This window comes from Triturus cristatus, chromosome 6, assembly GCF_964204655.1.
Source record: "Triturus cristatus chromosome 6, aTriCri1.1, whole genome shotgun sequence".
Taxonomy (NCBI): Eukaryota; Metazoa; Chordata; class Amphibia; order Caudata; family Salamandridae; genus Triturus; species Triturus cristatus.
In genome coordinates this window covers 1,740,671,692-1,740,815,870 of record NC_140589.1, presented here as the reverse complement: position 1 = coordinate 1,740,815,870, position 144,179 = coordinate 1,740,671,692, and positions in this window count along the sequence as shown.

Below are 144,179 nucleotides of genomic sequence, written 5' to 3'. Positions count from 1 at the left end.
CTGAATCAGGAGCTTGGTGCAACTGCACCTGCTGCACCATTGATAGCTACACCTGACTCACTTCTCTTCACTCTCAAAATTTTCAATCACTCACTCCGTCTAATGCACTCACACTCCACTCACTCCCTTGTACTCATTTTCACTTATTCATACACACACTCGGTCTCAGATTCTCACTCATTTTCACTCTCTTTGACACTTGCAAACACACTCACACACACACTTTCACTCAATCCCATTCACTTTCAATCCCTTACAAACACACACATACATTAAAGAGAAACATTTACTTACTTACTTGCCACTCTCTTTGCTGGAAACTCGGTGCCTCCAGGGCATCAGCAGAGCAGGACTCCGACATTGGAACCAGTGAGGAGCCGAACAGGAAGGGCGGATTTGGCAAGAGAAAGTCCCCCCTCAATCCCTCTCCCAGCTTCTTGATTGGACTGGAAGTGGATCCACAGCCCTACAAGAAGTTAGGACAGAGAAGGGGATCCTACCTCTGCTGCTCTGTGTAGCCTCTAATTGGCCTCAGGGATCCATTGATGTGCGCCCTCACAGCCTTATTTTAACATGCGCAGGAGTCTGCTAAGTAAAATGGATTGTGCCTGTGTGAGTGTACAGTAGTTGAACTTCACTCTCAGACATGAGCAATCCAGACATCCACCTACACTCATCCACCTCAGTCCACTCCTCCACCTGTCATCAGGAGCCTAGAGAGAAGCAGAGAGGGCTGACCTGCACACTGGCAGTGTTTATAAAATACAAAAGTCGCGGTTCAGGACCACTGCTAAATTAAATGATGCCCGGTCTTGGGCTTCAGAGAGGAAAAGTGCAGAATGTGGGGCCTCACAGGATGCAGGGATCCGCCCTGGAGCTCCTGAAAAGGAGCCCCTACAATCTCAAGTTACATTTGGTAAAAGCCAATCACTGCTTAGCGAAGTAAAGAAATCCAAAGAGGCAGTACATTGAATCTCAGTGGTTTGAAAAGAGAAGCTGGACGGTTCCCTCTGAGATGAATAAACCTGCAAGTGTTCCAAATGGTTGATGGCCCTTTGGATTCTTCCACCTTTCTTAATAGCAATGTATGTGCTGCTCATTATGAAATGTAAATAAGGGTTGCTGTGGTTAGATAGCACGGAGTCTCTTCTTTTTTTAAATTTGTTTTAATTTATTTTGGGTCAATATTGTGTTCAGTATTTGATCACATGAAAAAATTCTTCCCAAAAATTCTGCACAATCAGAAAACACTACTGTCGGACTTGGAGATGCCGCAAAAACACACGGTCAAACTTTGCCTCCTATTGCGCAGCTGGATGCAGACAATCATTGTTGTCTTGAAAGCGTGTAAAAAAAAGCACCAGCACTGCAGTGTGACAGAACTCCCAAACAGGCGCTCACCTATGCAATGCGACAATAGCTGTTCACCCCCCATGCCCCCACACACGCAACTGAATGGGTGGTTATTCCTCTGGATATAATTTGCCTAAAAATGGCAAGTCCTGTATCAGCACCAAAGTACCCAGTTAACACCTGCCTGGAACTCAGACCTCTTTTTAGATCAATTCTGACTGCAATCTGCATTTGTTGAAGAAAGAACAATAGAAGCTGAATCTTCTGTGTCAGTGAGGTGCAGAAGTAACCTTAGAGAAAAGAGCTGGTTTTATCATCTTCGTCAGTGAAGAAAGACACGCAAAGCATGTTGTTCACTCACCCTTCTGACAGAATAGCTACAAGCAAGTTAACAAAGTTTCAAAATGATACTTCTACATGATGAAATTCCTACAAAGAATTCTCAAATACGTAGATTTCTGCCCAGTAGTTAAAGCCATCACCTTCCTTGCGCTCTTCCATCTAGACCCTTCCATAGGTCTGTGCATTTTTATTCCAATAGTTACAGAGAGCTCAAAATGTTGCTGAAAGAATCATACTCTTCATCCCAATTCATGATCACATCTCACCAGAACAAAACCCATTACACTGCTTGCCAGTATCTAGTCGCACACCAAGCAACACAGAATGGGAGCAATTTAACTCCAGCAAAAGCTTGACAACTATAGTCCAGCCTTTGTATTCTAGGCTGGCAATGCCTCAGACAACACTGCAAAATGAGAGGAAATACTCTGATTTGATCTTTCAAAGGACCCATTGGTCTTAGGGTACTTCCTTCTAGGTTTCTAAAACTCAGCCAGTCTTCCTTTCACAGATGTTAAATGAAGATAGTCCTCCACATCAAATAGCTTTACTGGGAGGAACAGATTTCGCAGCTTGAGGTTATTCATTTGAAGTTCCTGTACCACTTCTGTCAGCTGGTCTGACTGAAACACAAAAAACATCGGAATTGTAGTGGAAGCAGTTTTGACGAAAACAGATATATCTAAAGATAGCTTTGACCAATCTCTCGTGGCTTCCAAAAAAGTGTTCACCATCAAAATGTCCTTCCACTTTGAATTCTGACTTTTGGAATCCGTATTATTGTACAAGAATCTGAATTGTTTTGAAAACACTTTTGACGAAAACCGTTACGCCTAAAAGTATTCTTGCCCATCCCTCATGTGACTTCCAAACAATTGTTCATCATCTAAACATTCCTCCTCATTGAATGAAGCTTTTTGGAATCCCTAATGTTGTACATTTGGAAAATTGTTAGGCCTAAATGTAATACTCAGGCTCTTAACCACCAGATTTTAAGAAGAAGGATGACCACTAAAAGCAGGATTAGAAGGAGCAGATCTTTGTTTCCTTGCCACTGTTGTGCTCAAAGCTGAAGCAGAGGAGGGTTAGGAGATTGCAGACATTGTCCCACCATGGCTGTCTGGTCTCCTTAAAGACATAGGTCAGCTTACAGGATGTCTTCTGAACTACTGGAATTTGAGTGCCTCTGGTCTCGTAAGCACTTAGTCAAAGGCTGTGCAATGTAAGGAGTAGGAAGAGAACAATTCTGAGAATTTATTATACATTATGAGTTGATTGATTTGATTTGATTAAAAATGTATAGAGCGCACGCATGCCCATAGGCGTCATGGCGCTGTAACAGAAACAAGAACTACCGGAGAGTATCTTGGCTAGGTCTAAATGGAAGTAAACATCCAGGTTTTTAACTCTTTCCTGAATGACAGGATAGAGGGAATGTTTTTGATTGAGGTTGGGAGAAGATTCCAGGTCCTTGCCGCGTGTAAAAGAAAACTTCTCCCTCCCCACCTAACCTGTTTGAATCTTGGGATCTGAATTAGTTTTGCTTGGCTAGAGCGAAGATTCCGGGAAGGCTCATATAATTTTAGATGAGTTTTTAGAAACTGAGGTCCACTCCCGTGCAGGGCCTTAAAGGCCAGGCAGACAGATTTGAACTTTATTCTTTTGTCCATTGGAAGACAGTGTAGGGATCTTAATTTATGTGTAATCGGCTTGGACCTGGGAATATCAAGAATCAGTCTTGCTGCTGCGTTCTGCAGGCGTTGTAGTTTGGCTAGATGTTGAGCCTGCATCCCTGCATACAGAGCATTTCCGTAGTCCAGCCTGGATAAGGCAAGAGCTGTTACCACCGTTTCACGAGAATCAAATGGGATGTAAGGCGGGAGCTTCCTAATTATTTTCAAAATGTACCACATAGTTGATGCCAATTTGTTGGACTGGGCTTCAAACGTTAATTTGTTGTCTAGAATAAAACCCAGATTTTTCACTTTATTTACTGGTTGTGGGCAGTGGCCTAGATTGGGCGGCCACCATTCAGGAGACCAGGTATCAATATCGGTGCCCAGCAGCATAACTTCACTTTTGTCTCCGTTTAGCTTTAGACAATTATTCTGCATCCATTGGTTGACTTGACTCATGCAATTTTGAAATTTTTCTGCTGTTTCACCGATATTATTATTTTTAATTGACACCACTATTTGGGTGTCATCAGCATATGAGACTGGTGTAAAACCACAGTTCCAGATGATAGCAGCGAGGGGCTTAACATACAAATTAAAAAGAGTGGGGCTTAGAGAAGACCCCTGGGGTACACCACATGGCGAGCTGAAAGGTCGTGATTTTGCTTCCCCAAGCTCTACCGTAAATGTTCTGATGGACAGATAGGAAGCAAACAGAGATCGGGCCGGGGAATCCACTCCGGCTTCCTCTAGACGCGTGAGCAGTGTATAATGATTCACCGTGTCGAAGGCCGCCGAGAGATCCAATAGAATCAAGGCGGCCTTTCCTCCGGCTGCCGAGATCAGTGCTGTTTCCGTCCCATGTCCTTCTCGGAAGCCAAATTGCGAGTGGTCTAGGGCGTGAGTGTCCGAGAGGTACAAGGACAGTTGCTTATTCAATAGTTTCTCAAGAACCTTAGCAGCAAAAGGAATTCTTGCAATGGGTCTATAGTCGCAGGAATCTGTGGATCCAGATTTGTTTTTTTTAAAAGTGGCAATACAGGAGTGGTTTTCCATTTATCAGGGAAGTGGCTGGATTGTACTATGTGAGAGAAAAGAATGAATAGTTGTTCGCTCGCTAACTCCGGAAAGAGATGCATAACCTTCGGGGGCAGGGGTCCGTTAGACTCCCGGATTTAGTCATCTTAATTGTATGAAGGATTTGTTCCACGGAAGGTGGGACAAAATGAAAACATGGGACCTGCTCTAGTGGGTGTGCAACGACTTTGGGCACTGTGTGTAACTGTGTGAGAGAGACCTTATCGGACGATTTGAAGAATTCGTACACTGCGGTCACTTTATCTACGAAAAATTGGCCCAGAGTGTCACAGAAATCAGAGCTAACTGTTACCTGTTTGTCACTGTCAATTTTAGTCAGTTTTTTAACAGTAGCAAATAGTTCTTTATTCGAGTTCCTTGCCTCGTCTATTTTTTGAACAAAATATTTACTTTTTTCTTCTAGTATTGATTTTTTGTAGACGGCCAGAGAGGTTTTGTAATCGGTTTTTAGTTGAGGATCATAATTGGTCCTCCATCTCCTCTCTGCCCTTCTGCAGTGTTGTTTGAGTGACTTAAGTAGGTCCGAGAACCAGGGTTGGGAAGGTGTTCTTCTCCTAGAAGGGTTTTTTTTTAGAGGAACTAGTACCTTAATGGCTTCCTTTATCCAGCTTGAGATTTGACAGGTAGCAGTGTTGCTATCAGGTGTCAGCTCAGGAGTGGTGAGAGTAAGCTGGTTATTTAGTTTAATGGAGTCTAGCCTGCTCCAGTCATAATATGATGTACTTCTGGTGGGGTGAGCGACTAATTTATGGGTTTTTCTGACATTAATAGTAAATAGTATAACCTTATGGTCCGACCAAGGGACCGGTAGGATGTCTGAAAGTTTAATGTCTGGATTAGAGGTGAAAATCCCGTCGAGAGTATGCCCTGCTGTATGGGTGCTTTGATTAACAATCTGAACCATAGCTAAGTTAGCCATCACCTCACGCAGTGTAGCTGTACCTGAATCCGCACTTTTCTCCAGATGTAGGTTAAAGTCTCCCAAAATGGAGAAATCAGAGCCTTTCACACTAGATTCCAAGAATGGGCTGAGTAGTTGTGTCAGAGGTGTTCTCGCCTTAGGTGGCCTATAATCAGAAGGCCCTTAAATGTGTAGTTTGTAGTGATATTAATCTGGAAGAAAAGAGTTTCGCAGTCAGAATTACTGCCCTGGTCTGAGCCCATGGTCCTTAGTTTGTTCCTAGAGATATTGGCTAGGCCACCACCCCGTTTCCCCTTCCTGTCTGACCTCGTGATAGAGTATCCCTCTGGGATTGCTAGTGATAAGTCTGTATCTGAGGCGTCATCAGCCCAAGTCTCGGTGATGAAAATAAGGTCTAGTTTTTGAATTTCTATTAGAGTGGCCGTTTCTGTGTTGTGTTTTACTAAGGAACGTGCGTTGATTAACCCGGCATTAAACGTTTGATAAGTTTGATTAATGGGGCGGTTATAGAGCGGTGTTGCTCATCTACTGTGTGAATAATCGAAGGTGAGTAAATATCTAGGGCATTGCTTGGTTTCATTTATTGCAGCTAAAGTGTGACAGCGGGGTTTGGGTCTGAGCCGAAACAATTCCCCACTAGTGTAACTTATGCTCCTGGGGACTGATGGTATTTGAGTATATGTGGTGGCCCTGGGCTCAGTCGAGGCGCGGACGGGCGCAGACGGGCTTGCCTTTAGCGCGCCTTCGGCGCGGTGGCGGCACGCGTCCGCTGTGCGCTCGGTGGGCCATTGAGTTGAAATAGACAAGGGGCGTTGAGCAACTAGACCGCTCAGCGCCGGAAATGCCCCCAGCCCGGAAGTGTGTCCGCTCTCGCCTCCTCTGCACCCTCCGTTCCACCGGCACTTGCCGTGACGGACCGGGGTGCCTGGGGCTGAAACTAACACCGGGGAAGGACCAGGCAATGTGCAAAATAACGCAATACAGGTAGGAGATAGCACTGTTAAAAATGTTTTAAAACAAAGTTTGTAATAGCAGCTGAAATACTATGGGGCATATTTATAATAACTGACGCATCCCTGCATATCAGCAGGGATGCGCCAATTATTGTGTGCCCCAGCTCCGCCGCCATGGATGCGCCGCATTTATAATGCGGCGCACCATGGGGCAAAAACGGCACAGATGCGTCACACATCTGTGCCGTAAAAGTGACGCATTGCTGGAGTTGCGTCGCAGGCGCGACGCAGCTCCAGCAATGCTCTGGGGGGCCCTATCTTCACAATGCTGCATCAATCCTTACGCCTGCTTCAAGCAGGCGCAGGGTTTTGACGCAGCATGGGCTCAAAAGTGACTGAGTGAAATCTTGTAGATTTCACTCAGCCACTTTTAGGAGGCGTTCCTGCGCCGGAACGCCCCCACCTGCCCTGGAACGCCTACATGTGGCGCAGGGCTTTACAACGTGACGCATCTCCCAGATGCGTCACGTTGTAAATACCCCGCACCATGGCGCAGGATTTGCGCCGCTGCTGCGTCACAAAAGTGATGCAACGGCGGCGTAAATGAGGCGCAAGTCAAACATAAATCTGCCCCTATGTTCGATTAATGAAGAGCCACCACACTTCTACGAGTAGCCAAGTTGCGCAGTCTGTGTCTGTGTCTGTTATAACTGTCACTGACGAAAAAGGAGCTCTCTCGCTAACTTTTTCACAACTAATTACCATAAAGAGGTTTGCCTCAAGCTAGAACCTCTGTATCACTGGAAGTGGTGACAGACTACAATTCAGATCCAACTTTGGCCTCAATCCGGTTGATTTGCTCAGCCGAATTTTACTGGCGAATGTTGAGCAAGCATATAGCGCACTGCCTATTTTGGAAAGTGGAATAATGTGTCATTACTGCATTAATCCCCATTGTAACATGCCAAATTAAAAAGGATTGCACATAGTTCACCTGCTAAATAGCGAATCCCATGCTAGCGGTATGTATTAAATGTGCTTGGGAAGCTGCACAACTAGTGTGCCTTCTGCGATTGGGGGCTTTAATGGACAAAGGGGCTTAAAGTTTCCAAATATTCATTCTTCACTCGGCCATGTTGTCAATTGAGCTCACACACAGCAGAAACACAGCACTGTGGAAGATGGCGAAGCAGAAAGGGGCACTGCAACGGCAGAACTGATGAACAGAGCATGCACCCTCGGCTTCCTTAATTTGTGACCCAAGCCCCCCACCCTCCTGCCATACCTGCCTTTGGTGTTAAAGTTAGTAGGAGTAGGCACCCACCTTGGCGGAATAATACGTCATCATACTCAAAGTGTAAAGCTGTCACCAAGTCATCATGTGTCCTGGACAACCCATTTAAAAGGCTTAGATTAAAAAACAGCATCTACTCAGCAGCTAAGGAACCAGGGGTCATATACTGAGCAGTGAGGCCCTTAGGGAAGCCGTGCCCCTGGGTGCAGCACTGTATAAGGTGACATGATGCCATAGAGCCGGATCCAGATTCCTTTGATAGAAGTGGAGCCAACAAGCACATTCTGTCACGAAGAGGGGGATTATCTGAAACTGACAGAGCTGAGGATGAGTCAGGGGCCTTGTGCAGACCACGGGGTTGGTCCATATTAGTGGACTAATGCATTATTGGTTGGAATTTCAAACTGGGTACTGTGGCCTTTAAAGTCGATCTTCCATGTAGCTCCTCCATTGATTTTAAGAATTCGTAAATGTGATGGGACGCTCCTACGAGATCTTCCATAACTTTTTCTGTGCCTGGAACTGCCGTGAGGGGAACGGCCTGCGTTGGGGGCATTTTCTTCCTGCCCTGCCCTTCACAGGTGTCATTCCTGCCGTGAGGTGAACGGCCTGGGCAAACTACATCCCCCAGCCCACACAGCGCCCGGCGCCTGCCGTACACGACATCAGGCAGCGCCGGGGCGTTACCTGCCCTGGCGCGCGGGCCGCGCCCGGGCGAAGCCCGGGCCAAGGGCAGGCCCGTCCTTGCCCGTCACTGTCCGTACCTGGCTGGGCTGGGCCACCCCCCTAACGAAGATTTGCTGCCGACAAGGACGTAAGGTACTGGGGAGCTCATTCCTAAAGGGTCAGCGCTGTGTGTGCATTTCTTGTGTTGTGTAGCCGTTAGGGCTTCCTTTTGTTATTATACCTGGTCTTGTCCAGTCTTCCCCCCACGTGTTGACACCAATTGGGAGTAGTTGGTGTAGGGGTAATTGACTATCAATAATTTTTTATTCCCATTATCTCCCAGCCATGGCATCTGGCAATAGCGCTGCTAGGTAGCGCCGGGGAAAGGACACAAGCATATTGGGTCACCTGCTTAGCCTAAGAGTGGACATTCCTTAGACTAAAAAAAATAATTTATTTAAAAAAAAGAGGCCGGGACTCTCTGCTTATCTTGGTGGTTGCTTGATTTGTAAACATATTATTTTTACTAACGTGTTGGTTCCGCAATGCCCCCTAAAGACACTAGAGGCAGAGGGGCCAATGTCCATCTTTCAGGAACCAATGGACAATTTATCACCAAGGTAAACTGTGTCATCGACCAATAGATCACATTGCTGGAACGGAGAGTTTCGCAGGACCTTGCGGTGGCAAGAAGGTCCTCTATGGGTCATATTGCGCTTGTGCAGTCTCCTGTTCATCAAGTCCTAAATGGCGATGATGCTCTTTGTTCACATCTTGATTCTCCAACCATAGATTTAACACCTAGTGGTACAACTGCTGTATCTATGGGGGACCAGTCCACGGTTTCAGATTCCTTGTTGACATCGCCCTGTCTGCTACCATTTGCTTCCAGCATAGTGCCAGAGCCTAGCACCAGGCAATTACGTGAGAGGAATCCTGGCGCCATTCCAAAAAACAAGCAAGGGCTCCGTACTAATAATGGTGGGAAGCATAAGACTGGTAGAAAGAAGCTGACAGCTGTAAGTCATACTAAAAACTCTGGTATGCCTCTGCAAAAGCAACCCCCTTTGGCGGCGACAGAAAATAAAGTTGTATCCTCAGACCATTCATTATCCACCAGAATGGCATACCAAGTTGCAAATGGAGGGACCAGCATAGATGATGAAACGGAGGGAGGGGCCCCTGAGATGTCCAACTTCTATGATGCAATTAGGCTTCATCTCCGTCCCCTACAGGACAGAATTTCTAAGATTGAGCAGCATTTACTTAGGATAGAGCAAGGTCTTGGGGGAATTGTAGATTGTTTAAAGCATGTCCCTCACCACAGGGCCCCCAAATTACTGGTTACTGCTGGAGCAGAAAATGTTCCGGCTTCTTTAAATAATCCCCCTGTACTGTCTATAGACCACCAGGCCTCCTCTGATGTCATTATGGGCACAGCTGTGCCTTCTGCTACTAAACCCCCCCCCGGCATGATATATCCCAGCCTAAGGAGGATGGGAGGACTGCCCCCCCCCCCCCCAGACTACCAGGGGGGATAATGTCCCAAATTTACCTCCGGAGGCTTCTCCCTTTGTGGTAATCCTTACAGGGGTCCCCGAATTGGGTACCCACGAAGTAGAATCTCGCACCACTTTAAAGAATAGGGTTGTGCATTGGCTCAATAAAAATAGACCATTGCCAACACACATAGTTTGCAAGATTCTTATGGTTAGGAGGGTCTCATGGGTAGGCCATTTGGCGAAAAATATTAGTGGGGACTGTGTCTTAATTAATTTCAATGACCCCAAAATAGTGGAGTTCATTTGCAATTGGAGACACCCTAGCACAGGAACATCCCTACGTTCTCTCCCCCTGACCTATTGCTATCCTCCTGGTCATTTCACCTCACCAATGGATGGGTGGACATTGGTCCAGCGAAATGGGAGGGGTTTCCCGCAAGGGGGCTGGCTCAGACCTATACCACCTCTAGATCCTACTGTTATTCAAAATAGCTTTAGCACCCTGGAGGCTGTTGATTGACTCCAGGGCAGTGGTGGAGCACCCTCCAGTCCTTCGCTATCCCTGAGTTGCTACACCTCTGGACCCACAACACCACCAAATTCTTTGGGTCTAGATTCATCCACCCCCGTTATTCCAACACAGAGGGTTATTATTAACAACATTGATTCACATCTGGTCCATCCCCTAAGCATTGCAGGTTCACGGGATGACTCTTCTAGCCATCTCAAGCTTGCGTCGTGGAACGTGGCAGGTTTGCGCAGCAAGCTCTCTCTTCCCGACTGGAATGCTTTTATTGATGGTTATGACCTGTACATGTTCCAGGAAACCTGGAGCCTTGAGCCATTGTATAAGTCGGGTTTTTCATGTTATTTTGTTCCAGCCACCACGGTGGGCCGAGGCCGCCCATCTGGTGGACTTATGGTTTGGGTTAGGGCAGAACTTAATCTTAAAATAACTCAGCATATCTGTTCCACACTGGATGTAATGCGGCTATCCATCAAGTGCTCCAAGAGCAATTATACTTGGGAAATCTTTAATGTATATGTACGGGGAACCCAAGGGGGTGCAAAATCTCCTACCATCTCTGCCCTCTCCGACCTGCTCCACTGTTGCCACTCAGACTCCTTTCTTTTGGTTGGCGGTGATTTTAATTGTTCATTCGAGCCACTTGCTACTGATGACGTCCTGGGAATTTATGATGAGGACGCCAGATGGGGCGTTCCGTCTCTGTCACTCAAGCCAGTGAAGAGATGGTCACCAGTTGGTATTCAAATAAATGCTCTATCATTAGAATTTGGGCTAAGAGCTGCTAATGGACGCACAATTTCCGATGTATTGGGAGCTAATACCTTCAATAGGGTCCCCTCCCAAAGCAGAATCGACTACATAATGATTGATAGGAGGGCATGGAAATTCATTATAGATATGGCTATTATACCAACAATAAATAGTGATCATAATGTTGTGTCCCTTAAAATGCGGGAAACATGGCTCAGTAAAGAGTTCATACCCACTCCCGAAATGCGTATGCTGTCCAAGACAGTTTTACCGTATGCTGTCCAAGACAGTTTTACCATCTAACTGCAAAAGGTTTCTTAAATGGCCTAAATTTATCTTGAGTGACTCAAAACTTATCACCCTTGAGGAAATTCTCGCTGACCAGACTCTTAAGCTCTCTGCAGTGTGCAGGGATGGGGCAGGCCCTGATGCAGCAGGGAAAGTCTACGTGGAAACTATCGATTCGATAGGTTCTTTATTTCTTGACCATAATAAAAAAAGTCAAATGAGTGTCAAGCCAGCAAAGAAGTGGTTTAATAGGAATTGTAGATTAAAAAAAGACAGCCTGGTCCTTGCCATTAAAACTAATAATCCGGGTGATGTTCGGCTGGCAAGACTGCATTATAGGCAGTCCATTGCAGCTGCAAAGAAAGATTGGGAAGAGCTGCGTTGGGATAGCCTAAAAACTGCGTGCTATTCAAAAAAATGCTGAGCTCTTCTGGTCTTTAGTGAGAAGATTTAACAGATGCGAATTGGACCAAATTCCCAACCACATAACAGATAGGGAATGGTTTGAGCACTTCAGGAAATTATATGTAGGGGACGAGCAAATAGGTGATCCTTGCTCACGAGTTGGGAATATAGCCATTGACTCTGTACAGCCCCCATTTACTAAGATAGAGAAAAGGGAGGTCGAAGTAGCAATTAATAAGATCGTATCTGCAAAAGCCCCGGGACCTGATGGCATCCCAGGTGATTTATTTAAAGCTAATGTGGAGGGATGAGCCTCTTACTTCGAGCTCTTTATTAATGCCTTGCTGGAGGGCTCACCGGTACCAAATTCTTGGAAAGGAGCCGAAGTAATTCCTATCTATAAGAGGGGCCCAAGGGGGGACCCGGCTAATTACCGCCCAATTAGTCTTATCGACACTGGACAAAAGTTGGTCGGTAGGGTCCTCCTCAAGAGGATCCACACATGGGCAGATGACAACGACATAATTTCACAGTTTCAGGCGGGTTTTAGGAGCTCCACATGCACGATCGACCAGGCATTTAGGCTGGTGCTACTGTACTGGAAGGTGGTCACCATTGACAAGGGTGGACTGTACTTGGCGTTTATTGATTTAAAAACCGCCTTTGACCTGGTCCCCCGTGATCGCCTGTGGTTGATTCTGGAGGAGATGGGGATTCCTCCATATATTCTGAATCTTTTGATTCGGATGCATGAAGGAAACTATGCCTGTATTAGATGGGGGTCCCAAGAGCAAAAAACTCAAAAAATCCCGGTGAACAGAGGGGTTCGTCAGGGCTGTGTACTGGCCCCTACACTATTCACACTTTTTGTGAATGGTGTGGTTTCTTTCCTGCTCGAAATTAATGCTGATGTTCCAGTCCTGGCGGGAGACAAAGGTCCTGCTTTACTTTTTGCGGACGACACACTTCTAATTTCGAAAACACCTGCGGGCTTACAGAAACTATTGGACCGTTTTTCCCTGTTCTGTAAGTTGAGGGGCCTTGTCATCAACACTGCTAAAACTAAACTCCTCTATTTTAACCCAAGCAAATCATCCAGATCCATCTTGACCCTTGATGGGAAGCCATTGGAGCGCGTCAAAGAGTTTGATTATTTAGGGATCAGAATCTCTGATAAGCTCAAATGGCAGGCTCATATTGACAAAATGGTGCTAAACCATAGGCGAGTAATGGGAGCCATAGGGAGGGAATTCCGCGCCTCTACCACGAAACCCATTGCTCCAGCCCTGGAAATCTACGCTGCTAAAGCCGTAGCCTGTGCCCTTTACGGTGCAGAATTATGGGGCTTTGTTTGCGTCGATGCACTTGTTACTGGTGAAAACAAGTTCTTTAGGGAACTTATATCGCTCCCAATGGGCACCCCTACTAAGCCTCTACTGAGCGATTTGGGCCGGCGATCCATCAAAGACATAGTAACTCTGCGCCCCCTCTTATATTGGGCACGGCTTTGGCGCACCCCTGAGCTCTCTAAATATGCTGATGGCCTAAGAGAGGTCATGAACCTTCATGGAGCCCACAAAATAGGTTGGCTTGTCAACATAAAGAAGCTTTTGGTGGCAATAGGCCTCACATCTGCTTGGGATTCTGGGGCACTATTATCAAAGGAAGCAACTAAGAGAGCTTTTTGGACATGGGTCAATCTCCAGGAGCAGAGGGATCCAAACCCTGGTCGATTGACTGACGAGTTTCGCCAACATAAGGATATTCCCCGCTTGGAACCTTACCTAGATTTCATTACAAAGCCTAGGGATAGATCTCTCTTTGTTCAGTTTAGGTTTGGGATCCTCCCCCTTCGTGATCGTACTAGCAGCTGAAACCCCCCGCATCAAACCTCCGCTGACTGCCCATATTGTCCAGGAACAGCGGAGAATGTATCCCATTTCTTCTTTGGATACCCAGCCTATCTAAAACCCAGACTGAAATGGCTTAAACCTGTGTGCCTGCAGCTGGGGACGAGGGACCACATTGTAGCACTTAGAATCCTTAAAACTGATGCTACTACTACCATAGCATGTGGTGTGGCTAAATTCCTCGCCTGGGCATGGCTGATTAGGCAGAAGGCCATTTGACAGATCCAAATTTTTATACACTATTTACAAAGCTGCTTATGTTTAATACATTTTTAATTATTTATTGTATTTAAAAACCTTTTTACGACTTGTTCTTATATGTATTTCATTGAATTGTGTTACTATGTGTAAATGCGCTTTTATGATACTTGTCGAAATAAAGCTTTGTTGACGATGATGTTGATGATGGTGTGTATTCAGTTCATGCTTCTTTCAGCAGCTGCTTTGTAACCTGTGATAGAAGTCAGTTCCGTTAATTTGCAGCTCATACATCTGGTGGCTCCGACACAATACGCTGTAAGTCGACTGCCTTGTTTGGTTATCACAAGACTAACAAAAAGAAAATAATCATTGGCAAACCCAACAGGTCTGGCACGGCTATTAAAAAAAAATGTTAATTGCATGCAGATTCCACGAAAATAAAAAGAAGCAAATAAAAGAAAACATGTGACTAAGTAAATGTGGCTCTTATGTGCTTGCTATTAAAAAGATTATATTAAAAAATAATCATTGCATATCATTTTAGTAGAAGAGCACATGTGTTTCTTAGAAGGCTGGTGTTCTAAGAGTAGTCATAGAAACGCGTTGTTTTAGTGCACAACATATGAAAATTCTAATTGGCATAAAGTAAAGGTACTGTTGGCTTTCAATTAACTGTAATTTTAAGAAATAGTTGAAACACACATGGATTATCTAAAAAAAAAGGATAAACATGGAAAATAAAAAGCACTGACAAAGTAAAGTGTTGTCCCCTAGCTCTGGCACTGAAGTGTCCTCCATAGGGGGTGTTGACATGCGGTAAAATACCATCACTCATAGTGCAAGAGCATCAGTGGGATGAGTGGGCTGAGCCGCTGTCCCATGTTGTATGCTGTGGTCGTCGGCATCAAAATGTGAGTGGCAATTAAAGAGCCCCATCTACTAGGGTGTGCCAGGTTTCATTTGCTTGACACCACGCCATACAAGGACTTGAGTATTTATGGTGTGTTCCTGCAGAGCCTATGACTTTACAATACATTTATAGGAAAGTTGTACTATTTGACCCTATTTTTTTTTTTTAATCTTCTCTGGGCCAGGACCTCCAAAGAGGCCTGACTGGCTTGCTTGCTTTGTTTGCTGCTGTTGGGGCTAGATGCTCATCATGTCAGCATCCAAAGTTAGGTTGTGTCTGCCACAGAAATGTGTACTGTTGTGGTGTTAGATTAATCATCAATCGATGTCGGTTATTGTGAAATCATAATGGTGCAGGTCATTTCACATGACCTCCTAGGAAAATTCAAAGTCAAAGGTATTATGAAGTCAGTAATTGTGATGTCATTAAGGTCAATGGCATGTGATGTCACTTCGACTAACTTGGCATTTTGATTAATCCATGGCCATGTGCAGGCCAAGTTACAAGATTCACAGAGTTTCTGGCAATTTGTCCACGAAAGAAAAACAGAACGACATGGGTCTTGCATTACTTGTGGACGTCACGTCCTTCCTGGCACATCCTTCCTGTTGCGTTAGAACTGTTTCTTGTGCTGCAACCTCTCCCGGGCCAACTGTCTGATGCCCACAACTGATATTTCGAGTCCATTCTGAAGCCTGGGGTATATCTGGTGAGGGAAGAAGTGGTTTCAGTGAAAAAAGCAAGTTAGCAGAAGTATGAACTGTGGTTGCCGAAAAGTAATTTGCCTAAAAACATAAAATGGAGGCAGAGATGTTGTGACACAGGGATGATAGCATACATTTGTATTACAGTCATACCTTAGAATAACAATTCGTATACTTTGTTTCTAATCCCTAACTCTTGCCTCCTTTTAGCCTTTTTCAAACCACACATGTTTTCCTTTGGAGGCAGGCTCACCTTGACATTAGGTGATAGGTGAGTCGGCGATATTCTGGAGTCGATATTTATGTATACTTCGAGATTATGGACGTGGATATTTCTAGCTAGGCTTGCGTTTCTCTAATACCAGTATATTTTTGTATTAAGACATTCAAATTATGCAGAAGATCTAGTTTTATTTCACAAAAAAGTTATCAACATTTATGGCACTTTTTCCAAAAACATAAACTCAGTCCATTCTTCTCTAGCATGACCAGCCACGCAATGAATGCAAACTAGTGGGCCTCAATAATGAGGCCTTTTTGCAACTCAGGGACTGAAATGTTTGGTTCACGCGTTTAGGTGTTGACAATCCGTCTCTCATAACGTTCCTATTCAGTAAAAGTTCCCTCATATTGGGCCCAATTTACAAACCTTTTGCACTAGGTTTGCATCACGAAGGTTACGCACACCTTCACCAATGTTTTTTGTTAGATTTGCTTTCCAGTGTTTGCGCCGGAAACTTCCCTGAAAGCAGCGCTTAATTTGAGCCTGCGGTTTCCGGTGCTCAACACCGGCACATAATTGTCCTCACCACACTTATGACACTCTGTCACATGGTGGCGCTGCTCACCTAATTTAGAGATGAGCAGAACAACATTTGTTTATGAATATCATATACATAGCAAAATACTAATACCTGCCGCCCCTGCTGTTCCTTTAGATTTGGGGACCTGGAATAATCTGAACTGTCGCACTTGCGGGCAGGGCCGGACTGGCCTTAGTGGGCAACGGGCATTTCCCTGGTAGGCCGCCATGGTGGGGGCCAGTTTTCAGCCCCTGGGGGGCCGTTTTTGTTACCGGAGGTCAGCAATATCAGCCGTCTGTAACAAAATCGGCCGAAACCTGCCCTAGCAAACGGCAAGGCCGTTGCCCCCCAGGGGGGTTGGCAAAGCCGTTCGCCAGGCCTGGTTTGGGTTCCCAGTCCGGCCTTGCTTGCAGGCGAGAGAGATTGTTAGAAGTTGTTTTGGTACCGTCATTGGCAGCGATGACGGGGCAACGGGTGGTGCAAGCTGCAGTGGCCTCCTGGTCAGGGCCCTGACACTTATTTCACAAATTAAGCACTGCCTAAAAGTAAACGAAAGCAGCGCAAAGCTCTGTTTTGCATTACTCTGCGTCCCATGGGTGGTACATTGGCATTCCCATACATCCACCCATGGTTTGTTTTTGAAGTAGAGCCCTATCTACTAACAATAGCAGACAGAGTTTTCCACCAAAAAATAATGCCACTTTGAAGCAGACGTTAAACAGAAGAATGCTTTTATTTCTCCCAGCTTTTCCCACTTTGCAAGGGTGCTGCACTGTACAGCACTGTACAGCACAAATCCCAAGTGGGAAAAGTTTTAAAGCGAGTCCAAGCATAGTATTTTTTTGTACAGGAAGGGTAGCCTTCCAGTATAGACCTATACTGAAATCACGCAGACACCCTTACACTGTGGTGCAAAGGGGCGTGTTTGTCGCCCGACAGCCTGATTGTGCATCGCCGCGCGCCCCTGCGAGAGAGAGAAAGAGCAGGATAATGCCATAACTCTGTAGATATAGCGCTTTCCTGCTCTCTCCCTGTCCTGCAGCGCAGCAATTGACTGCGTAGTGATACAGTTTGGTAATCGGGGCCATAGTGCTGTGGAATCTCATCCTTGTACTCAGCTAATTAACAGCATCTTGAAGCCACCACATGAAATTGTTGTGTGGGACCAGCTAGATCAACATTTGAGCACGCAGTTTTAAACACTTGAAATCAGGGTCGGACTGGGAAAAAAAATAGACCCAGTCCCCAAAATAAAAGCGGCCCCCATTAGTGAAGCAAATAGCTAAAGTGGTAATATCAGGGAACGCAATAGTAAAAAAACACGGCCCACCGGGCCACAAAACCGACCCACACGCTGGTCTGTCGGGCACTGCCTTACTGCGCTGTAGGCCAGTCCGACCCTGCCAGTAATACCTGCCTATTTGTTGCTAAAACAGTCACCCAGGCTACTGAAGGTTGTGTCCTAATTCCTGCCTTTGATGTATGCAGTGCTTTGGTAGATAGAGAGATAGGTGTGTGTGCCATGACCTGCCACTAGATGTGGAAGGTCATTGTGACGCCCTAATTGCTGTTTATGCTGCAGCCTTGTTGTCTCAACATCTCCATATCTGGCTGCAGCACCGGTTCAGATTGTTAGCAAGCCACAGAAGCCTCCTGCTATGGGTAAATCAGCATTTTAAGTAGAGATTGGTTTCAGGGATACACATCTGGGTCTGGTGGCTTCCTGGACTAATGTGTCCACTGCAGGGGCCTGTGTGTGACCTAGTGGCCATAGGTTCAAATCCCGGCGGGTCCACTCCGCCTTTCATCTTTCTGAGGTTGATAAAATGAGTACCATGCAGATGGGTAAACATAAACTTCTGTTTTTCAGCACCAAGATGCCCACTGGTGAATGTGCACTTTACAAAATACACATTTTGTTATGGATACAAATCACACATAAGGGGTCATAACCCTATATACTGCGAGCACTCCTCTCATCCTCTGGACAAGGGTCTAATTAGGGTATTCTGGGCCTCTCCAGCCAGGCTCTCTAAACTTTTGGTGGGGCCCCTGCCACCTCTGAGCACTTCACCGAGGCCAGGGGCCCTGCAAGGCCCGCGGGATACCATGATCTCAGTGTCAAATTGGAAAAACCTAGAAAATGACCACACTCCACCATTCGGCCGAGATATAGCACTGACCAGCCAGCAGCAGGCACCCAAACTACCCTACCTTGAACCCAGCCAGCAGGGAGTAAACCCTAAAAAATAGGTGGGGGACTAATTAGCACAGGCAAAGCTGGGACAAGCCATTCCCGGGGGGTGTTGTTCTTAATGTCCTTAGCTTTTTGAGAAATGATTGAGAAATAGCCGTGAGTACAAGCTTTGCTGCGCTTTTATCTTTTTAAAAAGTACTATATGAGCTCGTATTTAATTTTCATACTGAATGGATTTGTTTAACTGTATGTATTGATGACTGGATTTTAGTGCATGTATTGATTTTATGGTGTTTTGCTTTTATCTTTTTTTTTAACGAATAAAGCTAATAATGATCGATTGCTTGGCAATCCATTGCGCCCTTCACTTCACAGGGAATGGGTCTGTTTTCCACTCAAAGCTGAGGTACAATGATCGCTTCATGTATATTATATATGCAATCAATCAATCTTTATTGATGACGGTGCCTTTCTATATTACGAAATACATATGATAATACATTACCAGATGACACAACAAGTAGGATAAAAAGGAGCACATACAATATGTGTTCATAAGAGTACATTATAACAGCGTCATGGATGAACAGATGAATAAAGTACACGACAAACAATGCCTTTGTGGATTTTATTGAGTACATTTTTAGGCATGTGTTACAGCCACAGACATGACTGTCTACCTTGCATGGTGAAGTGATCCTTCCTGGACTCTCAAATAAGAAACAGAAGAAGGGTAGAAAGTCAAGTCAAGGACAGTTTACATCATGGAGACACCAACACCTTTTGACACAGACTGATGCCCACAGGTGAATTGTTTGGTGTAACTCTTGAATAAGGTGACCATGGTGCTCAGTGGCCGTCTGCATGTAGTAGGCCTTTGATTGAGTCACTATGGCCCAAATCTCTCAATATTTGACGCAACGCAGCCAAACAACTAGCTGCTCTACTTCAACTGGAGAGAGAAGGAATGCCCAATAATTACCAACATAAAGTACATTCCATCTCGCCCTGTGCTTCTGCACTTGTGGCTGCCCAGCGCCAACGCAAGCACCCTTGCGCCACGGTGCAAGGGTGCCTGCGTTGCAGGCAGGATTGTTTTTGAGCAGGAAGCAACAGCTTCCTCCACAAAAACAATCCCCAGAGGCATTTTCCTCTTTCAATGTGTGCTGCAAAATGCAGCTCACATAGAAAGAGGAAATAACAAAGAGAAATAAAGATATTTCTCTTCATTTTGATGCATTCCCAGGTTTACTGGTCTTAGTAAATCTGGGAATGTGGCAAAAACCATGAGTGGGTGAGTGGAACGCCTTCCACATACAGGGTAACGCAAGGCAGAGACTTGGGCTGCCTTGCCTAAAGCCAGATTTACTAAGCCACGCAGAGCCACAGAAGGTGGCTTTGCGTGGATTTGTAAATCTTACTTGTGTTACCCTGCATTGCCATACGTGACGCATGGGCAACACAAGCCCTGATAAATCTGGCCCTATAAGCCTGCAGGGCATAGCTTACTCAGTGAGACTCAGTGTGAATCTTAAATTTCCCAACTAAAAAACACAGTGGGCTGCAGGGTAAATAGGGGAGATGAAAGAAGAAAAGCAAAACCAGCTGCCTACACAGAAGTGATGTATATAAGCCCAAGATAGGGTCAAGGTTACAAACAAACAACAGGCTAGAGACAGACCCAAAAAGTCAGCCAGACAGATAAGGGAAAGTGATAAACACAGGATTTTATTTGAATAAATAAAGGTCAGGATAATGATCTTTATACACAACATAAACTAAGAAACATAGATTCCACAAATGCAATATATATAAAGGTCCCACACATACAGCAATCATACACACAGTCATTCATACAACATACTCAAAGGTTCAACAAGGGGCATATATACACAAGACACAATTATTTACAATTGACTTGAAAATATTTCGCATCAAAAGAATATACAATTTAACCCAACAGGGCTTGAGGGAAACTCGTGTACTCCCAAGTTTTTACATATGGGCGAAGTCTTCAGGTAGGCACATATGAGTAAACGCCAACGCACGTTTCGGTGTTCGCCCAGTACAGGGCTACACCTTCATCAGGGCTACGACGATGACAAAGGTGTGGGACACAACGGGACCTTAAGTTCCAATATGGGTTAAGGGAAGCTTCCTCTTACTAAGGTTCGAAGACACTAATACGTGTCAAGCAACTTGTTGAGTGGGTTCTATAAACACAGAAAAGTAATAACAAACCGAGATCAAATCGCCTTCAAGTGGCGTAGGGTGGCCAAAACGAGGTCCAAAGAGAATCAATTATATCAAGGTGAGTGATTTCAACAACTTGGGATGGACCGTTCCAGGACTACAGGACGGGAGGATAAACACGTTCCTTAAAGCCAGCGTCGCCGAAATATAAAGGGTAGGGAGAATCCTCCTCACCGGTGCACATCGGTTCTCTATGAGGATGTGTTTCAATGATCCGAGTTTGGTAGCGGGTCCGCACCCGAAGGATATAGTGGTGTCAAAAGTATCGGCGGCGCTCAGGCAGATATTATCCAAGTATTCGGTCCAGGAAAGGATATAGCTTCCAAGCTATACCCTTTCCTGGACCGAATATAGCTTCCGAATACTTGGATAATATCTGCCTGAGCGCCGCCGATACTTTTGACGCCACTATTTCCTTCGGGTGCGGACCCGCTACCAAACTTCTTTGGTCTTAATTGTCCCCTACTCCTCCTGCCTACCCATCGTACTTTTAGGGGCCCCCCTTCTATTGGATAAATAGGGGAGATGGCCAAGGTTCGGGGTGCATTGTTCACAGGAGGAGCAGGGTCAATATTGATTTGCATTAGGAGGGCCTCTGGAGCTGAGTGTGGTGGACAGGGTCCGCCTGCCTCATTTGAGTAGGGCAGACTATAGGTTTTACACTGATGGAGTAAAATTTAATGCGTCAGTGTAAAACTACTTCTGATGGCCCGACAGATGCAAGCCATCTGTCTCTCCACCCAATTTAGAGTAGACTGGCAGAAGGCATTTCTCTAACTGTCTGTTACTGCCAGGTATATCCTGGCTGTGAGGGACAGTAACAAAATACAACAAGCATTGGCATAGCCAATAGGTCTCGCCTTTGGGACCTTATAAGTGTTTAGCCATGCAACAGTTGCATAACTAAATACTTATAAGGCCCCAAAAGCGAGACCTATTGGCTATGCCAAGCGGCCGCAAAAGTGATCGCGATCGCGATCAAACATCAAAGCGGCCGCGTAAGTGAAAGTAATAGCGGTAAACGCGCCCGCGCACATGCACTGTAGCACTAGGCTGGCCTGGTAGCACTTTTTGGAGCCCTCGCAATAAGTCTCGCCAGACCAGCGCATGCGCTGGGTCAGGCGAGACCTAAAAATGACCCCTATTCTTCCAAAACTTAAAAATATAAAAAAAACTTTGGAAAAGTTTGACAGCCGGCTGTCATGCTTGATGGAGCTGTCAATCAAACCTTTCCTTCATTGACAGTAGTCACTATAAAGGGGGTTTCTGTCAATGCATAGAGGTGTCCGCCAGCGGACATCTCTAAATTTTGCATGCGGAGTAAATGCATGTGGCTGACATAGAGTCCTCCACCACCCTGTTTGCCTTTGTTCCATCCACCAAACCCTCAAACCCTAAATCAGGCCTTCTACCTGACGTGGCACAGTGGGCAAAAAGTTATGATTTGGAATGCTGCCCCAAGTGACTGCCAGTTGTTAGAGTATTTGCAAGCATTCGTCTCATCACCTTTTGGATGTTTGATTGCCAGTACTTTGCCTGGAAACCAGAGACTGGTGCAGCTTTCGAAGCCTACTACTGCAATGTTTGTGAATTCCAAAAAGTACTAAATTTGCATCCATTCAAGGAATATTTATATCGGTGCAGAATTACTACTTGTTGGTAAAATGTTCACTATATACATTTAACTTCCTGATCCAAAAATGAACAAGTTAAAAACCTCTTACAGCAATCAGAACAATCAGAACAACCAACACCTTCATAGAAGACCAGACGCAGGACCCCCAGACCCAACTGCCAAGCCAAGAATGCATTTATTTGGAGGATGTCAAACCAGTCCCTGTATGAAAGGTGGGCCACCTTTTCCAGTCTCCCACCCTGCCTTGGCCCTGGCCCTCTTGCACTCAGTTACCACCTTAAATTTGAGTCTCGAAAGCACTCTCATTGAGAAAAAAGTATCCAAAGCTATTTGACAATATGAAACCCAGGTGAAGTTTCTAGTTCATGTTCTTGGTGGCCTCAAGGTTGACTACACACAAGCGCAGTGGTGGCTGCAATAAGGCTCACTCATTTGAGGCAAGTAAGGGACGATGCATGTCAGAAGTTCTTCCTCCTCCAGATTCTGTTCCAGGGCATCAAACTGTAAGGGAAATAGCTGGTAGATCCTCTTCTGAAATTCTTCAACAAACAGTAGTATGTACATACCTTCAAGGGCAGATGTAGAGCTTCAAGCAAGGATAAACACTCCTGTCCCAGACAGCCGTCAAGGCAGTATGTCTGTCCCTGTATAGGGGATGGTTCCAATCACTTGCCCCCGGATAGAGTACCTCTTATGAAATCCCAGAAGGTTGACAGGTAGGGGAAGGTTTTTTCACTTTCAGTATAAATTCAACGTAGGCAGTGCATTCTGGTAGTTCTAGTGTTTTCGCTCAATGAAGGTGAGTGGGCCAGATGTACAATCATTCACTTTAGCGAGTTGCAAATTGCGACTCGGAATTTGCACTCGCTAATGGGAATGTACAACAGTGTCTCGGACACAGTTTACGATTACCAAACGGGTTGCAAATTGCATGCCTCAACAATATTCATGAGGCAAGCGCAATTTGCGACCCCATTGGGAATGGCTAGCACTCCCAGGGATGGTGGCCTGCTGGGGTCAGCAGACCACCATGTCTGTGACTGCTTTTTAAATAAAGCAATTGTTTTTGTAAATGCGGCCCGTTTTAATGAAAGGAAGACTGGATGCATTTAAAAAAGAAAAATTAAAATTTTCAGTTCCCTTTTTTTAAGGGCAGGCAGTGGTCCCTGGGACCACTGCCTGCTCTTAAAAAATATTTTCGCACACACTCTCAAGGGGGAAGGGATCTCCCGGGGACCCCTTCCCATTTGCGAGTGGTTTACCACCTACTTGAAGTAGGTGGTAAAATGAGAGTGTTTTGCGACCGCATCTGCGTGGAAACTATGATAGGATAGTAAACTGTTCTTTGCTGTGGGTTTGTGGTACGTTTTTGTCTGTAGGATGTTATTCTCCGAGTAAATAGTGACATCCAGGAAGTCAAGTTGTCGCCTGTCAGATGTACAGGTAAATTTCAGGCATTCGTCTCTGGAGTTGATCCATCCTAAAAATTCTAGTAAGGTTTCTGCAGTGTCTTCCCAGATCATCATGACCTCATCTATGTAACGTTTCCAAAATTTTACTTGCGCAAGATACGGATTGATGGGATTCTGTATGTATTGTTCTTCAAAATCACTGACATGCAGACCCGCCACACTAGGAGCAAATGTGCTCCCCATAGATGTACCGTGGCGTTGTCTGTAAAGAGTGCCATTGTACTCAAAGTAGTTTTCCGTTAGGGCTAATTTGCAGCATTCTAACACAAAGTGTCTAGGTGTTGAATATGTCCAGGGTTCTGAAAATAAGATGTTCTCCAAGGTGTTTAATGTCACACCAGTAAAATCAGCCAACACATGCTTTATTCACTTTGGGCCCGATTCACAGAACTAACTTAAGACAAAATCCTAAACTTACTACTTTTGGTATTCACAGAAGTTAGGATTTTGTCTTAAGTTTGTCTTAAGACAAACTTAAGACAGACTTAAGACAGTCTTAAGACAGACTTAAGACAGTCGTAAGACAGACTTAAGACAAACTTAAGACAAAATCCTAACTTAAGTCTGTCTTAAGTCTGTCTTAAGTCTGTCTTAAGTTTGTCTTAAGTCTGTCTTAAGACTGTCTTAAGACTGTCTTAAGTCTGTCTTAAGTTTGTCTTAAGACAAACTTAAGACAAAATCCTAACTTCTGTGAATACCAAAAGTAGTAAGTTTAGGATTTTGTCTTAAGTTAGTTCTGTGAATCGGGCCCAAAGTGAATAAAGCATGTGTTGGCTGATTCTACTGGTGTGACATTTTTCTCAGATTGCACAAAGCGGGAACAGGAAGAATATGTTTCCCGCTACGCGGTGATTTAGTGGTATTCCTGAACCCTTCAAGCATAGTCAACATTCATTGACCTTTAGAAGATTTCAAGAGATGGACCACGGTGAACTGAATATTGTAACTATTGCAGGATGAGACAGTAAACCCTATGCTAGTGGAGGGATTGGGGATGTAGTCTGTGATATTTTTGGTAAGAAGGCACCAGCCATGCACTGCCTGATTATTGACCTGGAGGGTCCAAACGAAACACTTCAAGGTGGACACTCTCCATAGGGTTCAAGCAATGATCATTCTGGAAGAGGTCACAATCTTTATAGATATGCAAGATACATAATGCCATGTTCCAGTCAGGTGGCTCCCTAGAGGTCAGTAGATGTTGCTTTGATTCTGAAGCCAGGGCACACACTGATAGTTCACTAGTTCTCCTATTGATTTTACAGACCACCACAGATAATAGGTCCTGGTCCATTTAATGGGCGTGCTGCATGAGAGCACGCCTGCTATCTCCTGCACCTGTACCTTGACGATCGGTCAATAAATGTTCCATCATATGACAAGGAAGTGGCAGATATTGTTATGGTGATCAAGCATACGGGCACTGACAACTTCCTTGTCTACATCCACATTTACCACCTTGTTCTCTCAGTGGGAAGGGCAGTCAGACTAAGGGATACCTCATCAATCCTACTACAGGGGGATCGCTCCTCAGTTGGAGAGCAGCTACGATTGCCTTGTTTGGACTTGCACCAACTACTACATTACCAGGGCTCAGCATTATCCTCATGGTTGAATTACTTGCCTACATCTTGTGACATATTGGTGCAGAGATTCGGGTGTCTTGGAAATCCTGAAGTTGATAGATCGTCTCTCCCAGATTTCGCCCATGGTGACCCCCTATACTCTAGGGCCCTTTTGGAATTTCAGTAAATGTCAGTTGCCAAAGTAGGGGAGTAACATTAAATCCAATTCCAGCTCAGTGATATTGATTTCCCAAAACGTGCTACCAGTTTTTCATTGAAAGCAAGCAGCAGTGATCAAGCAGGTTCTGGAGTTGTTCGCGCTCACTGAAGACTAGATGCAGTGATACGGATGGACAACACTCACCAAGGCCTTTGTGAACTGTGGCACTGGCTTTTGAGTGTTAGTACTCCTGGAAGTTGAGGTAAGGCCCTGAGCAGAGTTGCTGTCTTGCCTCTACATATCCACAGGATTGTCAACCTAATGACAACTGACCACAGTACTTCTCTCCTCTAAGATATTCTTCTCTCTACTTTATAAACATTTGCAGGAGATTTTAAGAACCACAGGGTTTAGCTTTTATTTCTGCAGAGCAATCAAGCACTCTACAGTCGTTGTTTCCAAATGGCTAAATCTTCTCTTTTATGCCTCCCTATTCCCTCTTATTCCCATATTCATGACACTGATCTGAAGTGAAGTCTCACAGGTGATAATAATAGTGTTATTCTGGACCCACATTCGTGGGATCCCTCTACTGCAACAGCTTCTGATTGGCCCAGAGTGATTTTTCTAAAGAATCCTTCCACTGGCGGAGCACCGTTAGCTTGTGTTCCTCCTATTGCAGAATGCGGCTCTGCGCCTGTAACAATGAATGATAAGCGTCTAGCATATAGGGTGCTCAAGTGTTGACTAATTGGGAGTATCGACCACAGTACTGTGAAACAAAGTTGATTCTGCAATTTTTACAGGATGGGTTGTTGATTGCCACTTTGAGGGTCTAGTTGTCACTATTATATGGTATGTTATGCTGTTATTTTATGTTCTGTTCTGTTATTTTATGTTATGTTATGTTATGTTACTGATATTTATTGAGCGCACGTACACCAGTTGGTTTCTTGGTGCTAGGGTAAAAGAAACTGAACAAGCTACTCAAGAGGCTTTAGTAGAGGCTTGTCTAAAGAGCCATATTTGTAGCATTTGTCTGAATTTCATATATCTGGGAACTGTTCTAATCTCGAGGGGGAAATAGTACCAGATGGAAGGAGCAATTACTGAAAATCTGGTGTCACCCATTCTATTTTTTTTTTACTTGGGACATGTCAGATAATTCATATGAGCAGATATTAGATTTCGTTTGAGTATGTATTTTTTAATTCGGGCTGATATAAAGGCTGGGCTTCTTCCATTAAAGGTTTTGAAGATGATGCAGCTAGTTTTAAAGATAGTCCTTTGTTCCACCGGAAACCTGTGGAGTTTTCTCATCAAAGCGGTGATGTGACAGTGTCTGGGTAGTTGGAAAATTAAGCGAGCTGCTTGGTTTTGGACCATTTGTAGCCTACGACTGAGGCATTTTGGGAGGCCCAAGTGGAGGGAGTTGCATAATCTATTCTGGAGATGACTAGAGCTATTATAACTTGAACAAGGGCCTCAAGGGTGAGGAATCTGCCAATTTTACTGATTTTAAAGAGTAGTAGAAAACAGGAGGAAATTACCGCTCCTAGTTGGGGTTTTATAGAGAGTTCATCATCGATGAGGACTCCAAGTATCTTTACTGATTTCTTGGGCGAGGGAGGAACGCCCATTGAAGAAGTCCAGAATGAAGTATTCCAAAAGTCAGACTTGCTTCTGGTGATGATAATCTCCGTTTTGTCTGAATTTAATTTTAAATGATTGGCGTTCATCCAATCACGGATGAACAGCATCGTATTTTTGAAGGCCTCCTTTGATTCAGGGGAGTTTTCAATAGTAAAGAGTAGTTGCATGTCATTTGCGTAGTTATACATTTTGACAATCATGTTTTTTGAGGGTGTGGAGTGGACTAAGGGGTGTAAAAGCAGGTTAAAAAGATGTGAAAAGAGGGAGGATCTCTGGGGTATTCCACAGTTCAGATGAACTTTGGATCAGTTGAAAGGGGTCAACCGGACAGAGTCCTTTAAGAAGGAAATGAGCCAGTTGAGTCCTGTGCCCTGCAACCCTGTGCCTCTGTCATGGCCCACCAAAGTTTATGGTTGACCGTGTCAAAGCCGCCGATAGGTTGAGGAGGACCAGCGCCTAGGTGAGGCCCCTCTCAACTTCTTCTCATTTGTCATCCACTACAGAAAGGATGACAGCTTCAATGGAGTGAGCCTGGTGGAAGCCCGCCTGGCAAAGATCAAAGAAATTCGACTGCTCTAAAAAAGAGAAGAGGTTTCGAGGAACGTGTGTCATTAGTGCTTTCGCTAGATAGGGAGGTAAGAAAACGGGATGATAATTTTTTAGTTCAAGAGGGTCTTCAATGGCTATCTTTTGGAGTGGTACCACTGTGTCCTCCCTAAAAAAGCTAGGTACACTCCCGTGACTAAGAGACAGGTTGAGGAGGGAAATAGCTGGATCAGGAAGAAGAGAGAATACTGTGCTTAGGACATTTGTGGGCAAGTGTCATTTTGGAAGCCCGGCTTCACTTTGAACAGCAGGTCCACAAGTCAATCTTTGCTGATAGCAGGAAAAGCAGAAAGAGAGGAAGGGTTTCTGTCTTCTAAGAATGTTTCATTGAGGTATGAGCTAGGGGGAATGGTGTATTTGATTATCTTTATTTTGTCAATTAACTGTTTATAATTGACACATTATAAGATACCTATAGTAGTGCTGTCTATCCTATCAAGTTACACATGTGTTAAGTTCTGTGGAGTATGATCATTTACCTCACAACCATTTCATGTAGCTGTTTGTGCAACACACTAATTACTCTCAGGCTGCCTATCAGTCCAATCTTCTCTAGATTAAGAATTAGGCAAAAAATTGTGATTCCACGTCTTTTGGTAGATGCATGAATCATACTTACATTGTTGATATTATTTTTCCTGAAATGCTCACACCAGAAAAAAAAGATTTATCAATTTTCTTGTAGTTAGGAGATATGACACATTGATCATGTTTATTTTTCAAGCCGGGCTTAAGTAATTTGATAGTTATACCTTCTAAGCTAGAGAGGAATACAATTAAACCACCAAATTAGTTCTGACTCATCATATGCTTTAAATGGGTTACATGTGACTATATGAGTGGAAGTAACTGGTCTAGATGTGGCAACCTCTGTCTAATAGGTGTGAATGCCCTGCTGTCATAATCACTGCCTCCATTCTTTCTGGGGTATTCTATTAGGGATAATCCTAGAAGTTAGTGCACTTATTTTCTTTCTAAAGAAGCCGTCCACCTTATTGGATTTGCTTTGTGAAAGAGACTGGTGATTCCCTCTGCCACATTTGAGTTTATTCATTTGTGCCATATAGAGTTTTGTAGAGTGTTGCGAATCATCTTTCAGTTACTTGAGAGGTCTGGTATGTCATAGTTTGTCTGAAGGCAACCCGGGAAAGAGTCCAGTTGGTGATGCGAGGCCTCAATCCAAAATTCATCAATCACGACTTCTAGTTGAATGAAAATTCAAGTGTTGGCAGTCCATAGGTTAATAAATCTGCCGCTATATGTATGACCACTGAATGACCACTTTCGCATTCCACAAGACATCTCATGCGAGGAAGATTCCAGGGTCCAAAAATGACCTTGTTGGCTCCAATCGGTGGAGAATTGATGGATCCATTCCGGCACACTCCTCAAACCTACTCCACCAGATGTATCTATGGTGTCATAGGCTGATGAGAAGTCAAGTGGAATTCGTGTTTTCATCAAAGGAGAGCAGGATTTCTTCAGAAACCGAAAGGATTGAGACCAGAATGGTGGTAATGCACAATGTGGTTTAATTGGCATTCTCTTGAAGTTGTTTTGTGACTTCCTTTTCAATGATCTTGTTAGGTAAAAGTAAATTTGAGATTGTTCAATAGTTAGACAAGTCGTTGGGATTGCAGTGGGCTAGGGATGACTCAAAGAAGAAGGAGAAAAGTATCTTAGAGGTGAGCTCCCCTTATATAGGAAGAGGAATTTGTCTTTTGCTTACGGCTAAACATGGTCCTTCTCCAAGGTCAGAAGTTGATGTTTCACTTTCTTGAGTCAGATTGGTTTATAGATTGGATGCCGATGAAAGAGAGTTGAAGAGCAAATGAGGGGATTGGGAGAACAGGTTTTTTGGGTGATATTGAAAATTTTCTTTGACATTTTCATGGTAGACATTGATGATTTTCTATGTTTGGTTTTGAGCTTCTCTGATGTATGTGGCAAGTTAAACACTTGATTCTTTGAACAGTTTTGTTATAACTTCTCCATTGCATCTGACAGCTGCTGTAGTCGTCATCTTTTGTATAACTATGATATTGGTCCTCAAAATTTTGGAGTTTGGCCACTTCCCTGTTCTACCATCTTTTTGAGGCCTGCCCTAGGTTTTCTTATTTGAGTGACACACATTTGTCTATTGTGGGTGAGATGTTCTTTAAAATTCTTTCAAAATGAATGAACAGACTGAGCTGCTCCATTTTGGGATATGTCTAGCAGTTTGTCTCTTTCTAGGTAGCCTTCCAAACTGGTAGAAGTCCTATATCCCAAACAATCTGTCAACCTAAAGGTATCTTTGAATGCCTCTCCAGCCTGTAAAAGAAAACTAAACACTGTTACATCTTTGTGCTTCTTCGCGCTTCTTTTACTTAAAGATGTAATGGAATTTCCCTCCTTTGCTTTCATTATAGCTCTGTCGTTCTGTGGTCCAGCGTCACCATATAAAGGATCGATTATTGTATTTCTCTCTACTAGGACCCACTCCACAGTTCATTACACTGTCTCTGACTGATTCAGGATTAGGTGGCCAGAATGTTACTCAATCATTCCCCATGCACTTCAATAACTCCTCACGCTATAGTATGCATTGGCTGCCAGTGACAATACGTCTGCCTATCAAAGCTTTATGCATTGTTCACACAGCCTACCATAACATTTAAGTAGTTGGTATTTAATTTTCTATAATTATGGTTTTAATGCTTGATTACACCAACATTGTAAGCCTGTCCAGATGATGGTGGCCTGGAGCCAAGTAGTTAAGAACACCATAGAAAATGGGACTGCAAACAACAGGGTTAATTATTTTTAAGTGTGCTTAGCTCATGGTATTTATCTGGGGAGTTATGTAATCTTGAAATCCTGGAAGTTACACAGGCAACTACCACATGAGGAACGGCTTGAGCTGGAGTAGACTGGAACATATACAGAGCAGGAAGAAATATTTGTAGATGGCCTGTCCCTAACTCTAAGGACTTCTCTTTTCTACCTTCCTTTTTCCCTTTATTTATTTTTAAAATTATTTACTGATATTGTTCTTAATACATTATTGCCCTTTAATTTATTTTGGCTTAAACCTTTAACTTCTGTATTTTATTTCAACAACTTCACACATTCTCTACTCATTACATTGCTGCTCAGACCGAACTTCCAAAGGTGAGCTAAGCTAAGCCATTCTAAAGTTTATTTGCGTTGTAGGTACTTCTGAATCAGCAGTGTGCAAGCATAATCAACAGCTGCCAGTCGGAAGTCCTACACCATTTAGTCATTTGGATTAGCATTGGTTGGGAGCAAGCACTATGGATTTAAGTACAGAGTGATGATACAAAGAGAGTTGAACATTTACTTTACTTGAACCTTTTTGATTACTGTTTGGATTACATGTCTCATGGCAATAGCCCCCTTATCTACTAGAATTCCAACAAACGTTGATCCTTCTTATCCAGCTTCAGGACTTTTATTAAAGGTTTTCATACTCACAGGGCAGATGGAATAGACGTACAGTCAAAAACAATATCAGGGTCTCAAAGCCATTGGAGCCAACTTTCCGTGTCCTACAGTCTTTATTGTCAATAGTTGTTCTGACCTTGGGCTAGATGCTTACTGTCCTACGGAGTTGGGTATTAGGTGTGCCTGGATGAGCCACCACTGGCAGGGTGGGAGGGCAGAGCTGGACACAGCCCTACTTACTCCTGAATAGGCTGTGTTCTGTCTTCACACAAAGGACTGCATATCCCCTGTAGTAAGTTATGAGCCAGGGCAGGGGAGGCAGGAAACCGGAGCACTTCAAATGGAATTCTATGGAGGTTTCTCCAACTTGAAAGAAGGCACCCGGTATACATTTTGGGCGCAGACACCACCTCTTCATCTACACTTCTAGACATGTGGATACTACAGAAGAAGGACTGCTGTGCTGCTTTGCTGCCAGAAAGACTGTCACTCTGCAGCCCTGCTACAGTGCTGCCTGCTGTCCTGTTTGCTAAAAAAGAAGATTGGAGCTGCACCCTTCATCCCGGGTTGAAGTGAGTGTAAGGATTAGCCAGTTGGCCTCATGTTCTGAGCTACAGGTAGGTATATAAAAAGCTCCAGAGGCTCCCTGTAACTGCCCAGCTGACCTGATGCCTGGACCTGCAACTGAACCAGCAACTGGACCTGCCTGTGCCCGGCAGGCCTCTGCTGAAGTGTGTTCCAGCCTCTCAAATCCTGGACCCTTGGTGTGGCTCAGTTAAGCTTCCCTGTCATTTTCGGGCTTTTCGCAAACATAAGCGGGCCAGTTCATGGCAATACCTTGCCGCCGGCACCAGTCGCCAATGCAAAGTTCCGGCAAACCAACCCTTTGGGCTACAGCATTGACCGCCACAGTGACTGCCAACGTGAAGCTCCACCCCTGACCGTCCACGACAACCATCCTCAACGCCCAGTCTTTGCTCCACTTCAGAAGATACCCACAACACTCCCCCTGCTCCATGCTGCACTTTCCACTGCGAACAGAACACTTGGAATGAGAAGGTAACTCTTTCAGTGGACCTAACCTAGTTCCTGTTGCTAACCTGCGCTCCATCATGAAGGAGATAGTAAAGCAGCGCCCCAAATGGGTTTCAGTGCCATATAAACTGCAAGAACCATAATGCACTTTGCGTAAATGCCCGATGGGCGGGACATTATCAGCATATTTAATTAAGTAAGATGTGCCGCTTTCGTTCCAAGCAGCCGTGTCAGTGAGTAAGGGCGAAGATGCCTGAAATGTTTGACGGATTGGTGGCTGTTTTAATCAAGCTGTGCTATACGAAGTTTGTTGAAGTGCTGCCTGCAAATAAATAAGTTATATAAGTCACGCCGGTGTGAGGTCTTCAAATGTTGGGTGCTTCTTTTTGTGGATTTTCTACGGCCTGCGCCAGGTCGGGAAGACCCCCCGCAGAAGTGCGGGTCCAGTGCTGCTGCCACTAAAATGGTACAGATGGAACGACGTGCTACGTCAGGCATAAGCAAGTCTGTTGGCATAAGCAAGCATGCCAACAGACTTGTAAGTTGCCCAGCGACTCCCTGTGGTCTTTAAAAACTGTATGAAGGAGATAGTAAAGCGGCGCCCCAAATGGATTTCATTGCGATATAAACTGCAAGAACCATAATGCACTTTGCATAAAACGCCCGATGGGCGGGACATTATCAGCATATTTAATTAAGTAAGATGTGCCGCTTTCCCTCCAAGCAGCCGTGTCAGTGAGCAAGGGCGAAGATGCCTGAAACGTTTGACGGATTGGTGGCTGTTTTAATCAAGCTGTGCTATACGATGTTTGTTGAAGTGCTGCCTGCGAATAAATAAGTTATGAAAGTCACGCCGGTGTAAGGTCTTCAAATGTTGGGTGCTTCTTTTTGTGGATTTACTACGGCCTGCGCCAGGTCGGGAAGATCCCCCCGCAGAGATGCGAGTCCAGTGCTGCTGTCACTTAAGCGGTACAGATGGAACGACGTGCTACGATTCGTCAGGCATAAGCAAGCATGCCAACTGACTCGTAAGTTGCCCAGCGACCCACTGTGGTCTTTAAAAACGGTATTAAGGAGATAGTAAAGCGGCGCCCCAAATGGGTTTCAGTGCGATATAAACTGCAAGAACCATAATGCACTTTGCGTAAAGGCCCGATGAGCGGGACATTATCAGCATATTTAACTAAGTAAGATTTCCCTCCAAAACACATTTGATGGGGAACACATGCCAGGCCCTCAATAGATGGGGTTATGCCCTGGCGGTCCACTCCGGTTTCACCTCAGGTTCTAGGGGAGTGGGGATCCTGGTTCGCCGCTCACTGCCCCTACACATAGACCGCACTGAGACGGATCCACTTGGCCGCTTAGCGGGCCTGTCGTGGAGATGGGCGGGTCGCCAGATTAACTTAATCTCTACATATATTCCCCCCGGCTTGCAGACACAGGCATACGTGGACTTGGGTAAACTCCTACTCTCCCTCCCTGACGGACAGCTGTTCGTCGGGGGTGACTTTAACGCTGTGGCCTCCGGCACCCTGGACAGGCATCCACCCAGGGACACGCCTTCGGGACAGAGGTGGTTGGCGGACTTCCTTGAAGCCTTCGGGCTCACGGATGCCTGGCGGCTGATGCACCCTGCGAGTAGGCACTTCACCTTTCACTCTGGCCCGCATCGCTCTTTCTCCCGCCTGGACTACGTCTTGACCTCCATGCAGCCGGACGTCACCATCCGAGAGGCCTCCCACCTGGCGCGTGGGATTTCGGATCACTCGCCAGTGTACATTCAGGTTGCGATAGGGGGCGGCTGGGAGGGTTGCACGTTCCCCATACCCGCTTGGCGTCTCAAGAGTGAGGACATGCGGAAAAAGCTGACAGACTCCATCGAGCGTTACTTCGAGCTCAACACTGGGTCGACGAGCTCCGCGGTCACCCTGTGGGAGGCTTTCAAGGCGGTGTTGCGGGGGGGAGGCCCTTTCGGCCATCGCTGGCTGCCGCAAGGGCCGTGAGGCGCAGGTCGCCTCGGTGGAGGCAGACCTAAGAGCACTTGAAGAGGCAGCCTGTGCGGAGACGGAGCCGTGGGTGCAACATCGGCTGCGACTAAAAACCGCAGAGTATAGGGAGCTGGTCACGCTCGCTGCCCAGACTGCCATTCAGCATAAGGTGGGCAGGATATATGACCAGGGAGACAAGGCAGGCAAAATTATCGCATGGCTGGACAAAAAGCAGCGGGCCACGGCGGTGGTGCAGGAGGTCAGGACGGTGTCGGGTGATACGGTGACGGAGCCTAAAGAGATTGTAGCGGAATTCGCAGAGCACTTCCAGCGGGTGTACAGCAGAGGGTCGGACCGCCCAGAGGAGGACTCCGACGCCTTGCTGGCGGATATTCGCATGCCCTGTCTATCGGAGGCTGACCGGGATGTCCTGGAGGCCCCCCTCTCCGCGGCCGAATTGGAGCGTGCGATTGTGGACCTTCACCCGGGAAAGGCGTTAGACCCCAATGGTCTGCCTATCGAACTCTACAAGTTGAAACCGGACGTTCTCGGCATACATCTCCTCCGGATGTTCGAGGAGAGCGCAGCGGTGGGGCTATTGCCGCGGGATCAACGCCTGGCTACCATAGTGGCTATACCTAAAGAAGGGAAGCCACGAGATGCCTACTCGTCGTACAGGCCGATCTCCCTGCTGAACGCAGAGCCGAAGATACTTGCTAAGACACTTGCAAACAGTTCTCCACTGAGTTCTCCCTAAGCTGGTCCATCCGGACCAATCCGGCTTTATGCCCCACCGTAACACGGCGCTAAACCTCCGCCGCCTGCACGGAGTGATGGGTAGGTGCCACACGATTCGGGAAGACGCGGTAGTGGTGTCCCTTGACGCCACCATGGAATTCGACACACTCGAATGGCCATACATGATGGCAGTACTCCGAAAACTGGACTTCGGTCCGCATTTCATGGCGTGGGTTCGCCTTCTGTATTCAGAGCCGCTGGCCCAGGTAGTGGTTAACGGTAGGGTGTCTGAGGTGTTTGGTCTGGAAAGGGGCACCACACAGGGATGCCCGCTCTCCCCTCTCCTATTCACGCTTTCTCTTGAGCCGCTGGCGGCATGGATCCGGCAGGACAACTGCCTCACAGGGTTGCGATGGGTGGATGGCTGGGAAGACAGAATATCGCTCTATGCCGACGATATCCTCCTCTATCTCTCCCACCCACGGAGATCTATCCTTGCGGCGATGGACATATTTGTCAGTTTTGGGAAAAACTCCGGGTTCTGCATCAATTGGGCTAAATCCGTCCTTTATGTTCTACATGGCGATCCTCCCAGGCTTCCTGACAGCTGTCCGCTCGCCGTGGCGGAGGAGGGCTTTAAATACCTTGGAGTGTTTTTCACGCTGGACAAGACTCTCCGGTTCGAGAAGAATCTCCTGCCACCGCTGCAACGGCTCCAGCGTGACTCCACCTCGTGGCAGCGGCTGCCGTTGTCGCTGCTGGGTCGTGCGGCCCTCTTTAAAATGATGGCACTCCCTAGATTTCTGTATGCTCTCCAAAATCATCCGGACCTGGTGCCTGCCTCATACTTTGCGGCGGTTTAGGCAGTGCAGCGGACCCTCCTGTGGTCGGGCACACCCAGAATAGCGTTACGGAAACTCACGCTGGGGTGGTATGACAGGGGGATAGCCCTCCCGGATATCCGTAAGTACTACTGGGCCGCACACCTCTCGGCGATAAATCAGGGGACGTACTGCGATGGGAATGACCCGGGGTACAGGATGGATAGATGGTTGCTCCCGGGGGGGAACTACGAAGTTGCGCTGAACTCCAGACCGGGCGGACTCCACCTCACGGGGCCGACGAAGCACTCGGTGCAAATTTGGCATGCCGCGCACCGGGCGCTGGGCTGGTCTAACACGCTGACCCTGGCCACACCCCTGTGGGCATCGGAGAGATTGGGTAGCCTGCGCCACACGAAAGGGTTCCGTGGCTGGGATCTTATCGGGATCTCCCGGGTGGGGGACCTCTGGGGGCCAGAGGGGGTCAGATCCTTTGCCTATCTCCAGGACACTTACAATATGGCGCGTACGGAATATTTTAGATACCTACAGGTCCGTCATTCTCTCCAAGCTAATATCCCCCCGGGGACTCGACCCCCGCAGGCCTCCCCGCTTGAGGACAGGTTGCTGGATGGGCACATGCCGGAGCACGCCATATCGCTCACGTATAAAAAATTGATCAACAACCCCCCAGATCCTCTCGACTCCCTGAAAGAGAAGTGGGTGGCGGATGGACTGGAGATTGATGATGAGGAGTGGATCACCGCTTTGGCGTCTCCTAGGGAAGTAGCGATATCGGCAAGGCTCCGACTGGTGCAACTTAAAATATTACACAGGGTATATATCTCGTGCACCAGACTACAGGCGATGGGGAGGGGGGGGGAGGGACTGTGCCGGCGGGGATGTGGAGAGAGGGGCTCCTTCTTCCATATTCTGTGGGACTGCCCAGGGGTGCAGCGGTACTGGAGGCGTGTGGTGTCCTGCATGGGGGAAGTGTGGGGGACTGATATTCGCACAGAGGCCAAGAGATGTTTGCTTAACATCTGGGAACCAACGGACTTGACCCAGCGGGGCAGACTCTGGGTCACACTTGGGCAAATGGTCGCAAAAAGAAATATAGCCCGTCTGTGGGGGGCATCGACCCTGCCGAAACTGGCAAAACGACATGGACTGGTGTATGCTACAGGAGAAGGCGGTGTATACGGCACGAGGATGCCCCAGAAAGTGGGGAGAGGTGTGGTCGCTCTGGAACACATACCGAGGGCATATAGTTGAGCCTCCGCAGACCCGTTTGTCTGGCCTGGAGACTGGGGACGTGACCTTGGCTGCTGTCCGCCCTAAGACATACCAGGCGAGTCTTGCTGCTGTATCTGTAAGTTGCCGGTGCTGCGACACCCCAGATGCTTCGAATGAACAGTCTTGTATTGTGTGAACTGGTTTTACTTTGCTTTGTTTTTTACACAATAAAAAGAATTTACAAAAAAAAAAAGATTTCCCTCCAAGCAGCCGTGTCAGTGATCAAGGGCGAAGATGCCTGAAACGGTTGACGGATTGGTGGCTTTTTAATCAAGCTGTGCTATACGAAGTTTGTTGAAGTGCTGCCTGCGAATAAATAAGTTATAAAAGTCACACCGGTGTGAGGTCTTTAAATGTTGGGTGCTTCTTTTTGTGGATTTACTACGGCCTGCGCCAGGTCGGGAAGATCCCCCCGCAGAAGTGCGGGTCTAGTGCTGCTGTCATTTAAGCGGTACAGATGGAACGACGTGCTACGATTCATCAGGCATAAGCAAGCATGCCAACAGACTCGTAAGTTGCCCAGCGACCTACTGTGGTCTTTAAAAACTGTATGAAGGAGATAGTAAAGCGGCGCCCCAAATGGGTTTCAGTGCGATATAAACTGCAAGAACCATAATGCACTTTGCGTAAACGCCCGATGGGCAGGACATTATCAGCATATTTAATTAAGTAAGATGTGCCGCTTTTCCTCCAAGCAGCCGTGTCAGTAAGCAAGGGCGAAGATGCCTGAAACGTTTGCCGGATTGGTGGCTGTCTTACTCAAGCTGTGCTATACGAAGTTTGTTGAAGTGCTGCCTGCGAATAAATAAGTTATAAAAGTCACGCCGATGTAAGGTCTTCAAATGTTGGGTGCTTCTTTTTGTGGATATAAATAAATATATCCACGCTCCCGCTGCACCTCCAAACCAGCGCACTCAAAAGACGGGTGCTTCAAAACGCGAAGGTGCGTTCGCGTTAATAAATGCGCGCTCAGTCCCAGTCACATCAAGAACTCGGGAAAGCACTCACGGGACACTTCTGCAGTTCTTAGGTCGTTTATTGCATAGCGAGCATGGAAAACATGACGCGTTTCGGCTATGCCTTAGTCTGATGTTTTACAAATTTCGCGCCAAAGAAGCAGCATATTTCAATGAAACGTTACGTGGATCACATGACATCACTATTCATAGACATCATAGAGGGACAAACACATAGAAAGAATCACTGTTGGTAATTCATCGCCATTTTGGAATGTGAAAACAATTAGATAATATTGCTTATTTCGCCGTGTATCGGCTTTCAAAGTCAATCCCAAATTAGAAGTAAGGTTAAAAACTTCACACATATCGCCATGTATGGGCATGCGGTGTCCCTCAAAAATAACAAAAGAGTTAAAGAGTAGCAAGAATCTATACACTATAGGTTAGATAGGTAATTGGAGAATGTAATCCATAACATGGTGTGACCATAAGGTATTCTGTGATCGAATTTGTGGGATTGGCTATACACGTTAGCTTTTGGACATTTTGTGCAAAAATCAATCTTTTTTTAAATGGTGTTATCATAAAAGTGGATCATCACACCTTTCAATGTCAGCAACAATGTTGAGGTCTTAGCCAATACATGGCGTGATTTTCTTAAGTTTTACTTGAATGTAGGATGAAAGGCAAGTGATAGGATGTTATTGCAACATACTTATTGTTATTTAACGTGTCAAGTAATTTAAATGACCCTTGTGTTGCTTCGATATTTATCATGTGACATTGGTTTGCCGATACACGGCTTTATTTTGGTTATTTTTGAAGGACACCGCATGCCCATACATGGCGATATGTGTGAAGTTTTTAACCTTACTTCTAATTTGGGATTGACTTTGAAAGCCGATACACGGCGAAATAAGCAATATTATCTAATTGTTTTCACATTCCAAAATGCCGATGAATTACCAACAGTGATTCTTTCTATGTGTTTGTCCCTCTATGATGTCTATGAATAGTGATGTCATGTGATCCACGTAACGTTTCATTGAAATATGCTGCTTCTTTGGCGCGAAATTTGTAAAACATCAGACTAAGGCATAGCCGAAACGCGTCATGTTTTCCATGCTCGCTATGCAATAAACGACCTAAGAACTGCAGAAGTGTCCCGTGAGTGCTTTCCCGAGTTCTTGATGTGACTGGGACTGAGCGCGCATAAATAAATATATATATATATATATATATATATATATATATATATATATAATCTACTGGCGGTCGCCAGTAGATAGTTATAGTTAGGACCGTGTTTCCATAGGAAATCCGCAACATTCTATTTGGAATAACTTTGGCGCCGGTCGACGAATCCTCGCGGAATTTTCAAAACTAATGGGGCGCTACGCTCCGCTCCGACCCTGAAAGTCTCGGGGTGATTCGTCAAGCGGGGGATGAGAAAAAAGGGGGGTCCCAAAACGCGTTTTCCCCATGCATTTTTCCATAGGACCTTTAGACACAGCTACAGCCCGAACGGCTGAACAGAATTACTTGAAATTTGGCAGAGAGGTAGTCCTCAGGTCAAGGATGTGCCTTTTGTAGGTCTGGTGTAAATCTGTTCAGTAGGTCCTGAGAAAATAGCATTTAAATCAATATATATATCTGTAAGCGCGCTCCGTGCGCTTACCGTAAGCTTACCGTACGCGTACGGTGCCGTGCGCGAGCTCAATTCTGATTGGTGGTTACATGACTGTAAACATTCGAATCGGTCGAAATCAGGAAGTGTCGGCCGCCATTTTCTGTCTCTCGCACTGAGAAACAAAGGTGGGGAACGTGAAACGGGGGCAACGAAGAGAGTTGCAGACCCCCTAGTGTTTGTCAGGGGGTCCAAGAAGGACCCAAACGTACGAAAAATAAATTTAATAATTAAAAAAAAAAATCGTGGGGTACGCGTACGGTAAGCTTACCGTACGCGCACGGCAAAAAAAAAAAAAAGAAGTAACAATCACATTTATTAAATAAATTAAAGGACCCACAAGGGAGAAAAAAACAAATGTTACTGCGTAAAAAAAGGCGAGGGGCGCACATCCTGGACTGCGCAACGTGGGTGCTCGGTGCGCGAAGCACACCGAGCGCCCACAGCGCGCGCACGGTGCGCGAAGCGCACCGTGCGCGCAGGGTGTGCGCATAGTGAAAAACCAGAAAAAAAAATAAAAAATAAATACATAACTTAGCATTTAAAAAACCGTACAAATTCACTGAAAAAACCATAGGTTTCACACACGTTATAGTTAGGAATTATCATTTACAAAACCTTGCAAATTCACTTAAAAAACCATAGGTTTCACACATGTTATAGTTAGCTGTACATTTCACTCGTAAAAAACCAATGAAATTCCACGTTATAGTTAGATCAGGTAACTATAACTTGCGCGACCGCAATCCACAATGTGTAATTTCAGATGTCATCATTGATGTCATGAGTGATGTCACTGACCATGTCATGAGTGATGTACTATGTGACGTCATCAGCAGTTTATTGTAGTCGCGCAAGTTATAGTTACCTGATCTAACTATAACGTGGAATTTCATTGGTTTTTTACGAGTGAAATGTACAGCTAACTATAACATGTGTGAAACCTATGGTTTTTTAAGTGAATTTGCAAGGTTTTGTAAATGATAATTCCTAACTATAACGTGTGTGAAACCTATGGTTTTTTCAGTGAATATATATATATATATAGAGATATATATATGTATATATATCAGTGCTTAATTTGTAAAATATTAAGTGCCAGGGCTCTGACCAGGAGGCCACTGCAGCTTGCACCACCCATCGCCCCTGTCATTGCTGCCAAAACAACTACTAGCCCTCTCTCTTGCCTGCAAATGCCACAGTTCAGATTATTCCAGGTCCCGAAAGCTAAAGGAATGGCTGGGGAGACCGGTACTAGTATTTTTTTTAAAGTATATTGTTTTCCTAAACAACTGTCATACTGCTCATCTTTAAATTACATGAGCAGCGCCACCTTGTGGCAGACTGCCCTAAGTGTGGTGTTGACAATTAGGTACCGGTGCCGAGCACCGGAAACCAATGAAGTGCAGGTGCTCAGCACCGGAAAGCTCCGGCTCAAATTAAGCACTGATATATAAAAAAAAAATTAAAAAACATTATTTTATTGATTAAAACATTAAACTATTTAAAAATCTTTAAACTTAATTTTACCACTACTGTCAGTGCAACAGTAGGAAATGTTTTGGATAGGGAAGGGGTAAAAATTACTATTCCTACTTCAGTCAGTGCAACAGTAGGGAAATTGTTAGTGTTGGATAGCGGAGGGGTTAAAATTACTATTCCCTCTCCGATGAGTGCATCAGTGTTGGATAGCTGAGGGGTAAAAATTACTATTCCCACTCCAGTGAGTGCAACAGTAGGGAAAGTGTTGGATAGTGGCGGGGTAAAATATGCTATTCCCACTCCAATGAGTGCAACAGTAGGGAAAGTGTTGGATTGTGGAGGGGTAATGATTAATATTCTCACTCCAGTCAGTTCAAAATTAAAAACAAACAAAATATCAACAACAAAAATATTTTTTTAAAGAAATAAAAAATATATATAAATATGTTTAGAATTAAAATACAAATATATTTAATATTACAAATTTAAAAAATCATATTTTAATGTTAAATGCATATGACAAATACCTACAAATATTATATTAAATAAAATAGATTTTTTTTCCACATAAATAAATATTTTTAATTAGAAATTATTTAGAAACAAAAACATTAATTATTACATAAATTAACTTTTCTTTTTTATTTCCTACCCTATAACACCACACAATTCACAACCCACATCTAAATAAAAAATACAAAATGTACTTACATAATTAACATAATTAATACATATTAAAAAAATATTACTAATTGAAAAACAAATTGAAACTCATAAAAATTATTAAACTTCCCACACTTTACCCCTATAACCCCCACAAACCACAGCTAAAATGAAACTGAAAAAAAAATAATTTCACAATTAAAACTTATTTTCAATTAAAAAACTAATAGTATTTAACAACTATTTATAAAGTAAGTAAAATGTATTTACTCCCCACACTTTAGCTCTATAAAAGTAAAACCCACACACAAAAAATATAAACAAATATTCTAATTAAATATCAATTAATTCATGAATTAATATTAATGATCAACTAATTAATTAAACATCAATTACTTCCCACCCTTTACCCCTATAAACTAATTAATATTATTAAAAAGGAATTATTAATTAATTAAACATTAACTTACTTCCCGCCCTTTATACCTATAAACGCCACAACCCTCACTAAAAATTAATCACACAATTTCGATAATTAATTTACAATAATTCGTTAATATTTATTAACAACTAATTATTAATTAATTAAAAATAAATTACTTCCCACCCTTTACCCCTATAAACCTCACAACCCACACCACAAAAACTACACAATTACCATAATTAATTAGTAATTAATTAATAACAACCAATTAAAATGACTTCCCACAATTAACACTATAAAATCTCAATTAAATAAATAATAATAAATAAGTAACCATTAATTTATTATAATTACATTACTTCCCACCTTATTTCCCAATAAACCTACAACACGCAATAAAACAAAAAAACACAAAGGTGCCGATTCCGATCCGGTAAAAAAAATTACCGTATGACTCGTATCCGTATTTTTTTACGTACGAGTCGTACAAGTACCGTACAAACTGCCAAGTACGATTAGTACGTGAAAAATATCTACGAATTGCGTTGGGAAAAGTCTACGAGAGTGCGTCGGAAAGTTATTACGTCCGAATATCGTCGGGAAAAGTGTACGGCACGTCCCCTGACAGTTTTACGTACGAATCGTAAAACTGAAGTCCGAGCGCACAAGTACGATCCATACCGTCCGTCTGAATATACAACCGCATGTAAAACGTCCCGTACGGAGCGAACTGTGTACCACCCCTACCCTGGGCACACCTGGGCGAGGGGTATGAGTCGCACGGCCCCCCCCCTGCTCCCCACCCCTCCCGCGTACATCCGCACCATACCCCCAGCCCCCCATGTACGCACCGTACCCCAACACCCATACGTGTACGCGCCGTACCCCACCTCCGTACCACAGCCCCGTACCTGTACGCACCGTACCCCCACCCCTGTATGTACGGTGCGTACCCCCCCACATGTAAGGTGCGTACCCCCACCCCTGCATGTACGGTACATACCCCCACACCCATATGTACGGTGCGTACCCCCGCATGTATGGCGCGTACCCCCACCCCTGTATGTACGGTGCATACCCCCACCCCTGCATGTACGGTGCGTACCCCCACCCCCGTATGTACGGTGCGTACCCCCAGCGCGCGGCGCTGGGGGTACGCACCGTACATACGGGGGTGGGGGTACGCACCATACATGCGGGCGGTACGCACCGTATATGCGGGGGAGGGGGTATGCACTGTACATTTGGGGGTGGGGGTACGCACCGTACATACGGGGGTGGGGGTACGGTGCGTACAGGTACGGGGCTGTGGTACGGAGGTGGGGTACGGCGCGTACACGTATGGGTGCTGGGGTACGGTGCGTACATGAGGGGGCTGGGGGTACAGTGCAGACGTGTAGGGATGGGGGTACGGTGCGTACTGGGCCCCCTTTTCGTCATGCATCGCGGCGTACTTAGCTTTTCCGGCACTTTTTGGGTCCCGTAAAAATATTGCCGTGCGAAGTGCTGTGGGTACGAATCGTACTTGCTGATCCGTAAAACGCTGCCTGTCTCCGTCCGGACGTCGCGTATGCGGCGTCCAGATTCAGATTTGTATGTATTTTTTTGCCGGTCGGTCTTTTGTACGACTCGTACGGAAATAGTATTTCTGTTCGAATCGTACTTGCGAGTTTGTAAGGTGTTTTCCCAGGTACGAGTCGGACGGAGAAAACGCTCCGTACGACGATTCGTACACGGGTTTTACCGGATCGGAATCGGCACCAAAATGTTATTAAAATAAAATTGATAACTACTAAAAATTCAACACATATATTTAAAAAAAAAACAATTATTATACAAAAAAATTACATCATATACATTTAAAATATATTATAAAATACATACCACTAATTATAAAATCGATATTTCAAACAACTATGTGGCCCATTAGGATGGCGGGCGGACAGTAGTCCGCCCGCCACCCTAGCGTTGCTGGGACCAGCCGCCAGTGTTGCGGCGGTCCTGCACCGGCAAGTAGGATGCCACCGCTACGGTGGCGGTGGCAGTGGCGTCCCGCATATATTGCATTGTGGCTGGCGGTGCTGTAAGCAGCACCCGCCACAATGCCATATATGCATGTTGTACATTGGCATGCACAACGTGACAGACACCGCGCAGTGCCTGCCACCTTGTGCATGCCAATGTTGAGGGGTATCATGGGTACCCCCAAGTGCAGCCCCCCACACCCCCACCCCACTGGGAGCCTGCAACGGGCCCCCAAAGAGGACTCTGCATGCCTTTCCATGGTGGAGTCTCCGCCATGGAAAAGCATTGAAAATGCCAGAGACTATTGCAGGCACCGCCACCATATTCCAGGCATTTTCCGTCCGGTAGGCAATAGTGACGATTGAGTACTGGCGGAAAAGCGGCCGACGGTCTTTCCGTCCGCCGCGGTACCCCCCGCCATGCTAATGTGGTGGGGGGCAGAAAGCAGACCGGTAGGGTGTTTTGGCATGCGGATCACCACCGCCGGTAGGGCCGTGGCGATCTGCACGCCATCCTAATAGACCCCTATATTTTTGCAAACAATATTAATTACATTTATATTTTTTAAAACAATATTTCTTACCTTAAAATCGATATTCTTGACCACGATATTCTTGCTGTCAATATTTCTGACTCACGATATTTAGGGCTCCATATTTCTGTAGTTCGACATTTCCAACTCGATATTCTGTCTGCGCACCCTCCAGATTCAGTCTCAGGATCTGGACCACTTTCAAAATTGTATTGGCACTTATTTATTTGGAAATAACCTTCTTCGATTTCATCTACTTCTTCTTCGCCTTCTGATACTGTAGCTAAATACACCCATTCAGGCTATGCATATTTTCGCTTTGGAACTCTCCTTCTAGTTGGTCTTTTAGCAACTGGTGATTCACCTCTACCAGTTTCTGAATTCAATTGTCTCTTAGAGGTCCATTAGGATGGTGGCGGAAAACACCCCGACCGCCATGGAAGCGGAAAACAACCGTCCGCCGGCACCGTGGGAAAACCGGCGGCCAAATTAGGATTAACCGCCAAATAAATCCGACCGCGGTGGAACGAGGCCGAGAAAAACCGCCCGTAGCGGTCTCAGATGGTCAAAATCCATTCATGGCGGTCGGAATCGCGGCAGAAAAACAACAACCCGCCGCAAGTATAGCAGAGACACCGCCCCGGCAATTAGGATATCTCCGACGGTCCCGCGGTACGTACCGCTGTCTCCGACCGCCGCGGTCGCACAATGGGATGAATGGAAGAGCCAGCGGAAGAGCTGAAGCACAGCCACCGCAGCTGACGAACTGTCAATAATATGGCGGACCAAGCCAAAACCCCACAAGAAGGCCAAAAAGTGCACACAGAAAACTAGCCATGTCCCCCAAATACACAAAACACACCCCAATGACACAAGCACATGGCAAAATGAAAAATACAAATCCAAGGACAACACACCTGTCAGCAACACCCCAAATGGACACACCCACATAGCTGAGTAAAACACCAGCCCCTTCCCTGACCACAATCCCTTGCAAAACTCCAGGAGAGAAGGGACACATACCCCAGCTGACAGCAGAGGCAAAGGACACAACATTACTAGCCACACAGCACCACCACCACCTCCACACCAGCACAACTAACCCCCCTGCACAATACACACCATACACAGCACAACCACAACCACCACTCACACTCCTGCACCCACAATCACTTTGCACACCACACACCATGGCCACACAGAAAATGCCCAAATTCACTGAGAGTGAGTTGAAGGTCATGGTAGATGAGATAGTCAGAGTGGAACCACAGCTTTTTGGTACCCTGGTCCAACAGACACCATTTGCCACAAATGTGGGCAAGGGTAGTCCAAAGGGTCAATGCAGAAGGGACCACCCCAAGATCAAAAAAGGAGATCATGAAGCGTTGGCATGATCTGAAGAGAATGGTCAAGGAGAGGAGGAGCAAGAACCGTGAGTTGGCTCAGAGGACCGGCGGTGGCCCTCCCATTCCACAAAAACCGTTCACACAATGGGAGGAGAAGGTGCTTGCCATACTGCATCCAGAGAGTCTCACAGGAGTAGCCGGGGGAGTGGAGGCTGGTAAGTACAAACAAATGACTACCGCCACTCTGCCATGTACTTGCTTGCACAACTACAAAGCTACACCACCTAGGAGACATACCATCCATCTTCACCACACACTCACAAAAACATGGCTCACAGATCCAACATTCACCCACTCCCATTCACCCCAAACATTGCTACCTACATAACCATGGGGGCATGTGTACAGGCAGACAGCACTACAACTCCCACCAGCCGCCTGGCACACAGCATCAGCAAGATGGATCCCTCACCCCACCCCACCCCACCCAGAAGCATGTGTCAGCCATTACACAACCCACATCAAACTCACAGGTAGGTAGCCATCTTCCCTGGGACGGTGTCTGGGGGTGGGAGACCTGTACCACTACTCCCACCAGGCCCCCTGTCCCACACCTCAGCAGGATGGAGCCCTCCACCACCCCACCCAGGAGCAGTTGGAAGCCATTGCAGTACACCAAACAAACGTACAGGTAGGTAGCCATATTCCCTGGGAGGGTGTTTGGGGGTGGGAGGCCTGTACCACTACTCCCACCATGCCCCCTCTCCCACACCTGAGCAGGATAGAGCCCTCTCTCCCATCCCACCCAGGAGCAGTTGGAAGCCATTGCAGTACACCAAACAAACTTACAGGTAGGTAGCCATCTTCACAATGAGGGTGTTTGGAGGTGGGAGGCCTGTACCACTACTCCCACCATGCCCCCTCTCCCACACCTGAGCAGGATGGAGCCCTCCCCCATCCCACCCAGGAGCATGTGTCAGCCATTACACAACCCACATCAAACTCACAGGTAGGTAGCCATCTTCCCTGGGAGGGTGTCTGGGGGTGGAGGGCCTGCACTACTACTCCCACAATGCCCCCTGTCCCACAGCCTAGCAAGATGGATCACTCCCACCACCCCACCCAGAAGCATGTGTCTGCCATTACATCACCCTCATCAAACTTACAGGTAGGTAGCCATCTTCACAGTGAGGGTGTTTTTTGGGCGGGAGGCCTGCACTACTACTCCCAACATTCCCTCTGTCCCACACCTGAGCAGGATGGAGCCCTCCCCCACCCCACCCAGGAGCAGTTGGAAGCCATTGCAGTACACCAAACAGACTTACAGGTAGGTAGCCATCTTCACAATGAGGGTGTCTGGGGGTGTGGGGCCTGCACCACTACTCCCAACATCCCTCTGTCCCACACCTGAGCAGGATGGAGCCCTCCGCCACCCAGGAGCATTTGGAAGCCATTGCAGTACACCAAACAAACTTACAGGTAGGTAGCCAGTACGTGCACCCACCCATTTTAAAATAATCTAATGGTGCCATATGACAACACCAGCCCTCTCATTGCACAAAGAGGCATACCTACCCCATTGCCAAGCACAGTGTGCACACAGGTAAGCTAAAGAAACTGTCACAGCTACCAAAGTGTGACACACCTATGCACAACTAGAAGAAAGTCAGGGCACAATCATGCACAGCACCTTTTGACAGGTGCATCGCCAATCGCATTCGGAAGATAAGACTGCATGTGTGGTGGTAGGAATCAAGATATGCACATGACAGGACAAAGGGATGCAGGAGATGACAACGGCCAGTCCATGGCCAGATGTGACGTCTGCCAGGTCAGACAAATAAACAATGAGTTCTCAATTTAACACATGTTGTGCCAGGCCCTAGATGGCAACAAGTCCATGTAAACCTCAATTGTGCACGGGTCGCATGGTATGCCTTGACGCCTCACACCATGGACAAGTAATGCCTGTACCACGGCATCATGTCAGGAAGCACAGTACTGCACATAGTCAACAATGTGATGTTATGTCAATAGTGCAGTGTACAAAAAGTGAATGACACACAGCTAACACAAAGCTTGCCGGGTGCACTGCAATGACCATTTCACATCTGACCCACAGGTGACCAAGAACTCACTGCAGAGGACAACACCAGCAACCTACAGAGCCAGTCTCCCCCCCCCCCCGGTACAAGGACTCTCGGATGTTGACTCCCAGGATTCCATGGACGATGAGCTCGAGGCCGGCCCATCTGGTGTGCCAGGGAGCAACAGGTTCCAGGACCCCATCGTCCCCCCACCACATCTGCAGCAACAACAACTCCACAGCAGACCCCTGCTGTCACGGCCTGTGCGGTCACCGCCACCACCACCACCACCAGTGCTGCCTGCAACACCCTCCCTGTCCCAGAGGAGGACCAGCACACACCACCGACGGAGGAGGGCATGGAGAGGATGCGGGTGCCCACAGTGGTGAGGCAACAGGTCCGTGGCAGCATGGCAGAAGGGAGGGGGAGAGTCACCCAGGGACACCAGGAGGCTAGGACCCACTCCCTGGAACACATCACCAGAGTCCTGGGTGCATACGGACAGGCCCAGGGACAAACGAGCCGGTCGGACCAACTGCTGCACAAGCTCATCCTGCTGATGAGGTCCATCGACACCTGCATGGGACAAATCATGGACCTCTTGGGCCAGCAAGTGGCGGTACTGTGGGACAGGCATGCGCCACAGACAACACCTCCACATCCCTCTGGTGGGCCGCACGATGACAGTTCACCATCCTACTCTGCGCCCACAGAGAGGGGTGAGTCCTCAGACCCCACTGGCCCTGCAGCAGGCCCCCCCTGCCAAACGACGAAGGGGCTGTCCTAAGAAGACCCTGGGAGTATCTGGAGGCCAAGCACCTGCCAGACGCCAGTCATGGAGTCAGCCATGATGGCAACCCGCTCCACCTTTGCATTGACTTTTTGGACTGTCCTTCCCCACACTGCCTTGTGAATGGCATCTATCTGTTGGACTGGGTCACCACAGTAATGTGGTGACTACTCGACTATCTCATCTACCACAACTGTCAACTCACTGCTCCACCCCACCCCCCAATGGAAATATACACCCCCCCTCGCATCTCACCATTGTAAATAAAATATCCTCACACACATGTTGGCGTGTCCGCTCCGTCTTTATTGCAGGATGTACAGTCTTCAATATGATCACAATGTACCAGGAGCATGGGCTGTATGTAGGCAAGGATAAGTCGAAGGCACCTTGGGAAACACAACAGAACAACTGTCACTGGTCTGGGTGTGGCATCACAGATATCACACAACACCTACCATCAGGATAACCCAACATGCACATGTCACAATAGCCAACAAGTGTCAACATACACGTCCTGCAGATGTCCCCGGATGACATGTCCCAGAAACATTTCCAACCACCACTGAGTCTACAAGTGGCTTATGCTACAATTCTCACATGCCCCTTCATGACAACAGCAATATAATCGGACAATGGGTATGTTGCACATTGACACCCACTGTCAAGTGAAGTAGCGGGTGATGAGGTGTTCACGCAGGTCAACACCTTCCTCCTCTCCACTGTCCTCATCACTGGACACGGCTTGGTTTGCAGGCTGGGGCCTTGGGTCCTCACCATCATCCAGGAGCAAGGGAATCTCCTTGCGAATGACTAGGTTGTGGAACATGCAGCATGCCACAACAATCTGACACACCTTCCCGGGCGAGTATGCCAGTGCACCTTGGGTCTTGTCCAGGCAGCGGAAACGTGACTTGAGCAGACCAAAAGTACGCTCCACCACACGACGTGTCCTCCCATGGGCCTCATTGTAGCGGACTTCAGCCGGGGGCCTGGGATTCCGCAGTGGGCTCAGCAACCAGGGACGGTTGGGATATGCAGAGTCACCTAGGTATGACAAACACAAATAGACATTGCAACCTCGTTGAGGATGAGGGCAGCAGATCACACACACAGCACGCCACACGACTAGGCATACTCACCCACAATCCATGCGCACTCGGGAAGAAGTTTAGCCATCAGCTGGGGCACTATGCTGTTCCGCAGGATGTAGGAGTCATGGGTCGAGCCTGGGAATTTGGCACACACGTGCGAGATGGTCATATCTGCCAGGCACACCACCTGCACATTGATGGAGTGGTAATGCTTGCGATTGCGGTATATGTGCTCACTTGCCTGTGGTGGCACAAGACCGACATGGGTGCAATCAATGGCCCCAACAACATTGGGCGTATATGTCCAAGGGGATAGAAGTCTCCCTTCACAGCTGGCAATTCAGCACCCCTTGGGAAATGGATGTATCTGTCCTTGTATAGCATCATGGCGGACAGTACAGCACAGCACCATGCTGAACATCGGTTGTGACATCCCACCAGCGCCACAGTCTCCTGGAACGATCCAGTGGCAAAAAAATGCAGGGCTGCCATCACCTTATAAGCAGGGGTGAAAGCTGTTGGATATGCCCTGCGGGACTGCAGGTGGGGCTCCAACAGATCACAAAGGGTTTTCATGGTGGCTCTGTACAGGCGGCATTTTCGTATGATCGCAACATCCTCCATTACCTCCAGCAGCGTCAAGTGACGAGTCAAATTTGGCCTCCTCCCAATTGAGATGATAGTGGACACATGTCAATGCAATACTTCATGGGATGTGCATAGCATATCACGTTCTGGATGACACAACCACAACAATGACTGACATCTACAGTGACTAACAGACCAGCTGACATGGAGTGACATCTTCAGCTACACAAAGGGCACATGTGTCAACTTACACAAGACAGGTACCTCAAACACCACCTTGGTCAATGTGAATGCACATAGGGACATGGCCACAGTTCACATGGACACGCCTGGGAGTACAGCATACAGCATATGTGTAACTAATCAAAACCACTGTCTCATACCTAGCTGCTGTACCTGTCACAACTTGATGCGTCATTGCAACCTGGCACACATCCACCACACAATGACCACAGTATGCGCTGGAATGACGAATGTGTTCATGAGCAGACATGAGAGGCAATGCTAAATAGATCACCATTCATTGAGACAAGCATTGCTGTGATTGCCACTGGACCTCAACCCATTGACATGTGTACAGTCTCGAACCACACTATCCTGCCTACACCAACATCAAATACATAAGTGACATGTGAGTGGGTACAGGCAAATCTACGTTACACACACACAAACATGGCATTTGTAGCCATCAGTGGACTGAATTGAGCATTGGCATCGTGTGCACAATGATGTGCTATTGAACATGTTGGCACTGTGCACTGTTGATGTTGGACAGATGACCATCGCCATTGTATGGCACCCAAATTGCGGTAGCTACCGCCTGGCCCCGGCGGTGTGTCACCAGCACCCCCATTCACACAAGTGCGTTAGTCATAGGCATGATGCAATTTTGAAGATCGCAGTAGGCGTGCTCCGCCACCGCGGAGGCGGTCATTGGATGCATTTGAAAGAGGCAGACCTGGACCAACAATTGCTGCAGCTTGGCACCTTTGAAATGACCCCAGGGGGCTATATATGTGGGAGTGAGCCTCACATTGCCACTGCTCACAGAGCCTGCTGCTGCCTCCAGGGACTGTTGCCTGAGACCCCTCACCTGCTGCTGCCTCCAGGGACTGCTGCCTGAGACCCCTCACCTGCTGCTGCCTCCAGGGACTGCTGCCTGAGACCCCTCACCACCAAAATCCCCTGCTGTTGTCTCACGTCCACAGTGATGGCAAGGACAGAGAAGATCCATGCAGTCCCTTCACGAGCGAGGAGCTGGAGGTCCTGGTGGACGAGGTGCTCACACAGTACCCAAGGCTATATGGTGCACCAAATGTCGTGGTAAGTCTTCAATAGTGGTGGGGTAGGGCAGAGGGGCCACACATGTAGTTGGACTGATGCAGTAGGTGCCTGGGAGTGTGGGGTAGTGCCATGCACTGCCTGACATGCTGTCTCCAGTGGGAAGGTGTGTGTACCCAATGTTACAGCTTTCCCTCCCTGCACATGTATGTATGAGTGACCTGTGTTGTGATGTCAGCCATACAGTGACACAGAAGGTTGTTCATGCTGTAGTCATGACAGTGATTGCTTGGCTGGATGGCTGTGTGTGCCCCTGTAGTCCATCTCAGTGTGAGCCCAGCTGGCCTGCACAGTCCCTGCCTACAAAGACATGGACAACTCACTTATCTTACAGAGTATGACATCAGTCTTTTCACATAGCACTCCAGCTATGGTCCATCTCAGCACTGTGGTTTGCAGACAACTGCCCTTGTGAATGGCATTTTGTATTTGTGATATCATGTCCCTCCATGTGACCACCATAACACATTCAAATATTCACAGGGCAGGGACATTGATGGCTGCACAGTCTTGGACACAGTGAGTCCATCCCCAAACACAGGTTGACATGTGATGTATGTATTGCTCAAGCCAACAATGGACTGGAGATTTGGGCAGGCTATATGGGTGTTTCAGTGCTGACATCCTGCATGAGTGTGAGATGTGCAGGGACTGTGTTCCCCCTCACACCTGCATGCTTTAACATCAGTTTTTCCCATGCAGGGGTCCCATATGGGCTGTACTATAGTCTCTGATTGACCTATCGTTGGATATGTGATTATTTTGTATCTTGCTGCTATACTGATAGATGTCGGTACATGACACTGTGTCCCTGATCATTTCTCCCTCTTGTCTCCCATGCCTGCAGCTCAACGTACACCAGCATAAGGCCGTGTGGGGGGCCATTGCAGCGAAGGTGCAAGCCCTGGGGGTCTCACACCGATGGTGCACCCACTGCCACAGGGACGACCTCAGCCGGCTGGCAAAGAATGTGGCGGAGATGACCTTGGGGCTGCTTCCTCGCACTGGCCATCTGGCACGGCGCAGTATGACACCACTAATGGGGTGCATATTGGCGGTGACATAGCCTGAGCTGGATGCACGTTTGAAGGAGCATCAGCAGCAAGCCAGGGGTGAGCATTTGGGGAGTCTGACTTTGGCTGGGAGTGGCTGCATGTGTACAGAGCCTGTGCCAGAGCTGTCCTCTGTGATGTTGGTAGTGTGATGCTGTGGCATGTAAGTGGCTGCTAGGCTGGGTGCCTGTGGCATGCATTTGCACTACCTGTACTTACAAAGATGATTTGGATGCTGTGCCTTCACATTACATTCTGAGTTGTGCTCTTCAGGTTTCTTCTGCATTGGTGTAGTCTTGGGAATCCCATGGGGGGAACAGCAGTGTGCCCAATCTGACTGTGCGTACATCAATGCATCCTTTGCATGCACCCATATTGGGGAGGCCTACACAACTTACAGCAATGTGCAGCATTATATTGTCCCCAAGGTACGACATGGTGGGTGGCATTGGCTAATGTCCATTGTGGACTGTCATGTTGTAGTCTGGGTCTGTGTTGTCCCCTCCTGTTCCATCCAGTTATGTCATTGGCAACAAGTAGAGTGTCCCTAGGTGTGCTCAGAACTAGCTCTGTGTCTGTTTGAACAGAGCCACAAGCAGGGTGTTGTGCTGTGTGGTCATCACATGGCTCACTCATGCCTGAGTATCCTGTTTCCACGCACTGCTTGAGTCTATGCAGTGAGTTGGCACAATGTGATTGCACAGGGTGGTGTGCAACATGTAGATTTGGTCAACTTTTGTCATGCATTGCTTGCATATGTTTGTTTTGTTGCTGCCACTGACCTGACCCTACATCTCTCTCTCCCATGCAGCATCACCTGTTGGTTACGGAGGTACAGGAGACTGACACCAGTGGAGGTGAAACTAGCACCACAGCTGCCCAGGAGCCCAGTGACACAGATGTCACCAGCGCCTCAGAGGGGGACAGGAGTCTGCTGGAGGAGTCCCAGCCTGAGACGCAAAGCACCACATCATCCGATGCCAGCGGGGATGCATCCATGTTGGAGGGCACAGGGAACGGGGACTCTGCATCGACTTCCACCACACAGCGGCCATTGCCCACCCTCCCAGCCACTTCCTCTGGTGCTGCCCATATCCATCTCAGTAAGAGTGGAAGTGTGTCCTTCACCCCTGGCACCTCTGCCCCTGCCCCTGTCCCCCCTGCTGCCATTAGTACTGAGTCTGTGGAACTTTTGTGCCAGCTGTGTGTAGGCCAGACAGCTCTACTCAATGCCTTCATTGACCATGACAAGAAATTGGCCCAGGTGGTTGCTTTCATGGAGGGCATACATTCCGACATGGGTGGGCTGCACCGAACAGTCCAGGATTTGTCATCAACAGTGACGTCTACCCTGCAACAGGCACATACTCACAGTCCAGCTCCATCCCTTTGTCCACCCCCTGGGCAGTGACCACGTCTGACGATAGTGACCACGGTCCACATACATCAAAGTCACGATACAGCACACGCAGCACACAGCAGCAGCAACCCAAGCGGTCCCGGGCGCAGACACCATCCCCACAGAGGACCAAAGGCACCCCAGAGCGGAGGGAGAAAAGCTCGTCAGGCGACAACAGTGGACAATTAGCAAAGCAGCAGACCTCAGGCACACATGCCTCAGTGACATCCCCATCCAAGGACTCTCCTGCCCCTAAAGCATCACGCAAAGATAATCGTAGAGTGTCTGTGCCCACCAAGGAGGTTGTGCATGCCAAGGGTACACCTAGGAAGGGCTCCAAGGCAGTATCACCAACCACCTCGACTCTCATTCCAAGCCCAGTGAAGCAGGGGCCGGAGGGCACTGTAGGGGTTAACACCTAGTACACAGGGTAAGGGGGGGGCAGAGGCAAAGCAAGGCAATGCGTTCCGCTGGGTCCAGCACATCACCAGAGGGGCTGCCAGCGCTTGCACCTGCTGCAACAGTGGTGGTGAGTGTGCCTGTTGTGACCACACCACTTCCCATTGATCCACAGTCAGTCAAGTCATTTAGGATCCCCAAGAAGTGGAAGGGCACCCCTCCACAATCTCCCTCTCGTCTGCATGACTCCACCTTCGCGTGCCACTACACCATCTGGTTCAAGCAGCCCTTCAGCTTGCCAAGCCACTGATCGCTCTGCCTCAGCTGTTCCGCTCTCTCTCCCGTCAAGTGCCCCGACAGTCCGCCTGACAGCCAAGTCTGAGTGGTAGTCACCCTCACACACCTGTGTCTCACACAGGTGGGCCTGTACTTCACATTGTTGCCCCCTGACTGTGTTGCTGACCATGGAAAGGTACAGTCGCACACATTCCCTGTGCATCTTATCATGGACTCAGTCTGCACTTTGTACTGTCCACTGGCCTTGTCGTTCACTGCTGTGGGTCCCCTGCCTTTGCAGCTTCTCATGGACTCACTCTGCACCTTGGACTGGCCACTGGCCTTGTTGCTCTTTGCTGTGTTGGACCCTTCCCTGTGCAGCTTCTCATTGACTCAGTCTGCAGTTTGTCATGCTCACTGGCCTTGTCGTTCACTGCTGTGTGCCCCCTGCATGTGCAGCTTCTCATGGACTCACTCTGCAGTTTGTCCCGCCCACTGGCCTTGTTGTTCACTGCTGTTTTGCCCTTGCCTGTGCAGCTTCTCATGGACATACTCTCCACTCTGCCCTGGCCACTGGCCTTGCTGTTTTGCCCTTGCCTGTGCAGCTTCTCATGGACATGCTCTGCATTGTGTGCCTTACTCTTCTCTTCTCATGGTGCCTATCTGTGCAATATGTGAATAAAGACAGTTGCTCCAGTTGTCTATTTTGTCAGTGTCCTTACTGAATAAAGTTCTTTTGATGTGTGTAAATGGTTTACTGTGCCACATGGTCTGTGTGGCACTTCAACATAGTCAATGTTTGGGCTCACTTACTCTCTTTTTTTCAGGGGTGACAGGGTCTTCAGTTCTTCTTGACCCAGATACTTGTGGTGACAATGGTGTCAATTTCGAATGGTTAGCAGTAGTCATTTACTTGATTAGTTAACGTTGGCTATATTGTACACATGTCAGGTTGGGGGACACTGCCAGCACAGAGTGGGTTTCTGCACACAGTATTGCAGGCAGGCTGTCCAGGGTCCTCATGTGCTTTTTCTTCCTATATGTGTGCCCAGTGGTGTATGTGTGTGGTCATCTTGTGATGGCCAGTCATCCTAGTCCCATGGCTTACTTTCCATTTGTGCTCTTGGATGGCCAGGTAGTGTGCAGTGTGAAGGGGGTGAGTTTGTAGGGAGTGTTGATGTGTGCATGCCTCTGCAATGTCAACTACACACATGTGTCACCCAGGAGTTGTGTGCCTGTTGTTTTGATTGTTCATCCCTGTGGATGTGGTTGTATGCCCATGTGTGAGTTGTATGTTGTGCACTGTGCAGTGTGTTGGTGTGTCCTTGCAGTTCTGTCTGACTCCTACTGGTTATTTTTGTCACTTGTGAGTATTCAGAGGGTGTTACTGGCAAGTCAGTGTTGTGTTTTGTTGCACATCCATGTGTCTGGTGGCTGTTTGTGGGCTCTGTGCAGACCTGCTGCTCCACACTGCCATTGTGATTGTGTTTTCTCATGCCTTGCTGTCAGATGGTGCCTTCTTGCCTCCAGTATGGCATGTGGTGTGTGTTGTCATGCCATCCCCTATTTGTGCTTTAGCTCCCTACCCATTGTGGGTCTGCACTCTCTCTCTTTGTGTATGGTACACTCCTGCCATGTCCCCTACTGACATGCAGTACACTTCACTTTGGTGTGAGCTGTCCCCTTGGTTTGTAGGTGTGTGTGCCTCCCCATGACTTCATTTGTGCCACTGTGCTTTGTGGTGCAGTTCTTTATCCAGGGTCAATGTGTCACTCAGGGCATTTCCCCAATGGGTCATGTGTGATGTTCTGTGCTGTTTGTCAGTCGTGGTTGCTCCTAAGCAGTTCAACTGTGTGTGCTGCCCAGTCCTGTGGTCAAGATGTTTCCACCTTTGTGTCCCAAACTTGTGCATCTATTGGGTGTTGTGTTGTATGAATGTGTGTTGTTTGTGTTATTGCTTCACTTCCTGGGTGTGCTGTTGTCTTTGTGCTGTGCTGTATGGTGTTGTGTGGGTTGCTGTTCTGTCACTGATGTCTGTGTGTGTCTGGTATGCTTGGTGTGCATACACAGCTTTTTGTGCATGCAGTGCTGTGTGTGTATGTTGCCTTGTGATTGCCTGGTGTGCATCCCCTGATGTACTGCTGTGTTTGCTATGTGATTGTTCTGCCTGTGCATCTGTTGCTTGTTTGCTGTGGCTGTGTTGTTCTGTGATGGTGCACTTCTTGTGTGTGTTGTGGTATGTTGTCTGTTCATTGTTCCTGAGTGATGAGGTTGTGCACTCCTGTTGTGTCTGTGCTTCCATTGCCTTTCCCCAATTTAGCTGCACAGGGCATGTCTGTTGTTGTTGTTGTGGCTCTGTGTGTGTTTCTGTTGGGTTATGTGTTTGTCTGTTGTATTTGTTTCCACATTTGTGGTGGCATCCCTGTGTGTGTGTGTGTGATGTTTGTGGCTGAGCCCAGGGTGTGTGGTTGTTTGTGTGTGTATTGCCAGCCTTCAGTGTGTTTGGCACTGGTGTTGTGTGCTGTTGGTGTGAGGGGGGTATGTGTGTAGATTCTTACTGATGTTTGTCAGTCCAGAGGTGTGTAGATGGGCCCTGTGTGTAGTGCTGCAGGTGTACTCCTGTGAAGTAGTTGTATGGATGTGTGGCTGTTCCCGGTTTGACTACAAGGCGTTCCTTTCATCTTTTCATCCTTGTGCCTATACGTGGTTTGCCTTGCTGTCTCCCTGTGTTGTTGCACTGAGCTGTCTGTGGTTTGAGTTCACTGACTGTGCCAGCCATGTGTGCTTTGATGGTGTGAGGGTGTTGTTCTCTGTTCCTTGTGTTGATGTGATGTACACATGCTTGGTGTGTGTCTCCATGGCCTTCCATTTGTGTGCAGCCCACATTTGATTCCCTATTTGTTGTGCTCCATTGCTGTTGGCATGTGGGGTGTGTATGTGTGTGTCAGTCTGTGATATGTATGTGTGACTGTCAGGCTGTGTGTCCATTTGGATGTTGATTTATTGTGTGTGTTCATTTGTTGCTTTTCTTCATTGATATTTCCCTGAGTGTGGTGTTGTGTGTGTTTCCATGGCCCTGTGCTACTGTGCTCTGTGCAGCCACTCCTGCATTGTGTGTCTCCATGATTGTTTGTTGTGTGGTGCAGGGTGTGTATTGCCCTGGCTTGTTGTTGTGCATGGGCTGCACAGGAGGGGCACATGGCATGTGCCTTCATGGGGTGTGCTAGTGTGTGGTGGGTGTCGCCCTGTGGTCTTTATGCCCTGCCCATGCCTGGCACAGGCCCTGCCTTCTGCATTGTGCGCATGTATTTGCTTGTGTTCGCCGCTGCGGTGACGTGACCGGTACATTGCTGCATGGTGGCGGTAGCTGTGTGTCCAGGATCCAGCGGGGTGACTTTGTGGCAGGTAGGTGATGTGTGGGTGCCCTTGTTGATGTGTCCCTGTCCCCCTTAGGGTGTCTGATGTGGATTTGGACCCTGTGTCAGGCCGTGTGTTGTGTATTGTGTTGTTGCATACCTGCGGTGGCATCCGCGGCAGTCCATGAGTTCCTGATGATGTAGCAGGCACAGCACCGGAAAGACGTGTAGAGCTGGGTCCATAGCGGTTGTGACCGGGACTCTGGTTTTGCGCTCCGCTGTCGAGCTTCCGCCATCTCTGGTTGGGCGGTGTCTCCGCTGCGGTCCATCTGCTTGCTTGAGTCATCCTAATTTGTGGAGCGGGGCGGACGTCATTCCACACGGCGGAGGGTCTCCATTGGCTCCCACTGCCGCGGTGGCAGGCGCACTTTGATGGCGGTGCATGTCGCACCGCGGCGGTCGGGAATTGGCCTATGTTAGACCATACTAATATGGCAGGTGTGATGTCCGCTGCTGGCGGGCGGAAAAAGGCATTTTTCCACACCGCCAGCGCCGCGGTGGTCCACCGCCCTACATCCTAAAGGACCCGTTAGTGTCTCTTTCTGCCTCATAATGTTTTTGTTTACAAGTTCTCTTTCTTAGAGTCCCTCCAATCGTTTGTCTCTCAACAACAGTCTTCCTCACAGTCTTCCTCTCTTCTTCAGGATCTGGTCTTGGACCCACTCCTGAGCTCTAACTTGGGCTTGAGCTTGCACTTTGATCAATTATGTCTCTGTCCGCCTCCTCCACAATGAATCTCTTTCCTCTGAAAAGGGCCTTGTTCACTTTAATATTTAAATGAAACTTGTCACTATGTTTACTACTTCTTCTTTCTCCCACTCATGCTTTGCTTTCTTGCACTGTAACAGTTCTTCACTTTGATCACTCTGACACTAGACTTCTGGAATTTCAGGTTCGTCATCTGAACTCTTGCTTACCGGGAATGCTTGTCTTTGTTTTTGCACTTTATTCTTCACCAGTCCCAGAAAAATCTTCAACCCACCTCTGGCTTCTCTATGTGAACGCGAGTTTCACTTTGTGCTTGATCTTGTAGAAACTGTATTCTGATCATTTGCCTCATCCACTGTTTCAACTACTCTCACTCTTCTCACGTGGATCCACTAAGGCACACCTTCCCACTTAATCGCACTATTTGTTGTCAAAAATAGTTTGAAAGGCCCTTTCCAGCTTTCATGAGACAACTTTTCTGAACATGCTTTCAAATCACCACCCAATCACTAACATTTAGTCCATGGCAGTAGGTGTATTTGTAGTCTTCTGCTGCCATATTTACCTGGTGAGAGACAGATACCATATCAGCCAGACATTTGCAATAATCCAAACAATGTCATCAATTATTGAAACTAGTATAGCTGAAGGTACAAATGCAAGTCTCATTGCTCGCTTTGCCCATCACTATTTTGTGTGGCGATAAAGCAGTCTTTCTCCCAGGGGTGAACCTTATATTAATCAAGACAAGAGGAAGTACATCAGGCCGCTTGAGATCAGTTGAAGCACGCACCTTCACCAGTTTATTTTTGAGAGTGCCATTTGTATGTTCCGCCAAACCTGAAGATTGTGGTTGATAACTACAACAAAACCTTTGTTTGATATCAAAAGCTGTACAAATTATCTGTAGTACTTAATTCTTAAAGTGTGCTCCATGATTAGTCTCAATAAAAGTTGGTAGGTCGAATCTTGTAATCAACTCCCTCAACAACAATTTGGCAACTGTCAAGGTATCTGCTTTCCTTGTGGGAAACACTTCTACCCATTTAGAGAACAGGCAGACAATTGCTAAGCTATATTTCAAGCCTATACAAGGTGGCATCTCAATAAAGTCTGCCTGCAATCGTGTCAATGGGCCTTCTGACTTGCCAATGTGATTCATGATTATAACAGTTTACTTTCACTTATTATTCAAGTGACATGTTAGACACCGACTACATACACCCTTAGCACAATGGCAAAATCGTGTATTTTTCCAGTACTTTTTGAAGATCCTCTCTTTCTGCATGAGTCTGACCATGCAAATATTTACACATGGGCTGCAACATCTAGTCTAGCAAAACATATTTCCGATCCGAATTTACATACAATTTTCCTCTGGGAAAGTCGGCCAGAGCTACCGGGCCGTGGCTGCCAGTTTTGCGTACTGCAAAAATTGCCGCTTGCCCAGTGCAAATGTCTCCATCACGTCCCGGTATGTTGTGAACCTGCCCTCAGGATATAGGTCCACCAGCAATAGGCAGCCCCCTTCTTTCCATTTCTCGACCAACATTGTCTGTGCTACTTGGGCAAACTGTGGGACGTTTCAGACATCAAACGTTCGTACCGTCCTGTCCCATATCCTGGCTAGTAGCCACATCAGTGGGGGAAACGATTCTTGATTACCCCATCCTTTTATAAGTAGGGTCCCCAGTTGCTGTTTTCCGTGGGTGCCTGTGAGCAAGGTTTTCTCCCAGGAGGGATCTGTGTCTAGCCATTTTATTGCATGCTGTAGCTGTGATGCGAGATAATAAAGCTCCACGTCTGGGATCTCCAGTCCCCCTCTATCCCACTGCCGCTTCATTACCTCTAGTCCTACTCTGCAGCTTTTCCCATTCCATAGCATCATTATCAGCAGTGCGTCCAGTTCCTTAAACACTTTACGCGGTGTTTTATAGAAAGATCCCTGCATGACATAGAGGCATCTCAGCAATACCACCGTTTTGATCAGGACTACTTTGCCCATCAAGGATAATTTCAGTGTGTTCCGAATCTGTACACTCCTGTGCAATCCTTTTACTATCCATCCCACATTCAATTGGTAGAAGCGGTCTTCTTCTCTTGTGATGTGAATGCCAAGATATCAGACACTTTTTGTCTCCCAGAGGAGTTCTAGCTATGAGAGCTGTGATACCACAAGCCCCCCTGCTCGACCTATCGGGTATAGCTGAGATTTGGATTTACTAATTCGGAGGCCCAAAGCTTCACCAAATGTTTCAAGGGCTCTCATTAACACAGGTATGAATTGCGTTGAGTAGCTCAGGTATACTATGGCATAATCCGCGTAGAGTGATACCACATGTTCCTGTTCATCAATTTTGATGCCCTGTCCTTTCAATACTAATCTTAAATAGCATGCCAGGGGCTCTATTGCTATGGTGAATATGAAATGAAATGAGGAATTTATATAGCGCTACAAATACCCGGAGGTGTCTAGGCGCTAAATAGACAAACAAGCAGAGGTCGAACTGTGGAGGTATGCTAGTAGAGCCATGTTTTTAAGCGCTTCCTGAATTGAAACAAGTTGGGTTCTTTTTTGAGAGAAATCGGCAGGGAGTTCCAGAGTTTGGCAGTGGTGTAGGTAAAGCTTTTTCCTCCCCATTTTACTTTGTGTACCTTGGGGATGGTCAAGTTGACACTGTCTGATGATCTCAGTGATCTGGCCGGGATATAGGGTTTGAAAAATTGTGACAGTTGCCAAGGACCCAGACCATATGTAGCCTTGAACGCAATACATAAAGCTTTTAACTGAATGCGTTTGCTGATGGGCAACCACTGTAGCTCTGCGAGAGCCTTGGAGGCCGAATCATAGCAAGTGAGCCCAAGCGAGTAAGCCCAAGCAGGACTCTAGCTGCGGTATTCTGAGTCATCTGGAGTTTATGTATACTACGCTTGCTCACACTCATGAGAAGGGCATTGCAATAGTCCAGCCTAGAGCCAAGTAAAGCTGTGACTACTGTTTTCCTTAGCTCAAATGAAATAAACAGAAGTACTTTTTTAAGAATGAAACAGCAAGCCGCTGTGGTGTGATTAATCTGGGATTCAAAGGAAAGCTTGGTGTCGAAGCGAACTCCAAGGTTTTTTTACCTTGCTAGCTGGTGTTGGGGGAGGACCCATATGATTCGGCCACCAGCTGTCTGACCAGATGACTGGCATGTTGCCAAAAAGCATAATGTCCGTTTTTGATGTGTTGAGTCATAAACAGTTAACCTGCATCCACTTCCCTATGTGGCTCATGCAGTCTTTAAATCGAGAAGCGGTATCTGCGGACGAGCTGTTAATGGACACAATTATTTGCATGTCATCCGCAAAGGACCCCAGCGTAAAACAGAAGCTTCTTATCAGCTTGGCCAGGGGGGTAACATACAAGTTAAAAAGGGTGGGGCTCAATGATGAGCCCTGTGGGACTCCACAAGGTAGTGAGAAAGCCGGGGAAACTAATGCATCATGGGCCACTGATTGTGTCCTATTGGACAGAAAGGATCTAAGTAGGAGGAGCGCTTTATCCCTGATTCCCGGCATGGCGAGGCGCTCAACCAATACATCGTGGTTGACCATGTCAAATGCCACTGAGAGATCTAACAGGATAAGAGCTGCGCTCCCCCCTCTGTCGAGAGTTTGCCTAAGTTCTTCCATGGCCCTGATTAGTGCCAATTCAGTGCTGTGGTGGGCCCCAAAACCATATTGTGAGTGGTGCAAGATGTCACCTTCCACAAGAAAGGCGGACAGTTCTTCATTTAGGAATCTTTCCATGATCTTAGCTGGAAACGGCAGCCTGGATATAGGTCTGGATGGGTCCTCAGGATACAGATTTGGTTTCTTCCGGAGTGGCAAAATTGAGGCTTTTTTCCAATCTGTGGGGAAATACCCAGAGGAAGTCATGAGATTAAAAATGGGCCAAAGTGCAGATGCAATGGTTTTGGGGACCAGGTGAAGAATTTTTAGTGGGCATGGGTTGAAAGGAGATCCAGACTTAACTAAAGAAATTAGTTTGGTAGTCCGGTCAATTGTATTTGGTGGAAAGCTAGAGAGTGTGGTGGTGGAGGAGCTATCTGCTTTAGAGTGATGAACTGGACTAGCACTCGGGTTCTTGTGGGGGAGTGCAGATAGGTTTGAATGGGGTATTTAAAGCATCGAAGACTTGTTTGATTTTCTGTTGAAAGGCATCTGCTAATTTATTGCAATATTGCTGGCTACTTTCCAGATCTTGTATTTCTTTAGGCTTGGGAAGTTTTTTTAACCGTGGGCAATAGCCTTTTGGCGCAGCCATTGGCTGCTTCTATTTTTACTTTGAAGTAGTCTGATTTTGCCTTCAGAATAAGGTTTTTGTATGTTTGGATGGCCAGTCTGTAGTCTGATTTAGTCTGGACATCGTTTGCTAGCCTTCATTTCCTTTCAAGTCTAATACAAATTAGTTTTTGTGCCTTCAATGACTCAATGACTCATTGAACCATGGTTCAGAGGAAGACTGCCTGACTGAACTCCGCACGGTCGGGGGAGCCAACTGCTACCCAGTGAGGACAATCCAGGACTCCTCACTGCCTTGTCCAAATCTGCAGGGGTAGACTGACAAGAACATGTGAGCATCTCGTTTAGCTCTTCTCCCTTAACCTTGTTCCAAGGTTGACAGCTAAAAACTTTCTTAGATACATTAGAAGGCCTTTTAGGTGGCAAGGTGATTTCAAACAATATTGCCTTATGGTCAGACCAGATAACTGCCAGAACTCTGTTCCATACTAGATTAGGTTGGTCAGAGAAGATCCCGTCCAAACAATGCCCGGCCGAGTGTGTGGCCTCCTTGAGCAGCTGATCCCTCAGGAAGAGCCCCTAGGAGGTCCGGTTCAGAGGAGTAGTCAGCCCAGGGTTCTGTGACAAAGGCTATATCGATTGCATACTCCTCCAGCAGGTCGTGAAATGGTAAGGCATTCTTAATAAGAGATCTAGTGTTAAGGAGTACGCAGCGAGTTATAATCTGTCTTCGATCTGGGATTCTTTGTTTGAGATTCCAGCGTCTCGCAGGGGATAGGGGAAGATTGTAAGCCACAGTGGTATAGTAGGGGCAGCGTTTTTTCCCTAAGATCAAGTGAGGATCAAAGGGAGAGCCTGGGCAAAGGTTGCCTGTGGGTCTGAGACACAATAAGGCTTCCCTAGAATACTGACATAAAAAACTATCAGAGTCATCTGGATTAAAACTGGCATAGTGGCTGGCGCTGTGCACGGACGGGTGCAGACTAGCTTGCCTTTGGCACACCGGCGGCACGTCGGCTGCAGCATGTGACTCAAATAGGGAGAGTTCCGCGAAAAGGCTAGACCGCCAACGTCCGTGGGCGGAAGTGTGGGTGGAAGTGAGTGACCAAATTAGGTCCCGCCCTCCGCTCAATCAACCCCAAAGCCACGGCGGACCAGGGCAGGGACAAACAATGGCAAGTGTGGAAGATAGGCGTTAAAGGTAAGATACAAACTTGCAGTTAGACTGCATAAGAAATTAAAAACAATATCAGTGGAGAGAGCGGACAGTCTTGTCGCGTCCCTCTTTGAAGTGTCATACTTTCAGACACATGTCTCCCTGTACGGACCCTGGCTGTTGGTTTTGTGTACAATGGTTTTACCCACTCAATAAATTGAGGGCCTAAGCCCAATTTATGCAGTATGAGCTATATGTATTCCCATCTAATGGAATTAAACGCTTGTTAAATATCCAAAAAGGCCAGTGCGCATTCTTCTGCGTTTGAGTCTAAGGCATACATAACATGCGCAAGTCTGCAAATGTTCCTAAGAGTATTCCTGCGGGGTATGAACCCTGACTGGCCTTTGTGTATAAGCTGGGGAAGGTATGGCAACAGTCTACTCACCAAAACATGACTTATGAGCTGAAGGTCGACATTTAGAATGGAAAATGGCCTGTACGAGGTCGGTATTGTCGGGTCCTTCCCAGGTTTAGGGACTACCACTATAAGCGCTTCCCTCATTGTTGTCAGCAGCTCTTTCTTCAGCCATGCCTCAGCTATCACCTCCATCAGTCTGTCCGTTACCAACCCTGGGTACTGCTTATAGAATTCAGCCATGAGGTCACTTTGCTGTTTTCATGTTTGTGATCGCTTCTTTTATTTCAGCTTTGGTCATTGGTGCACCAAGGGCCTTCTGGGCGTCTTAATCTAATCTGGGCATTTCTGTCTCTTCCAGGTAGGTCTCCATGTTGAAGATGTAAGTAGTATTTTGAGGTTCTGTATATACCTTTTCCAGGTGCGCTGCGAACACTGCGTTAATTTCATGTTATGTCTAGGTCAGTTTATCCTGTCCGCCTCGTATCGCCAGTATTGGATTGGATTGTGTTTCCATTTTAATCAGGCGTGCCAGTAGGCGGCTGGATTTGTCTCCCTCTAAATACCACTGTCTTCTATTGCTATTCCTATAATACTTATACATTCTACACCACAGTTCCCCAACCTTCTGATGCTGTTCTGTCCGGCTCTGGGGTCCCTTTTCTTCTGTGGGGAGCACTGCTTCTAGTTTGGTGAGCTCTCGCTCTTGCCTGTTTAGATCTTGTTTGATTGTTTTCTTCACCCCCACCTCTAATGATATGCATACTCCCCTTAGTACCACTTTTATCGCATCCCATTCTGTTGCCCTTCTACCTGCTGTCTTCCAGTTTGCTTCAAAATACCCATTCAGTTGAAATACCCTTTCAGTTCAGTTTCTACTGTGGTCCTATAAACCTGATCTGTGACTGCTTCTGCATTTATCCTCCATAATGGTATCTCTGGCAAGGGTTGGCACAGTGTGTACATGTGAGAAAGTGGCTCTGTATATACTGTTCCCAAATAGGTACAGTGTGTACAGAGTCCACAGTCCCCAGAGGTTTGGCAGAGGTTAAAGTTAGATATAACCTTACTCTCTAAAGTGGTAGCTTGGTCGAGCAGTAAGGCAGTATCAGAGGACAGTGTAAAGCATTTGTTACACACACACTCAGTCAGCAAATGGTCTCACACACTCAAGAACTGAACTCTAGGCCAATGGTTTATATAAAAAAATATATGCTTGTTTTATTTTAGAACCAACAATAGGTATTAAAATATACTTTCTCAGAATGAGAGGCTTTAGTTAAATACTTTTGCAATATGCAATTGACTTTTGTAGACAATAGTTACAGGTTGTTGCAATAGGCAACACAATTTCAAACACAATAATACATTGAGCTCAATGTGAGTTTTTAAGTTATTTGCAATAGATTACTTTCAGGATTACTTTTCTAATTCCTGGACTGGATCCTAGATTCAGTCCTGGGACAGGTCTTGGACACAAGTGAGTAAATTTGTTTCAGTTACTGTTATGATTTTTAGGCAATATTTTGCTATTTTAAAAGTTGACACTTAGAAGAAATGTAATAGAAAACAGTCTATGATTCCCTATGGGAGAAAATTCAAGTTATAGGGAAAGTATGTTCTCGTTACTTTTGTAATCCAGGGCTGGGCTCCTAGGCTCAGTACTGGGACCTCTATCTAAAACAGGTAAGTAATTACGTTTTCACAGTTGGTACGATATTTAAAGAATATTTGTAATTTGCAAATATTCGACAAGAAATTTCACACAAAAAACAATGAAGAAAATTGGGTTACTGGTAAGTACGGTTGTGAGTACTTTTCAGGGTCAGTGCTGGGCACCAACATCCAGCACTGGGATCTCTCCTAATAGCAGGTGAGTATTTCCGTTTTCGTTACTCGGTTGATTTTAGGTGAATATTTTAAGTTTTAGAAACTCCACACTTAGAAGAAATTTCAGAAGAAAACCAGTCAATGTTATCCTATGAAAGATAATTGGGTTATCGGCTTTTGGGTAAGTACTCGACTGACAGAGTTAAGGTTCTGGGCACAGACTCAGGGGTCTCCCAGGGTCAGGTTGGTACAGTTGTTATACCCTCAGCGGCACTAGGGCTGCCGGGTGCAGAGTGAGTTAGGCCCAATGTTATCCTATGGAAGGCAGGGGGGGCCTTGGTTGGTGGCTGCTGACTAGCAGGCCACGCGGCTGTGGGAGCTGGGCTCCTGGTCACTTGCTCAGGGCAAATGGGGAAGTAGGTAGGAGTAGAAGTTACACTGCCAGGGCCACTCGGGCGGCTGAGTGCAGGGTGCTTTTGAGCCTTCGGGCGCTCAATGGATTTCAATGGGAAAGCTCCAGGTTGAACAAAGGCTGCAAGCTTGGGGACGAAGATGCTTCAGGTGCCACCACCACTTCGAGAGGTAAGTTGGGTAGTTTGAGGATAGGTAGGTATCCAGGAGTCGGGTACAGGGGGCCGCAGGGCGCCGGGTGCAGGGGTGCCTTTTGGTGTCGGGAAATCTTACCCTCTGTTGATCGCGGTTGGGGGGTCTCTGGTTCTGAGGCTGCAGGCATCGTCAGGAGCGTCTAGGTGAGTCCTTGGGTGCCGGATCCGGGGTCACAGTCGCCGGGGGGACGTCCTTGGGGTCTTTGTCCACTCTGGCACAGGCCAGGCTTGGCGGGTGCAGTGTGCGCAGGGTTCGCGATTCTGGGCTGATGCCAGGGGTTAGAAACTTGTTTTGAGCAGAGCCACTGCTCATGGGAGTCCCAGATGCGCAGAGTCACAAGGCAGCCAGGTCCTCCAGGGTTTGTGAGGTTGCTGGCCACAAGAAGTGCCGGGATTTAACAGGAGCAGGTTCGAGGGTCGATAGGCCGGTTGGGCTGGGGCCAAAGCAGTTGGTGTCTTCCTCTTCTTAGCAGCTGCACGGCGGGTCTTCTTTCTTCTTGCTCTTCTTTGCCTTTTCGGAATCTGGATTCTGGAGAAGGAAGGTTCAGGGTGCCTCTAAATAGTAGATTTAGGGGCGTTACAGGTAGGTAAAGGGCAGGGACCAATGGGTCCCTGCCCAGGGGTGAGTACACCCCCTATTCTGCCACTTTCCTGTGGGAGGGGGGTAGTAGCCTAGTCCTGATTGGGCAGGGCCTCCCATCTTCAAGATGGCGAGCGCCCGGAGATGTGCTTCACCTCGCCTCCCCCACCTGAGGGGTGGGGTTGGCAGGCTGGCACATCCCCTGCCCTTATTTGGGGTTTCCGGCCAGTCTTCCTGCCAGAGTGGGGGTCAGAACTGGTGGGGGCCAGTTTGCTGGGTACAGCAAGTGGCCTGGAGAAGCTCACAGAGGCGGCATGCCTTTGAAGCTTCCCCCTGCCCATCCTGGGGGATGAGACCTAGCAGCTCGCCCAGGATGTGCATTGTTGCAGGCCCAGGAGAGCGGGGGCTCTCCACCCAGGGGTCCAGCAATGTGTCTGCTGTGTGGCGGCCTAGGCAGCCTCCCAGACCAGACGTGGATTGTAGGTTAGGTTTCAGGGGGCATCTCTAAGATGCCCTCTGTAGTGCTTTGTACATTAAATCCCACACTGGCATCAGTGCAGGTTTAATGTGCTGAGAAGTTTGATACCAAACTTCTCAGTCTTCATGGTTGCCATTATGGTGCTGTGGAGTTTGTGTTTGACGGGCTCTCAGCACCATATACTCTTAAATGGCAGCACTGCACTTACAGTGCCCAGGAAGAGACCTGAGCACTGTAGGGGCACAGGGCTCATGCTCCTGTGCCCACACCACTGGCATAGGGCACCCAGCTAGAGGTGTGGTTGATGTATGCCAGGGCAGTGTAGGTTGTGGGCATACCCGTTTAAAGTTTTGTAATCACATGTACAAATGTTAATTATTTTATGGTTTGATATATGTGGCATTCGGGCTTGGTTTGTTTTGGATAATTTTGAGAATAGTATTGTATCTTTATGTTTCAACTGGATGTTTGGTGTGAGAGGGGTAGTTTATTCAAACACGTGATGGATAAACACTGATTCACAGGTGGGGTGGGTTACCCGCATTTACAAGTCTTTGGGTTCAGTGAAGGCGGGTAATATTGACACTCGAGCGTACACCTTGAGAGGAGGTTGTTGGATGGGAACGAACAGAGCAGGTATGCATTTGGGGTGATGCGCATACACGGGAGAGCCGGTAGAAACTCAGGGGCAACTGGGGAATTACGTATTATTGTTGTCAACATAGGGTTGGTGGGGTCATGTTTTCAATAATGTTCTAATATTATTTAGAACACAGAGAGGCTGGGTAGTTCACGTTTTGTTAAATCATAGATTGGTACGTTGGGAGATTAATACAGTGTTTGAGGTTTGGTTTAGAGGAATTTGGGCAAGTAAGGGAGATTGCTGGTGATTGTTAAGGGGGTTCGTGATATGGGTCATGGGAGGTGAGAGTGCATGATTTATTATTATTATGTGTGTTGTAGTTTTTGTGAGCTAACTACAAAAAAATGGGACTGATATATGTATTTTTGTATATACATTTTTTTTAATATAAAATTGAAGATACCCCTGAGGAAGGTCACATAAGGACCGAAATGCATTGGGTGCTAGATGTTCGTAATTATCTGGAGGATTTGAAATTTCTCATGTTCACGAATAGGCCTGGATGGGCAATTCTGGAATATATAATACGCAAAAGTATACAGAAGTTTCATTCCTTTGGCGTGATGGATGAACTTGGAAAATAATTTGTGAAATAAAAAAGAAAAAAATTGGATTACCGTGGTTGAAGTGAATTAAATGAATACTCATGTGCAGAAGGCTGTGCAACCCGTTTGTGTTTCGCATGTGCGAGTCACTATTTGGTCATCTTTCAGAAGTGCTAAAGGAATGGAGCACTGTCGGGTGCATGCACGCCGAATTTCGATAAAATAATGATTGGAACTTCAAGATTAAAAATGAAGGGTGTGCGCCAGGTTTTTGACTTTTTACACAGGGATGTGTGCCATGTCGACTCTTTGTTTTGCCTTGTACCCAGACACTCAACCTGCGATGGCAGTGTGGTTGTGTTAGGGTACAGGGCCTCTAAGGGTGGCACAATAAGTGCTGCAGCCCTTAGAGGCCTTCCCTGGTCACCACGCCCTGGGTACCTAGGGTACCATTTACCCGGGGCTGACATGTGGCCAGGGTTTGCCAATTTGGGATTTTAGGTTTTAGGGAAGGAACATAGGCCCTGGGCACCTGATTGGCAGGAGTCCAGGGCACACTCAGTCAAAGTACATTCAGCAATTCAGCAAAAAGTGGGGGCATACCATGCAAGAAAGATGGCACTTTCTCACAGTACACTATTTGTAATGGGGAATGATCTGATAAGTATCGGGCCAGGTATTGTGCTTCTTTTACTCTGTGTATGACCGTTGCCTGTATGAAGAAGTAGTATAATCGACTATATGTATTCGTTGCCATGGTGTAGCAAGAGTAGGCTTTTTGTTGTGGGTTACGGTGTCGCCAGATATCTACGAGGTCTAGATTGGTTTGCTTCTGGCGCATAGCCTCTCTCGCCTTCGGTTCGGCATCAATTTCTGGTGGGTACCTATCCAATGTTCTGTTAAATGCACAGTTATAGTCCCCAGCCATAATGAGTTCCATGTCAGGCGTAAGGTGGGCCTGTCTGAGGGCTGACCCCAAGAAGTCCCCGTAATCACTATTTGGGGCATATACATTAAGTAGGCACATGAAATGCCCGTCTAGGCTACCCTCCACCATTATGTACCACCCATTTGTGTCCAAGCATATCCTCTCAGGTTTAAAGGGGACTCCTGGCGCCACCCATATTAATGTGCTCTGGCATAGCCTGAGTAAGACGTCGCGACGATCTGCCCTCGCCACTGTCTTTGGACGTATTTAAGACTATCGCCCCACAAATGCGTTTCCTGAAGGAATGCTATTGAAACCCTATACCTTCTCAGATAAGCAACTATTCGGTTACGTTTGACAAAGTTATTAAGCCCTAGGACATTCCATGTTACAACCTTGTATTTTTGTTCATTACCCTTCATGTCACAGAGTCATCACACGGTCTTCCTCTAGTTTCTAAAGGAGGTTCTAGTCTTGAGATGGGTCTAACGCCGGTACCTCTGTACCCCTTCCGCCGTATATTATAACATACCTTCTTTCCACTGGTTTGTAACTTTTTACCACAACTAAAACATCCCCAAACCCTTCCCTTCCCCCACCCACAGGCAGTAGTTCCACATTCCCCTAGCTCAACAGATGGCCTAAAGACAGGTGACAACTGAGAACACAGGACCTAGACGAGGCAATGACACTGTGTGCTACAAAGGGCAAAAGGCAACATGTAACAGAAGTTCTGTATATAAACATGCACAGGTACTTTCAACGTTTTATACAGTTTATTATAAAGAAAAATATATTTTGTTCTGTTTTTATGATTATTTCTTAAAAAAGATGTACATAAAATTGATTTGGGATGACAACTATAGATGTGCAGTTATCAAAACTTCACAATTTCCAAATCTATATTGCTGATGCATCTAGAGAAAATCTTTTCATCAATAGATATGCAATACAAATGAAAGGTGCATGTATTATTTCAAAATGATTAGAATACAAATTATGGACATATGATTGTCTCAGGAACACATCTGATTTCTTGTTTTATACCTGATACAATACAGTGTAAATTGAGAGAACTGGCGGTGTATTTAAACAACGCACGTTTCGGCGAAGTCTTCTTCAGGGTTCCATCTCAGTAAATACTCTATCAACGATAGAAAGCCTTGTTGTAACTTGTGAGTTAGACATGGCCCGATCTAATGGACTTTGAAATACACTCCACTTATTTACTGTGAAATAGCTGCATACTTATTATTAAATCTGAGTATCTGCTCAACTGGGGATAAATAGCATGTGCGAAGCTTGATACAAATCCTCACGAGAATGGATGGAATCAGGGAGGACGCTACAGCACTGTAACATCCGGTGCTGTCAAGTTGTATGATATTACTAGCTTGATTAGCCACTTGGCTCAGAAAGAATTCACGGGTGCAGTCCTTATGTGTTGCAAGCAGCCAAGCAAGAGACAGCATCCGGGCAGCATGGCAGGTGACTCCACCCCACACCTATATTGCCCCTCCCCCTCCCTGATACCTTTCCCTTATCTCTTCAAAACTAAAAATTAACTATAGTTCAACTAAGTAGTCTCGGTTGTGTGGCCAGTCCACCAGACATCGTACTATCTTGCAAGTCCGGTTGGGCTCATCAATACCGCCCATGTGCCTGGTAGCTGGAGTTTCCAATTGGATTCAATTTAGAGGAACACAGCGTTTTTCCGCTCCTTCCTTTTCTTCCCCTCCTCCCCCCATCTCTGTTACTCGTTACTGGCAGAGGTTTTGACTGTCCGTGCTGTATCTGCGCATTATGTTCCCCTTTATACATTTCTACTCACAGGTTGTCGGTGCCCTCTCTTACAATTTCCAGACCCACCCTGCGTTGAGGTTTCATTTCCATTTCCCCCAATACTCTTCTGGGGTCCATCAGTCTGGGTCTCTTGTACCAAGCAGAGTGGGGAATACTGGTTTTGTAGTTGGATCGTTGCCAATTCAGTCTGCAATGTTCCATCCATGCCGACCAGAATACATCCTGAGTTCGGTACTTCTTGCGAAGTGGGTCTCCTCTCTTCTGCTTCTCTGCACTGTCCATGCTGTTGTCTGTTCCTTCTACGCTGCTCACGCCATCCTTGGTTTTGGTCCGGCCCAGCCAGTCCTAGGGAGTCCATCCAGTCTATTGCGTCTTGAGGTGTTTCATAAAAGTGGACTAAGCCATCATATTGCACTCGGAGTCTCGCAGGAAATATTAGGCTAAATCAATCAATCAATCAATCCATCAGGGAATTGTGAAGCGTGCTACTCACCCATGTGAGTCTTAAGGCGCTGGGGGTGGGGGGAGTTCAGCTAAGAGTCAGCCGAAGAGCCAGATCTTGAGGCTCTTCCAGAAGGTGTGCAGTGGGGCAGCGCCTGATGTTGATCGGGAGCTCGTTCCAGGCCTTTGCCGCGATGTAGGAGAAGCTCTTCCACCTGCTCTTGTTCTGCGGATGCATGGGGTTTCTGCGAGGGTGAGGTTGGTGGAGCAGAGGTTTCTCTTGGGTGTATGGAAGGAGGCTCATTCGTTGAGGTATTTGGGTCCAGTGTTGTGGAGGGATTTGTAGGTGTGGGTGAGTAGCTTGAAAGTTACTCTCTTCTCGACAGGGAGCCAGTGGAGGTCTCACAGTTTTTGGGTGTTGTGTTCATGCCGTGGGATGCTGAGGACTGGCCGCGGTGTTCTGGATGGTCAGGAGTTTGCGTAGCAGGGATTTGTTGATTCCAGCGTAGAGGGCGTTTCCGTAGTCCAGTCTGCTTGCTATGAGTGCGTGGGTGACAGTCTTTCTGGATTCATGGGGGCTCCATTTGAAGATCTTGCGAAGGATGCAGAGAGTGTTGAAGCATGTGGAGGTGACAGCGTTGATCTGGCGGGTCATGGTGAGGGAGGAGTCGAGTACAATACTGAAGTTTCGGAAATGGTCCGTGGGGGTTGCCAAGGACGGCGGGCCACCAGGTGTTGTGCCAAGCTGAGGGGGTGGGTCCAAGCACGAGGACTTCTGTCTTCTCCGAGTTGAGCTTCAGACAGCTGCTGCGCATCCAGGATGCAACGTCTTTCATTCCTTCCTGGAAACTGAGTCTGGTGGCGTCAGGTTCCTTCGTTAGGGAGAGGATGACCTGGGTGTTGTCGGCGTAGAATAGTATGCCGAGTCCATGCTGTCTGGCAATGGTGGGGAGGGGGGCCAGGTAGATGTTGAAGAGCGTAGGACTGAGCGATGATCCTTGGGGTACTCCACAGTTGATCTCTGTGGGTTCGGAGAAGAAGGGTGGGAGTCTGATCCTTTGGGTTCTGCCGGCGAGGAAGGAGCAAATCCAGTCGAGGGTGGTTCCCTGTATGCCGGCGTCATGGAGTCTGGCTGTGAGAGTGCGGTGGGAGACGGTGTCGAAGGCTGCGGATAGGTCCAGTAGTATGAGGGCTGCGGTGTGGCCTTGGTCGAGGAGCGTGGGGAGGTCGTCTGTGGCGGTGAGGAGGGCTGTCTCAGTGCTGTGGTTGCTACAGAATCCGGATTGGGAAGGGTCAAGGATGAAGTTAGTCTGCTGGGCATTGACGATCTTCTCCATGACTTTGGCCACGAAGGGAAGGAGAGAGATGGGTGAGTAGTTTTTCAGGTCCGTCGGGTCTGCAGGGGGTTTCTTGAGGAGGGGCGTGGCTTCTGCGCGTTTCCAGTCGCCAGGGAATGTGCCGGATTCTAAGATGGCGTTGATGGTGCGTCATAGCTCGGGTACTATGGCGGCGGCTCTGCGGAAGATGTGCGGCAGGCAGGGTACTTGGGGGCTCCTGAGTGAGTGCTCTTCATGGTCGTGGTGGTATATTTAGTGGTGACCGGGGTCCAGGCGGTGATGGTAGGCTGGCTGTCGTTGCTGGAGGAAGGAGTGGTTTCTGGAGTCTGTTCATTGAAGTTGTCGTAGAGGGCCTTGATTTTCAGATGGAAGTAGAAGCCGAGCTTGTTGCAGAGGTCCTGGGAGGGTGTGGCGTCCGTGGCTTCGCTTGGGGGTTGGTGAATTCCTGAAGGATGCTGAAGAGTTCCTTTGAGTTGCTGGAGTTGGGGAGGATTTTGTTCCGGATTAAGGTCCTTTTGGTGGCTCTGATGAGTTGGTGGTATTTTGTCATGGCGTTCTTGTAGGTGGTGTGATCTTCAATGGTTTTGCTGTTCCTTCATCACTTCTCGAGATGTCTGCAGGTCCGCCTGGATTCTTGGAGGTTGGGGGTGAACCAGGTGGCATTCAAGGGCCGCTGTCTGCCGGGGTTGTGGAGGGGGGCGAGCTTGGCTGCGCAGTTGGTGATCCACCGGTATAGTTCTTTGGCTGCAGAGTTGGCATCGGTCGAGGCAGGAGGGGGGTGGAGTTAAGGTGCTCCTCTGTGACCTTGTTCCAGTTCCTTTGCGGTGGGCGTGGTGTGGGTTTGTGAGCCGTGGCATTGTTGAAAGACAAGTGTACGCAGTGGTGGTCAGTCCAGGGGGTAGGGTGGTGTGCTGAAGAGGATGTTGTTCTCTCCTGCGAAGAGGGGGTCGAGGGTGTGTCCTGCCTTCTGGGTGGGGGTGGTGACGAGCTGTTTCAGTCCGAGGTTGGCGAGGTTGTCAATGAGGGTGGTGGAATTGGGGTCGCTGGGGTTGTCGAGGTGGAAGTTGAGGTCTCCGATGAGTATTTAGTCCATGGTGGGGATAGCATGGGGAGTGGTGAGGTCGGCGATGGTAGTGGTGAACGAAGTACAAGGTCTGCGGGTTCTGTAGGCGAGGATACACGTACGGTCATTCTGCGGCTGGTCTGAATCTGGAAATGGAGGTTTTTGGTGGTGGATGGGGAGTGGCTCGTGCTGGAGTTGGAGAGTCGGAGGGAGCTCTTGTGTGCGATGGCGGTTGGGTCTGGATCTTCTATCCGTCTGGGATGGCGGTGGCGATGTCGGGGGCAGAGGTGGCATTGGTCCAGGTTTCCGTGAAGAAGGCGACTTCTGGCGAGAGGGTATCAAGGAGGTCCCAGATCTCTATAGCATGTCTATGCAGGGAGCACACGATGAGGAGGATGCACCTCAGGGCTTCGGGGATACTGGCGTCCAAAGTGAGTGCGGCGGCCGTGGGGGTGCAGAGGATGGTGAAGGATTGTCTGCAGTGTCGGCAGGAGAAGTGGCCGTGGGTGGTGTTCGGCGTAGACAGCTGGCCGTTGTTGATTGTTCCGGGGTAGAGTGCATGGAGGTCAGCTGAGTCATAGCAGTGGGTGGTCGGAGAACCAGGGTCCCTGGCGCTGGTCGCGGTCGGGTCCCGGACGGGCGCAGACAGGCTTGCCTTTGGCATGCCAGCAGTGCGTCCACCATTAAATAGGAAAGGGGGAGGAAAGAGCAGCTGGGAGGCGGGAGTGGGAACCGATAGGGGGGAGGGGCTGCAGGGCAGCAACAGCGGGAAAAAGGGTGGCGAAACCGAGCATGGAGGACAGAAACAAGGGCACAGGAACAATAAAAAAATTTAAAACAGGCAAAATAAACAAAATACAGAATGACAATTTCAGAGGCACAAATAACAAAAAAAACAGACAAAAGACATAAAAACGGGCATAAGACAGACAATAGTGGACCAGCAGAACAGCAAGGCTCTCCCACTGGACCACCACGAATGAGGCGCAGGCAGGAGCCTGCTAGTGAAGGAGGGCTTCGAACACCTACCTTACAGAGAGGTGTATGGGCAGTGGCAGCGGCACAAAAGCGGAGCTGCTGGGGCGGAGTGCACAGTCTCTGACCAGGAGGTCAGAGGTCTTGCTCACATGTCCGAGCAGTGGCCGCCATTAAATAGGGAAGGGTGAGGGAAGAGCAGCTGGGAGGCGGGATAGGGAAACAGTAGGGGGGAGGGGCCGTGGGTTTAGCAGCGGTGGGAAAAATGGCACGAAAAAGGGCATGGAGGACACAAACAAGGGCACAGGAATGATGAAAAAATGGAAAACAGGCAAAATAAACAGAATACAGAATGACAATTACAGAGGCACAAATAACAAAAAAGACAGACAAAAGACAGAAAAACGAGCAAAAACACAAGACAGCCAACAGAGGACCAGCAGAAGAGCAAGGCTCTCCCACTGGACCACCAGGGATGAGGCGCAGACAGGAGCCTGTGGGTGGAGGAGGGCCTCGAACACCTACCTTACAGAGAGGTGTAGGGTCAGCGGCACAACAGCAGAGCTGCTGGGGTGGAGAACAGAGTCTCTGACCAGGCTGTCAGAGGCCTTGCTATATTTGATATTGTGTTCCTGCAATTGTCGTTTAACTCCTAAGTATCCGTTTCTGAGATCTTGCACTTTCCTAGTATAATCTGGATATATTTGGATTGTGCAGTCTTTATATTTAGGTGGGCCGTTGGCACAAATGTGTTGAAGTATTGTGTCCCTGTCCCTGTAATTGAACAGGCGTGCTATCAGGGTTCTGGTTGGTGATACTGGGCTCGGCAGGCGCCCCAGCACCCAGTGGGCTCTTTCTATAGGGAAAATTTTTGAGAGTCGGATATTGTCAAAAGCTGTGCCAATCCAATCTTCCAGGAATAAGTCTGCTGCCTGCCCTTCTGCCTTTTCAGGAAAACCTATGATACAGAGGTTATTCCTCCTGGATCGCCCTTCTGTGTCTTCCACTCTGTCTTCTGTACGGTTTGACTGGGCTTGTAGGGTGGTGAACGTGTTTCAGAGCCTCTGGACCTCTTCACGTAGTGTCACAACCTCCTCCTCCATATCTGTGACCCTTTCCACTACCTTTTGAAGGTCAAGATGCAAGTGGTTTATGTCCATCACCATTGTGTCCATCTTTGTCTCCATGCCACTAGGGAGTCACTAATGGCTTCCTGTGTGTCTGCCATGTCAAGTATCATAGTGCCTTGATTTGTTATATCTTCCGAGTCTCTTATCACCTGTTCTCATGTACCAGGGCCTGAAACTGTGTATTGTACAATTTTGTTTTCCTGCGCACCTCTCTGCGGTTTATCCTTGACCATTTTCTGGTTGTGTGATAATGTCCTTTTAAGTCTGTGCTTTTTTGTGCCCGGGTAAGCACTTTGTCATACTTTTCTGCGTCGTTTAGTGCTCTGTGTTACTTTTGGTGGGGGGGGCACCTTGTCCCTCTACTTTGGCTCGCCTTTACACCTTTGCGATAGACCTCTGTTGTCTGATCCAGACTCGACTGCTCCAAGCCCCACCATCGCCAGCTCGCTCCTAGCAACAGCCATAGGGGATATTCCTTATGTGTTTAGAGATCAGCTGCTGTACATAGTCCGTATACCCCTAATTTCTGGCCGCTGACTATTGGTTAAGTAGGATGGGCTCAGCTGCAGGCCTCGTGTGTACCCGTGACCTGGGGAATCCGCTGGTCTCTGCCCTCAGTGTCACCTATAGACTCTCACTTTTATTCTGGGGGGCAACAATGCTCCTTACACTCCTTGTCTGCCTCCTACGCCATGTCTGCCACGTGTGCGCTACTGTTTGTATGGCTGGGGTGCTCCTTCGCCGTCCCGGACATTTTTTCCCCAGGCCTCTGCACTTCGATGCCGGTATTCTATTGATTGCCGCTTCTCTTTTCTGTCCCGGTATTTGGGTCCCGCCTCCACCTACACTGGGGTCTTATCCCTGGTGCCTGTACTCACGGTGATTGTTGTCAGGGCTGTTGGATGGCCGCTCTCTCATCCCGGGCCGTCTTCGTTTCAGCGTGTTGCAAGCCACACCTTTGTAGGCCCGTCAGCAGCCAGGCCGTTCACGTCTCGTTACGCCTTCATGACCCGCCGAGCACTGCTATACAGCCTCACAGCAGTCTCCACGAAAGTCTGACTCACTTTTTGTGCTTCAGCTGCAACGGCATATCCAACCCTTTCGTAGGTTGTACAGTAAGCGTCTTCAGCCGCTTCATTCTTCACCGTCGGTAGAGTCAGGCGGTGCCATCTCTACGTCAGGGTGCCGCTCACCTCTTACCTTCTTTCATCTCCGTTTGTCACCGTTTCTTCGTCGGCAGCCCTCTGCTTTTGCTGGATACCTTCCAACAGCTTTTGGGGAACTCCTTTCTCCAGTTCCGCTAGGATATATGAAGGATTTCAACCTTAGTGGCAGGAGCCCCGCCCTACCGCGTCTACTCGACCATCTTGTCAGTCCATGCCCCCCTTATTCCCTTACATTATCTTTTCATTTGCTGCCTCTTTTCTCAGTTTTTCTCAATATTTCCTTAAATCATTCCGGTCTCTTGTTTTTTCAATTGAGGGCATTATTACGATGTCAGGCAGGCTTTTCCTGACAATCCCATATTCTTTTTTTTAACAACTCCTAAATTACTTTTTATAGTCCTATCCTTCTTTTCATTCTCCCTTTCAGTCGCTTGCGAACCCATTTGTTATGCGGCTCAAACTGTGTAGTTCTAGCGACTGGTTTCATATCGTATATGGTTTGTCATAGAAAATCTAGCTTTTTAATATTAAAGGAACCCTCTAACAGAAACTGTAAAGCCTCATTATGCATATTTATTCTAGTCAGAGATCCAGTGCAGGTATAATACCCATCCTCTACCATAATTTCATATGCTGGCGTTTCTTCGTTTGGCAATTCTTTTTGCTACTGGTAATATTATTTTTGTAATTTTTTTTAATTCTTGAAGTATTATTTTTGTAATAAATATATGTATATTATGTGCATGTTTAGTCTAAAATATTAATATTAAATAAAACTATTTTTATATGTTAGTTTTAATATTTAAATTAGATAAGACATTTTTGTGGGTTCTATATGTGTTTTCTCATTTTACCTTTACTGTTCTATTATTATTGTAAATAACATTTACGTATTGCTTAGTTTTTGTTTTCATTCGAGATGTCATCAGTGATGTCATGAGTGATGTCACTGACCATGTCATGAGTGATGTAATATGTGATGTCATCAGCAGTGCATTGCGGGCGCGTGAGTTATAGTTAGCTGAACTAACTATAACGGGGGAATTTCAATGGTTTTGTACGAGTGAAATGTCCAGCTAACTATAACGCCCCTGAAACCTATGTTTTTTTCAGTGAATTTCAAAGGTTTTTTAAATGCTAGTTTCTAACTATGCCTACAGAGGTAGGACAAGTGAAGAAAGAAGAAAAAATGCACAGAAAGAAGCAAAAGAAATGAAGAAAGAAGCAACAGAAGTCCTCAAAGACGAAGAAAATTGCAGGAAGAAACAAGACGTGCAGAAAGAACAAACAGAGGAGCAGAAAGAAGCCTTGTTGCAAAATCACCCTGTACCCTCAACTTTTTCAGACGGGTACTGGTGGTAACTGAGTCTGACTAACCAGTCCTTGAGCCAGTGCTATGTTAAAAGGCACTTAGGGGTCCATTAGGATAACGGGCGGATCGCCACCGCCCGTATGGCAGTGGCGATCCACCCACCAAAAACCTCTGCCCGCTACAAATTTCCCCCGCCACATTACCATGGTGGGGGGGACCCTGGCGGACGGGAAGAACGTCCGCCGGATTTCCGCCTTTAGGCAATCCGCCTGATTGCCTACCGGGCGCAAAAGCATTTTATATGGTGGCGGTGTCTGGTAGACACCGCCATCCATATTATTTTGCAAGCGGGGACCTGCCTTTCCGTGGTGGTAACACCACCACGGAAAGGCATAGCGGGCCCCCAGGGTTCCTGGGGTGTGGGGGGTGCACATGGGGGTACCTATGGTACCCCCTGCAGTTCCATGCACAACATGGCAGACACCGCGCGGTGCCTGCCATGTTGTGCATGGAAGTGCACGACATGCCTTCTTGGCATTGTGGCGGGCGGTGTTGGGAGCACTGCCCGCCGCAATGTCAAGTATGCAGGATGCGCCCGCCAGTGTGGCGGGCGCATCCTAATGTCTGCAACGGGACTCCCGCATCGATGGCGGGCGGTCCCATTCTCCGAGAGGATGTCAGTGCGCCATCCTAATGACCCTCTTAGAATACAGTTAAAACACCTACATACACTAGGCAACACTATGCGTTGGGGTCCCCCTTTGATTAGCATGACCTCCTCTGTAAGCCCCTAGTATATAATAGGGCAGGGGAATTAAAACTACCTCTTAAAACGCGCCACGGGGTGCGTTTGCACACTGGTGAAGGGGGTGGGCGGAGATGGCATGTGTGCAAACATGACCTGTGGGCGTTTTAAGTTGAGGGATAAAGTCCCCTTGAATCCTGAGGGTCCCTGGGGGCCAACTAACCCACCAGGTATGGCCAGTAAGTGCCACAGACTTGCATTGCAGAGAGGTGTAAAATGGGGCATGGCCTCGGATCACCTCTCTGCAACTCAGTTCTGTGGTGCTTACTGGAGGTACATGGTGGACTAGTTGGTCCCAGGGACTCTCAGTATTAAACAAGACTTAATTCCCCAACTTAAAATGCACCACAGGGCGTGTTTGCACACGTCACCTCAGGCCCCGTCCCCTCCCTTCACCACTGAGTAAACACGCTCTGTGGCCGTTTTAATTTGGGAGATTAAGTCCCCTTGAATCCTGAGGGTCCCTAGGGTCCAACTAGCCCACTAGATACCTCTAGTAAGCGCCACAGAGCTGCGTTCCAGAGAGGTGTAAAAAGGGGCATGGCCTAGACCACCTCTCTGCAACGCAGCGCAGTGGCGCTTACTGGAAGCACCTGGTGGGCTAGTTGGCCCCCAGGGGCCCTCAAGATTGAAGGGGAATTATTTCTCAAACTTAAAACGCACCGCAGGGTGTGTTTGAACACATGTCAACTCAGGCCCCGCCCCCTCCCTTCACCACTGTGCAAACGCGCCCCGTGGCGCATTTTAAGTTGGGGGATTAACTCCTCTTGAATCCTGAGGGTCCCTGAGGTGCAACTAGCCCACCAGATACCTCCATTATGCGCCACAGAGCTGTGTTGCAGAGAGGTGTAAAAAGGGGCGAGGCCTCAGAACACCTCTCTGCAACGCATCTCCCTGGCGCATACTGGAGGTTCCTGGTGGGCTAGTTGGCCCCCAGGGACCCCCAGTATTCAAGGGGAATTAGTTCCCCAACTGCAAACGCGCCAGGGGGCGCATTTGCAGAGTGCTGCAAGTAGGGGGCGTGGCCTCCTGCACGATGCTGTTTTTGTTGTTGTTTTTTTTTAAGAAGGGGTGCTATGTAGCCCCCTTCTTTTCCTAATATTATTGCCCCTGGGGACCCCATCCCCCAGGGCCCGCCCCCTATTTAATTATTTATTTATTTATTAAATTGGAAGGGGGCCGCGTGGCCCCCCTCCAGAGGCCATAATCGGCCCCAGGGACCCCATCCCCCGGGGCATGGCCATTTTTTTAATTTTAATATGGATTTGGAGGGGGGCTGCCTTGCCCCCACTCCTCAGGCCCTTTATGGCCCCGGGGACCCCATCCCCCGGGGCCGGCCTTTGTTTTTCCTTTTTTTTTAAATTGTGGAGGGGGGCCACGTTGCCCCCCTCCCGGGCCACTAATAGCCCCAGCAGGTTTCCTGCTCTCTCTTCCAAATACCCAAGCAGAGATTGCTATGGCAGGGCGGAAGCAGCGAGGCTAACGCCCTGCCATAGCAAACTGCAGTGTCCCGGGGGTGGGCACCCCAGGGCACGGCAGGAGCCGGCCCTGGGTGGTGGCGGTCCCCAGGGCCATCATTGGCTCCAGGGGGACCGCGCGCCCCCCCTCCCACTTAATTCAAAGCCCCAGGGGGGTGGTGGTCCCCAGGGCTTGGGGGTCCTTAACAGACCCCCTATTTTAAATATTTAGTGCCCCTGGGGGGTGGCGGTCCCCGGGGTGTGTGGAGGGGCCTCAGACCCCCCTACACAGGTAGTTTATTTCTTTTAAAACAAACCCCGGGGTGGCGGTCCCCGGGGCTGCGGGGGGGCCATGAGCCCCCCCACAAATATGTAAATAAAGCCCCGGGGGGTGGCAGTCGCCAGGGCTTGGGGGGGCCTTTGAGCCACCATCCATTTCTTTTTGTAGCTCCGGGGGTGGCGGTCCCCGGGGCTGGGGGGGGCTGAGAGCCCCCCACATATTCAAGAAAAGCCCCAGGGAGTGGTGGGCCCCCATTACATTAAATATATTGCCCCCGGGACTTGGCCCCCCCGGGGGCTAAATATTAACAAAGTGCGGGGGCCCGCGCTTCGTTTTCTTTTTCTCGGCAGGGTCCACACACCCTGCGCGGATTTTGCCGATTTTAAAAAAATGAATATTTTTTTGAGGCCCTGGGGGTCCTTGTGGGGCCCCCTAAGCAGGCCTAGGGGGTCAGGGTATTTCTACCCTGTCCCCTTTTTGCGTTTTGCGCACTTGTTTTACGGATTTCTTATGCTTCGTTTCTACCGAGGCACAAGATGGCTGCCAACACTTCCTGGTTTGGAGTGTTGACAGCCAATTAGCATAAAGCGCGTGCTCTGGAGGATCCGCGGCCCTAGATATATATGTGTTTTTACTTTTGAATTTCTCTGCAACTACTGAACGGATTTACACCATTTAACAAAAAGGGTTCTTTCTGAACCAAGAACTACCTCTTTGCCAAATTTGTTGTAATTCCGTTCAGCAGTTCGGGCTGTAGCTGTGTCTAAAGTTTCCTATGGGAAATTGCATGGGGAAAACACGTTTTGGGCCCCCGCTTGATGAATCACCCCGAAAAAGAATAGGAGCAGACCGGAGCGCCCTGCGAGTTTTGAAAATTTGAAGATTCGTCAACCGGCGCCAAAGTTAATGGAAATAGAATGTTGTGAATATCCTATGGAAAATTGGTCCTAACTATAACTACCCACTGGCGACCGCCAGTAGGTAATATATATATATATATATATATATATATATATATATATATATATATATATATATATATATATATATATATATATATATATATATATATATATATATATATATATATATATATATATATACAACAAAATCCAGCTCCCACAGAAACTCTATGGCAGAAGGCACGGACTCAGGGTGTTTAAAATTCAGCATTAATTTATTCAGCCAGGTTGCTCTGAATCCCAGAGGCAAAGAGGCGCGTTTCGGCTTTCAGGAAGCCTTCATCAATCTGGTTTGGCACCAGAATACGAACAGATTAAATAGCCGTTCCCATTGGACCACTTAGTAAACATAGAAAGCATACTCTCGTGTATGCAGTCAGCGTGCAACTCAGAATGCTCCATAACATCTTATACTACAGCTAAAAACCAGCGTTGTTACAGGTAAGATATAAATTGATACAATACATTGCATAATACAATATTGAGTTTTAGCTGCAAAGATCATTGTGGCAAATAGTATCAGTGATTAAATACACATGTAAATTATAAAAACATCCACTATGGTAAGAAATTGGCTTTTAAACTTTGCACCGCCAAACTCATCAACCTGTATTGCCAAATTTACAAAATGATGTAAAACATACTTTAAAAATGATGCTGCTAAATGTCACTAATTATACTAAAATATTGACTGCCATTGTCCCGTTTCCAGTTTTGCGGCGCTGATAACCCAGCCTCCGAAATGTGACCTCTGACCATAATTGCAAAAACCTGTTGTGTTTCTGCCGTACTCATGATAACACAGTTGTTGTATTCAAGCTTCATGCGGCACCGGAAGCGGATGACTGAACATTACAATGGGGCCCAATATATAAACTTACCTTGGAATAGTGGAGTTTGCTGGCCGGGTGCCGCCGGATTGGGTGTTAGGGAGGAAGAACGCCAAAGGGAGACATACATATATATATATAACATACATATATATATAACCTACTGGCGGTCGCCAGTAGGTAGTTATAGTTAGGACCTCGTTTCTATTCAAAAAGCGTTTTTTGTTTTGCCAATAACTTTAGCATCGTTTGACGAATCTTCGCGAAATTTTCAAAACGAATGCTCCGGTCAGCTCCTGTCGTGAAAGTTTTGGGGCTATTCGTCAAGCGGGGGCCGAGGAAAAAAAAAAGGGGGGGTCCCAAAACGCATTTTCCCCATATTCATTTCCATAGGAATTTTAGATAAAGCTACAGCCCGAACTGCTGAACAGAATTACACCAAATTTGCCAAAAAGGTAGGTCTTGGTCCAGAAAGCAACCTTTTTTTCAAATGGTGTAAATCCGTTTTCAAATGGTGTAACCGAGTCACAAGAAAAGAGTTAAAAAAAAGGTGAAAAACAAGAAAAGGGGGCAGGGTACAAACACCCTGGCCCCCTAGGCCTGCTCAGGGGGTCCCACAAGGACGCCCAGGGCCAAAGAAAGCATTTTCTTTTTTTAAACGGCCGAATTCACGCTGGGGTCACGAATCCGGACAAGAAAATAAAAAGAAAACGAAGCGCGGGCTCCCGCTCTTCGTTGAATTTAAGCCCCCGGGTGGACCTCAGGACACAAGTGGACTTTATCACCTGAGCAGCAGTGCGCTAAGACGTGCGTTTGCCGAGTGGTGTAAAAAGGGGGCGTGGCCTCAGACCACTTCTGCAATCCAGCTGTGTGGCACTTACTGTAGGTACCTGGTGGGCTAGTTGGCCCCCAGGGACCTTCAGTATTCAAGAGGAATTAATTCCCCAACTAACAACGTGCCAGGGGGCGCGTTTGCAGAGTGGTGGAGAAAGGGGGCGTGGCCTATTTCTACGTCTCAGTAATCCCACTGCGTGGGGCTTAGTGGAGGTATGAGGTAGGCTAGTTGGCCTCTAAAGGACCCCCAGCAGCGAAGGGGACTTCAATCCCCATCCAAGAGCGCACCAGGGAGCGGTGGGCAAAGAGGGCATGGCCTGCTACGAGTACTTACCAATGCTGCTGTGTGGGACTTACTGGAGGTAATAGGAGGGGTTTTTGGCCCCAAAGATGTCCTGAGTGGGATTGCTAAATCGTCTTCGGAGGCCATGTCCACCTTTCTCCACCACTCCGCAAACGCTTCTCCTGGCAGACTACGGGATGGGGGATGAAGTCCAATTTACTCCTGAGGGAGTTTAGGGGCCAAGAAGCCCTCCTAGTACCTCCTGTAAGTCCTATGCAGCGGAATTCCTGAGCGCTGGTCGGAGGCCCAGCACCCTTTCTCCACCAATCTGCAAATGTGACTACTACTTAAAGAAGCATCTTTCTGCACCTCTGACTTAGAGGTAGTTTTAATCCCCCTGCCCTATTATGTACTAGGGCCTTACAGAGGAGGTTATGCCTATCACAGGGGTACCTGAACGCATAGTGTTCCCTAGTGTATGTAGGTGTTTTCACTGTACTCTAAGTGTCTTTTAGTATAGCACTGGCTCTAGGGCTGGTTAGTCAGAGTCAGTTACCACCAGTACCCGTCAGCAAAATGTTGGGACCACAAGATGAGTTTGCAAAAAGGCCTCTTTCTGCTCCTCTGTTGGTTGTTTCTGCACATCTCTTGCTTCTCCCTGTACTTTTCTTCGTCTTCTGGACTTCTGTTGCCTCTTTCTGCATTTCTTTTGCTTCTTTCTGTGCATTTGTTCCTCTTTCTTCACATGTCCTACCTCTGTAGGCATAGATAGAAATTAGCATTTAAAAAACCTTTGAAATTCACAGGAAAAACCATAGGTTTCAGGCACGTTATGGTTTGAAATTAGCATTTAAAAAACCTTACAAATTCACTGAAAAAAACACAGGTTTCAGGGACGTTATAGTTAGTTGGACATTTCATTCGTACAAAACCAGAGAAATTCGGCTGTTATAGTTAGTTCAGCTAACTATAACTCGCGCCCCTGCAATGCACTGCTGATGACGTCACATATTACATCATTCATGACATGGTCAGTGACATCACTAATGACATCACTGATGACATCTCAAATGACATCACTGATGACGGACAAATTTCTCTGTTTTTTTACGAATGAAATGTCCAACTAACTATAACGTCCCTGAAACCTGTATTTTTTTCAGTGAATTTATATATATATATATAATATATATAATATTATATATATATATATATATATATATATATATATAATTCCACCATATTTTTTACACTAAGGGCCTTATTACGATGTCGGTCATAAGGCCTCTGACCTTAGGTCAGAGGCCTTACGACTGACATCATCGGTTTCAATTCTGACTGGCTGATTATGATACAGCCGGTCGAAATTTAAACCGGTGGGTCATTCCAGCTGGCTTCCGACAGACTGCAGGAGCCCGTCTGCCAGTCGAAGGGCAGCCCGTAATCCAAATGGAATACGTTTCTGCCTTCTGGATTATGATGCACGGTTTCCGGCAGAGTTTACATGCTGGCCTTTTCGACATAGAAACCCTGTCGGAAAGCATGTCTGGGGCCCCCGGGCAGGGCCTCCTTCTGTATTCAGCCTCCGGTTGGAGGCAGAGGGGGCACCTATGGTGCCCCCCCTGTTGATTCCTGCACTTTGTGGCAGGCACCTTGAGGTGCCTGCCACAGGATGCAGGGATTAACAAAGACTCCCATTTCTCAATGGAAGCTTGTGTTACGGGTGGTTTACAGCCAACAATGCCTACATTATGCCACAGATGCCACCATTGCATCAGGGCCACGTTGTCATGCCTGCCCACCATACTGTTAAGAATCACCACATCATGTGAGTCGTGGACACAATTATTGCAAAAAGTGCCACAATTAGGTCAGGCATGCTCTCACTGTGGCAAGGATAGCTGCCATTGTACCATGATAAGTCCAAGAATGCCAAATATATGTCAAGATTTACCTTTATTATGCCAGTGCCAACATTATGTCAGGATTAGTCTTATTGTGCCAGTGATGAGCCCCTTTTGTTGGGGGCACCATATACATTTGGTGATCCCTGACATCAGGAATGACTTCCAGGTTGGGACAATGTTTTCAAGGAGGGACAGAACACCAGACGCACACACACAGAGCATATATAATAGTGCATATATGCACAGTAACACATTAAACAAATACACATGAATACATGCACTACATGCACACAACACTCCCACCGTCTGAAACAAACAAGAACATTACCTTTTTTTTGGGTGGAAGTTTTATATAGCGCGAACTAGACCCGATAAATTGTGTATCAGAGCGCTTTACATAGCACCAGTTTCCTTACACAAGGACACATTCATTTTTTTTTTCTAAGGCACGGGGATATTAATTGATTTGCCCAAAATCACACGATGTTGAGCGTCGTAGCGGAGACTATAACCCGGTTCCCCAGCTTCGACGCCGACCGCTCTAGCCGCAAGGCTACATCCTCTCGCCCTTTCTGCACTGTCAATCCGGCAACTGCTCTCCTAGTCTACAGGGCTGCTAGCACACGCATATCACATACATCCACTCTCTCTCTAACAGTCACACACTCTAGCGATTCCACTCTGACTATAGTTGTAACTTCTTTGATGGCACAGATTTCACAGGTACTCTACGATTGATAGAGTGGGGCTTCAAAGTGACCAATCTCTATGTTACTTTGCTAAATTGAGAGTGGAGACAGGGGATCATGTTGCAGGTACCGCAGGCTGTCACAGTCTGTGTTTGTGTATAAGTGTGTGGCCCTGCCATGGGTTTGGCTTGCAGCCTCTCCAAGGATACAGACATGTGTAGTGCTGCCATCTTCAAAATGCCTAGACCCTTTGAATGATCTAACTATTGGTCTGCACTTCAGGGAGCTACTTCCAGGGTACTGGCAAGCTACCAGCATCTTCTACGCTATTTATTGGGGACCCCTGGGCTACAGTATCTCGAAGGGTCATGCACAGAATTGGACATAGTGGGGTTCCACATATGATTGAATCCTCACTGTTAATTTATGGACTTGCTGTAAGCGCGAGAAGGGTAACTTTCCCTAATCATCGTCTACTTCCGTGTCGTCATGACAGCGGGTGCACACACCATGAGGGAGGGACATCTCCCAAGGGGCAGTCACTGTACTTCATTGTAAAATGAGAAACTCCCCACTCAGAGTTTCAGTGTCAAGTTTCACATTGTCCAGAAACAGTAGAGCCATTTCACCGTCAGAAAGGAAAATAAATTCCCTGTGAAGCGTGCTCTGCACTGGCCGCCTGCCAGGCTAAACCTTCCATTTCCAATTCTGCAAACCGTATTCTCCCAGGCTGCATTTCTTTCCTGTTTTTGTGGGTTTCAGGTCAAAGATGCAGAAGCAAACAAACACTGGGGGTCAAAATACAGAAACTTGGCACTGGTGCAAAAGCAAGACAATGAATGCCCTCTTGATCAATTTTGCTGCTTGTGTCATCCGGAATGGAGCAAGTAGATTTTGCCAGTCAATGTTACAGGCAGGTCTTTCCAACAAGGCAAAATGGAGAACACATTTTGCTTGTGAATCTGCGCAAGTATGTTATTTATGGATGGAGAAACTTTTGTGATAATAGTGATATTTAAACAAAATACAGCAGTTCGTGAATTGCCCTTAAAAGAGCAAACTGCTTTACCCTCTTTTTGCTACTCATGCGGCCAAAAATTGAGCAGATTGATTTTGCCTCACCCTCCCCTTTTTCACATCTGAAACGTTGAAAATGTATTTTTAGGTCTCACCTGACCCAGCGCATGCGCTAGTCTGGCGAGACTTTTAGTGAGGGCTTAAAAAAGTGCTACCACTGTAGCCTAGAGCTACAGCTAGAGCTACAGTGCATGTGCGCGGGCGCGCGCGCCTCACTTTCGCGGCCGCTTTGATGTTTGATCGCGATCACTTTCACTTTCGCGGCCGCAGGGCCGCTTTGATGTTCTCCGTGAGCCAGTTTTTTTTTTCCTGTTTATTACTTCTATGTAGTAATGGTGGCACCCGTGCTTTAGCTTAAACATCTTAGGCTAAAGTCGGGTGCTGAGATTGCTTCAAAAGTAAAGAAATAGACAATTCTTTACTTTTGAAGCAATCTCGGCACCCAACTTTAGCTTAAGATGTTTACGCTAAAGCACGGGTGCCACCATTACTACAGAGCAGTAATAAACAGAAACAAGCATTGGCATAGCCAATAGGTCTCGCTTTTGGGACCTTATAAGTATTTAGTTATGCAACTGTTGCATGGCCAATGCTAGTCTTCTCTTACTATTGAGTAAAGACAGCATAAACAAGATTAAATATTTTTGGGGCGTGTTTCATCTGGTAGACTTATCATGTGCTGTATAAAATCAACAAAATGATGGAAATAGGTAATAACTGTTTCATAATTTGGCCTTTACAGCCAATACTGTCACTGCATGTGTACTGCACCGTCAATGTCGTTTCATCTAGACAATTCATTTACAATGAACCTGGGGTCTGCCATCACAAATTCACATGGTAAATCACCTTTCTTCGCTCCAGCTTACAGTCCCAGATCTGATCTTGGATGGTGCCATCTCATTCTCTTTTTTTTTTTTTTTTTAAAGACCTTTATTTCAGAGTTACACAGTACACAGCTTTAAAGCCTACAACCCTACGGGCCGGCCGCGGAGGTTATACTTTTGCAGGTAATATGATCACACAGCCCTGTGCCGTCAACCCGGGGGTACGGCGGCGTTAACGGATGCAAGTGTATCCTGCTGAAGTGGAGGAAGTTGAAGGTCTCATTTTGTGTTTTAACACCACTATACATCATGAGCATAGTGCCCCAACAGGCGTAAAGAGGTCTAACATTCAAACTCCCCCCCCCTCCCCCCCCTGCCGTCTCATTCTCAATGTGTAAGGCATTGCACATATTAGGGTGCAGCAGCTACAATGTGACCCTGCTACTGCTAGGTACATCTGGGTGTTCACAACACAAGAGGGAATTTAGATTATAGGAGAAAAATGCTAACTTAAAACAAACAGGTGACAGCTATGCACCTTAGAAGGAGGGTGTGTGGGCCAGGAGCAGCTACGTAAGGCATATGAAGAGTGAGGGGGACTTCACCTGTAGGAACACAATGTATATACAATTGGATGTAGTAGGTGCTGGTTTCGTTTTAAAGTTCTGTTAAGAAATTAAGGAACTGGAATGCTTTGAACCGGACGTTGAGGTAGAAGAGGAGGGTCAGGTTTTCTGGTTTCAGAATAAGGGCTCGATTTAGATCTTGTCCCGTCGCCGCAGCAGGACTGAGTACTCCGTCAAGCTGACGGTCTTCCGCCTGCCCTATTTAGATGTATACGCGATATACAGAAGACTGCCGTGGTGGCGTTCTTCTGTGCTGATGAACTGCCTGCCATCACTGTCTCGACAGCAGGGTCCCTGAGCAGATTTGGATGTTCCCGTTGGGCTGGCGGTGTCCTGTCGGTAGAGTACTGATGGGGGCGACCGTGGTGGTGTGGAGACAGTTAAGTAACAACTTTTTAAATACATAAAACACATACATGTTGTGTATGTGTACATATGTGTATGTTGGTTATATGTAGTGATCTTAATTTGTACATTCTGTATTGCATCCCACCAACCTACACACACCATGCAATGTACACCTGCACACACCACAAACACCTACCTTTGGGTCCTTCAAAACCTGGTGCCGATCTGTCACAGTCAAGGTGCAGCAGGTAAGGGGTGACCTGTGTGAAGGAGTAGAGGATGAAATCGCAGGCTGTACCCTGAAAAAGTTGGGTTTTCATCAGTTTTCGTCCCAAAATTCCCTTCAAAACTGCCCACATCCAAATCTGGAGGGCAGAAATCGTAACTGGAGTCCTGCTGTCGCCTGCTGCAGCCCTTCCAGCTGTAGGACCGGAGAGCAAATTCCTGGTGGAGTCAGCGATACTGCAGCGGTCTTCTCTCCCATTGCCCACCAACATCTAAATCGGGCGGGCAGACCGCGAAGGCGGTGGGCAAGAAGACCACCAAAAAAGACCACTCTGTCAAGGCCCCGCCAACATCTAAATCAGGCCCTTAGTTCCAGAGCGAAGGAAGCAGATCCTACCCAGCTTGCTGTGCTTGGAAGTTGACATGACAGAGCAGTGTTTCCATCATTTTACTGTCAGGGATTTCTTTGTTTGTGAAAGCATAGTGTCCTTTTTTAGATCTGGATTGACAGTGCAGCTGTCTCCATACCTTATGTGATCATAAAAAAAACTTTCAGGCATACTACAGAGAGAGACTGTGGTTCTTGATTTTTCAGAAGGTGTGTGCTTCTTAAGAAAAAATGCTTGACCTCCAGAGAGCGCTGAGCATCTCATCAAGCTGCTTGATTCAGGCTCCTTATCAATCAAAGCTATTGGGCTTGAACCTTTGGTCACACACATGCCACAGTGATGGGTGAAGTCTGCCCTTTGAAGTCAAACAAAGGCCACTGCAATGCTAATAAACAACTTCTCCTAGATAATTAGATAATGTTGGTGTTTATTCCGCTCGGGCTGTCATGTGTGATTGTTTATGCTTACTACAGTAGGGCTTTGTTGGTTTTTACGGCAAACGAAGGACCAAGGCTATTGTTGTAAGGACCATATTTTCCAGCGCAGAGACCCCTTTTTCATTTCAGTTGATAACATGTGTTATAGAACGTGCAACAAGTGATGAATTGATATCAAATGCACGTTTCTGGCATGTGCTTTTCTCTGTAATGCATAACGATTACGCCAGATAAGCAAGATCAATGAAATCACATTCAGTTATGATTTAGTGACTATTTAGTTTAGAAATTATTCCAGCGATGTCATAAATCGCATTACTGTTTCCCTCCATAATTCAATTATTTGAATCCGTTGCTTTTAGGCTTCTTTCTTTTAGGTTCTCAAACACATACAAGACAGGTTCCATTTTAGCTATAGTCTCCATGTTTTTACTTAGCCTGTCCAGCTTGATTACCTTTGACCCATATACTGTATGTCATTATGACATAAAGTTCTATGGTTTGACCCCATTTTAAATATCCCTGAATCCATCGTATTTAATGAAGGTCACCATCTTAGGTAATGGAGGTCGCCATCTTAGGTAATGGAGGTCGCCATCTTAGGTAATGGGAGTCACCATTTTTCTCAAATTATGCAGAATCATCAACATGTCTGCCTTTGATGGAGATTTATTCCATGCCTATCTTTCCAAGACTTGTGAAAGTGTCAAGTCATTCAGATATAGCCATCAATAAAACCCCCAGTGCTACATCAGTCTGGGACAGGTGCCTTTTTTTTTTTTTTTTTTTTTTTTAAAACCTTTATTGATATTTCAATCAATTACACGTATGGGCCTACAACCCCCGGGGCCGGCCGCTAAACAGTCAGAATAACAGAAAGCAAGTCTATCACAGTCAGCACCTCGGGGTGCAAAATCTCGACGCTAGCATACTCTCAGTCTCTGAACAGCCCAAGTAGGAGACCAGGATAATAAAGGTTTACATTTTATAATAGAAGAGGATGGAAGGATCAGGTGCCAAACAGTTTCCCAGCAGCGAAAAATGGCAGGCAGAATGATGAACGTAAACAATAAACAGCAGTCTATCTAGGCAATGGCGCTGAAACAGGAAGTTCAGGATGTGAAGGAATGACACGGCCATTTGCGCCTGCAACCCCCCTGCCCCAAGACCCAGGAAACTCCACGGAAATTATGGCACTCCGGAAACAGCAGTGATTAACAACAAAGGAGTTCTACCATGCTGATCCCAGAAAAAGACAAAGAAGAATAAGAGAAGAAAAGGAGGCCATAGAAAAAAGGGGTTAAAGACTAAAGAATCCCCCCCCCCAACCCCCCACCCTGCACCTCTGCAGATGAGTACGGCCCCCCCCCCCCCCAGCAGTGTGCCTGTCGCCCCGGAACCAGACCCGAAATATAGAAGAAACAGAGAAAAAGAGTAGGAAAAGAGCCCCCACCAGACGGGGGGGGTAGAGAGAGTATTAATAAACTGGAGGAGGGCCTGTAAAACACGCCCCCGGCTTCTCCCTCCCGCACCATACGTTTTCCCGCAAAGCATACAATACAGAACACGAAATCGACCCTGTCAAAGTGAAGTAAGGAGCATTACGCACTTGGTACACTAACAGTTATGCCGTGAGAGCACACAACTCCCGAGCCCGCCCGCCTAGTAGATGACCACCTCTGAAGGGTCAGCCTCATCCTTGGCCACTCTTTGCAAACCCACCCATGCATACCCCTCGTCCCAGTGCCATGTCCAATGTTACCAGGAAGAGAAGCGTCCAATAAAGATCAGGAAGCGACACACACAGGTAGGGTAGAGGGCTCTGAAGATCGACACAATCAGCTCTATGGAGGGTCGTCTTTCCCAGTGCTGAGCCAGGATTTACACTGCACACCAGGCCCAGGAAGGCGGAATCAGGCAGAGCAGGCGACCGTTGCTTGGATGTTGCCTGAGTCGTCGGAGGCCGCGCATGGGACAAGGCCACCACCCCCCACTCAGGTCCGAAACCTCCGGAACAGACCAGATCCACAGCCAGCTGATCGCACGTTAATATACTGTCCGGAGAGTCCAGGCGTGCACTATTCACAGGGGCGGCCACGACACTGTCCCCCCGTGCGCGGTGTAAGAAGTCCCAGTGTACCTGGGGATAGGCAGGCGGCAACTGTTCCGACGCTGATGTCACTCCATCGAGCTTGCTCCCCAACACCCAGGCGCCGTGAACCAAGGTGGAATGAAGGGCACCGAGAGCCTCGAGAAGGTCACTGTACCCCAGTACAGCTCCCGGCGCTCGCTCCGCTACGCTCCTCAGAGTCGCACCCTCCCAATCCTGCTGCAACCCAGTGTACAGGATGGTGGACACTGTCCTACCAAAATGGCCGCTGGGTAGATCCAACCCAGATCGGGACCGGGACTCAGGCCCAAGAGCCTCGGGTTCCATGTCGCTGGAAACAGGGTTCCGGGGGCAGGCAAATGATGTGTCCGGTGTGTGGTCACGGGCCACAGTCGTCCCCACCACGGACCAGCGCCCGCGAAAATCCGGGAGCAGCCCGCAAGAATCGGGGCGAGTTACGGGCGGCGTCCGGGCAGCTCACCGGCGAAGGCTGAGGCAATCACCGGAGAGTCTTGGAGTTGCCACCTCGGGCACGCACTCGTTCCGCTACGCTTAGTGGTAGGAACGACCACGGCGAAACGCAGGCCGACATTCGCACCACTCCGGCAGTCCGACTCCACCCAGGCACCGAAGGCCGCTGTTGTTGCACTGCCGCCCGGCCACGGCGTCCACTCGAGGTCCCGGCTCCAGGGCTGCACAGGCCGCAAACTTCAGACGGACATTTCTCCGGCGGTACCGCTGCCAGAAACTTCGGGGTCACACGATCGGTTGCCGCTCGCGTTCACCAACACGGGCAGATAGCGCAGGCTAAGGATCTCGTGCAGGATATCTGTGCGGGGTGCGGAGGTTCACGGAGCCGGGAGCCTACGCTGCCGTCCCGGTCGCCATCTTGGCTCCTCCACAGGTGCCTTTTTCAAGGTCATATAACAACCATCACCCAAATAATGTAGTCTATATTGATGTATTTTTACCTTATTAGAACATCCACTGGTGTATACGATTATGTCAAAACATTCCCAAGGTGACATTGCAAATTCTATCTTAGATAAGATACAATTTATAAGGACTACCACTTGATCACTTAGTTAGGGGAGAAACTTCACCCAGGTTGCAGACGCAGATCCAGATGAGTATGTCACCATACTCCATATCGGCCGAAGAAGCCTCCAGCAAGACTCCCCAAGGCGCTGCAAAGCATTCCATTCTGCCTTTACTTACTGGTTCGAAGATTGTGTTGTCTCGTAGAAGCAATTTCCTACCTCTTGGCCTTGTGCTCAAAATAGCTAACAGGCAATTACAACAATACAACAAACCTGTTGTCTAGGTATGCTCACTACCGCCAAAATTCATGCTTATTAAGTCATCTTCTAGAACTAGCATAGCGCTTAGAGACACCACAGGGAAGGTGTAAGGGCTATAAATTGTGATGTCACGTTTTTTCCCTGTTTTCACTGTTATTGAAAAGCTTAGCTGCTTTTCATTATCTTCTGTGACGTTGCCAATATTATGTGCACTAGATCCCGTCATTTTAAATTAAATATTTTGAAATACATTTAATGTTTCCAGTGATCTTGGGTGTGTAAATCATTAATGAAGGATTCTTTGGATTACCACTGCTCCCTGTTAGTAACCCAAAAGCATTGACGCTACCTCATCTATATACTGGGGTAGGCGTTCTGCTAGGCTACAATACCCTCTTATTCACATTCAGCACTGGTGCATTGGACTAAGTTCACTTTTGTCACCCGTGGGTGTGAAATCAAACCTTGTAGAACTGAGCCAGAGTCTCAGTTTACGCAAACCTATAAGTTAAATCTGGTAATTATGAAAAGTTACTTGGGCCTAACTTATTTATTATGAAAATCATATGTTAAAATCATATAAGGATGGATTGTTATTACTTTATTAAAATCTGCAAAGAGATATTTTGTTACGTGGAATCTTACAGTTAACTCGAGTAGGCAAGGGGTTTCGTTTTTGGATACCCCCTGGAACAAACAAGGGGAAAGAAGATTTCCACTGTGATAATCCTTGTTGGGTCCTCTGAGGAGACCTAGAGGCTTATTTACAAGCCTCTTTCACCACCGGTACGTTACTTTTTCCCATATTAAAAGTGACGCACTGGCGGCACAAGGGGCTTGTAAATAAGCCCCTGAGTATTTTGCTTCGCCAACAGTAATGTTGGTTACATTTCTAATTTTGAGACTGAATGTCTGATTACGCTCGGTAATGTAGGCATGAGGTGTTTATGGTGACAAGCCAGTAATAAAAGGTAAATGCATGATTGTTTCATTGTTAAATGTTATATCTGAAGCCATGTGTGTGATCTATATAACATTTTATGACTTAGGCAGTACATTTGGCTTTTTATCGTGAAAACATTTGTTACTCTAATCGGTCTCTAATGGTGGGTTATTGTCACACTATGTTACAGCGTGTAAACAAGTATTCTGTTGAATAAAATATCACCGATTACCATAGTAGGTCAGGGTTTAGGTGTTCGTCATCTCCTGTGACAGACCCTGCGGGGAAGAGGATTTTCATGATGAAAATCCTTGTCGGGTTTGTTTGAGAGATGTTTTATATTGTTTTACCAACTGTAATTTTGTCAATGTTTGTAATTTTATAACTGTAGACATAATGCTTGCTAGGCCTGTGATGCTTATGGTGTCAGGCCAGTGGTAAAGGCTACAGGCCATATTGGTTCATTGGGAAAGGTTATATAAGATTTAATAGTTTTGATCAGTTTCTTATGAGAAAGCCAATAAGCCTAACTTACTTATTGTGAATACCATGTGTTAAAGGCAATAGGCTTTTAATGATGAAATGTTTTTGCACTGTGGTAAAAGCCTGTGGGCACGTTTGTTTTTAAATGGAATCTCACAGATTACCAAAGTCGGCAAGGGTTACAGATATATATAAACTCTTCTGCCCAATTCTCCAGCTCCACCAGATAATTACAGAAAGCACAAGAGAGGAAAGGGAGAGAGGAGAGAAAAAAGGAGAGAGAAAGATGAGAGAGGGGTAAAGGAGCAGAGCTGGTTTAATCATTTAGCCGGGACTCCTTCTAGCTCCTAGTTCTGCCCTGACGATGTCAGTTGACTTAATGCCTCATCATTTATGGAACTGAGCTTACAAGCTACTCAAGCCTCAAGGAATGATCTAGAAACCAATATTGGGGAAGTAGAGATAGACATGACCCTTCAATGGCAGGATCATAGGAATACGGAATACAGGGTTACAGTGGCATACGGCCAAATTTTATAGCTAGAGAATATGGTTGAAGAGCTTCAGGCAGGTTTCAGTACAGTAATTGACAGTCTCATCTAGAGAACTGACTAATTGTGTGGAAGGACGTTACTGCTGCAATAATTTAAAATTTCTGGGTTTTCCTAAAGAAAGGAGGAATCCAACCCAAAAATGTTACTGGAGACATGGCTGGAACAAAACGTACTCTCCACTTGTTTTATGATAGAAAGAGCATACCAAGCTTTGAGTGGTAGATCCCCACCTAGAAACCCTGTCTGCCCTTTCATTGTCCATACTGGATTACAAGAATAGAAACATGATCCTGAAGACAGTTGGGTAGAATGGGGGACTTGCTTTTCAACTGCACAAGATCCCGATCTTTCCGGATTACAGCATGCTGGTTCGAAGGTAACAGAAATCCTTTGACCACATCAAGCAAAAAATTATATAAACGTAAGAAAATGAAAGACTTACCTGCTGCTCCACTCAGCGCCTGCTGACGGCTGCCTCGCTGCTCCTCTCATCAGAACAGAAAGGGGTTGGGCCCTCAGGGCACAGGCTCCGCACCCAATCCAGACACTGCTCTCATAGCATAAGAGCAGCACCAGGATTGGTTTGAGCAGCCTTGTTTGCCGATCAGACAGTGAATTGGAGCCTGTGGCTTTTCTCCAACCTTGATGTGTAACACAGCTGGGAAGGAGTAACATAAGGGTGCATGTGTGTTTGGCTGGCCTAGGACGACCGGCCAAACACACATGCGCACTACTCCTCCTCTCTGACATGCCCGGCCCGACCCGCCCTGTACTTATTGCAGGGCTCAGACACACAGAATAAGTAAAATGATAATAACATTGGGTTATTATCTTTTCATTTATCATCTGCTGGCGCGGCTGTGGGGCCACGCTCCTCCGCCATTATGGAGAAGCCGCCCCTGCTGATGAAGAGCCAAAGGTCAGAGGTTGTTTTGCCAAATAAACAGAGCTTGCAGCGGTGGTTCAGCATGTCCACACAACTTGAATTTTCTAGATCAGACTCAAGTAGAATAGGATGAAAATGTTTGTCCTTCCTCACGGCCAGAGCCTGGAACGCCCTACCGCTCCACCTCAGACAGACAACATCACTCCCCATCTTCACCAGAAGCCTCAAGACCTGGCTCTTTGACAGACCCCCTCCTTGATGGACTGGAACCTGCACCCCTCCCCTCCCCCAGAGCCTTGAGACTCTTACGGGTGAGTAGTCGTGCTTAACAAACACCTGATTGATTGATTGATTTGATTGTCTGGAGTATCATAGGAACCCATGTGCTTCCCACCTCATGTGGGTATATGAAAGATGTTATCTGAAAAATGGAATCAAATGTGGAAATTCGTCTTTTCAAGGTTCCTTTTCAAGTGGTATCCACAGAATCAATCAGCTGAGGAGTTTCCTTTGGTGGTGAAAAGTGACTCTTTGATTGCAGTCTTTCATCAAAGGTACAATTAATCAGAGGGTGCCATTCCCTCTTGCCTGGTGGATAGGAGAGTGAATGTGGCAGTTTAAAGGACATATGGATTGAACACATCACAGCAAACACATGCACCACATACACAGTCCAATCTCTGTTGAGGGATTTTCAAACCTTGGCTGATTACATGATTCATGGTAAAGATTGCATCCCTCTTTGGTGATGATGGAGCAACAATTCAGCTTTCTATATGATGTGCCATTAGACTGTTTATGTGCAGCCGCAGCAGCATCAGGGTCCACCATAGCAACAAAGGGGCACATATGGATGAGGTCATGGAAGGCAGACATTAGTCAGAAAGGTCCCCTTATGTACCTGCCCATCACCAGTTCTAAACTATTTGGACTTCAGCTTCACAAACTAGTTAAGAAGTCACTGGAAGCCTGGAAGCTGATGGTTCTAGTCCTTGTTGCCTTAAGGGGGCAAAGTTGAGGTACAAGAAGAGTATTTAGGCCAGCTGGGCGAGCCAGAGCCTGTTTCCTTTTTCTCACCTTTCATGGGGGGAATCAGCTCTTTGGATTGGCAAAGGTTATGACTCTGCTTGTGGGATTGTTGCATTCGAGGGATCGAAGGGTTCCTGTATCTACATGACTGGCAACTCTGCTTCTTCTTTTTCACAGCGATACGAGAATACCAACCGAGTATGCAATGTCTATGCAAAACACTATGAATACTTCTAAACAAGAACAAGTCTCACCTAAATTCTGCAAATACACTGCAGTATAGTGGGGTGATGTTCCACATTGAAGTAAATCAGGTCTTCCTTGCAGAAGGAAGAAAAGACACTAAGGGGCGGATTTACAAGCCCCTTGCACCACTTTTGCGTATCTTTTCCCATGTTAAAAGTGACGCAAAAGTGGCTCAAGGGGCTTGTAAATCTGCCCCAGAGATTTCACCTGATATATCTCTGATCAGTGCAAACATCCATGGTTTTGGAACAAAGCCTCATCTGCTAAGATGGCCATCCCAGCTTTGCATCAAAAACTAACGTCTACTTGAAGACACAAACCAGGGGAAATGTGCTCATTTCTCTAAGAAAAGAGGCGGTGCATGAGTGTTTCAATGCGCAGCACATATTCAGTGCGTATGGACCTTCTACGTTTGTCTATGCACAGGAATGTGTACTGAAATGGATGCCTCTAGTATACATCCTGTGCTAGACAGTCTTGTACAAAAGTGTGAGGCCGGGCGTTGCGGGAGGCAGCCTTGCTGACCACCAGCAGGAGAAGACACCAGCAGCATGCCAATCCTAAGAGATATGGCTCTATGTGCTTTCCAACTTGCACAACACAGCACATCAAATTTAAATGCCCTGCTGGAAAATGTGCATATTTGAGCCTACACATATTAGAGACAGTAGGTTTGTCTGCAGTGGATGCAGTGGAGGAAGATATTAGGGAGAACAATTGGAGGATAAATAAGAGGCAATTAATAGTGGAGAGGGAAAACAGTTGTCAAAATTATGAACTCCGAGCCTAAAGAATTTGAATATGATTAAGGCTCCCAGTTTTCAATTTGTATTGATTTTTACAGCTAAATTAAGACAGAAAACAATGTGCTTTATGTCTGCATTTATTTTTAAAAGTAGAAAAATATAGAAAATAGTTTTTTGTAGTTACTCTTCATGGTGTCTTTCATGAATTCCAGATCAACAGCCGAGCAGATGGACAGCATGGGGAGTTTAAACAAGGGTGAGATTTCCTTACATACAGGCATATGTCAGCATATATTTGTAAGATAATGCTAATATTTACATGTGGGTGTATTGGTTTGTTATATTTGGCTAAATAATTCTCTAGAACACCACAGCCAAAATATGAGTGCATTGTTATTAGTTAAATAAATGTGGAAAGATACATTTTTTAGCCTTCATTTATTCCCAAAACACAAACTAAATATGGCTAAATACTGATAAGATGGCCAGAAAATAAATATGGATAAATACGGACGGAAATGTTAAATTATTAAATGCCAGTCAAAGTCAGTCAAAAAGTACTTTATTCGGTTCATAACAAAAACCATAAAAGTATGGTACATAGTACATCGAAGTCAAGACCACTTATTTAAAATATGACACAACAATAGTGCAAGTTATTATGAGCCATACAATAAAATCACATATATGTGACAATACAAACACATTTAAAAAGAGAAACAGAACACTCGGTCAAAATTCATAAATTTCCCACTATAAACACTATAGCCAATTAATCTTTTTCCTCAGTCTCATTGCAATCGATATAAAATTTGCTATATTAAAAATCACCCAGGAGTCGCGCAACAGCTGTAGGTACAAAAGAGCAGGCTTAACTTGTCTAAAACCTCTATCTTTAATAAGAGGAATAATGAACTTTTTACGAATGGGGCCTAGATGTTTACAAAATAAAATAAAATGCACAGTATCTTTAATAGAGAAGCTATCACAAGAACAAATCTCCAGGTCCATTCCCTTCGTCCACCCAGGACGTTCAGTAAGCAGAAGATGGAATTTGTTCAATCTAAACTTAGTCAACAAATAACGATGATTCAAATTGTTGACGATTCCCAGATAAGGTTCTATACCACTGGAGGTAATTAACAACTGGTGAGCCCTTATTGTTGGTTTACATAATTCCTTTTCTTCTCTTGCTAGGTATACCAACTGTTTATATGTGTCTTTCACCCATTTCACATCCCCTTTTAATAAATTATTTGGGTGATCAAACAATTCTGGATGACCCAATTCTATGGTTAATTTTTTAGTATAGTTCAACCAGGGGATAGTTTTACCATACTCAAGGGCTAAACAATCCCTAAGAATTTCATGATTCAACTCTAATTCAGGGTTTAACCATATTGATATCCATTTTAATAGCGGGGCTAAGGCTATACGGTCTACAAGATATTCTACCCCGCACTCTTGGTGAACAATATATCCAGATGTTGACTGGGGAAGGGATAAGATAGATTTCAAAAACTTATCCTCTGCTACCTGCAACGCCTTAACATTTTTAAACCCCCACAGTTCAGCTCCATACATAGCTATTGAGGTACATTTGGCATCATAAATTTTCAACACAGCCTCTAAAGGCTTCGCCCCTAACTTACGGGCAAAGTCCAAAACAGCTAGAATAGACCTAGCAAAGGCATTACGTTTAGCAACTAGTTGGGGCAACCAGGTGGACTTATGGTCAAAAATGACCCTCAGATATGGAAACTGGAAACCCTGGATAGAACATTCCCTTCAGAGTGCATACTCTTAAAACTTTTGGGCTTGTTACCCACAATCATTACATGAGATTTCGAAAAGTTCACACTTAAGTCCAGCACTTTCATAAAATTGGCAAATGAGTTTAAGAGACATTGCAGCCCCACTGCTGTGCGTGCTATTAAAGCGGCATCGTCCGCATATAATAATGCCGGAATAGAAAACTTGCCAGCCCTTGGGATGTCTTTGTACGCCTCCGTGAGAACCGCACCCAAATCATTAATATAAAGGGTAAAAAGCAAGAGGGCTAACATACACCCCTGCCGCACCCCATTAGTGATTTCAATCTTGCCCGTGCAGTTACCTAAATGGTCATATCTAACTGTGGCTGTAAGGTCCCTGTGTAGGTCGGCAAGAAAATACACAATATTTTTATCTATGCCCAATTTAAGGAGCAATCCCCAAAGTTTGGACCTATTCACTCGGTCAAAAGCCGAGGAAAGGTCCATAAAAGCTAAATAAAGCGTACCCCTTTTGGCAATAGTGTATTTTCCAATTAATAGATGGAGGTTGAGGCTTTGATCTATAGTCCCTCGTCCCTTCCTAAACCCATATTGCAGGCATGAAAGGGTGTCTGTGTCCTCCAGCAAAGCAGTTATTTTACCTAGAACCACTCGCCCCAGCACCTTCACCGCAGAGTCAATGAGAGAAATAGGGCAATAACAACTGGGATCCCCTCTGTTACCTTTCTTAAAAATGGGTATAATAACAGATTCAGACCAAGTGTCCGGAATGCCTACAATACATACCCTATTAAAAACGTTAGTTAAAACTATAGACCAGGTCTTGAGATCTGATTTAAAAAGGTCAGCTGGAATGCCATCGGGACCCGGAGCCTTATTACTCGTCATCTTCCCGATAGCGTCTGCCACCTCAACCGCAGTGACCATTAAAGTATAGGGATCAAAAATAGGGGTAAACGTATTCCCCTCCTCAGAGTTTTCCCCTTCATAGACTGACTTAAAATGAGAGCACCACAACTGTTCCTGAATACCACAATCTAGTTGGTCATTACAATGGTCATGGAAAAAGGGTTTGTTTACAACAGCCCAGAATTTGGCACTGTTCCTGAGCACATCCACGGAGGTTAATTCTTCCCAGGCATCCTCCCGGATCTTCTTTCTTCTTGTTTCCAGCACTTTGTTATAATTTTTCCTTAATAAGGCCACCATGGCCCTATTCACTGGCTTACAATTCAGGGCGGCCTTCATCTTTTTATTAGCTGATGAACAATTATGGTCAAACCACCCCAATTCAGCAGGAACCTTAGCTTTCCCTGTACATCTAAGGTCTGCTGAGACCTGGGTACACATTTTTGAGTAAGCCTCTAAAACCACCTCATTCCCTGCTTCCAAATTCAAGCATGTGTCCAGTGCAGGTCCTACCTTCCTTATTAAGTTGGTATGAAAGTCCCCCGGTATGACTCTGCTCCATCTAATCCTACGGGCCTGATCTGTTGGACGAATATCAAATTTGTCCATTCTATTTTTAGCTATCATAGGCTTTATGATCAGGTCCGAAACACTAATGACCACTGGGTTATGGTCACTAAAATGTGACCAAACCGGCGACTATCCATAAATCCTGTCTCCCAGTGCTAAGCTAACAAAGATATAGTCAATCACCGAGTGGCTACCATTCCCTTTAAAGGTAGGTATCTCCTCATACAGCATGGGAGGAAGCATCAGACCATTATCCGCCAGAATTATTTCAAGGAGATCTCCCTGTGCAGAATGTTCAAAATGGGTCTCCCCTTGCTCTGCTGGACCTAATGGATCTAATGACAAACATTTATCTGGACAACCATGAATGTTAAAGTCTCCCATAACTATAATGAAACATTCATTTTTATTGACCTCCTTATAATCTGCCAAAAAAAGATTTAACATGGCCAGGTGATCAGTAGGGGTGACTCTCTCATATGAATTATACAAATTAATAATTAAAACATCTCCCACCCCACTCAAGGAAATTTGTACTGCTAAGCAATTTCTTGATCCCGTTTCTAATTGAATATGGGTACCGGGAATGGTAGCTGAAATTAGGGTGACCAAGCCACCCTTCGCCCTCCCCCTATTAGATGGAACCGCCGGAATACAATAACTGGAATAACCATCCAATGTCAGGATATTCCCTGTGTCCCAGGTTTCTTGTAAACCTATAATGTCACCCAGACCAACAAATTCCCTCCATGCTGGGTCATCTATTTTGTTTTTAAGACCAGCAACGTTCCACGTTACCAGCGTACGGGTGTACCCCTGGGCCCTTGATCGCACCCAACTACATGGGAAACATTTCTTACTGATATAGGTGCAGTAGAAACAATAGCCGGGGTGACAGGGAAAAAAGTATCGTTTTGGATCCCTAGTCACTCATTTTCTCCCAGATTAGAGAGGGTATCAAATCTATTAAAGACTGGGACGGTAAATTCATAAGGACCTCTCCCTTTAAAAGGGTCGCTGTACACTGGCCTGATGTTATGTGGGGGATAAAAGAACCCCAAAGGGAGTATATTTACATACTCATTTTGGATTCTAACTGACCCAGCCTGTCTCAGTATATCATCAACCAGCCTGGGGGATCTAAAGCTTATGACGACACAGTCGCCTTCTAAGCTTTTCTTGGTCTTGCCCACCCACGGCACCCTTCTAATCATCATGAAGTTGTTATCCAAATGTTGTCCCAAAACTGTTTTTATTAAATAGGTAATGGAGGGCCTTATTTTTTAATGAGGTCCAATGTTCATTTCTACCACCCTCGATGTTAGGAACATTGGCGAGTATTATTGTATAAGGACATGCCTCTGCTGGTAGATGTAACGGCAATTCTCTCTTAGGGGACTGTGTTAGGGGACTTAACCTCCCCACTGGGCTCCGAGGACCCTGTTTTTCTCCCTGGGTAGCTCCAGTGACTTTTGGCACTAAAGGCGGAATACTTAGTCCTACCCCCTGGGAAGTCGCTAAGGGTACCGGTACCGGTTGTTGGAATGGGGTGATTATAGAGTCCAACAAGTTGTTAACTGAGGCTGTAGCTACACATAATGAGTGAGCTGCTGAAGTGCTTGGCCCCATCTCTGGAACCTTGGTATTAAGATGTTTTTCAATTGCCTTAAGTCGATCTTCTATTCGTTCCAGCTTAGCCATTAGGGGCGAAGTAAATGACCTAAGACGTGCGTCCAGAATCTTAGCAAGATCTAACATACTTCCCTCACTACAGTGCTCAGTAACTAAGTTAATGCAATCATTACTTCCCTCCCCCTTATCCTCATCTTTATTGTCTATATGTAAAACAGTAACTTCATTTTGATCCAACCCAAAAGCGGACTTACTATTTCTTGGCTGTTTTGCCTGTTTCCGACTACCGTGTGGGATGTTCTTAGCCTTCCTTTTTCCTAGGGCTGTTTAACTGCGATTACTTGCCATGTGTGATCAGCCCTCAACTGCCTGGTACATATGGCCATAGGGGAAGGGGCTACACTAGTTACTGGTGAAGGGGCGGGAGATATCGTGAAACTATCTGCTGCCACTGTACCATTAAGAATCATATAGGGGTGCGAACAATCCGATGGAACATCAATAGGGGCAGTTAAGGACGGTGAAACTGTTTGTCTGATAGGTTCCAAAGACAATCTACGCTCTACTATATCAATCTCCCTTGCAACAGCCGTTTCTACCTGTTTCAAATAACCATCAAGAGTCCCCATGCCCGCCACCCTAATGCTTGTTTTGGTCTTAACTTTAGCCATACTAAAAAGTAAAGTCTCCCTTTCAAGAAACAATCAAAGTCACAAAGTAAACTTTCCCGCTCCACCCTTACAATTCGAATAGACAATATGTTACCCCAAATTGAAAAGAGGGTGACCCAACCCAACCTCCTCAGGCCTCTGAGGGCCTAAGAGGGCACGCCCTTTGCCCGGGCTTAGCCCGGCGCCGCCCGCGCGCGTCCCGCGACGTGGAGGAAGCCTGCTTGTATTTGGCGCCTCCGGGCGCGGAAGTGGGCGTGTGTGGGGGCGGGAACCAATCCGGGGATTCTGGGAGTTGTGGTCCTGCTCCCCCCGCTCGGCAACCACTAGAAACCCCAGCAGCAGCGACGGCGAGAGGGAGCGGCAAGCCAGACAACAAGCGTTCACAGCGCGAGTCCCACCAACAGCCCGACTGTCCCAGCACAAGTCCCAGATAAGTACGATGGTGGATTCAAGAATGAGAGAGGACTTATTAAATGCCATAAAACCGAGGGCCATAATGATAATTGATATTGGGCAGCATGCTTTAGCTCACTGTGCCTCAGTTCCTTTACTGACCAAGTTTAGAACACTGGCAATCAGAGTAAAAACTAGTTTTATGCACTATATTTAAATAACAAATCTCCCTCTGTTTCATTTTCCTTTTCTGCCCACATTGTAAATACTGGCAACACTTGCACACAGGATCACCTCCAGTATTACTGTACTGTACTGACTTGGAGCGGAGAGGCAAAGGATAAGATGGAAGACATGGAAAGGAAAAGCAAGATGTTGGTCGTTGTTTATGGAGTAGAAAGGAACTCCATTTATCTCACTAAGAAAAGACAAAAATACACCAAGAAGGGAAAGAACACCACGCTTTGTTCATTTGCTTGGCTGGGCAATCGATCCTCATTAAACCATAAGAACACGATAAACCTGGAGTGTTCTGTTGTTATTTCACTTTTTGACGTGTGAATAGTAAAATGTTATCTGATTTTTCGTGAATTGAGATTATGCAGTACTGTTTCTGCAATTTACACACAAAAAACGTGTGCATAGGCATTTGTAACATTCTATGCCAGGAGTGCCTGTGGTAGAATCAAACCCTGGAAAAACATCAACAATGTGGCAGGTCCTGGGCTCCTCCTTCTGTGACAGACAAGGGACTAATAACAAGCTACAAACCGGACGTGTCACCGACTCAACCAGAAGTGAGGGTCATCCATGGACATTGAGAGTAGTGCATGCGACTGGCTTGAAGGGTTTCCTCATTCCTGTCTAGGGTTATATCTATCGGGCTGCACTTGCCTTCGGGTTGAGGATCCAGGGCAAATACGTAGGCTTGCTGCCTTGCCTCCATTGTCTCGCTCCTACCTAACTACCTAAACTAGGAGCACTGCTGTGCATCTTTCCATCCTCCACAGGAGTGATAGTCCTATTTGGGATTCCCATGTTACTCACTCACGTCCTCCACTCTGTGAAAAGTTGAAAAGTTCAGTGCGGGCAGGCTCTGGGGATATCCAGGAGCTGTCAGTCACTCAGGAAGGCCTAGTACCTCTAAACCCCAACCCCCCTGCCCTCTCAGTACTTGGATATCCCTGGAGCCTGTCTTAGACCTGGTGTTCCCACCACAGGTTCAGAGAATCACAACCTTGTGTGATTATTTCAAGTTACAATCTGCAACTCTACTCACTCAATCAAGCAAACTTCAAGCACTTACCTCACTCATTAGTACACTTTCAGGCCAGCTACAAGCAGGAGACATCAGTTCAATTCAATTCCCCCTAGCATTCCAAGGTGGCCAACAAACATAGGTACAAATTAAGTAAAATCTGTTCTCAGAAAAGCCCTACCCCATGCGGTGGTTTCTGTTCTATTAGTATATAAAGGGTCTTTGATTGGTGTACCGTTGAAACTTACCAGGTTTGTTCCTGCCATTGAATTATATGCTCCTGCTTCAATCCTACCAGTCCTGCACTCTGTTCAAATCCTGCTCCAGCCCTGTTTTATCCAGATCCAAAACTTCAGGATTGCAAGAACTGTTCTGCAATTGGGATCCTGCACCTTGGAGGTCTTTCGATGGTGCTTTTTGATCTTAGGGTTGCATGGCTCTACTTTCCAGAGGACATCCTTCCTGTAACCTGTAATACTCCTGGGGTAGACAGTGGTGCTTCCAGAAAGGGTTGTCCTCTAGGGGCAAGAAGAGGCAAAGAACTAACAACTAAATCCAGCCCTTAGCAGTATGTGATGCCCAATAATTGTTGGTCCACCTGACTCCATGAATCTACAATTATATGGTTTGCTATCTACCACCCACTAACATGAATTTCAAAATAAGACTGTTCAGAGTGAAAGCTTAGCAACATATCTACCTTTCGAACCTTTAATTGCAGTCCATGGAACGCCAGCTCTACTGAGGATTCTCTGAATGTGAAGGACTTCCTGGATTCCCTTTTGTTTCAGTTCACCTTTCCGTCCAGTTCAGTTTTATTTGGATCATACTAAGGTGGCTTTCATTATAATTAGTCTCACATGGTCAGCCTTATCTTGGGTACATCCCACGTGATCTCTGATGATCCCTTTCTGAATAATTTTCCTGTTTTCCTGGCAATTATTAAATGTATGTTTGATCGCCAGGCTTCAATCAATCAATCAAACAGCACTTAAAGTGCAACACTCTCACACCTAGGGGTATCTGGGTGCTGTGTCTCTGTAGAACAGCGAGGTTTTGAGTCTCTTTCTGAAAAGATGTGAGCGAAGCATCTGTACAGAGCTGGAGGGGAAGTTCATTCCAGGTCTTAATAGCGATGTAGGAGAAGGAGCGGCCACCGCACCGGATGCGGGGGGTATGTGCAAGGGCGAGTGAAGAGGAGCACAGGTGTCTAGAGGGTTGGTGGAAGTTCAGTCGATTGTGTAGGTGTAGGCAGGTCCTAGGTGGAGGGCTATGTAAACGTGCGTGAGGATCTTGAACTGGCATCTCTTCTGGATGGGGAGCCAGTGGAGGTATCTCAGATGAGGGGTGATGTGGGTTTATATGGGGAGGTCCAGGATGAGTCTGGCTGCAGGATTCTGTATGGTCTGGAGTCTTTTAAGAAGCTGGGTGGAGATGCCGGCTTAGAGGGTGTTGCTGTAGTCGAGGCGGCTGGTGACGAGGGCCTGAGTGACAGTCTTTCTGGTGTTGGCTGGGATCCATCTGAAGATTCTGCAGAGCATGCACAGTGTGTGGAAGCAGGAGGAGGTGACTATGTTGACTTGTCGTTTCATGGTCAATTGGCTGTCGAGAATGATGCCCAGATTGCATGCATGGTCGGTCTCTGTGGGTGTAGGTCAAAGTTCTGCAGGTCACCAGCTGTGGTCCCATGTGGAGGTGTTCTTCCCAAAGATGAGTACTTCAGTTTTGCCAGAATTGAGTTGGAGGCAGTTCTCTCTCATCCATTTGGCTATGTTGGTCATGGCGTCACAGAAGTTAGTTTTGGCGTTGGAGGGGTCCTCAGTGACTGAGAGGGTCAGTTGAGTGTCGTCTGCGTAGGACATTATGTTGGGCCCGTGGGATTTGATGAAATCTGTGAGGGGGTCATGTAGATGTTGAACAGGGTGGGACTGAGGGATGATCCTACAGGTACGCCGCATATGATGTCTTTTGGTGCAGAGGTGAAGAGAGGCAGTCGGATGCTCTGTGTGCATCCTATAAGGAAGAAGGAGATCCACTTCAGGGTGTCTTGCTGTATGTTGTAGGTTGTAGAGTCTTTTGATGAAGGCATTATGGGAGACGGTGATGAACGCCGCAGAGGGGTTGAAGAGGATCCGGGCCACAGTTTCTCCACAGTCAAGGAGCATTCTTGTCATGCCTGCCGTTCGGGTGCCGCTGGGACGTCCATGGACTACCAAAATGGTCGATTCCAGCTAGCACACATGCGCGGGAACCGGCCGAGGTGGTCGAAGGCTCTCTGTTCCTGAGAGGAGACACTTTGCGTTCCTGCTATGGGAAGTGAGCTCACCTCTTCCGGGTAACTTACACGCACTCTGCACATTATCTGCGTCGGTCGGTGTCGGCGTTTCCCTTGCGCAGTCGGGTGTTCATTTTCCCATCACTCGTGGATTCTCTTGATTGTGGTTACGCCTATTGCCTGCTTTAGTCCCCGTGGATTGTCCTTCTATCGGCACAGGAACAAGAGAGTGAGGGAGACAAAGCCTGTATTATTAATTTACAGTAACAGCACTGTTGCGCTGACTTTTCTACTTAATTTGTCTTCGGTTTTACTTATCTGACATGGGCTCGGCGTCTATGAAGGTCTGCTGTATTTTGTTTGGATTCCTGTGGATTCCTGAAAATTCAAGGAATAGTGTTAGGTCTACCTGAAGTAAGGTGGATTATACGTTGCATCTAAGAGAGTGTCACAGATCACCTTATCTTTGTCTTCAGTCATTATATAAGTTAGGTTAAACACCCTCTTTGCTTACACTTGTCACCGGGATTCACGGAAGAAGAGAATCATCCAGAGTTTTCTTGGCTGTCGTTCTTTTTTTATCCCAGAGCGGGGTGCGACGTGGGACCTTTTGTCTTTCTCCTTGTTTCTTCCTTTCTTCCCCAAGTTACTGTTGGTACTTTGACTTGGCTGGGTACAATAGGTGGCCAGGAGAGGTTAAGGACTTTTTATAATTTGCATGACCCTCCTGTGGAAATGTGAGTAAAACCTGACAATTCTGATGTCTGTGGCGGCGATCAGTGTGATCTCAGTGCTGTGGTTGGTATGGAGTCCTGATTGTGAGGTGTCCAGTAGGTGGTTATGTTCCAGGAATTTGGTGAGCTGGTGGTTGATTGCTTTCTTGAGTACTTTGGCCGGGTACGGCAACTGGGAGATCGGAAGATAATTTTTTAGCTCACTGAGGTCTGTGAAGGCTTGCTTTAGGAAGGGTCTGATGTCTGCGTGTGTCCATCTGTGTGAGAAGGTTGCTGAGAAGATGGAGGTGATGAGGATGCTGGTGAGTTGTGTGCTGATTGGGTTTGTTGCGAGGTTGTAGAGGTGGTGGGGGCAGGGGTCGGTGGGCGCTCCGGAGTGGATGGAAGAAATGTTGGCTGAGGTGGTCAGGGCGGTGAGCGGAGACCAGGTGGTAATGGTTTGGCTTATATTTGCTGGTTGGGTGAGATCGTTGGGGTACAGGGTGGAGGGTTGGAGAAGGGCTTTGTGATTTCCAGCAAAGCACTATGAATGTTACAGGTTTAAGCAAATAGCAACAGAGACCATTTGTGTTGGAAAAACTCAGCTGAAACTTATTAGAAAAAGTTCTAAGACGAGATTGAGGATCAAGTAGCTTGTGTGCCCCATCCTGCTTCTCTGGCTGAATTGAATGATTTTATACTGCAAATATGGCACAGAATCAATGAAAAAAAAAACCAGAAGTGCCGCCTCCACAGTAACCAGCCGGATGAAGTTCTTGACTTTCCTTACACTTTGCGTGAAGGACCTATAGATATAGAAAACACAAGGGAGAGTCCATTGTATAAGGAAAGAGATTGTCAATGTCTTTAGGACATCGGGCTGATCTAGAGTTAGATGGATAGGGTAGTTTCCAAACGTGAAAAAGCACCCTGTCTGCCAGGTTGACAATCCACCCGTCTCCTTTAGTGTCAAGCGGATCGTAAGTATTCTGTAGACGGAGCCCTCTATGGCTCCATCAATGGAATATTTCCTCCGCAAGCTCAACACAGTGCGACCTGTTGGAGGACAGCTTATTTTTTTTCTCCGTCTGTCACTGCCAGAAAAAACCTGCCAGTAGAGGACAGGAGAAAATTCCAAATCATCCTTACTCCCTGGGAGAAAACTCCCAGGGTTTATGTGACATTAGTATTTTATTTTACAAAATTAAAATCCAACTTTTGGGGGATTGGTTTTGAAAAACAAAAAACTTTAGAAAGATTTGAAGGCCGGCCGTCAGGTTTGACAGTAGCTTCCATCAAACGTTTCCTATGTTGACAGGAACCATCTTCACGGCAGTGTCTGTTAATGTAGAGAATTATCTGAAGGGTTGGTGGACAATTCTAAATTTGGAAGGCAGAGATATTGACCTTAGCCATCCCAATGGAGTTAACTCCATCCGTCAAACTCTAAACCAGGCCCTGTTTCTTTATTATGGTCAGTAATAGCAAATACATTACATATAAAAACAAGTCAAAACACAGCAAGGCTATTTCATTGTTACCGGTCATTGGTTAATCTGTGCCAGTGGTTTGGGGTGGGCACCACTGGCATTTACTTTAGCGGATCGCGACATTGTCTCACGGGCACCTTCTGGTTCACAACGAAGCATCACTGAAAGACATGAATTCCATGTTAGTGGCTTCAGTGCAGGCCTAGCACCAGGCTTAGCATTGGGTTTCAATGTGTAGTATGGTCTTGCTGCCAGGTAGAGCTGATTGTGGGACATCGCAGCCCGGGTTTGGTTGTGCGCACACCTGCTGTGCCATTGCTGGTATTGCTTTTCTTCTGGTGTCTAGCTTGGAAGCGTGCTGCTACCCTGCTCAGGCCACTAGACTGCATACGTCGGCATTGTGGCACAGAGTAATGGCCCGTGAGTCATGGTCTTCCGCCACTCTACGACTACTACTAATGTCAAAGGTGGGATGGAGAGCAGGGCCAGACAGGCCGTAGTGGGCATCAGGCGTTTCCCCGGGAGACTGGAAGGGTGAGGCCGGTTTTGCAGTGGGGAGGGCCCGTTTTGTTACTGAGGGCCAGTTTTGGACTGGTGCTGCAATTTCGGCGCCCAGTAACAAAAGCAGCAGTGCTTCACACTTGACCCCCTCTCCCTGAAGAGCTGGTCTTGCACAATTGCCAGGGCTACTTTGGGTTCCCAGTCTGGCCCTGACGTAGAGCATGCCCATAAAGATTCTCTGCCAACTTGCCACCCATACACCTCCAAAGTAGGTAGGCACCACCTGTATATGCATGTTTAACTTGAATTACGGAGCCCCACTGGTCTTGCTGTGTGAGAGCAGAAAGGACACAAGGGCCAAGCAGAGGGTTTGCTTTCTCTTTTGTAGTAGCAACTTGCACTTTTGTAGTAAGTCCAGCACTACACATGGCCAACCATTGGTACTGCAACACCATCCAATAGAAATAATGGAGGTAGGGACTTACTACAACAGTGTAAGTTCCTTCTAAAGCGCTTTTTTTAATACTAAGTATTAAACGTATTCAAAAGTGCAAATTACTACAAAAGTGAAGTTTGTGAATAGCACTTTGTAGTACATTTTGTAGCACTAATCGAATACTACAAAATGTACTACTAAATGCAGTTTGTGAACCAGGCCCTTTGTATCTGTCAACATGATCCCAAAGATCCTTGTGTGTGTGGTGTGTATGTGTGTGTGTGTGTGTGTGTGTGCGCGTGCGTGCGTGTGTGTGTGTGTGTGTGTGTGTTTCCGTTTCCATGCATGTTTCCAAAGTAACAGGACAGGCACTGAGTCCAACCCCAGATGCAGTACCTCCTGCAGCTGAACAGTGCAGGTCAGTGCAGGTGCAGAACACGTGGATGTATGCAATGCCTGTCACTGGGAAGCAGTAAATGTTATGCTTGACACAAAACATGATCCTGCATTTAAAAAGTAGGAATGCACATGTTGCTGTTAGAATCTGCACTGTGCTGCCTAAATCGTTAAGTTAGTATCATATTATTAACTGTGTGTCAGGTCGAATCAAACGCACTTATTTTGTGATACAGGAAAGGTGTCACAGGGCATGATTAGTGTAGTTTTATATGCAGGAATCTGAGAGGTTTGTGAACATGTTGTCTTATGAGTGCTTTGAAGCGGCCTCGTAAATGTGTGAGCACTAGGCAAGATGACAAGAGGAAGTGAGAAAAGAGCATTCAAGGTTAATTTACCTATTCAAAATCACACGCATATTTTCCACCTATTAAAAGAATAAATATTGTTGTGCCTCCAGGCTACTTCCTCGTGGGGCTGTCCAGAGCAGTAGAGTCGCAAGGATGCCATGGGCCCAGTGCAGGCAGGGACAATGTCCCTTTTGATTGCTGTTTAGGGCAGTAAAATACAACCAAGAACAGAGTTCTATGTTCTCTGCTGCCACTGCACCTGCTGCACCACCGGTAGCTATGTCCCTGGTCCAGCGACACTTTCCAGAGGGCATCCCTTTTGTAACCCGTGCCACACCCGAGACAGACCCTTTCCTCAAGGGCTCTAAAATGGAGTGAAAGACCGACCTCTCTGTCCAGTCTTTGAGACACTTCCTGGATCAAGCAGAAGTATACATCAAGCTCCTTGACATCTACACACACTCAACCCGTGAGATTACTGACTGCAGTCACACCCCAAGCAGCACAGCCATGCTACAGCTATCTGGAGAAAGAAACACGACTCACAAAGCACCCTTCACCCTCCTCGGATCGATCGACATAACCGTTGCTAGGATTAATGGGAATCGTGTGGGATTAATGTAGATGCCTTCCATTCCATCGTTTTAGCTTGCCTGTGCCACTATAGACAGAGAACAATAATAGGCAAGTCGCACTCAGCCCTGTCCCTAAAAAGACAGTCCAGACCACATTGCCACGCCCGTTCCATCTGAATGGGAACACAAGCAAACTCCAGACATGCTTCTATTTTTAAACACTTATTTTTATTGGTATTTATCAAATACATACGTCAATCATTTCACAATGGTATATTATGCTATTTTTTAAACACATTGCAATTTTGATACTGAGACTTTACCTCCGCATCACAGTCCCCAGTTTAATGTTTGCAGATTTTGCTGGTGCGCCCCAGTCTTCCCATCTAAGGCATTAATTGAGGGCCTTATTTACAAAAACAGTGACTCAGCACGGCAAAGCAAGCCATTTGGCTGCGCCGCGCTGCGTCACTTTCAAAAGACAGGTATGAGTCATATTTACAACAATATGTTTCATCCCTGTGCTTTCGCTGCTCTGGCACACAATTGGCTGCCAGGTGCCAACGCAGGCACCCTTGGGCCATGATACAAGGGTGTCTGCTTTCCTTCCTGCACAAAAACAATCATGTGAGGTGTTTTCCTCTTTCAAACCGTGCGGCATAATGCAGCACGCATAGAAAGTGGAAAAAACGGGGTGAAATATCAGTATTTCTCCTTGTCTCGCCTCCTTACACCTCCCCTGGGGAAGCATAGGATTCTGACGCATTCCCAGTTTATGGAATGTTGTTAATTGAGGAATAGAGCAGAAGCCATTGGTGTTACGTGGGAGCACTCACAGCAACACCCGTGACAGCCCCCTTCCACGCACAGTGCTGCATGAAAAGGGGCCTTATTTACAAGGCAACGAAAAGCCACGCAGGGTGGCTTTACAAGGCCTTGTAGATATGGCGCACCACATTGCGCCACTGGTGCGTCAAAAAATGTGACACACAGACGCTGGATCAGGCGGAGTTTTTCAGGCGTAACCTCGGCCCCCAGATGGACCGTCTCAGGCGGGATGTGCAGCACTGGGGAGCGTTGCCTCTGACTCTGGTGGGGAGGGCCGCGCTCTTCAAAATGATGGCCCTGCCGCGGTTTCTGTATGTGTTGGAGAATACCCCGTACCCGGTGCCGGCGGCCTACTTCCGCACGGTAGCGGCGCAGGTTTCCAGCTTACTCTGGGGAAATAAACCGGCGCGCATTGCGCAATCAAAATTGGTTCGCGGGTGGTACGATGGGGGAATTGCGCTCCCAGATATCCAACTCTATTACTGGGCGGCGCAGCTTAAGGTGATCAACCAGTGGCTTCACGCGCCTCAGTCTGATCCCGCATTTAAGGCGGACAGGGAAGTGTTGGGGGAGAAGGCTATGCTCTCCCCTCTATATGATGGCTGACGGGCCACGCACCTGATCGGCCCCCTTAGGCAAACTGTGGCTATCTGGCATGCGGCGGGGGCCAGGTTGGGGTGGCGGGGGGTCCTGACTCAACTTACGCCCCTTTGGGACGCCAGGCAGTTGGGCCGTCTGAGGGACAGCAAAGGTTTCGACGCTTGGGACAATATCGGAATCTCGGTGGTGGGCGACGTGTGGCAAAAAGGGGCGATCGTCCAGTTCTCATATTTACAACAGCACTATGAGCTGGCTCCCTCAGAGTGGTTCAGATACCTCCAGATGAAACACGCACTGCTGGCGCAACTGACTCCTGGCGCCCAGGTTCCGGAGGCGGCCCCGTTAGAGGATAGACTGTTGACGGAGTACATGCCAAAGAAGGCTATGTCCTTCACGTACCGCAAGCTGATTAACAACTTGCCAGACCCCTTGAGGCTCCTGAGGGAACGGTGGGCTGCGGAGATCGGTGACTTTGATGATCCGGAATGGCGTGAGGCGCTGGCCTCGCCGCGCGAGGCAGGTATATCATCGCGACTGCGGCTGGTGCAGCTGCGTATTCTGCATCGCTCGTACTACACCAGACGCTTGTTGCACAAGATGGGTAGAGCGACTCACCCCTTCTGCCTGCGGGGATGTGGGGAGGAGGGAACCTTTTACCACACTGTCTGGGAGTGTCCCATCCTTCAGGTGTTCTGGAAGCGGGTGCTGCGCACAATGTCACAGGTGTGTAGGATATCACTGGTCCCGGAGCCCCGGCGCTGTTTGCTGAATGTGTGGGAGCCCAATGATCTTGACCGTCAGGCGCAGGGCTGGGTATCGCTGGGGATCATGACGGCCAAACGGAATATAGCCCAGAGGTGGGGAGCGGTGGAGGCGCCGTTGCTGTCTGTGTGGAAGAGAGAGATGGACGCAGCCATGTTTGCTGAGCGGTCAGTGTTTATCAGGCGGAGATGCCCTCGCAAGTGGGCCAATGTTTGGGGGGCATGGAACAGGTACAGTTGAGGAATATGTGATCCGCCGCCTGTGTCTGATGAAGACTCCTCTGATTCCGATGGTTAAGTTGGTTGGTGGGGGGCTGGGGAGCGGGGGAGACGCGGTCCTTATCTCTGCATTAGCGGTGGGATTGATTGTGACATTATGCAATTGGGTGGGAATTTGGTATAAGATTTCTGAGCACGGTCTGTCTCGATGTCCTCATGTTCTAACTGTTGTGAAAACAATAAAAAAATAAAAATAAAAAAAATGTGACACACCAGCGGCGCAAGAGGCTTGTAAATATGCCCCTGAGTGTGAGATCGGTCTGTCTAGGGCGACCCTTGCGCCTCACCACCAGATATAGGGATTTAGTTACTATCAAATGCGCTTGAGTCCACTGAGTGATTTGCTTCACCTCTCTGTGACTGCTTGCTAGTAGGGGTACACTGGCTATGCCATGTAATAAAACCTAACCAAACCCATAACTTTCAAACTGCTATCTTGGGGGCAATGTGATTCTCCAATTCTGCTGCAGGGGGTTGTGGGGTCTGCCTCTGCGGAGTGGGGGTGGCATCTGCGCCCACTTGCCGCCCCTGGGTCTTCATAGCTTAGCACCCAAAAACCCACCTCCGGCAAGTAGGCCGAGGCGCCCAACCGGGGCACACCCACAGGGGTCATCGGTCTGATCATCTCTCTCTCCTAGGTCATCCGGGAGAGGTGTCCCAGTCATTCAGCCGGGGCTAGTTTGTCACGCCCATCAGTGTCCCTAGGGTCGCCAGCCTGGACCTCAGCATCCGAGGGCTGTTACCACTCATCCACCACCTTCGACCACAGGTCTGCGATCTGTCTCCTGTGTGTCCCATGGGCCTCCTGCATGCCCCAAAGGCATCCTCCCTCTGTCGAACTCTCTCCTCTGCTTGAGTCCACAACATCACATCTCTGATCCAGGTCTCCACCTTAGTCAATTGACTTCCAAGCCATTGCTTTTTGTCTCTTCACTAGCACCAATGCTAAGGCAGGGAACCTATTTCCGACCCTCTTGGGTTTCGGTCAAAGGAAGGCCCCTAAAAGGAATGCCTCTCTATTATTCTCCAGTTTTCAGTTCAGAGTTGGGTATAGCTTTCACAGGAGCGTACCCCAGTATTCCTGAAGCTGAGTGCACCCGCACATCATTTGTCTGAAGTCTGCATCTAGAGTTGTGCAGCAGGGACATGGTCTTGGTTCACCCCAGTAAACAGCCCTGTACCTATGCGGGGTCAAAAACATCCTGAGCGTGCAGTTGAATTGAATAAACTTGAGGCATATGTTGCAAGACACCTTCTGTGTGTATGCCAGTATTCCCCCCATTCAATCCCAGGTATATCTCACCCTAGCCCTGTGTTCCAATGCATCCAAAGGGCATCCAGGGGTTTCCTGACCATAACTCCAGACTTGTTTCACCTGTGCTCAGCCTCTAATGTGAGGTGCAGCTTCATTCCTCCGGCACAGTGCACTACTGGACCCAATCTGGATAGTGGGATCAAAAAGCCCACCAAAGATTTAAAAACGTGTACCCTTGCCCTGAGTGCCCCAGCTGCATTGATAGCTGCATCCTTGGTAATGATTTATGGTCATGCGCAAACACAGCTCATGCGTGAGTGCAGTGATCTAGGCCTGGTTCAAGGACTGTGGTCTGTTTAAACAGGAGGGGTGCCAAAGTGTTACCCAGAGGTGGTGTAAGACTACTGCCTATACCTAGAGTTAAGTAGCACAAGTGTGGTGGTGGAAGCCTCCTGTGTTTTTAGTGATTAGTAGAGTGAACAAGTCTGTTTTACCTGTGTCACTAGAATGGTGCCTCCTGACCCACTCTTGTACTTAACTCAGCACTGTGTGCCTAACTCAGTCCTTGGCCTGCATTGGGTTGTGTGCAGCAAATACCTGAGAGACGGTGTAGTGCAGGAGAAATAGAACGAGTGGTTGCATGTGCGCACAAGGATGTACCTGTGCCTGAGAGATGGTATAGTGCAGCATAAATTGCGTGAGTGGTTGCGTTTGTGTGCAAGGATAAACATGTGCCTGAGAGATGATATAGCGCCAGAGAAATGACACAAGCAGCTCCGTATGCGCGCTGGGATGTGCTTGTGCTTGTGCCTGCGTGAAAGTACAGCACATAGGTTCTTCCCGACTAAAAGCCAGTGGTGGAGTGCAGTGTGAGAACATGGTCCGTGAGGACCGCTAAATTGATTGGGCACCCGGCGTGTGTGCCAAAGTCTGTGACCCACTTGCCAAGTGGTGACCACAGTGAAGAATAAGGGCTTCTGCTCTTTATGCTGTGCTGTAAGAGATGGAGGGCTGTTGCCCGATACAGCACAATGACCTGAAGATGGATTTCATCTTTTTCATGCCACATTTGACCCCTGTATGTGAGGTGGGAACAAGGTGAAGAGAGAGAAAGAAGAGAGAGAAGAAGAGAGAGCGCCTCCACCCTGTATGTGACCTACACCCCTGCCTGAGGGTTAGGAGCGGGGGAGCCGTGAAGGAGCAGGAAGGCCATTGCCATGAACCCACGTTCAGCATGACATCAACACCCCCATCCAGGAGCATCTGAGACCTGCCACTGAGTCCTAGGAGAGATTTACCACATCAGAGGAGCGACGAGGACGGCGGCCATGGTGAAGGCGGATTCCCGCCGTATGAACACATCCATGCTTCCAGGAATGTGGCCAGGGACTCTGAAACACCACCCGTGAGAGTGAGGAACATTGACAAATGGGCCATTGGGTCCAGTAGAACTTGCTCTGAATTAACGCGCTCCAGCGCAGAGACTTGTAGATCTTACTAAGAGCCCCCATAGAACTTCTGAGACTTGAACGCCTTATCAGGGCCTCGCCTGGATGTTGCCACACATGCATGGGGAATAACCATGAGCTATAAATGGGGAAGTGGGACTGGAAAGCAGACCAGGGTAATGCTAGTGTGCTTGCCTAAAGAAGGCTATGTATATTGTTTCCAGTGTGTTTCACTGTACTTTGTGTTCGTCGACAAATACTCCTTATTACATAAAAGCAGGTATTTGACTGGACAATTATTTATTGGGGTTACTGAATGTATGTTGAGTTGTGAGTCTGTGCTTGCATTTCACCTATTTCCTCCCAGAGAAGACTTGAACTGCTTGACCCAGAATACCACTGAGAGTTAAGTGCTGAAGAGGTACTTGGCCCAGTTGCTCAGAGCCCATACTAGGCCGGGCCCTGGGACATCAGGAGTAAAAGGCCTCAACCACCACGGTTGGGCCCAGTAATTCCTGCTTGACCTGTGGCCCTCTGAAAGGGGTTCTGACATGGAAATAACAAAACTTCTTAGAGTCACTCACGAAGGGGCATATTATCAAGGCGTTAAAATTATCGCCGCTTTATCGGCTAAAAGCTGCTGCTAAAGCGGCGATAATGGGCTTGATAATATGCCCTTGTGAATACCAATAGAAGCCCATGTTCTAGTGTCAACATGGGCTTCTATTGGAATTCTCAAGGGCATATTATCAAGCCCATTATCGCCGGACCGTGATAATATGCCCCTTAGAGAGCAAAACAAATGGCTGCAAATCCTTGAATTAATCTTATTCAACACCAATAACTGCAAATCACTCTCGACCACACCCTAGTAGGAGCGGTCCGGCCACAACACATCAACTCTCTGCCCTAGACAGATTTCTGTCTTGTTAGTTGTTAACAGTTTGAGTCTGTGGCAAAAACATGCCACAACCTCTCACTCTCTTGCAATAAACATCCTAGCCCGGATATACTAACAATTTGCATGGGGTTTGCATTTTGATTTTGTAAAGAAAACGTGGCACAAAGTGTTGTGGTTGTATTTACTTTCCAATGCAAATCCTGATTTACACTGAAGAGTTGGCCAAGGTAACGCATAGTAGCACCATCAAGAGGACGTTCAATGGGTGGAACATGGGTGTTGCCATGCAACTGCCAATTGGTTTAGGTTCAGATCCCTACTTAATAACATTAGTAGACAGGGATTTGCACATGGACGTCAATTCACCAAAATGCCTGGGGTAGTAGAAGTGACTTCACACTTAGCATTACACTGCTCCCCAGCTCTGTCAGCAGAGCAGCCCCACCAACCCGCAAGCTGCAGCAACAAGAAAAAAATGAAATGATAATAACTTAGACTTATCATCATTTTATGTTTCCTGTATTTGTACTGCTTAAAAGCCACTGGCCCCAGGGCTGAAAATAGAATTGATATCTTTCTCAAAATAAAATGCCAACCATTAATTAAAAAAATTGAGGTTCTGTAAGGGTCGGGAAATGACACTGAAATATTAGTTTGTACAAAATCCTCAGCATTCACTTTTAACATCGCAATTCAGCCTCCGTTTACCTAAAACATCAATTATTGACAGTTTAGAAAGCTTTAATATGTGCTTGAAGTTTTTCGCATCTTGTATTTGGTGTTTTAAGATTTTATTTCCCATTTTACATTATGTAACTTTGTACTCTGGTGCAACCTGCTACTTCTTGTGTAACTTCATATCCGTATGTAACGCACCACTTCACATTTAAAAAGCGCTCCAGCGCCTTCTACTAATGTCGTGCTGTGTAAAATTGCATCAATAAATGCATTTCAAAGGAGAAAAATGCAGCATTTTTGGAATTCTCACAACCTATTTTTTTCCTTGTCTCATAATGACTTAATGAAGACAACGGCCAGGCCAGTAAAATGCTGGTCAGTAAGCAAGGGGGCACCTATGCTGGGGGGGCCTGGGAAGGGACACTTGTGTAATGGTGCCACTGTGCTTGGTGTGATGTGCGTGCTGCGGCAGCCGCAAAGAACACGCTACACGTGTTGTCTGTTCCGTAACGTGGTCCTGACTACCTAACTCAGGCCACGCCTCTTTATTTTAACCTCAAGCATGGCATCATGCGCCAGCACCGAAGCGTACGTCTCAAACGTGGGTAGACTGCACCACTACCCCACCTGCCAACATTACATTCCTTCTAACCTTTAATAAAACAGAAACACAACATTTACAGTCAATCTGTTACCAGTTCCGGCCATGGCGTCAGCTCTCCGCTCACCAGCACAGGTACAGGTCCCAGTCCACTGCGCGTCCTCGGTTCTTCACACCATGAATCCCGCTAGACTGGATGAGGGAGCCGGATTGCTCCGCAAGCCGTAGCTGGAGCATTCTCCCCGAGATGATGATGTGGACGGGGTCACGTTCTGCGATGCCAAAGACGCAGGGGACCTCAGTGGGGAGCTAGACAGATTTTCTTCAGGAGTTCCGCGCGGTGATGGCGGTCCTCTGTTAGTCACATCTGAGCCATCCGCTGGGTTGGTTGTCTGGGTTGCTTCCTCTTCTTCCACCATACTCTGACTTGGGCCAACATCCATATTTTCCGAGATGGGAACGTTTGGAGTTCCGGAGCGGACCTTTTTGAAGAATGATACATTTCGTGTGAGTTCCTCCGTCCCTCTCCGAGCTGTTACCATAGTGCCTGTCCGGTGGGTTACGGTCCAGGGACGCTGCTCAAACGGGAGGCGGAATTTTCTCCCTGGATGTCTGTCTTTGACATAGACCTGGTCCCTTTCCTGGATGGTCGAATCTCTCGCTCTTCGGTTGGCACTGGATTGGTCATTGGTGTTGATCCTTTTGGCTAGCCTAGGACCCTCGCACCATTAATCGGGAAAGGGGTACAGTCCGGGTGATGAGGAATAGTGTCTCGCACCACTCGACCCATACTTGCAGGTCCCGGTGCCCTCTCTATCGTGAGATGGGGCGTTAACCTGTACTCCCTCAGGAAGCTGTAGATGGCTCTTTCCAGAGGTGCTTCTTCGGCATGCGCAATGCGAATGACCTTGTTGAGGGTGCGCATGAACCTCTCTACTTCCCCGTTCGCTTGGGGCCAGCGTGGTGTCACTTTCCGATGGTGTATGCCCCAAGATTTTAGTCGGCGAACTCCTGTCCCTGAAAGGGTGGGCCATTGTCCGTCTTCACCACCTCAAAGATTCTGTGGGTAGCAATGATTTTCTCCACTTTGGTGATCACTTCCGTGGCGGTTTGGCCTCCGACAATTTCTATTTCGGGGTATTTCGTGTAGTCGTCAATGACCACGAGGGCATAGCGCCCGTCGGGTAGATGCCCAAAGTCAATGCTGACACTCCCACGGTCGCCTGGGGTTGTCTTCTGTGATAATGGGGTGAAGCCTATCCGGTTGGCCTGATACCTGGCACCATTGACATGTACTGACTGTCTGCTGTACCATTGAGTCCATCCCTGGGAACCACACCTTCACTCCCAGTCTACCTTTCGTCTTCACCATGCCTTGGTGCCCCCGATATGCGAGATCCACTGCTTGCTGGGCAAGGCTCGAAGGGATCACTAGTCATGGACCTCTCAGTAGGCACCCCCTACTGTCGATGGAGAGTTCTGCTTTGATTCTCATGATCGACTCCATCGCGGCTTCAGCTTGTGGCGTTCGCCGGGCCATCGTGGTTTGGACCGGGCGCCAGTCATTAGCTCGGACTGCGGTGATGGCTAGTTGCAGACACTCGTCTTGCCGGGTGGCATCCACTATCGCTTCAAGACTCATCAGAAGCGGTCGGGACCGTTGTGCTATGAACCGGACATATTCTTCTGTGTCTTCGGCATTTCTTCCTCCGCTTTGGTCGCAGCCCTCGGGTGCCTCGAGAGGTAGACTGCCGGGTTGGACGAACCAGGATTGCAGTCGACCTGGTAATCGTATCCTTGCAGCTTTGACGCTGATCCTTGAAAAAGGGGTATGAGAGGCTTGTGGTCGTTAGTAACAGTGAATCGGTGGCCATACATGTAAATGTGGAAATGCCGACATGCCCAGTGGATGGCGATCGCCTCCATCTCAATTTGAGAGTATCGCTGCTCAGTTTCCGTCAGGGAGCGGCTTGCGTAGGCAATGGGAGCCCAGTCTTCATTGCGCTGTTGTTGCGTGAATACTGCTCCTAGCCCGTAGGGGCTGGCGTCAACAGCAATGTTGGTAGGCCGTGTCAGGTCAAAGTACGACAGCGTCTTGTCTGCCGAGAGTGCTGCTTTGGTGTCTTTGAAGGCTTGTTCTTGGTCGGGCCCCACTGCCACATAGTGGAGGATTTTGTCAGCTCCCTCAGGTGCTTCGTGATGTTGGCCAGATCTGGGATGAAACATCCACAGAAGTTTGCCATCCCTAGGAAACTTCACACTTTTGAGATATTGGAGGGTGCCGGGGCTTCCTGAATGTCTCGCACCTTGTCAGGGTCTGGGGCCCACTCCTCTGTCCGAGAACGTGTAGCCAAAGAAGCTGATTTTCCTTTCCAAGAATTGACACTTTTCTTTGTGCAATGTGAGGCCAGACTCTCGGATCCGCTGGACGACACTGCAGAGTCTTCTGTGGTGATCATCCAGGGATGTGGCGTACACCAGCAGGTCATCACTCACATTCAGGACCCCAAGGAGCCCACTGAGGACTTCCCTGATGGTGTTCTGAAACACCTCAGCGGCACTTGAAATCCCAAAGTTGAGACGCTTGTAGCGTCTGAGGCCTATGTGTGTCGAGAATGTGGCAATGTATTGGGAATCCGGATGCAGGGGTAGTTGGTGATATCCGGAGCGCAGGTCCATCTTCGAGAACCACACTGCACCGTTCAGCTCCCCCAGGATGTCATCGATGGTGGGGGTTATGTGACGTTCCCTTTTTATATTAGCCAAAAAACAAGGGGGAAGTAGAGGTTATAGGTTAGGTTTACCCTCCACAAATACAATCTCCAAAAAACAACTACCTGAACAAGTCAAGTAGACAAAAACCTAACCAGAAAAAACAACACACAGGTGTTCCAGAAGTCAATTTGATCCTGAAGAGCACCGAATGGAAAGAAAGGGAAGAATTATCTCTTTCTTTAGTCCCCTCACTCACCAGGGTTTCCCCACGGTGACATGCTTCATCATAGGGGTCCTCCCAGTCCTCTACGGACTGGGGCGTGCTACGACTTGCGATGTTACGTAGGAGCACTTAAAAATTGTGGACTATGTGTAGTGTAAGTGAAAAAGTGGTGGAGTGGGATAATTAAAATAATCAGCTAGTGGGCTAAGAATAGACTTTATTAGTGCTCTAAGCTGAAAAAGATTAAAAACGGGGTAATATGCCGAGGAAACCTAACTATAATGGAAAGGTGTGCCTAGCATATGATCTGGTCAACTAGTTTCGAGCTTTCCCAGCTCTTCGTTAGGACTACACTGGGACCAGCCCAGTGTCGAGAAACTTGCCACTCCTAGTTAACCTGAGTCAGGTGCAATAAAGTGTAATGCCGTAATTGTAAGGCATGCGTTTTAAAATACATACGTAATGTACGTCAGCAAATAGTCTGTGGGATATAAAACGAAAATTAATAAGGAAAAATATCTGATTAAAAGTACTGTAATCAATGTTAACCGTGAGCACACTACACCCAAGTGTCCGCACACTTCTCTTTCTGATGTGCCGCTATGTGAAGAAGAGATATAATTATTCACTCCATGCCGGCGAAGTGCTGAAAAAAGTGTAATGAATTTCATAACACTGACAAGTCTGACTTAACATACACACAAACATACAACAAAGAAAAACACATAACATACTTAGTAATAAGCAACACTGTGCTTCATGGTCAACGGAGGGGATGTGGCGATCTCGTACATCTAGGAGAGGGTAGTAATTGAGATCATTAGGGTAATGGCGTGCTCCGTAATGAAGGTTCGCCCTACGGGGTGAAAAAGAGATGAAAGAAGTGTCACCTCGTAACGCACAGGTGTGGAGATCTAACTCCTCTGGAAGCACTTACTTGTACGTCGAACCCCACATTCGGTAATACCTATTTGGAGCCAAACCTCACGGACCGCATTCTGGCGTGTCCCCGCTGCCGAGCTGTTTTATCAACAAGCGCGCCTGCAAAGGAAAGTAAGAGAAAGCGAGGAAGGCTCCGGTGCCGGTACGCGAGTGGAGCCGCCATCTTGGATAGGGATGGGAGTCGGAGTAATTGAAGTAAAAAACATTGTTAAATGTATCAGAACTATATGGCAATCATTCAGTGGAGACCAGTGTTGGTAATAACACCAGCTCAGGTCACCAAAAAGCCCCCAAACCCGAAAAATATTTGTTAACAGGGTATTCTCATTACAATGTTTTGTATGTAATACATTTTTATTACAAAACTTTATTCAAAAAGCCGACAGTTACACGTCGGTGATTAGTTAAACAGGCTAGAAATAGTGGTGAGGTTTATTCCCAATTACTAGGCGAATCTGTAGTTGGTAAAAGAGAATTGATAACAGAAAATTGATAGACATGGTTTCACAGGGCCCCACAGGGTAGATATGTGTGGAATGTTAGGCGAATTCACCAGAGGGGAGGGATAGTCAAGCAAACTGGCTCCAGGGTATATCATCATTTAGACCCTTGTTATCTGAGCGTAGTTTAAACACCCAGCGTTGTTCTTTTTCGTGTAGTTGTTTTTCCATGTTGGGGTGATTGTTGACGTGCTCCAAAATGACCCAATTGAAGTCATTTGGTGTGTGTCGTTTTTCCTGAAAATGAGTTGTCATCTTGGTGTTATCGCGTTTGCACCTGAAATTACTCCGGTGTTCAATCATACGGGTGTTTACTTTCCTCGTGGTCATCCCTACGTAGTGAAAATTGCAAACGCAGGTAATCAAGTAAACTACACCTGTAGTGTTGCAGTTAGTAAAAGACCGAAGGTTCCATGTCATTCCATTATTGCATGTCACTGTCTTGGTCACTTTGGTGAGGTGACAAACACTACAGTTACCACACGGGAAATGGCCCTCAGGTAAAGGATGGAGCAGACGTTGGGGGCAAGACAAGATAGTCCCTCAGATTTTTGGCTTTGCGATGACTGAACATAGGTTTCTGTAGGTCTAAACCTCCACTATTCAGGATACGCCAGTGTTTCTTGATTATTTTACTAACCAAATTGGATGCAATATTGTATGTGGTAATGCAAATTTGCTTTCGTGGCTCATTTTGTGTGGTCACAGTTTTTGTTTCCAAAAGGGCCTCCCTGTTGTTGTTAAGGGCTCTTTTTCTGGCCCTGGACACAAGATGTTGTGGGTATTGACGTTGTATCAGTTTTTCTGATAGTTCTTTTGCTTGGATGTTATAATCTTGCCTCGTCGTACAGTTTCGTCTGAGGCGCAAAAATTGGCCAAATGGAAGGTTGTCTTTTAGGCTTCGTGGGTGGAAGCTGTCATATACAAGTAGGCAATTCCTTGCTGTTGGTTTAAAATGTGTGGTACTGATGAGATATCCGTCATGTGCTGATATGTTAAGGTCTAAGAAGACCATCTTAGATCTGCTCATTGTAAAAGTGAATTTTAGGAAGGGGTCTTGTTGGTTAAGCCAGATTAGGAAATCTTCAGCTTCTTGTTCATTCCCTTCCCAGATCAGCAGCACATCGTCTATGTACCTCTTCCATAGTTTAATGTGTTTAATGTGTGGGTTGTGTTCGTGGAGGATGTTCTGCTTCTCCAAATGGTGTACATACATCCCTGCCACACTCGGCGCAAATGTGCTTCCCATGCTAGTACCGTGGGTTTGTTTGTACAGGGAATCATTAAACTGGAAGAAATTCTCCGTCAATGCCAGGCGACAACACTCCAGGACCACATGTCTAGGTGTATGGTAACCCCAATCGTTTAGATAGAGTACCTCCTCCAGGATATCTAAGGTATCCTTGTGTGGGAGACTGGTATAAAGGCTCTCTACATCTAAACTAATCAGTATGTTAGTTATGTGGTTGAATTCAAGGTCCTGGATTAAACAAAGGACTGCTTTGGTGTCTTGTAGGTAGGTTTCGGTAGCCTGAACCAGGGGTCTCAAGAAAGCGTCTGCGAACTTAGACAAGGGTTCCAAAATGGTCAGGGATTCTAGTGGAAGAATCCCTGACCAATGACTGGATCAGTAAAAAAGAAGCGGATTTCTTAGAAAACAAGAAACCTATAATCCCCTATTTTTACACGATCCCCAAAATACATAAATCCATGGAGGCACCCCCAGGAAGACCCATAGTATCAGGGATCGGTTCCATTTTGGAACCCTTGTCTAAGTTCGCAGACGCTTTCTTGGCAGCGGGGACACGCCAGAATGCGGTCCGTGAGGTTTGGCTCCAAATAGGTATTACCGAATGTGGGGTTCGACGTACAAGTAAGTGCTTCCAGAGGAGTTAGATCTCCACACCTGTGCGTTACGAGGTGACACTTCTTTCATCTCTTTTTCACCCCGTAGGGCGAACCTTCATTATGGAGCACGCCATTACCCTAATGATCTCAATTACTACCCTCTCCTAGATGTACGAGATCGCCACATCCCCTCCGTTGACCATGAAGCACAGTGTTGCTTATTACTAAGTATGTTATGTGTTTTTCTTTGTTGTATGTTTGTGTGTATGTTAAGTCAGACTTGTCAGTGTTATGAAATTCATTACACTTTTTTCAGCACTTCGCCGGCATGGAGTGAATAATTATATCTCTTCTTCACATAGCGGCACATCAGAAAGAGAAGTGTGCGGACACTTGGGTGTAGTGTGCTCACGGTTAACATTGATTACAGTACTTTTAATCAGATATTTTTCCTTATTAATTTTCGTTTTATATCCCACAGACTATTTGCTGACGTACATTACGTATGTATTTTAAAACGCATGCCTTACAATTACGGCATTACACTTTATTGCACCTGACTCAGGTTAACTAGGAGTGGCAAGTTTCTCGACACTGGGCTGGTCCCAGTGTAGTCCTGACGAAGAGCTGGGGAAGCTCGAAACTAGTTGACCAGATCATATGCTAGGCACACCTTTCCATTATAGTTAGGTTTCCTCGGCATATTACCCCGTTTTTAATCTTTTTCAGCTTAGAGCACTAATAAAGTCTATTCTTAGCCCACTAGCTGATTATTTTAATTATCCCACTCCACCACTTTTTCACTTACACTACACATAGTCCACAATTTTTAAGTGCTCCTACGTAACATCGCAAGTCGTAGCACGCCCCAGTCCGTAGAGGACTGGGAGGACCCCTATGATGAAGCATGTCACCGTGGGGAAACCCTGGTGAGTGAGGGGACTAAAGAAAGAGATAATTCTTCCCTTTCTTTCCATTCGGTGCTCTTCAGGATCAAATTGACTTCTGGAACACCTGTGTGTTGTTTTTTCTGGTTAGGTTTTTGTCTACTTGACTTGTTCAGGTAGTTGTTTTTTGGAGGTTCCCTTTTTATAGCCACGTTTGGGAGGTGCATGTCAACGCAGATGCGGACCTGCCTTGGCTGTTTCGGTTTTCTCGCCACTACGATCGGGGACACTCACGGAGTGGGCCCACTGACCTTTTCGATGATCCCTTGCCGTTCCAGCGCCTCCAGCTCATCTTCAACTTTTTGCCATAGGTGGAACACTATGCGTCGGTGTCTCAGCACCACCGGTTGAATGGACTGGTTGATGTGGAGCGAGACTTCTTTGCCTTTGAGGCAACCGATTCCTTTGAAGATGTCATCGAACTCCTCCATGATAGCCGCTAGTTCCTCTTCCTGGACAGCGAGAGCATAGGAGATCAGCCGCAGTTCTTCTGCTGTCTGACTGCTTACCAGCATTCCACTTCCTTCCTCTCTGACGTATACCGTGGTGGGATCCCTTAGATACTGATGCCGTACCTCGGTGTTGAATCATACCAGGAGTGGAATAGGTGTCTTCTGTCCATAGGTGAACCCACAAATCTTTGCTTCGCGCAATGGTGGGCGTGGACTCAGCTTGTTGTACACATTGGCGGCCATCAGTTCGATTGAGGCCCCCGTGTCTATGGTGGCCTGCACGTCTTGGTGGTGAACCTTGACTCCGCACTTTGGGAGCATGCGTCTTTTCTGCGGTGGCTGATTCACTGCGAATAGATAATGGACTGGGTAATCTCCCGTGTCGTCGTCCATGTCTTTGCTGTCTCGTGTTTCCTCTACTGTCTGGGCCGTTTCTCTCTGGGGTTGCGACGACCTGCACACTGTCGCGAAGTGGTTCATTCGGCCGCAGGCTGAGCACTTCTTCCCTCTCGCCGGGCAATCTTGCATGCGGTGGGGTGCGCCTCCACAATATCCGCATTCCTTCTTCCTGTCCTGCTGATGCCTGCCTGGCGTTTACAACGTTCGCCTGCTCAGTCTTGATGGGACAGTGGAGAGCGGCCTCCGTATGAGATGCTCTGACCTTCACCAGTTCTTTAGATCGTCCCATGGTGAGGATGTCTGCCGAGGGTTTGCTGGATTCTTGAAGGATGTTCTCTCTGAGTTTGGAGGAGTAACAGCCCTGTATTATCTGGGCCCTGAGCTCCTCCTGTTCATCCTGGAAGCAACACGTGCTGGCTAGTTCTTGCAAACGCCCAGGGAATGCGTCTAATGACTCCTCCGCTTCCTGCTTGGCCTGGCGAAAGATAAATCTCTCGTAATCTCTGTTCGCCATCGGTTCGAAGTGTGCATTCAGAGCATTCAGTAGTGTTGCATACGTCTTGGGGGGGGCCTCCACCAGCGTCTTGTAGATGTGATGAATGTCTTGGCCTCCGAGGTGGAGGAGTAGTGCACTGTGTCTGTCGTGGGATATTTCTGCCCCCTCAAAGTGGATTTGGAGACGGTCGGTCCAGTCCCTCCATCGAGGGGAGAGGGAGGAGGGGGCACCGTCCACCACGAAGGGCTCGATGGACGGAATCGACGCCATTGTGACGCAGTTGTGGGAGTACCTCGCGGCACGAGCACTGTCTTCCTACTGGACTGGAATGGCAGCTGCCTGGCCGAGGTAGCCTGTGGCGCAGCTGGGCCTTGGCACGTTGAACCCTGGTTGTACTGCTTGCCCTCATCCACCAGGGGGCGCTGAGGGCCAGACGCGTGTGAGTACTGTTTGGGGTGGGGAGGGCTAAGCACGGGCTCCAGAGCTGGCTTCGACTCGGGCTGTAGGGCCTCCACTAGCGACAGCAAGCTGGCTGTGTCGGTGGCTGCAGGGCATTTCCCCGTGGCACCGGCTATTCACAATGCAGCAGGGCTGGTAACCGTGGCCACAGGCTGGCTCATTAGGGGGCTGCAGGGCCTTCCTCTGTGGCAGCAGGCTGGCTGTGCAAGGAGGCAGCAGGGCCCTCCCACGTGGGTCTGGCTACTCACAGTGATGGAGTGCTGGAACAGGGTAGCAATGCAGCGTGAGCTCTTTTACCGCCGTAGTCACTAGTGTAATGGTGCCGCTGTGTGTGGTGTGATGTACGCGCTGCGGTAGTCGCAATGAACACGCTACATGTGTTGTCTGTTCTGTAGTTGGGTCCCGACTACCTAACTTGGGCCACGCCTCTTTATTTTCACGTCGTGCATGGCGTCATGCACCAGCGCCAAAGCGTACGTCTCAGGCGTGGGTAGACTGCACCGCTACCCCGCCTGCCAACATTACAACCTGCAGCATTGGGGTCTGCCTTAGACTTCCAGGTAGTTGCTGCTCGGACGACCACTGTGCCCAAGCTTCATCCCCAGAGAGTCATTGCTTCATATCCTGCGACGTGGCGTGTTGGAACCAGTTGCCAAGACCTGTGGTTTGTTACACGAGCAGGTCTTTACTGCTTTCAGAGTTAAACAAAACCGGTGTCCTTTGCATAATCCGAAGGCGTGTTTTTCTGGGAACTCGGACGGTGAACAGCACGGTTCACTGCTAGAAATATCCCGCCTGACTAACCTTTGCAGCCTGCTGGATAGTAACTAGCTACATCCTCATTTAGCACGCTGTTAAAAACAATAAACAGTTTTGTAAGCCATTTGATTAAAAGTTTTAAAATGCAGATTATTAAGCAAACGTTGCTTTTCACAGAAAACGATTATGGCTGAATGCAAATGTGTCTGCCTGTGGAGAAATAAATGTGCAGCTAGAAGTTCTGAGGGCTGCTGCTTGATGGCCTACTGGTAGTATTGCAAGATGGCCGACGCTAGCACAGTTGTGGCAGCCATATTGTGTCTGTTGCTTGGAGTCACACAGAAGCCACTTTAGAATGTAGATGCGCAGCTATGGGCTCTATTGGCAGAAGCATTCTGTCCTGAACGTCCTCCTTATGGGAACGGTCCATACCTAGACAAGTACCCTTTTCAGAAGGTAACACAAGCCATCCCGGACCGGTTTCAGCCTTGTTAGGCCTCAACCAGAGTTATAGCTTGGATCCTACAACACAGTGAGCAGCATGAAAAAGAAAGCGTTCTCAAGTTAAATTCTTCAACATCACACCCCACACAAGAATCAGAACAGGCAGAAATACTGCACCACAAGATTGTAACACATATTCATTTATGTCCCAGGTAAGGCCAGATCTACTAACCTTACACAACAACACTGACATAGATGATCTAGGTCAGGAAGAGGGCCACAAGATCCAATCACCTCCTACAAAGCACAGTGCAGGGGAGCTCATGTCATAAATAAGGTATTTAATACATGTGTATTGTGCCCTAGCATTAGCAATAAAGCATTTGTCAGGGCAAAGGCATGATTTATAGCTCCTAAAAACCCCAAAAGGCTTAGCAAGAAATAGTAAAATGGTGGGGTCGGACACCCCAGGCAAGGCCCTGCAACCTCTGTGGCACAGGGGCTCCCCACCCTTCAGGGGGACCCCCACTCAACCAAGGTCTATGAATATCTGTAAGATATTCGAGACTGAGTGGCCCCTCACCACATTCTGCGGGGAGGACCCATCTTTATGTATTAGGCCACCGCCCTCAGGCCAACAAATCATGCCCCTGTCACCAAAAAAGAGAAAACAACACAGGTAACAGGTAACAGGCTGGCAGCACTGACAAGTCTTGCTTCGGACAATGGGTGCAGGAATAGAGGCAGTGTCATACACAGTAGATCGAGTCTCACACGCAGCTTTACAGGCCGTACCACAATGCGCCCAGTGTACCATCCGTGGCCCTTTCATTTACATGTAGGGGGCTGGTGCGTGGCCTTTTAACAGGTCAGGCTGGCAGGATTGTGTGACTCCTAGGATACCTTTCCTGGGCTGAGTGTGACATGGTTCTGGCCCTCTGGAAAATTCCATTTGAACAGTGACAAAGGGTTTATTTTGGGCTCTCTAAGATTCTTATGGTAATGATGTAGAGTTTCTATAATTGTATGCATTATAACAAGGGCTCCTGGTTTTATATATTTGTTTTAAAAACATTTCCAGTCTTTATTTATCCATATTTATGTGTTTACCATTTAATTGGTATTTATCCATATTTATTTTATGCTTTGAAAATAAATGGAGTGGTAAAATGGCATATGTCCACATTTATTCAACTGATAAATATGCATTCATACTTTGATGCCTGTCACGTTTTCGCAACTTAAGCAGCCAAATATAACAAAACACTACACCGACAGGTACATTTTTAACATTATACACACATATATGTTAACATATGCCTGTATTTACGGGAATCTTATCCTCTTTTTAAATCCCCATGGTGTCTTAGCAGTTGGTCTGGAATTCATGAAGGACAACAAGGGGAGTCACTTACAAGAAGTATAATTTTCTGCATTTTTCCACTTTAAGACATAAATACAGAGAGGAAATAGACTGATTTCTGTCTATTTATATGTAATAATCAGTACAAATGGAAAACTGGAAGCCTCCATTATAACATAATTATAACATTAACAGGATAAGCGAAAATGAACATATAATTGAAATGAAAACGTCTGGCAAATTGTGTTCATGTTAATATTAGTCAATGGTGGGACTGAAATTCAAAAGGGGATCTTTGCCTGCAGCCATCTTACAGCATACAGTAATTTTTCCATTTTTGTCTCACTCTGCACACAGACCATGTATCTATCAGTAATGTTGTAAACACTGTTTTGAGATGTAATGTCACCTTCACAAGTATAAAATGATGACTCTTTTTTAGGGCTCTGTAGCACAATGTCCCACTGACAGTGAATTGTTTCAAGGTCTCACCTCTTTAGACCACAATGTGATTCTCATGAGAACTTGAACTTTTCTAACATGAAGTGATATTTATACTAAATATTGAGGGATTGGCACTGCATTATGTGAATTAGTGGGATAGCGCTGTCAAATGTGATTTCAGGGACTGTATTGTTCTATCTTTAACCTGATTGGTCCAAATTGTGAGATTTTAATGTAAGTGTTTTCATGTTTGGTATTCATTGTATTTTGCATTATAAAAGAAGCCAATTTCTGAAAGTCTCGGGCTCACACTCCCTTGTGTCGATTTACTCACCATTATAAAAGCCCGCAAATGGAGCACAAAATTGCATAGTGCCACAAAATCCATTTGCTCAACCCTTAGTAAATAACCACTTTGAATTTTTTTGTGACAAATGATTGCTATCAGCAGGGTTAGTCCAGGCTGTTATATTGAAGTAAACCAAAAACTTCAACTACCTGAATCAATTATGCAGTTAAATGAAAGACCAGGACCAGAAATACCAGGGAAGAATTAAGTGTAAGGGGCAACCCTACATCCTTTCAACTAAGGGGACTAACACTGGTAGGAGCATAAGCATATGACATCAAAAGGGTTCAATACAATATGTGCAATACAATATTGTAATTGTGTTTATGTCATGCCAATGAAAATAAGTGCGGTCCAACAAAACATGTTATTTGGAGCAAATGTAGTGATAAACTCAGATTCAGGTGTTCCTTGAATATGATTCTTCCTTAAATACATGAAAAGACAAGAGGCGTTTGGCAAAACAGGAACAAGTTGGTTTAATTAAAAGCAGCGGCGGGAGAGTATCGACAGAGGTGCATCTGAAGACAGTCTCCGAGTACAGACGTTTTAGCTGCACATATATACATTTTGTGGGCACAATAAAACACTTTGACACTCTTTGAAAAAGCATCATAGTCATATATAACAAGAAAAACCATCTGATAAGGAGGCCACAGATGGCTCATGAGCTTGTGAAGAGCTAGTGTGGGCCAGTGTGTGTGTCCAAATGTCTGGTGTGGTGAGCGCCTAATCACCTCGTGTGGTGTGCATGTCGCGTCCTGATTGGTTGTTACTAACTACATGTGACATCTAACTTTGTGGTATTTTGGGAACACGCGCCTTTGGCCAAAAGTATTTTATGGGGGCCAATCTCCTCGGTCCTGTTTGTGGTGTCAATAACTATCTGCGTGGTTGATCAGGGTTTTCCCTGGGTGCGCGTTTGTCTTTGGGATAAGTGTAACCCCCACCTGTGACCTGTTAATCAGTAGGCTTCGATTTGTGTTGCAGGCCTGTCTAATCATGTATCTCTGACTTGGGGTTGATGGGGAGGTCATTTCGGATGAATCCGACAGCAATGATACGAGTTTGTGAGTGTGTGTACGTGTGATATGGCGGTCATTAATGTCATATTTACTGATATTCTCATTATTATTCGTAAAGGGGTTACATTGTACATCAATATTTCATTCCCTGATACTGACATCCTTATGTGGGCATAAGTTACAGTGTACATCGACATTGGATATACTGGTATTGACATCACGGTGCGTGTGTAGGTTACAGCGTAGATTGGTAGTGCATTAACTGGTATTGGCATCATTGTGGGTACATAGATTACAGCGTACATTTATATTGCATTTATGGGTACTGCCGCTGCTATGCATGCATACATTCGGGTGTAAATTGCTTTCGTATTTATCGATCTCAACATTCCCCACGCAAGTTGAATTTTCAACTACATTATTTTCCTCGTACGTCATGACAATCACATTATTTGAAATGGTGTGTGTTGCTGTGGTGTCTGTTATCCCTTCCCTAACTGTTTGCATACTACTGAGTTTGTGGACTGGGTTTTTACAGCAGGCAACCCCCACCTGTAGGAAACCACACAGTAATAGTACAACCATGACAACAAGAAGCAGCGATATGCACAGCCTGGTCACCGATAAGGAGAGCCATGCTAAAAGACTATGAAACCATTCCTGCTCAGGGGCACCCTCCTCCTTCATGTCAGTTTGTAGACGATGCAGTGATTGGATGGCAAGAACCTGTGTCTCAATGTCCATGTCGTTTCCAGGGATAAAAGTACAACAGGAAGCACTGATCTTGGCACACACCCCTCCCTCAATTGCGGTCATCAAGTCCAACACATACCGATGTTGCATCGCCATGAGATGTACCGCATTAAGGCCAAGCTCAGTATCGTTGATCATCTTTAGTAGCTCCCACCTGGTTATTTGTAGCCAGTGGCATTTGCTTGAACGGTGAAGAAAGACATGGACCCTCCTGCATTGATTTGAGTGTCTGTGAACAGTGGATTCTTCCGGAATGTCCTTGTACTGAGCCAAACCAAAATAATCAGCAGTTGTTTTCTTCTGTAGCAGATGCTGGAACAATTCAGACAGATCTCCAGGGATGACCAGGGTCAGGGTGTGTATGGTTATGAGGGTGCAGAGACCCCACCAATCCGGGACCGAGTGGGGCATAGGCAAGGTTTCCACAATGACAGTAAAAATCCATTAGCGTAGAGGTGCACCATTGCTGGTCCGGTATGTGCAATACCTCTTCACAGTTGACATTGGTCCCGAGTGGTATTGTCCCTTTGCCTCTGAAACACAAAGAATACCGTGTACGTTTCCGTACAATTAAGAGGTTGCCCCTTCCCTTCCAATCATGGGCACCTATTTATCTCAGTATCTCGGATTTCCTGACATTGGGTGTCAGTGCTGGAGTTCGACCCCCTCCCATAGGATTTATTCCCCTTAGCGTTATCAAGGTGGAAGGCCCTACACTGGAATTCCAAAATGGAGAGTCTTTTGTCATTAAAAAAAAGCATCCCCAAATACGTTAAGGGCCATCCAGGGACCGCAGACAGAGGTCGGGTGGACTCGTTTGAACACTTGAGCTGTGGTTTTTCTACCTCCAAGAGCCTCTTTTCTACAAAGTCTTGGGCCAAACAGTGTCCTCCCCTACAGTGCCCCATCTGCGCATCCTGTCTAAGTCTGATTGAATACCGCTAGGTTCAGTAAAAAGTTACAGTGCTATGGGATTGGCATCCTATCGGGGGATGTTTACTACTGCTTTATGTGATTCTACTCCACTGGGTTGTATCTTTGCCCTAATCCTACAGAGATACAGGTGGATAAGACATTTGTCTTTCTCAGGGGATATCTCTTGGGGAAATTCAAGTCTGTCAGCACCTGCGGCGTGGGGTATCAGTGAGCATATGTAACATGACCTGTTCATGGTTTGTGTGCCTACGGTGGTCACGTGTTGATACCATGTATTGTGTAGCGCACTGTGTAGTGCGTGTGGGATGCTAGTGTTGGGTTCAGTGTATGTGTACCTGAGGTGCAAGAGAACTCTGCGCATGCGTTGCAAGAATGTCAAAGCGAGGTTCATGGAACTGGGCACATTTTGGGAATTGACAGGGTGTGCGAGCACCCCTGCTAAGCAGAGTGTGTACAAAAACACAGGGATGCATAACTTAAAAAACATTTGTCTGCTGTAGGATGGTGTTCGGGGAAGATGTCTGCCGTCTGGGCACCCAAAGGACCCCAAGGACACGAACTCTACCACCCTCCTAGAGAACCTGAAAAATCTTAGATTCTCTCAACTGGTCTCCGCCTCAATGCACATCACAGGACACATACTGGACCCCATCTTCGCCTCCAGCAACAGATTCAAGTTATCACATACGACTGAACTGACCTGGACTGACCAGAGATTCATCCACTTCGCCATCACCGGCAGCCAACACCCACCCACCAAACCTCCCTCCCGACCCTAACAGAAAGAGAACAAAGTCACAGAACCCCTCTGCCCTTACAGCAACCGCATCGCCCCCTTCAACTGCCTCAAACTCAAAGCCCAGAACCTCTCGAATTGGTGAGCTTATTCACAACCCCTTGCGCCGCCGGTACGTCACTTTTTCCCATGTTAAAAGTGATGCACCGGCGGCTTAAGGGGCTTGTAAATAAGCACCTGGATCTCCTCCACCACAGACACCATCGCCCCCCTAAAAGACTCCAACAGAGACAAACTCTCTAAAGGAGCCAGCTGGTTCATCGCAGAACTCCAGACCCTCAAACGCCACTGCAAGAAACTTGAGAGACACTGGTGCTCCAGCAAGAACTCCCCCCAACCTCACCACCTTCAGATCAGTCCCCAGCAACTACCACCACCACCTAAGGGAAGCGAAGAAGAGCACCTTCACCAACCCCATTGAGGTAATCTCCAATCAAGTCAAAGAACTCTTCTCCGTTGTCAGGGAATTCTCCTACCCAGCAGCCACCGAGAATGCCATCCATCCTTTCCAGGACCTCTGCCACTCCCTAGTGGACTACTTTCACCACAAGATCTCAGACACCTACAGTCACTTCGACCCTCAGCCCACCAACCTCAATAATCTTCACGCTCACACTGATGCCCCCCAACTCTCTGACTGGAAACAGCTCTGAACCCAAGACATCTCCAACATCTTGAAGTCAATCCACTCTGTCACCCCCTTGAACACCTGCCCTCACTTCATATACAACCTAGGGAGAGAATAAATCAATACCCACCTCACTGAAGTCCTCAACACATCTGTTATGACAGCCACTGTTCCTGCCGCCTGGAAGCACATAGAGGTCAAGCCTCTTCTGAAAAATCCCTCCACTGACCCCAGTTTATTCAAGAATTACCATTGCATCTCACTACTCCCCTTTCCCACCAAGGTCTTGGAAACAGTCAACAACCGCCAGCTCTCAGAATACCTCAAACACGACAACCTTCTTGATGCTTCCCAATCAGGATTCAGAGTCAACCACGGTACCAAGACCACCCTGATTGCAGTCACGGACGACATCAGACGCCTCCTTGACCAGGGGGAAACAGCAGCCCTCATCCTCCTCGACCTCACCGCGGCCTTCGACACCAGGCTCCCGCACATAGGCATCCAACACAATGCTCTCGACTGGATAGCTTCCTTCCTCTCAAACTGAACTCAAGAGAATCCACCTTCCTCGTTACTTCTCCGACCGCAAGAACATCATCTGTTGCGTCCCCAGGGCTCCTCCCTCAGCCTCACTCTCTTCAACAGATATATGATGGCCCTCACAGACATCGCCTGCACCCACGGACTCAACATCATCTCCTACGCCGACAACACACATTACATCCTCTCCTTCACTGATGTCACCGATGCCACCAGAGCCAACTTCCAAAACACCATGTCAGACATGGACAGCTGGATGAGGGCCAACTGCCTGAAACTCAACTTGGATAAGACAGAGGGTGCTCATCTTCAGGACCAACCCCTTCCCCTGGAATGACTCCTGGTGGCCTGCCGCACTCAGCCCAGTGCCCACGCCCTCCAACCAAGCACGGAACCTCAGAATCATCCTTAACAGCCAACTAACTATGAAAAACCAAGTCAATACCGCCTCCTCCTCCTGCTTCCAAACACTCCACAAGATCTTCCATTGGATCCCCATCCTCACCAGGAAAACAGTGACCCAAGCCCTTATAGACAGCCGCCTCGACTATGGAAACACACTCTACCCTGGCACCACCAAACACCTACTCAACCGCCTCCAGCCCATCTAGAATTCCACAGTAAGACTCACTCCCCAGAAGGGCTCGCACCTCACCCCACCTAAGAACCCTCCACTGGCTCCCCATACACAAAGGATGCTTTTTCAAGCTTCTCACCCGCTCCTTTAAGGCCCATCACACTATCAGACCTGCATATGTCAAACACCGCTGGAGCGGAGGTCATTCCTTCTCCTACATCACTGCCTGGTCCTGGAATGACCTCCTTCTCCACCTGCACAACTGCCCTTCTCTCCTGGAATTCAGATAAAGGCTCAAGACGTGGCTCTTCCATCAAGGATGTAAGGAACCAGCGCCTGGAGACCACCGGGGTGATAAGCCGTGCTTTCGGAGAACAGATAGACTTAGAAAGTCAGTCTCTTGAAGCTGGACATTCCTTGAGGGTTGCTGGCATGCTGGCAAGTTGGAGCCCGCTAGGACTCGTTTCACCCGTTTTTTGGGTGCAGTAGCCTGGTACCACGGGTATTGGTACTGAGCAAGCTAGGAAGGACCTGGAACCACCAAATTTGGTATAGTGTCGCTCTGACCCTCCTGACTGATAGTATCAAAGCTCAGTCCTCAGCGGTTTTGGACGGGCCGGGCAGAGCAAAAACGTAGCACCAGACTATGTGGATGTTTGCGCCTGCAGCTGCAGGACAAAATTCACAAAGGTTAGCAGCACTCTGGGGTTTGTAGAGGCCACACAATTGCAAGAGTGGCTGACGGAAGGGCGATTCCCGAGTTCCAGTGTGGGAGGCAGGGGTTTGGGAGATCTTCAGTTCTCGCTCCAGCAGTAGTTCCTCCTCTTCTTCGATTCTTGGTCCATGGAATCTAGCGGTCTGGTTCAGGTAAGCCCCTAAATACATACATTTAGGGGTGTTTTAGGGGAGTAAAATGGACAATGGACCCTTTATCTTGGGGTGGCTACACCCCCTAAATGCCAACCTCTAGTAGGAGGGGGGCAGTTCCAGAAACCCTATTGGCTATCTTTCCCTATTTTCAAGATGGTGGAAAGTGAATTGTGTGCTTTACCTCGCCCCCTCCCCCCCACCAGAGGGGTGGGATTGGCAAAGGAGGACACATCTCCTGACTATATTGGTTTTCCCGCCTTTCTTCCCGCCAAAAGGGGCAGGGATAGGTAGGGGGGGGTGTCTCCTGTTAAGGGAGAGGCTGGGGGAGGTGAAGAAAGGGTGCTAAGCCCTTTGAACCTCACCAACTTGGATTACTCATGCTGGCTGGGAAGGGATATAGAGCCTTGCCCGGCACAGGCTTTGTTATCGGCGCTGAGAGCACTGGCTCTCACCCCATTTGTCCAGAACATTGTCTCGGGGCAGGAGGATGGCTCAGACCAATCAACAAACACCCATGGGCTGTTGGTTTTTAAGTGGACCCCTCTAAGGGGACCCCTGAGTGCATTTTTTTAAATAAATCCAACACTGGCATCAGTGTGGGTTTATTATGCTGAGAAGTTTGATACCAGACTTCGTAGCATTCAGTAAAGCCATCATGGAGCTGTGGAGTTCGTAATGACAAACTCCCAGCCCAAGTGCTCAATATGGCTTCACTGTCTATGTCTATGTCTTTGTAGGGGTATTTATAAAGCACAGCTGCTACTCCAAGGAGTGTCCTGGCGCTGATTACCGAAGAGTGTCAGCGGGAGCAAGAAGGAACAATGGGCTGTAAAAAAGCCACGTTTTCAGCTTCTTCAGAAACACGGGCGTTGGCTTGATGCTTCTAAGAGTCAGTGGCAGTTTGTTCCTAAGGGACAGGCCCAGAAAGGAGAGGACCTTTCACCCTGACCTAGCCTTCTTGATATTTTAGGTACTGGCCAGGAAGAGATTCGCAGAGCGGAGATTTCTCTGTGGGGCATAGAACAAAATACTATTTTTTAAGTAGCCAGGGCCCATGCTGTATAAGGCTTTCTGAGTCACCAGCAACATCTTAAAGATAATCCTTTTCCTCACTGGCAGCCAATGAAGACTCCTAAAAAGGCTTGACATGTGAGCATCACGGGGAGCCCGAAAATAATTTGAGCTGCTGCATTAGGGACCAGCTGAAGCCTATCCATCAGGCACTTAGGCATGCCTGAGTAAAGGCTGTTCCCATAGTGAAGGCGTTAGATGATTAGGGCTTGAATCGCATCTTGTCTGGCCACCAAGGCAATTGGAACAGAAACTTCCGAAGAAGTTGCAGGAGGGCAAAGCAGGTGCCCACTACCGAGTTTACTTGGGTATGGAATAGCAATTGACTATCAAATATAAAGCCCAAGTTTTTCACCACCTGACTTTTGAAAAGGGGGGGGGGGCATCCAGTGGCCAGAAGGACTGCAAGGGTGTCTCTGCATCTGAACCAAAAAAAAGCAGCTCCATCTTTACCGCATTACATTTAAGCTGGTTCATGGACATCCACCCAAATACCGCTGAGAGGAAAGTACGGATTTCCTTGCCTGGGCAGGGCCTCGTTGTTCATCCACAAGAACAGCAGCTTGGTGTCATCTGCGTAACACACAATTTTTGCCCTAAGGATTCTGCCAAAGTAGGCAAAGGCATGAGGTAGATATTGAACAAGTCGGGCTCAGGGCAGAACCCTGAGGAACACTATCATTCAGCTTGTGAGAATTGGCCGTGTAGGGATGGCACCATACCTCTTGTCCCCTCCCCTCGAGGAAGAATGCCTGCCATTTCCAGGCTAGCCTCCCAATGCCTATCTAATGGAAAAGGGCCAGGAGAATATGGTGAGAGGTCGTATCCAAAGTGGCCAATAGATCTAACAGGACCAGCAGCACCCTGTCGCCCACTTCCAGACCAAATAAGATGGAGTCAACAACCTCCAACAGAGCTGTTTTGGCACCCCCACGAGCCCTGGCACCGGTCATAGGAAACATCCTGTCTACCACCCTCAACCTGCTGAATGCCTCCATCTCCTTTGGCGTTGCCCCCCCCTCCCTGGAAACACGCCATGGTCAAGACTCTCTTAAAGAAACCCAACCTAGAACAAGACAACTTGATCAACTACCATCCGATTTCCCTCCTTCCGTGGCTGAGTAAGATTTTAGAAAAACAGTGCTGGTAGAGTTTCTAGAATCTAACAACCTACTTGATCTCTCTCAGACTGGTTTCCGTCCCCAAGTTGGAACCGAAACCGCCCTCCTCGCAGTAACCGAGGAGGCCAGGAAAATTCTTGACCAAGGGGGCTCTGTGGCAATTATCCTTCTCGACCTAAGTGCCGCATTTGACACTGTAAACCATGACATGCTGATTCACAGACTTATGAACTTAGGAGTATCAGGCGGTGCCATCGCCTAGTTAAGATCATTTTTAGCCGACCGTTCTTTCCAGGTCTTTGAAGGCGACGCTGTTTCCACTAGCATGCCCCTCAGTTGTAGTGTGCCTCAGGGCTCCTCCCTGAGCCCCACACTGTTCAACATTTATATGAGCCCCCTAGCTAAGATTGCCTGCCCTTTCGGCATAAAAATCATCACCTATGCCGACGATACTCAGCTTGTGATGTCCCTAAACCACCCAGAGAAGACACCAAGCAACCTTAGAAGTTGCCTTGAGGAGGTTGCCAACTGGATGGCACTCTCCTGCTTAAAGCTCAATGGGGACAAAACCGAGTTTGTGCCCCTTAGGAAACACCCCCTCCTTCAACTCGGAATTACTCTGGCCAAGTTGCCTTGGCCCTGCCCCAGTACCCAAAAAACAAATTAAAAGCCTCGGCATCTGGCTGGACCACTCCCTTAATTTTAATCATCAAGTAGCAAAACTCTTGGCCTCTTGCTATGGAATACTGAGGTTGTTACGTAAAATACTCCCCCTCCTCCTGTTGCAGGCAAGAAAAATCATGGTCCAAGGCCTTATTCTATCGCGCCTAGACTACGGGAATGCCCTATATCTAGGGGCCCCTCAATCCACCACCCGCAAGCTCCAGATAATTCAAAACTGTGCAGCCCGCCCACTCCACCAGACCCCTCATCGACATTCAGCAAACCCGGCACTGAGGAGCCTCCACTGGCTGCCGGTAAGGGAGAGAATCCAATTCAAAGCCTTGTGCATTGCCCACAGGGCCTTCTGGAAGAGTGGTCCAGCAGTCAGCCAATCGCTGATTACCCCCTATCAACCTAACAGACAGCTTCGGCCAGCGTCCTCCTCTCTCACCTTACTCCCCAAAATAAAGAGAGCGAGGTGCGGCGAACGTTCCTTTTCCTATAATTCCACCAAGCTATGGAACCTACGCATGCGGTCGGAGCCCAATCTCCTACCCTTCCGTAAACTTCTAAAAACCCTGCTATTCAACAACCGCCCCTAAACCACTGTATCCTCCTCTCTTGTCCAAGTTTGTCTGCAGCGCTGGGATGCCTCAGGGTAGCTATGCGCTATATAAACGTTTTTTTCATTTCATTTCATTTCAATTCCTTTCAAGGTATGATGATATCTGATGGTTCACATGTTTCTCTAGAACTTTAGAGAAGGCGGGGAGGAGGGAAATTGGCCTATAGTTGGATGGGTCAGAGAGGTCTGTCTCTGTTTTTTTAAGCAGCGGGATAACCTTCGCTTGTTTCCAATTGGTAAGTACAGTGACTGACGAGAGAGAGGTATTCGGAAGCCGATTCACCAGCGGGTTAATAGCCTCTACCCCCCAAGCAAGAATAAAGGAGGGGGCCAGGTCCAGCGGGGAACCTGATTTGAGGCATTTTAAGGCACTCAGGGAATCATACCAGGGGATAGGAGAGGAAGGGTTCAGAAAACAGGCGTCATCATTGATGATTGGGTCATGGCCAGGCTCTTCCTGATTTCCTATCGCATTTTGGACCAGTGCCAGATTTCAGTATGTCATCTACTGCACTGGGAGG